This window comes from Argopecten irradians, chromosome 4 (genome assembly GCF_041381155.1).
Source record: "Argopecten irradians isolate NY chromosome 4, Ai_NY, whole genome shotgun sequence".
In the NCBI taxonomy this organism is placed as follows: Eukaryota; Metazoa; Mollusca; class Bivalvia; order Pectinida; family Pectinidae; genus Argopecten; species Argopecten irradians.
The window spans coordinates 6,191,545-6,335,723 of NC_091137.1; the positions used below are offsets into that span (position 1 = coordinate 6,191,545).

The 144,179-nt window shown below is 34.6% G+C and overlaps 3 protein-coding genes and 1 long non-coding RNA gene across 5 annotated transcripts; 2 read left to right on the plus strand and 2 right to left on the minus strand.

Annotated features, from left to right (window-relative positions):
• Nucleotides 1-1,817: 1,817 nt before the first annotated feature.
• On the minus strand, nt 1,818-10,012 carry LOC138320447 (uncharacterized). Its single transcript, XM_069263412.1, has 9 exons — nt 9,721-10,012; nt 6,789-6,909; nt 6,435-6,535; nt 5,587-5,728; nt 5,394-5,488; nt 4,630-4,735; nt 3,500-3,584; nt 2,807-3,002; nt 1,818-2,375 (listed from the first exon to the last, which is right to left on the minus strand). Exons 1-9 carry the CDS (start codon nt 9,862-9,864, stop codon nt 2,268-2,270), a joined length of 1,098 nt encoding a protein of 365 aa, XP_069119513.1. The 5' UTR covers nt 9,865-10,012; the 3' UTR covers nt 1,818-2,267.
• LOC138320448 (uncharacterized) lies at nt 9,359-24,933 on the plus strand. Its single transcript, XR_011208186.1, has 3 exons — nt 9,359-9,683; nt 12,088-12,141; nt 24,520-24,933. It is a non-coding gene; the product is annotated as an uncharacterized lncRNA (long non-coding RNA).
• On the minus strand, nt 13,450-62,361 carry LOC138320445 (uncharacterized). Of its 2 annotated transcripts, none has more exons than XM_069263411.1 (7): nt 62,207-62,361; nt 30,613-31,228; nt 17,727-17,947; nt 17,222-17,310; nt 16,559-16,676; nt 16,122-16,247; nt 13,450-15,747 (listed from the first exon to the last, which is right to left on the minus strand). In XM_069263411.1, the coding sequence occupies exons 2-7, from the start codon at nt 31,224-31,226 to the stop codon at nt 15,620-15,622; spliced, it is 1,296 nt and encodes a 431-aa protein (XP_069119512.1). In that variant the 5' UTR covers nt 31,227-31,228; nt 62,207-62,361; the 3' UTR covers nt 13,450-15,619. The 2 variants fall into 2 exon arrangements, with proteins under 2 accessions (XP_069119512.1, XP_069119511.1); XM_069263410.1 differs by lacking the exon at nt 62,207-62,361 and adding an exon at nt 33,863-34,940.
• Nucleotides 62,362-62,683: 322 nt separating this feature from the next.
• On the plus strand, nt 62,684-78,212 carry LOC138320449 (ubiquitin-associated domain-containing protein 1-like). Its single transcript, XM_069263413.1, has 10 exons — nt 62,684-63,013; nt 63,367-63,425; nt 64,481-64,591; nt 67,772-67,874; nt 68,810-68,918; nt 69,702-69,807; nt 73,914-74,024; nt 74,308-74,394; nt 77,155-77,293; nt 77,619-78,212. Exons 1-10 carry the CDS (start codon nt 62,758-62,760, stop codon nt 78,149-78,151), a joined length of 1,614 nt encoding a protein of 537 aa, XP_069119514.1. The 5' UTR covers nt 62,684-62,757; the 3' UTR covers nt 78,152-78,212.
• The last annotated feature ends 65,967 nt before the right edge of the window (nt 78,213-144,179 follow it).

Sequence of the window (144,179 nt, forward strand, 5' to 3'; positions counted from 1 at the left end):
GTAGGGCATGTATGTCTTTTAAAATTGCTCAACATTTAATTGAAACATGCATATGTACTTTACATATCCGTTCCTTTTTACTACATCGAACCTCATCTGAAATATACTATATGTATCCGGCTTAAACAGAGCGTTATAGCGAGGAGTTTCGAGGAATTGGCCTTCATCAACGTCCTATAATTTAAGGGTGTCTATTGCTATTTGACAAATTATTATCATTACTTTTGTTAAATGAACTGACATGGGCCCAGTAGCCGTATTATAGCGCGTGCTTTATTTAAATAGAATTTTATATCGTTTGTAATCTTTCAATTACAATTATAACGTTCCTGCGATTTCTTGTCAACATCATACTCCGACATCGAAAATGATGTATTCTATATAAATGTTATAATGTCTCTTCCACGTAGATATCATTGTACATTATATGTACTTCATTCCTCACAATAGAGCAAAATAATAACTAGTCATCAATCAAATCATTTATTATTTCAGCCATCACTTTAGATACAGTTTTGTTATTTCTTTCATTATATTGTTATGACGCTTAATTGTTAATGTCTTTTAGACTGTAATCTAAAATTACTTCCAGATTAAAGCGATGAAGAAAGATGTATTATCCATCGGCATTATGGCCGCCATTCTATTGGTGGCTCTCATGCCACAGTCAGTAGAAGCCCAGCATAACAGCGAGGGAGTAGGTCTTGGATGGGGCTGTCGGAGGAACTGTCGGAGACAACTGAGGTACTGCCGAGGCTACTATTTCTGGAGTTATTGTCTATGAGAACACCGTGGTTGTATTCGGGGAGGTAGAGGGGGTGGCTACAGAGGATGATTATATAGTGTCAACACTTTTGGTTTTTCTTCGTTATAAATACCTTATGTATGGTCAACACTCTTGGTGTATGTTCGTCGTTATAAATACCTTATGTATGGTCAACACTCTTGGTGTATGTTCGTCGTTATAAATACCTTATTTATCGTCAAAATTCTTAGTGTATGTTCGTTATAAATACCTTATGTATGGTCAACACTCTTGGTGTATGTTCGTCGTTATAAATACCTTATTTATCGTCAAAATTCTTAGTGTATGTTCGTTATAAATACCTTATGTGTGGTCAACACTCTTGGTGTATGTTCGTCGTTATAAATACCTTATTCATCGTCAAAATTCTTAGTGTATGTTCGTCGTTATAAATACCTTATTTATCGTCAAAACTCTTAGTGTATGTTCGTTATAAATACCTTATGATTCATGGTTGACATATTGTATTTAAAAATATATATGAATAAAAATGGTGAATGTTTAGTGAATACTGTATGTTTTTTTTCCAGTTTTATTAAAACAAATTCAAAAAATAATTATTCCTGTTTCTACTGAAGTTTTTTCCCACTTATATTAAGTGAATTTTGAGAAGTGGATTAGCATCAACTTTTCTCACCAATATAAGCGGCGACCATTTTTACGCACAGCAACGTTAATATCGGCTGAATTTTCACCATTTCCCGGTAAAGTATGGGAGAACAAGAATTAAAGATGGGCCTGTCAGATGGACAGGGATATATCAACCCTCGTGAAAAATTTTGACCCTCAACCATCGGGTTGATTAGCCAAAAATCTTTCACTCGGGTTGGGATATCCCTGTCCAATTGACAGGTCCATGCAAGATTCTATTAATCTTTATCGGAGAGTTTAACTTGCATTTAATAAGTCGTAAATAATAACACATTGAACATATTTTTTTCTAAAATCTCTCTCTCTCTCTCTCATACTAATTTTTATAATATGCCAATAATAAATAATTTTAGACGTCATGCATGTTGACTGTGTTATATAAAGATTTTATTTCTTTGATTTAGGACTTGAGATATTAACATCAATTGGAAAATAGTATTCAATAAAATAACAACTGCAATAACGCACTTTTCTGTATAAACTAAAAATATTTTCAATACTTCAATAAGTACATCACAAGATGTGTTACATATAAATCTTAGAAAAAACAACTGTTTTTAGTTCATGACGTCACTAAATTGTCTATATCGCGACGTCATAATAGATCTATTGATCGTATGACATCGATGACATTTTGTATACAACTATTACTTTTATCTAGGTTAATATGAGGAATTGTTCAACCTGAACAAAGTGATATTCCACAGGCAGATACTTGCAATAATACTGATAATTAAGTCCATACAAATATCATTGACTAGAAAATTTAGTACATATCTGTTTATATATTATTGTTCTGAGTATTATTAGTTTACATGAATGGTTTGAATGCCTCTGTGTGTTTGTTGTGGTTGACGATCTCCCAGCGTCCAATCCATGGCCCAGTTATAGTGGTATCAAACGGATCATTCACGTCCTCCTGAAAAACGTTTTAAAAATTAAAAAAAAAAACATATATGTATAATGGTCATAATTCAATGTAGTATTCTATCTATTTTGTTGGTCATCATCATCATCATCATCATCATCATCATCACCAACAAGATATCATCATCATCATCATTCCACCACCAACAAGATATCCTCATCATCATCATCTTACAATCACCATTTCATATTAAGTATTTTTCATACGACATTTTATGTAATATCAATGTCGCTTATACTTCAGCACTAACAATAATATACATTATGTTTTGTTTGTAGCATATGTCATTAATTATCATTATGAATATGTGAATAGCATAACGTATATAAAATAGCAATTCAAAATATTGCGACTATTCTAAACTATATGTTACAAGCCCATTGCCATAAGTACATCTGCAAACAGTGATAATCAAAGCTCACCTGTCTGTAGTACCGTTTCTGCCATTGTTCTTTTCTGTCGAAGGAGAAAAACTTTTGAAAATCTGCCTTCATGTTTGGATCCTTGGCGGATCTCATGGGAACTCCCTCGCCAAGACCGTAAAATCCCCAGTGTTCGTGTGGAGACTGCCAGCGTAGGTCACAGCTCCATCGGATGTCGTTAGACACATTCTCCAGACTGAAATATCAATATCAAATCAGTCATTATACCTATAAATTGTTTTAAAAATGTTAATAAAATAACTTTGAATGAGAATTGTTTATAAAATAGGTTGTAAATCAGTCGTAATTGTTGCAATTGTTTGTGACCAGAATACAGGATCATTCGATCACCATTGTGACACGTAACGAATCCGCTACCAAACACTTGTTCTGTGTAATAGGTGTAAATATATGTAACAGCTACCGCAATAACGTGTAAAACTCAAGAACAAAAATTGTAAACAACAATACATTGTAATTGGTTTACGAAAGGCGGATCAACTGCTCAGTGCATTTGAAGTTTTTCATTTATTTAGCCTTTACACATGTAATGAATAGGTGATCAACTTATAATACATATAGTATGTGTTACACTTTTTATCTTGTTTATCTTTAATGAGTATACGATGTTATTTATGATATACATTATGCTTACATTACGACGTTTCTGTATATGCTATTAACACAACCTACCTTCTATGTGGTGTCAGGTTGTGAAACAAAAGGAACCCCCCGTATTCTATTGGACACGTTTCCAGGTCTCTCTTCATATCAACATCTGTGAACAGGTATTTACTTATCAATCGGAAAGATGAAAAATAAAATACTATCATAAACAAACCAAATTCCGACATCTATAATTTGATTTATAATCTGGTAATATAAAATAAAAAAACTGTCTGTCAATATGAAGGCATCTCCTCGAATTGTTTTCTGTGCTTTATTTACCTCTAATAAAACTGATATATTGTAAGCGGAATAAGATTACTTAAAAAAACACCTTTATACCGGAAGCGTGTTTGTTTAAGAATCATTAGAAACGAAAGTGTTTCCTAAGGTTTGTATGGAATGTTGATAGTGCAAAATAATTTAACAAACCCACAATGCTAAATGTTCAACTATTCGTTGCAGATGTACTAGTATCTTAGTCATACAATGTATTTCTTCGTTGGTATAGAAATCTACTTTCGTTTCATTTACCGTAAATTATATTAACCAGTAGAAACGGAGAGTGTAGTCTGCTCACGGTAGGTGAAAACTATTGTTTATTTTACTATTTTGAAATACCATTAAATTCTGAAATAAGAAAGATGCTTGTTTTTATTTGTTCAGGTGCTATATTCCGTATAAGTTTGATGTATGTACCATTGAAGTCAGTATACGTATACCACCGGGAAATCAGGGTGCACGCCTATTATCGTGACGATCATATTATCGTAATTCGGTTTTTTTTTATTTACAAATATATTTAAAAAAAATCCCAAAACATCTGAAAACATATAACTAAAAAGATTTAATACAACCCTTATAAGTTGGAAAACCACGATAATACGCTGATCACGGTAATAGGCATGTACCCGGCTGTCATAAGATATAAGGACCGTTGGAAACCACGTTCTGACCAAACCTAATGGCATTACGTTTGAGTCGAATTCCGGATGAGTCGAATTATTTTCGTTGGTCCGTTGAATTTCGAGATAACGAGTTTCGACTGTATTTGTTTTTGTACATTGTACAAACAATACTTAGTTTGAAAACTAGTTTGAACACAATTATAGAATACAAAATTACGATTTCTAACTAAGATGTTGACTTTATCTTACCTAGCGTCTTCTCCATCTCCTCCTCCTCCAACATCACATACCAGGTGGGGCCCCTACAGCACGTGTGGTTAGCCACCTTCCCTTTCCTGTGTCCGTTCTTGATAACCTAATCAAAGTCCAAAGATGTTTTATTTTGTGATTTAATAATTTTATTTCATATGTTACACTCATTCCTATTGCTGTATTATGACGTCTTACATACGGAACGTTTTCGCGCCAATAAGATATCAATGCGCCACAACCAACTATTTTTTTTATTGTAAAAGTAAGTACAGGCACGGAAATTAATGCATAATTATTGATTTATTAAAATGAACAATAAACGTTATTCTCGATATATTTTGGGTTTGTGAAGTCATAGACAAAAATCGGACTGAAATTTATTTCATAGACGCGAAGAATCTTCATGCCTTTTTGTCTATAATGATATAAATCCACAGCATATTGAAAACAATGTCTAAATATTCAATATATTGTAAAAATCCGCACTACACATAACTATTATTAATACATAATTAGTGATGGTTTGGTGTCTAATTTAGCCAGGATAAGCGAATCAATTAGGATCGAATAAGGTCCTGTATTTGAAAGGCATTTTCAAAGGAGCATATTTCATTGAAAGATAAGATTGACGCATGCCTAAAATTTAAACATAAAAACATGTTATTTTGTAATATATGTGTCCTTGTTTCCAACTGATTGTGTGATGATATTTCAATATCAATGGAACAAAACAAAATCTGACGGGGGAAATGCCATCATACCTGCATACATCCGTTTTCAGGTATAGCATCCAGGAAAGGTACCCAGGCTGTTACTATCATATGATCATATGACTCGTTACTGAAATAGGCACTATCTGAAAAATTCACGGTCAGATCATTCATATTTTAAAATAATATTTCTAATTTAAACGACCTGTTAATAATTGACATAAAACTTCGTCTGCTTACATACCTTGATGCCAGGGAATGCTAACAGCATCACTTTTCGGTGTTTTAGTCCTCAGGTTCCACACAGGATGACCAGCGACGTCTGGACCTAGTAACTGTTCCATCACGTTTAGAAGTCGGGCGTTGCTCCACACGTCACAGAAGGCCTGCGGAGGACATGAATATTACTTTACAGGAGGATGAAGGAGAATATCATTATATATTATATAAAGCACTTAGTAGTGTTGGTAGATGTATAACAAATGCCGGTGTAACAGCAAAATGTTCATCACGATGTAACGTTTGCCTGGCACAACAAATGCGTAAATAAACTAGCAAAATGATATTTATTCATTACAGTAGCATAAGCGTTTTCACTATTAACACTTGCCATACACACTGTAGCTATTAGACTGGCCACAACACCCTAAACTGGTGGCCAGTCTATGTAGATATAGGTATTCTGCCTTTGCATACCATAGCAAAGTGCCATTTTGGGGTAGGTATAGGTTGTTACTTCATATGAATATGAGCATAAACGGTCGCAGCTGTTTCAGAGAAAACGACGAAAGTTCAAAAACACAAATCTGATGACGTAGCTATCAATACCGTTCCGCAAGGACAGGTTCCTATCTAATATACAACCACTGAATATGTAAGATGAAAGTGATGTCACAGTATCAAATAAGATAAAGCATCATTGAACGATGCCCGTCCTTTCCCAAAGAAAATTCTGTATCCTAAAAACTCAAAATAAACCGGAAAATGTTTTTAATGATTTGTAGCGGAAACACTTTTTTAATGTCCATCGAATACCAATACATTTGAGATACTTATAGTGGTTAACAAGGGGGTAGTGTTAAAATGACCTACTTTTGGCATCTTTTGAGATTTGAATAGCAAAATATTTGATCCGGGATATGCGTTTTCTAGTTGTGTTAGTCTCTGGAATAGGCCGTAATCTTCGTATTTATCTGTAAAATCAATAGAACCACGCACGAGTTACACAATACTTGGAAATCTATGTAATAATATGTATTGCTTTTGATAACTTTACGATGCTATTGTTTAACTAGATAATATGATGATTGAATTTACTATAAAAATTTAGCACATAGAAGACAATGTATTATCCACATGAACAAGTATAATACTTGTTTGCAAAAATCAATTTAATAATTTATCATCAATAAAACTTTTGATATAAATTGGATTTGAAATGATAACCTTTGATTTTCCCTGCGTCGTACAGCTTGTCTGCCAGCTCGTTCACCATTACCGATATAGCGTCCCGACAGGGGTCCAACTCGGTCTTGGTGTCGAAAAAGTTATTAACGACAACATACCCCTGTAATAGAAGTCAATAAGCCTGGATACATGGTTATAATATATTATTCGAGAGGAGTTTGATATTCTAAGGACAACAATGTAGTGATATGAAAATTTTTAACAGAACATAGAGGTAAAATATTTGGGACATTGAGTGGATTCATGAAACCAGGTCCCAGATGTACAAAAGGTGATTAGCTTCATTATTTGATTATTCGTCATTTCCGATTTACTGCAAAACTTGTGATTATATGCTCTCTAAAATGGGGAAGTTGTAAGAGAATGGATCAATCCTTTACAAATTGTCAATATTGTTTTACAAGAAATTATTTTATCTTGATTTGACAATTGTTATTTAACTGTGATTTATTTTGAGCAGCTGAGACCTGTTGTTTTTTTAACGAATGTCACATCATTTTACTGCACATTTAATTAACAGACACGTCCATTTGAAATAGTATCTTTGGATCATCTCATTAATATAGTACCAGATTTAATTTTGTGCATTACGTTTAATACACAATTACGTTTCTCACATGTAACCACTAATGCTAAGACTTTGAACAAGAGATCCCAGAGGGATCTTGGCGCCCACCAAAGAATGATCTATATCTGACAAAGGAAAGATGGATCTTTTCTCTACTTTTTAAACTTTTCAAACATACTACATATAAAATTTGAGACAGATCGCTTCAGTTCCTTTTTAGAAATAGCGGTAACAAACTTCAACTGTCAAAATCCAAGATGACTCCTTGGCGGCCATCTTGTTGATCAATCGGTCCTAAATCACAATATGCACAACTAGGGCCATAGGGGAACCTACATATGAATATTGAGACAGTTCCCTTCAGTACTTTCTGAGAAATAGCGATAACAAACTTTGAATAACAAAATCCAAGATGGCTGCCTGGCGTCCATCTTGTTGACCAATCGGTCCCAAAATGCAATATGCACAACTAGGTCCCTAGGGGAACCTACATATGAAATTTGAGACAGATCCCTTCAGTACTATCTGAGAAATATCTATAACAAACTCTAACTTTCAAAATCCAAGATGGCGGCCTGGCGGCCATCTTGTTCATCGATTGGTCCAAAAATGCAATATGCACAACAAGTGCCCTAGAGGAACTTAAATTTGAGAAAGATCCCTTCAGCACTTTTTGAGAAATAGGGATATCAAACCTTAACTATCAAAATCCAAGATCTGGCGGCCATCTTGTTTTTCCTATCAGCCTCAAAATCCGTATGGCACAAAAAGGGACCAAGGGTAACCTCCGTGTGAAGTTTGAACAAAATTCATTCAGTTGTTCTCAAGAAATATCGATAACAAACTTCAACTGCCAAAATCAAAGTTGGCTGCCAGGCGGCCATCTTGTTTTTCCGATCAGCCTCAAAATCTGTATGTCACAACTAGGGACCAATGGTAACCTCCATGTGAAGTTTGAACAAAATCCCTTCAGTAGTTCTCAAGAAATATCAATAACAAACTTCAACTGCCAAAATCAAAGATGGCTGCCTGGCGGTCATCTTGTTTTTTCCGATCAGCATCAAAATCTGTATGGCACAACTAGGGTCCAAGGGTAACCTCGCTGTGAAGTTTGAACAAAATCCCTTCAGTAGTTCTCAAGAAATATCGATAACAAACTTCAACTGCCAAAATCAAAGATGGCTGCCTGGCGGCCATCTTGTTTTTCAGATCAGCCTCAAAATCTGTATGGCACAACTAGGGACCAAGGGTAACCTCCGTGTGAAGTTTGAACAAAATCCCTTCAGCAGTTCTCAAGAAATATCGATAACAAACTTCAACTGCCAAAATCAAAGATGGCTGCCTGGCGGTCATCTTGTTTTTTCCGATCAGCATCAAAATCTGTATGGCACAACTAGGGTCCAAGGGTAACCTCCATGTGAAGTTTGAACAAAATCCCTTCAGTAGTTCTCAAGAAATATCGATAACAAACTTCAACTGCCAAAATCAAAGATGGCTGCCTGGCGGCCATCTTGTTTTTCAGATCAGCCTCAAAATCTGTATGGCACAACTAGGGACCAAGGGTAACCTCCGTGTGAAGTTTGAACAAAATCCCTTCAGCAGTTCTCAAGAAATATCGATAACAAACTTCAACTGCCAAAATCAAAGATGGCTGCCTGGCGGCCATCTTGTTTTCCGATCAGTCTCAAAATCTGTATGGCACAAATATGGACCAAAGCACCCTCCATGTGAAGTTTGAACAAAATCCCTGCAGCATTTTTTAAGAAATAGTGATAACAAGCATTGTTTACGGACGGACGACGGACCACGGACCACGGACGCAGGGCAATTTGAAAAAAAAAGTGCACAGCATCGTTAAGTTTATACTAAGCCAATCACAGAAGACTTTATAAAATATTAGGACACATTGAATGGATTGTTTCATTATTCACTGACATGCTTCGCAACTAACGTTAGATCATTAAACTGATATATTTTATTTACTTAAATGAGTGCGTTATAGACTAAATTAATCGTTGGTATTAAATGAAAGGTTAAAAAGACCGAGGCTTTCAATAAACACTGTAATATGCACGCCAGCCTGTGTAGTCTTATCAATCAACAATGTTACGATGCATCGCATATATATACTTAGAGAGATAAGCGGACACTAGTGTCATATTTACATCTATGCACATACACAGCCGTTGAATATAAACTATATAAGTCATCTACGCATATTCCAAAAATCTAGAGATAACAGAGCTAAAATATGCTTGCATTTTAGCAGGCGACACTTGTGGCGTTAGAATAATGTATCCCAATCTGTAAGTATACACATGTGATCATGATGTTGTTAATTACCTCCTCGAAGAACTGCTTGACCTGGGACTCGGTCAGCTGACCGGGTTTTGTCTCTGTGGGTTGTGGTGGTATGGTAAGGAAGGGGGCGGGATGAACCTCGTCTACTTCCCCCGGGTATCGGGTCTTCGCCTCCTCTGATGACATCTGGTCTGTTATAGCAAATATATTGTTCCAGATGTGTACGGCAAGTAACGTCGATATCAATGCTGATCGAGATACTGTATGTCAGCCTTATCGTATCAGATGCTGTGCGTGCTGGTGTTTACAAATACACAAGCCTTATAGTTCCGGTCGCAATCTGCTTAATATTGATTAGATAATGAAGCGAGGGTCGGTTATTCTACATGAGTAATGGGAGAAATCCTTATTTTGGTTTTGGAAGCATTGCAGTGAATCTGAACGATTATTTCTACAACAGCATCAATAGCATTATAAATTACGTGATTATATTGAAAGTCTATAATCTGCTCTAAATGCTATTTTTTTTTTGTGTGGGGGGGGGGGGGTGGGGAGGGGGTGTTCATAGTTTATGCGTTGTTATTAAGCATAATCCAGTTTAATATACAACATCTGCGTTATCTTAATATTTCATTTCGGAGTTGATTTGCACAAAAAAAATCATGTGTATTATAATAATGTTTGTATTTAGTTCCTCATTATAACTATTACTCTAAAACGTTATCGACTATGGACTACATGTTTAGATCAACGTCCGACACAGACATAGTCCGCTAAACCTGCCTATATTATTAGGCTTTTTTAATTTAATTTTTTTTTGCCTAATATATAGTCAGCTCGCGGTACGTATGTGAAATCGTAGGCCAGATTTGGCCTACGCTACGTCAGCGGCATATTTCTAATATATCGTCCATGCAATGCCGGGAAAACGTACACATACCTATATATTGGGATCTTATGTACTCCACTACCCCATGGTTTGCTCTACGGCGGCCATTACAAATGTGTGAAATAGAAGGGTCTCGGAAGTATTTCATTGTACAGAGTTGTTTAATTTCATAAATGGGATGTAACATGGGGGCAGTGGAGTACATAGGATCCCAATATATAGGTATGTGTACGTTTTCCCGGCATTGCATGGACGATATATTAGAAATATGCCGCTGACGTAGCGTAGGCCAAATCTGGCCTACGATTTCACATTTTGAAGAGGTACCGCGAGCTGACTATATATTAGTAAAAAAAAATTTTAAAAAAAAGCCTAATAATATAGGCAGGTTTAGCGGACTAACACAGACAGTGAACTGATGGTATATATAATATGTCGACAAACGGCGATATTTGATTGACATGTAAGCGTTATTTTGCTTTGTAATAAATATATACATACAATTACGAGGTTACTAATCTCATTTACCTCCGACATTTTGTTCTGTTATTTCCTTCATACGCTTTTGGTGGTGAAATAGATATTGTTTACAAATTTTATTGAACGTTTCTATCCAATAGTATGTAATACACAAAATATAATGAAGGCATATATACATATTGTTACTTAAACATTAATCTGGATATACTTAAACTATTATTTCTAAAACTAGAAACACATGTTGTATACGACAGTCGAAAAGCTCGAGTGTGTAAACCGTTCATTCAAATAATACGTTGTAAGTGTACTACATTAATTACATGGAACAATCAATTTAAACATATCCATTTGTTATCACATTTGTTTTTGTTTGGTACTTACTATAGATTACGAGCTGTAGAAAAAGCATTTATGTTGCCTTGGAGAAAAGCGTTATGTTAACATCCATGCATGCTTATATGAAGATGTGTCATTTATACCTGGGCACTAGAAATCTTTTTTTTTAAACTCTATATCTTGCAATTTCTTACATCTGTGTTAGATTATCTTATAACTACCACTCATTCTCTTTAGCACGCTTTTGTTATTTATTTATATATTTTTATTTTAATCGAAGCAACTTATGAAACAATAAGATATTTATCAATGTACTTCATTATTTTCTAAAACTACATGATACATCCAATCTGTTGAACTTATTGATGTGTCGTGTATTATCTATTCGTTCCAGTTTGTAACAATACCGATAATCCAGGCACGCGCTAAATAAGGTGACAAAACATTCAGCTTATATCTCCTGAACATGACAGACCACTATGGGGTGTTAGAATGTGACACAGCGGAATCCCTCCGTATTCTACTGGTCAAGTTTCCAGCTTTCTCTTCAAATCTACATCTGTTTGCGCAAACAAATATAATATCAAACATAATAAACATAACTAGAATACTGACACTAGGTCTAGCCTCTTGACATGGGTACTAGGTTATCGATACCATTGACGTGTTAAGATAAGTAATACCTAGCTTTTTAATATTTGTAGACAGATGATCAGATCCTAACCGTTTTCTCCGTGTGACCCTGGTATCAGGAGACTGTAAGTCGTTTCGTCGCTGCTTTCTGTGTGTTGTGTTCTGCTTTGCCTTCTATGGCTATTTCAGTTATTGTGTCTAAACGACATCTGAATAGGATAATTTTTTCTGTCAATGTAAAGAAATATGTCATAGTTAACTAAGGTAGTTTGCGGACTGTAGATTTAATAATTAAGCTAATAATTAAGCAATTTATTCTAAAAGAGATAGTTGTATATTAGGAATACATAATGTAAATTATACTGACCTATTGATATTGCAATGCCTATGTAAATATGTCATTTATGTGGTATTCAGAGACAACAAATAATCTCCAATGGACCATTGACACGGTAATGACACTTTAACAAACAATTCACCTGTATACAGTTATAACACTTATGATTATTTACCATATTTTATACTTCAGTGAAGACTGGCTTAGGTGTCTAAAACATCGTTAAATTGTGACTTGATTTTTTTGTCTCTGGTTCTAAAGTAGGGGGAGTCAATCTAGCATTAAAACTCTGCCAAGAAAGTTCTATCAACAACTTAGAGTCTGATGGACAGTCGAACTTAAGTGATGATATATGATAATCAGAAATGACCTCTATCATGGATGATTAATGTTAAATGCAAAGTGTAAAATGAAATTCAAATTTCTGAAATAGGCCCATGCGCCGGTGATGTCAATGTCAACTGTTGTCTACAACTACTGCAACCGCTCTTGTATGCAGTAGTGTAAATTCCTTTTATTAACATTGACATTATTAACCATGAAAGTGAAAAGCAATGTGCTATTATTCATAAAAGGGGCAATTAGCAACTGGTAGTTATTTGTGGCACTTGTGACTCGGTTATATGTAAAGCGTAATAATTAGACTATCATTATTTGGTTAACAGTATAACTCTACCATCAGACATTCCAAAGAAACCAGTTGAAATTGTTGACAATAACGTGGGTTCACCAATATTTTTATTCTTTTGCATTTGTGTTCAGTTATTTTTCATAAGGAATGTAGAATAACAGATTTGTAACAATTTGCTTCGTGGTTATGTGAGAAAATTCGCTTCAATGAATTGCCCCTTTAACATACTTTATAGAAATATTCTTTGATGTTTTTCTATGGAAAATCATTAAACATACATTAATGAAATTTTATATTGAAAAATACATCAAAATGAACAAAAAACATGGAAATTAAAACAAACCTAGTGATTTATGCTAGTATGATTTCATGACTCCGTTGTGCACTAATGGTTTATGTGTCCATTGTGGTATTCGGCTCTCTATCTCTCATATCACGAATTTAAAGAAACGAAATAACCATAAATGTGTTGATGATGTATTTATTAAATAAAAAAGATATGTGTTTCCGGCTTTGGAAGAAGAGTAGGAAAGTTGTAAAGGCTAATTATGCGTCACTTGAAGGTACATCACATAAATATATTTTTTATATACAATATAATGCAAAATTGATATCACATACTTTATTTGAATTCGTCATTCAAAAATAAATTTGATTTCTGTGTATGTCCTATAATGTCATTCTAATAAACACATTTATCATAAAATAGAAAACAAAAGTAATTAAAATGCGATGTACAATAAATCAATCAATAACATACAAAACAAATATGATATAACTGTACAACGTTTTGAAAGAATATGGTAGCAGGATATAAAACACTTTGTTAGTAAATATGATCAGTATAACGTTATAAAAACATCACTAAGCTTGATGTGAAAACAAAATAGGATGTAATATATTGATTTAACAAAGCATGGTCAAATATAAACTCTTGTAAAGCACTCTCGGGAGCATACGATAGGAAGTTGAAGTGTTATTTATCATCTCGACCTGTGTCTAAGTCTGGTCCCCTTTACATGGCTAGTGAGTAAGCTCTGATTGCTTTACGAAGAGCGTAGATTAATATTATTGTAATTTCACTCGGATTTGAAATTGATTTGTGAGACGAGTGTTGTAATTAGCGAAAAACCCTAAAATCTTGATATATATATACTTATGTGTTAAACCATAATACCTAAATGTCTTGAATTTAGCTGGCATTCCATACTAGGATATCACATGTTTAACACAGATTGTAATTCCTGTAGCGTTGTGTTTTCAGTTTATCTATAAAGTATCAGGTTAAGGTGAAGTAATATAGATTAGTAAGTTATACCATGGAAGTTAATTGCCATTTTGGATATAAATTAAAGTAGCTTCATTTTGGTCGAGCATCAAGCAGATATTATTAAGTCATTGTTAAACGATCTAGCATTTTAAATTCTAATTTACATATTTAAAAGCTGTACTGCATATTTTCTAAAAACGTTAGTATTACTCTTCATTGATCTACATTCTTCTGTTAGGGTAGTGAATACAATTTAAGCTACACCGTACACTGTGGGGTAAGTACATGTCTTGGCAGTGCTGAATGTCGAAACTATTATATATGAATTCAAATGTATAGAAAGTTGGTTTTACTGTAAACATCGCTATCTATAAAGTTGTTGTTTTCGTTGTTCCTTTAGAATACCAAATATAAAAACAACTACCCATGCCTAATACACTGTTGCTATCAGTATTTCATTGCCTAACCACGAATAGTTGTCCCCAAGAATTTATATGACAGCCCTAAACTACGAATTATCACTCAAGAATACTTCATGTTATACTGTATTAGACCTACAGGTGAAGTGGTGATATGAGTGATACTAAACTGATACACGAATATGTATGAAATGACCGCGATCTCCATATCTTACTGGTATAATTAATATGTATTGTTATATTATTACCTTAAATCATTATCACAATTTTATCCATTGCACGTTTAATCTTTTATTGAGAACTGTAAGTAGAAGAGCAAAGATATTTCACAATACGTTTTCTATAAAAATATATACACTACTTATGACGGTAACGAAATAAAATAAACAAAAACATAAAAACACGATATCTATATGATATAAGGTCACTTTTATCCTGAATACTGATAGGTGAAAACAGATAAAAAATATCCGATATTAAGTCCATTCAAGTAAACTTATTAAGCTTCATTGTGAGATCCTTCTTTCGTGGAATAGCGTCGTCACGAAATAAGATCCCCGCTAAAATGTACTAAATTTAAGTAACATATATAGCACTTCGTGATCTCCGCTGTATTACAGCACACAATATATCTAAAAAATGGAGACACACAATTAGAATGGCGAACGCACAATCTCTTGATTAAACCAAATAATGATTTAAAACGTATTGCTTTTAGCCTAACTATTAACTCCCGTGAACTAAATCCTCTTTATGAATTTATCTCGCTGCAGTAGACCACGATTTTCTGACATCTCAGTGATATCATGCGTAGATGGCTTAACTCCATCCAAATACTGGTCCGTAAACGCTAACTGCAGTGTTAACTGTATAAACCATGCTGATGTCAGTGGTGAACAGGTCGTAGCGTTCCTTTTAAATAATCCTGAAATATTCTAAATATCTCCTAAAATGCCGAGTGAGGACCTAGTGAGTGGCTTGTATCTCTCCGCATATTCCGGATGGTAAATGCTGGTCCCGAGGCCTTGCTATGGGCGTAGCCTGGAGTGTATGCGGCGGGCCCGGGCGTTTTCTCTGTAACCAAAGACGACGAAAATAAAAGTCAAATACACACTCAAAATTGATATAAATAGAAAAGAATCTTCAGCATTATCACACATTTTGGACCTGTACTTCATAAGAGAAATTTCTATGGTTCCAATTCCCAATGTAACATCGCATCAGTAAATATCAGATTGGTGAGCCGAAAATTCTAGACTTTATTTCAATAGTATTATTAAAAACTTAGATATCTTAAATACATGTACATCATCGAAAACTCTCTAAATAAGGTAGCTGTTCACAAGCATTACCACTGTTGGCCTTTGGTATCAATCATTAAGGTTAAGGAAAACAGGTACAGGTCGTAGAGAAATCATAGACCTTCATGATAAAGATATTGCCATTACCTATAGAAGGCCACAATACGGTGCCAGAGCGTCGGAACTGGTGGCTATACGACGGCCCTCGCTGGTGGACCAATTTGTCTGCAGAGTCTTTCGTATACTCGTTAGGACTTGGTTCCTTAGATGAACCTAACGATGAAGATGGCAAAATATATTAATATACATGTAACGTTAAATCATTTTGCTAAGCATGGTATTCTATGACATTAAGTATGATTTTTTTTTTATTTTTTCGCCTTGAAATCGAGACAGATGATTCATGACCTTTTGTAACGAGGACATTCGTTACAAAGAATTAGGCGTACGTAAAATGGGCACAGACTACTGTAAACATATCAACAGTTGTTCACGTAGATTATACTGAACTACAATCAAGCTATTGGCTGAAAAGGAATACAGTTTTGTCTTGTGGAATAATAGAAATATATAGTATTACTCACCTGTTTTGTGCATGGTGACCTCCTTTCTGACCCCAATAGAGAAGGATGGTGCCTCGGTCATCGTCCGCTGTCGTGGACCTAACAGGGACTTTTGCTTATATAGGTTGGGAGTTGGCCACTGAAATAGGTAAAGAGTAAATAAATAACAGAATCAAAACCAAATCCCATTTACTATTACTGGTCAGGGTCAATGAATAACATAACTGTTTGTAGTGGAGACATATCGTAGTATCCAAGAGAACGCTTCCCATGCTGCCATCGGCTATACGCGGAGTAGTATGTAACTTAATCGGTCGCCTACTGCAGCTTCTACTCACATCTCACAGAGTACATTTGTAAAGGTGTTATATTCAAGGTTTCGCATTATTTTTGTCGTATTTTTAATCACCACCTTTCGGTACGAATCCAACATCATTTTATCTTTTTATTACGGTTTTCCTTTCACAAATGAAAAATTGAATAGTAATATATACCTTTTGTACAATCATTTGAAAAGCAGTCACTAATGAATTGATAAGTGGCTCAGAATTATCTATTTTTGCTAATTTATTTCTCTATTTGCTCTTTCATTACTCTCCTTTGTCTCCAAGTTGTAAGCTTTGAAAACATGATAACTGAGGATTTCAAGGTTTGATAAGTTTTCATACATTATACAATGCTTACACTCGTGTCATTGTAGAAGTCCGTCTTTGTCTGCCACACGTGAGGGCTCTGGAACCATGGCTTCTCCCAGGACGTGCGTGCACCTCCCGCTGAAACATATGACGTCATTAAATTAATCAATTTTATCGTAAAATCTTCAATTTCTGCAAATATGTGGCATATTCAACATAATAACTGCTGTCCAAGTTTAGCATTGACGGATCGCCAGCTGTCAATCAAACCGCACGTGACTTTGTATTTTGTATTGTGTGTGCTACGATGTTTGCTCCGACATTGAATAGAAACACATGCGTTTGTGAGCACGAGGCGTGGCTATATTTCACCTGGCGATCGGTCAATTGTGCGCACAGCTGTTTGTTTTTATTTTTAACTTTCAATATCATTTCCCTGTAAAATCGTATTCTGTTTACATCTATATATACTTAGCGTTTCAAATGAACTAACTTTGTTTAGATTTAAACACTACAAATTATAGTCCATTTATATATTCCACCATTGCCCTTACATTTCTCTGGAGCACATTTGGCCCTGAATGTCCACGATGGAGCATTGGTCTCGGCCAGTGGTTTGTTGCCCGGGGAGTACGACCATGGTCCGGGCCCTTCCATGTCTATCCGTAGTGGAGGTCTGGCATTGTTCGCCTCGTCCCATCCTATCACCTTGGTCGGCTTCTTCGGGTCCTCGTAATACAGGCTCGAACCCTGACCCCGAGAAGCTGGCTTAGTCCTGTGAATTTCACAAAATGAACATATATTTAGCACAGTCGTATGTCTTCTACAGAGGAAATAACGATATACAAGAGTTTGATAAAAACTTTCAAAATAATTTAAAAAATGATTTTTAAAAAAAGTCTTATTGATAATAAAACGCCTTTTGTGTAAAGAAACTGAACAGCATTCAAAACACCATTGGTTCAACAATGGTTATAACCATCGGTGGTAGAAGACAGACAAGTTGAGAGAAAATTGGTAGGATATAACTCACGGTAACCCGTCTATAAAGCGTTTTAACTTAATAACATTAATGGTAATCATTTGTATGATCAGTTATAAGTAATTCTGATTTAATACATTTTGTGTCCTGGGTACAACTGAATGTTTACCTATTAATATTTATCATGTACATATATGTATATTTATAATACAATGTTACATTTAAAAAGTTAACTTCAACTATGAATCCATTGATTTTGTTATTGTTATTGATTTTAAATACAAAATCGATACCTAAACTTTGATTACCCCCTCTCGTTTTAACCCATATGTATATCTGACGTATAACCACCCTGTGAAGTAAAAAGTATTCTACATTGATCTTTAGGTCACTGAGCCCGTATTTATAACCGTGTGTATACCTACATTATTGTATCGCTTTTATGACGAAGCTATTACTTTAGTAAGTATAACATCAGTTATCATAAACAACGGCTTGGCCTCAACTCCGTGTAAGTAATCCAAAGTATAGATAAGTACAAGGTTTTGGTGTAAATTGTTCGCTTGTTTTGTTTTGTTTGTTTTCTTTTCTTTTTATTTATATCTTGGTTTAGAGTAGAACTAACACCCATCGGTTTAGGAGTTTAAATATATCTACAGTACATGTAGTTGTCTTCTGTTTAGTGTCCTATTTCCAAACAAACAAACAAACAAAACGCATATAATACATATGTATATAGCCTACCTATGTCAGTATATAGTATAATACTTATGTGTATAGCCTACCTATGTCAGTATATAGTATAATACATATGTGTATAGCCTACCTATGTCAGTATATAGTATAATACTTATGTGTATAGCCTACCTATGTCAGTATATAGTATAATACATATGTGTATAGCCTACCTATGTCAGTATATAGTATAATACTTATGTGTATAGCCTACCTATGTCAGTATATAGTATAATACTTATGTGTATAGCCTACCTATGTCAGTATATGGTATAATACATATGTGTATTGGCCTACCTATGTCAGTATATAGTATAATACATATGTGTATAGCCTACCTATGTCAGTGTACAGTATAATACATATGTGTATAGCCTACCTATGTCAGTATATAGTACAATACATATGTGTATAGCCTACCTATGTCAGTATATAGTAAAATACATATGTGTATAGCCTACCTATGTCAGTATATAGTATAATACTTATGTGTATAGCCTACCTATGTCAGTATATAGTATAATACATATGTGTATTGGCCTACCTATGTCAGTATATAGTATAATACATATGTGTATAGCCTACCTATGTCAGTATATAGTATAATACATACATATGTGTATTGGCCTACCTATGTCAGTATATAGTATAATACATACGTGTATTGGCCTACCTATGTCAGTATATAGTATAATACATATGTGTATTGGCCTACCTATGTCAGTATATGGTATAATACTTATGTGTATAGCCTACCTATGTCAGTATATAGTATAATACATATGTGTATAGCCTACCTATGTCAGTATATAGTATAATACATATGTGTATAGCCTACCTATGTCAGTATATAGTATAATACATATGTGTATTGGCCTACCTATGTCAGTATATAGTATAATACTTATGTGTATAGCCTACCTATGTCAGTATATAGTATAATACTTATGTGTATAGCCTACCTATGTCAGTATATAGTATAATACTTATGTGTATAGCCTACCTATGTCAGTATATAGTATAATACATATGTGTATAGCCTACCTATGTCAGTATATAGTATAATACATATGTGTATAGCCTACCTATGTCAGTATATAGTATAATACTTATGTGTATAGCCTACCTATGTCAGTATATAGTATAATACATATGTGTATTAGCCTACCTATGTCAGTATATAGTATAATACTTATGTGTATAGCCTACCTATGTCAGTATATAGTATAATACTTATGTGTATTGGCCTACCTATGTCAGTATATAGTATAATACTTATGTGTATTGGCCTACCTATGTCAGTATATAGTATAATACTTACGTGAATTGGCCTACCTATGTCAGTATATAGTATAATACTTATGTGTATTGGCCTACCTATGTCAGTATATAGTATAATACATATGTGTATTGGCCTACCTATGTCAGTATATAGTATAATACATATGTGTATTGGCCTACCTATGTCAGTATATGGTATAATACTTATGTGTATAGCCTACCTATGTCAGTATATAGTATAATACTTATGTGTATAGCCTACCTATGTCAGTATACAGTATAATACTTATGTGTATAGCCTACCTATGTCAGTATATAGTATAATACTTATGTGTATAGCCTACCTATGTCAGTATATAGTATAATACTTATGTGTATAGCCTACCTATGTCAGTATATAGTATAATACTTATGTGTATAGCCTACCTATGTCAGTATATAGTATAATACTTATGTGTATAGCCTACCTATGTCAGTATATAGTATAATACTTATGTGTATTGGCCTACCTATGTCAGTATATAGTATAATACATATGTGTATAGCCTACCTATGTCAATATATAGTATAATACATATGTGTATAGCCTACCTATGTCAGTATATAGTATAATACATATGTGTATTGGCCTACCTATGTCAGTATATAGTATAATACTTATGTGTATTGGCCTACCTATATCAGTATATAGTATAATACATACGTGTATAGCCTACCTATGTCAGTATATACTCTAACAATTGCATGGTTTTTCAGTCTTTTCTTTATTTACAATTTCCTCAACATTGAAAATTGTATAACATCACAAACACAGAGAGAGTTGTATACCATATCACTGTCGGAATATTTATAGAAAGGTTCAGACAGCGGATCTATCAGCAAATACCAGACAGTCACGTACGAAAGATAAACTTATATGATCATAATGACCAGCACAAAGGATTGTATTATTATACATGTATTGAGTAAGGATTACCAAATGAACCAATCTCGTGCTGAACCTATTTCAGGGTTGTTGCATTATACGTGACAGTGGCCGACAGCATCTGCAGCAAATATGCTGCAACCTGTACAGCATATTTCACAGTCAAGCGTACTGATCAAGTCTCCTATAGGTTTCGAGATTATTTCGATAAAAAGGCATAAATAAAAAAAATATGAAATCTGATCAGGCCACAATTTAGACTCAGAGGCTCTGTTCAACGTTCATCGACCAGACACATCCTTTATCTTCACATAGCTTCTTGTCATGAACCTTATACGTATGACATAAAGCCCACGGTATATGTAATGTCCTATCCTATGACCCAGACGTATACCATTTCATATACAGTCTTCTCTCCTACCACATACTCTAATACTGTCATAAACCTTATACGTATGACATAAAGCCCACGGTATATGTAATGTCCTATCCTATGACCCAGACGTATACCATTTCATATACAGTCTTCTCTCCTACCACATACTCTAATACTGTCATAAACCTTATACGTATGACATAAAGCCCACGGTATATGTAATGTCCTATCCTATGACCCAGACGTATACCATTTCATATACAGTCTTCTCTCCTACCACATACTCTAATACTGTCATAAACCTTATACGTATGACATAAAGCCCACGGTATATGTAATGTCCTATGACCCAGACGTATACCATTTCATATACAGTCTTCTCTCCTACCACATACTCTAATACTGTCATGAACCTTATACTATATGACATAAAGCCCACGGTATATGTAATGTCCTATCCTATGACCCAGACGTATACCATTTCATATACAGTCTTCTCTCTTACCACATACTCTAATACTGTCATAAACCTTATACGTATGACATAAAGCCCACGGTATATGTAATGTCCTATCCTATGACCCAGACGTATACCATTTCATATACAGTCTTCTCTCCTACCACATACTCTAATACTGTCATAAACCCAATTTAAAATGTCCTTTTTTAATCTTAGTAAATATGCACAGCCATGGCATAAGGTCTGCCAAAGTCTCTTAATATCAGTTTCATGAACGTCAAATGTAAACCAAAACTACACAAATCCAAACCAATGATTACATACATGATTACAATTACAACAATACAAACTACCAAACGAGAACTCTGTTAACTTCCCCTACCAACACAGAACTCCATTACAACCATGGGTTACCTTGTAATCTGTTGGAGCGGAGGAATCCCCACAAAACTCCTCTGTCGATGAGGGGACACCCCGATAATCGCAAAGTATCCTTTTCCATTCACGACCTCAAATTTAGGCATTTGTTTAAGATTTTTAGACATTTTGTTTCGCTACACTAGGACTGACTTGTTGTTGATCACTACGTCGTGTAACACTTTTGTATGTTGTAGACGTGTGTTCCAAACGATCTCCATGTTAAATCTTTGTCCGTTCCGATCGATTCACTAAGCCTAAGTAGCAATGTTATTATATATCCCTGAACCTGAATGGAAATTTTAATCGGATTCCAGACATGGAATAACTTTTGGCATAGCATTGTTAGTTTGTAAATATAACACTTATACTTAATAACCAAAGCCTACATGTGTCAAAATTTTATGTATACACCTTGGTATATCACAGATATAGAATCATAATCAAATGTCACAAAACGTCGGATATTGCACATTTCTCACTCTATAATACCATAACACGCATTCTCATTAAGCTTACAATCTGTTTGGAAAGTGTCGTACACATACGAGTAATATGCTAGTATACTAGAGTGTCTTGATTGATGTTTTTGTTCTCTGTACTTCACAAACAGACATTTAAATACGGCTCCCTATATAGCACAATAATCACCGAGTCACAGACAGTTTATTTCATTGAAATCATTGTTCGATAAAAAAAACAGTATGTTTATCAGAAAGTTAAAAGAAATACTACGGTTTGTCGTAGTTGAGTGATCGTAAAGAATGTTCAGTAATGTATATTTTACCAAAGGGTTTGTTCAAAGAGAAATAATCTTCATTACATTATGTTCTTTTATTATTTTACAAAATACATATGATATTTTATGAACTTAGCATACTGTTTTCAATTTCAACAATATTGTATTGATATCATGTACATCAATAGGATCGGACATCAGGCTACGCCTATTTAAGTCTTCTCCAGATCATATTTTAAAATATAAACATGAATTCATACTGCAATTCATTAAAACATATATTTATATATACAAATAAACTGAATTAGTTACAGTATAGTGATTATAATATTAATAATTACTGATTAAAGGGGGATAACTCCAATTTTATTTTTAATAGACAATGTTTCAGAACAAGTCTAGTTATTTGGAATTCATGTTCCTAATGATTGTAGTTTTTGGATAGGGATAAGAATCATGCTCTTTTTTTGACATACTTACATACATACACACCATGAGATATTATGCCAAAAAGTCCCTGTGCTTATGCACACTGACCCATCCCCTTGGAATATGTATGAGAGCTGACAACAAATGAGTATTTTGTCTTCAGTTGAATATGAAAAAAAATTGGTAGGACATTGAATGCAATTTTTTTATATATAATTGGAGTTAACCAACTTTTATGGTTCTAATATGTGACTAGTTGAATGCATTGACTGAAAAATGTAGGTGTAAAATAATCTTAAACCAATATATATATCCATCTATGAGTATAAACATCCCGGCTGCAAGCCATCAATCGACGGTTTTTCTCGGGGACATTCAGGAGTTCAATTATGACATAAATTACTCATAAGATACATTTACAAAAGTGCCATGGTTTGCTGGTTTCGATTGAACACTGCCATCTCTTACCGATGTCTTTGGTTATAATCAATATTAAGTCGATAAACCTTTTCTAGAAGGACAATGGTCAAATGTTAAAGTACACGTAGTAAGAGTTTTGTATTGCTTACTTATGAATACAAATCATATATTACCATAAAGTGTAATTTTACCTTGTGTCTGATATTGTTAACATTTTTCTTCTAAAAGTCTTCTACGTCTCCCCTCATATTATTTGATATGAACTTTTAACACCCTTTGATGTACAGTTTATTTTCTGGAAATTCGCAGTAACCACGTATATGATATAAAAAAAGAATTATCAATATGCCATAAAACACCAGTTTATGACGAAACTCCTCAGTATCCTACCCCCTCGAAGTCGGATGATCTTACCTGATAAAACAAGATACCAATAAAGAAAGTTTTATGACTGTTTAAAGCAAATAAACACTGTAGAACAGAAAACACACCAAAACACATATATTGATTATATGTCAAGAACTTTAAACAATTTAATGACACTTAAGTTGCTTTTTATTGTAATATCGCTTTTCTCTTACAGGTGTATGTTTGCGACACACATGGATATCGGTGCTAATGTCAATATAAATGCCGCGCGCTTTCAAACAGGAAGTTGGTCGGTGGTCAGGAAATGTTCGCCTTTTCGCTCAACTTAATATTGATGTTTTCATCATCGCAGAAAATCATAATCTAAAATACATGTAATTCTACTATGGGAGGCACAAAGAACATTTTTCACATAGAAGGCTTTTCTCGAACGAAATATATATTTTCAAAACTGCAATGCCAAGATGTCAGCACGTACATGACGCTATGTCTATCAGAATATCATGCCGTGACTACAGATGCAAACATATTGTTGATGTGTGTTACAACCAAAGTGAAACTACAGTATTCAGTTTAACACTCCCAATAAATGCAATAAATGCTGCATAATAGCATGTCTTAACTTTCATACACCCAGTCTACATTAGACCATTGAATGATAATTAATGGTAGACTTGAGATAAACGTTATCCCACAAGGTAACCTCATCTGAAAGTTTGAAACCAATTCATCCTTTCTCTTTTTTGGACAGTCTTATTGGTCTACTCCTAACACAAAGTCAATGCAGTTATCACACGAATCACGTCTGAAATGATGTAACAGTATAACTTGTCTAACATAGGGACCAAGACAAAATGGTCTTTCTAACTATGTGACAATAATACATAGGTCACATTGTGTTGAACGTGGCCACTTGGGACCATGTGAAAGTTGTCTTTTTAAGCAGATGGTCTTTATACAGAGGTACAGAGGTGGTCACTAAGGCAGGGCTGACTGAATATGAAATCATAATTCTTAATCAAACTTTTTCTACATTGTATATATAAACGTTGGCATCCTTAAATGGACAAAAACATTATAAAATATACTCGTACAAATAGTATATGATGGAAGCTAACCACCCAATCGTTACCAAACATTCACAACTATGTATGTAATATATGATGGAAGCTGACCACCCAATCGTTACCAAACATACACAACTATGTATGTAATATATGATGGAAGCTGACCACCCAATCGTTACCAAACATTCACAACTATGTATGTAATATATGATGGAAGCTGACCACCCAATCGTTACCAAACATTCACAACTATGTATGTAATATATGATGGAAGCTGACCACCCAATCGTTACCAAACATACACAACTATGTATGTAATATATGATGGAAGCTGACCACCCAATCGTTACCAAACATTCACAACTATGTATGTAATATATGATGGAAGCTGACCACCCAATCGTTACCAAACATACACAACTATGTATGTAATATATGATGGAAGCTAACCACCCAATCGTTACCAAACATTCACAACTATGTATGTAATATATGATGGAAGCTGACCACCCAATCGTTACCAAACATACACAACTATGTATGTAATATATGATGGAAGCTGACCACCCAATCGTTACCAAACATTCACAACTATGTATGTAATATATGATGGAAGCTGACCACCCAATCGTTACCAAACATACACAACTATGTATGTAATATATGATGGAAGCTGACCACCCAATCGTTACCAAACATTCACAACTATGTATGTAATATATGATGGAAGCTGACCACCCAATCGTTACCAAACATACACAACTATGTATGTAATATATGATGGAAGCTAACCACCCAATCGTTACCAAACATTCACAACTATGTATGTAATATATGATGGAAGCTGACCACCCAATCGTTACCAAACATTCACAACTATGTATGTAATATATGATGGAAGCTGACCACCCAATCGTTACCAAACATACACAACTATGTATGTAATATATGATGGAAGCTGACCACCCAATCGTTACCAAACATACACAACTATGTATGTAATATATGATGGAAGCTGACCACCCAATCGTTACCAAACATACACAACTATGTATGTAAATATATGATGGAAGCTGACCACCCAATCGTTACCAAACATACACAACTATGTATGTAATATATGATGGAAGCTGACCACCCAATCGTTACCAAACATACACAACTATGTATGTAATATATGATGGAAGCTGACCACCCAATCGTTACCAAACATACACAACTATGTATTTAATATATGATGGAAGCTGACCACCCAATCGTTACCAAACATACACAACTATGTATGTAATATATGATGGAAGCTGACCACCCACTCGTTACCAAACATACACAACTATTTAGGTAAAAAGGATCTGTAGTCTTTGTGAGGTACCGCGTGTACTGTGAATAGTGTATGTACCTAGATACTATACAGACATGTTTCTGCGGCGAGGTTGACCTGCTACTGAAAAACAAAGCTGCCTGTTAAAAAGACAATACCGCAAGACAGTCCGCTGTAGGTGTAGCCCGTACTACAAGTGTGTAATTCCAAATGTCAAGACGCATTGTTCAGAATCAATCGTCAACCTATACAACAATGCAGTTATCGAACCGAAGTCATATTTTTTACGTTTTAATGTATCCGTTAAAGGCAATCTATAATTTGAAGTTGAAATAAACGTTAACAGTAATTTGTCAACTCTATATTTAGTGTTTACCTATCGACTGAACACACAGTTTCTGTTAGCTTTATCTACATCAGATATTATCGCAAAACTCTTAATCTGTTAATACCACTTACAATGTCATGACATGATAGAAGAATGAATTAAAAGGATTAAAGTATGGACCATTTAAACAAATATGTAACCATACACCATTCGTGGTACCTTGAGGTAATCTATATCATATAACATCTTATATATTCACACTGTTATTATAGGCTGCTATGGTGACGAATTCGATGCTATCATAAAAAAATCACAATTTGAAATAAACATACTAAGTTGACCGCTATGGGGATAATACTTATGTTACGTATATCAAGCCACAAACATTTATCCTGTTTCAAAACCTCACTAATTCAAGTATAAATAAATAAAATGCATTTTAACAACATTTTGACAATAAATAACATCACTTACGATTGGTCAATACAAAAGTTTGATAAATTGTGAAAGAAACAAAAAACGTTCGTCGGCTTGACAAGAGAATTGAAATAACAATTATCATGAATAATAGAGATACATTATACACGTGCACTGAGTGTCCCATCATCATATCTAAAGCCCACTCGAGTTTGGGAGAACATTTTGCTGTGTTAACCACTATCACCTACCTTCCATGGAATTGCCAAATACCAGGTCTCAATGTGGGTTCTAACAAAGGTGGAAACATGGATCCAAACCATGGAGCTGTTTCGTCAAGGCGTTAACTGCCTGTAGTGTGTGGTGGCCTGAACTACCACTCAGCATTAGTACTACAGAGGGAAGCCGTTATCGGGGTACAACAGCCTCTTATCTCTACACACGTAATATTCCAACAACACCAGCGATCCGGGTATTATCAAGGCTTAACGTTCAAAAAGGTGACAATAAATCATGCCTTGTCACCTCAGACAATGGTTAATATATAAAACTGCTGATGTACGTTGTATTTCACTTGCTTCACACATCAAAGGCAAATATCAAATGAGTTTTCGAATGAGCAGTCACTTACAGCTTCGTCAGAGAGGATAATTGGTTCGTATTTTGAAATTGTCCATTTTGCTTGTTAATCATTTTACGAAAAAAAACAACACAGCTCTCTTCCGTTGCCAACACGCTACCTCTCTAGAAGTAGCATACTGATGAATTTGCAAACAAAACGATCGTCAATTAAATGCTGAACAAACACTGAGACAAGTTCTACTCCGGAGTGTAAATAGCTATTGGCATATACGTTAATGTTTTATCTACGGGGTAGATATCGATCAGCCACAAGCTTGTAAGCTATGGTGATAAGACACCCCCTAGGAAACGCTTAGCTACCTAGATTAGAACACATGAAATAATTAACTTATTCTACACGATAGGGTTACTTATGATTGTGTAGTTTTATTGGAAGGTTCTGTCTCATGGAGCGCTTAATAAAAATAATTATACTGTATACATGTATGCAGGTTTAACCTGACAAAAGAGATGTTAATTTCTCTGGGATATAATGACGGAAGAAGGGTTTTGTAGACATTTAAACATGAACATATTGCATTATTGATTATAAGCCGTTATAAAAATCAAACAGCATTTAATGAATGAGCAGTTAAATCCATGTGTGGTGAATACTAGATAATGAGCCCCATATCTTGTGACGGTGTCTAGCGAAGTCTCGCTGAGGCTTTGTTCTAGGTATCTACCCGTACTGTCATGTCTTTGTTACAGTACACTAGATATAGGGGCTTACAGACATGCATGAACCGATAACCTACATACATCTCAAGCATTGTATGCTTTTATACACGCTTAATAAAATTACTGTGCTAAAGTTCGAGCACTCAACTAATTAATTTAATTTGATATAATTACACAATAATACTGTATGACAATTATATTTGTCAAATGTCTTTTTTCGATTTTCCTCTCAGTTAAACGATAAGAGCATATATTACAGTAATACAACTACATACAGTGAATCAATTAATGATTGCATAGATTTAATTGTCTAAGGGAATTATATGCTTGCATATTTACTTTTGTTTCTTAAACAGATCTAAAATATGAACCAAAACATATGTAGAAGTGTAGCCACTGCTAAATTAAAACCAGAACTGAACATATGTGGTATGCCACTTAAAACGTGATACGAAATTACATGAACGTTAAAAAAATCCCAATAAGATTAGTCAATGTAATTGGTAATACAGTGTATCAAATAACCATGTTTTAAAAGTTTTAAGACATCATCAATTGCTCAAATAAAAGTGACATTTAGACTTTTTGAACAAACACCAGGTAATACGGCACTTCAATCACCAAACTAGTGTTTCCAAATGTCGCGATTCGCTTTTCATCCAACTTTCACTTTTAATTAAAAGTTCTTATGATGATGATCTTTCTTTTCTAAATCATCAATGTTCTGTTTTATAAACCAATTAAAATCAGTATTACAAACGGCAATGATATTTTACATTATTATGAGTAACAATTATGATTTTACAAGGCCATATTTAAAACCATGATAATGTTATATCATAATCGATGTTATAATAGTGCCAATAAGTTTTGTTTTATTCCATTTCCTAAACTGTGCTAAAACAAAGTCTTTGGTATAAAGTTGTCATGCTATAATTTCTGTTTAAATATGTGTACATTTTCATATTAATTTATTGTTGATGATAGGGAAGATTTTTCAATTTGAAAGTTACTTCCCTTGAAGCAGTACCGTAGTCTAACAAACGTCTTATAATATAGTGCTTAAACATATTTCGTAATGCATGTATATCAGTTTTTTTTTTTTGTTGGAATGTGTGGTTTTATGTATTGAGAATTTTTTTATGTAGTGATCTAACCCAGATCAGCAGAATAATATAGTTGCAAACATTCAACTACAACAATGCTAAAGATCTAAGTAATTTGTATGTTGTAGTTGTCTTTGCTTTAATATGCTTTAAAGAATTTAATTCATCATTTACAAGCAATAACATAGGACTTCATATTGTTCTCCATGTTCTGTAATTATAATTACACATATACTTTAGTGTATGGTTATTTTGACACCAAAAATAGATATTCTAGAGTCATGTATATTTAAACAAATATCTTATTAAAAACAATTCTGACCTACATAAAAACATATCATTATCATTCTTCTGGATGTGTAGCTATCATTGTTTGGCTTTCATTCTCTTTTTTACTTTATGAACTTTTCAACGGCAATGTAATCTTGGTGAACCTGACATTGTTTTAGTCACGATTATAACATAAATGATAGGTAAACAGAAAATAAATAAGCAAAGTGCCAGTTACTCTACACAACTATTTTATATAGGCATATCACTTCATACTTGCATGCAAAGATATATGGAAAATAATACAAATCATTATTGCTTTTAGTTCTTCTTGTCAGAAAAGAAGATTTGGTTGATCACTAGAAACTATCAAAAATATCAGCCGTTGGATGTTCAAATAATGTGCTTAGTAGAGAAGATGCTAATACATAATGAAATACTGGTAAAACCTACTAGAACCTAGTTTCAATTGGCTAGTTACTTCTTTTGACCTTACCTTGCCGACAATGTAACCGTCGTCAGTCTAATCAATTTGGCGGGGACTCGCTTTGTGCGACTGGTTTGATGCATCCTCTTGGTGGGCGAGGGGAGCGGATCGATGTGACCTTGACCTGGTACCATCACGTGATATTTCGTACTCCCGCCAGAATTCCGTGTGTAGTCGGAGAACGCTCGTGATGCTGGTGTATTGTTTGGCGGTTGTTTTCGTTCAATTTGGACTGACATAGGTGACTTGATTCTACTCATCTTATCATTACCAATATCAGAGTCCCTGTCATCACGTGACCGGGTGTCCGGTATAGTTATTTCTGAGCCTGGACGCGTGGAGCGTCCTTCTGTCCGATCGTCAGGGTAATCCGACTTTTTACTTTTTCGAACTATTGGTGGCTTCCCGATGACGCCCTTCTCTGTCTTTACGATCGTCTCGGGAATCATCGGAGTCGTCACGTGTATTGCTGTAGCATTCTTGAGCTGAAGGACGCCGCCATGTTTACCAAACTTTGCATCCTTCAGTTGGATCCCCTTCAGGTCACTGATTTCCACATCTATGGGTGATTTCGACTCAATGTCTGACCCGAGGTCGGGCGGTTTCTCAACCAACGTCGCCATACCTGTAATGAAACAAAGAGCATCACATGAGAACGAAGTGTATCATTAATGTGCAGAAAGGTCACGCTGTCTACCTACAGATAAAAATGGAATGTAGGCCTATTAAAGACATCAAACATAGAGTGTGTAGGTCAGGTTTTCCAAATCACTTATTTTATTTTTAAAAGGATATATTTATTAATTATATGTTATATTACATAGATTATCAGTTAGGTCAACCAAATACCACCTCGATAGCTTTTTAATGACGTATATACATAATAACAAGAGGCCCAGAGGGCCTGTATCGCTCACCTGGTTTGTAATGCCTAGTAAGGTTCATTGTTTCTTTTCTGAAGGAATTTGAATATTTACCTCTAATTCCCCTATTGGGCCCCACTCTTTCTGCTCAAGGGGGTGAAAGCCAAAAATTATAGGAATTCTGTTAACCCCAAGGATGTTTCTGGGCCAAATTTGGTTAAAATCCAAGCAGAACTCTAAGACTAGTAGCGATTTATAGGATTTACCTAAATTTCCCTATTGGGCCCCGCCCCTCCTGCCCCCAGGGGGTCAGAGCCAAAATTTATACAAGTTCTGTTCCCCTTCCCCCAAGGATGTTTCTGGCCAAATTTGGTTACAATCCATGCAGAACTCTAGGACAAGTAGCGATTTATAGGAGTTACCTCTATTTCCCCTATTGGGCCCCGCCCCTCCTGCCCCCGGGGGGTCAGAGCCAAAATTTATATAAGTTCTGTTCCTATTCCCCTAAGAATGTTTCTCGCTATTTTGGTTACAATCCATGCAGAATTCTAGGACAAGTAGCGATTTATAGGATTTACCTCTATTTCCCCTATTGGGCCCCACCCCTCCTGTCCCCAGGGGGTCAGAGCAAAAATGTATACAAGTTCTGTTCCCTTCCCCCTAGGATGTTCCTGGCCAAATTTGGTTACAATCCATGCAGAACTCTAGAACAAGTAGCGATTTATAGGATTTACCTAAATTTCCACTATTGGGCCCCACCCCTCCTGTCCCCGGGGGGTCAGAGCCAAAATTTATACAAGTTCTGTTCCCCTTCCCCCAAGGATGTTTCTGGCCAAATTTGGTTACAATCCATGCAGAACACTAGGACAAGTAGTGATTTATAGGATTTACCTCAATTTCCCTTATTGGGCCCCGCCCCTCCTGTCCCCGGGGGGTCAGAGCCAAAATTTATACAAGTTCTGTTCCCCTTCCCCCAAGGATGTTTCTGGCCAAATTTGGTTACAATCCATGCAGAACACTAGGACAAGTAGAGATTTATAGGATTTACCTAAATTTCCCCTATTGGGCCCCGCCCCTCCTGTCCCTGGGGGGTCAGAGCCAAAATTTATACAAGTTCTATTCCCCTTCCCCCAAGGATGCTTCTGGCCAAATTTGGTTTCAATCCATGCAGAACTCTAGGACAAGTAGCGATTTATAGGATTTACCTCAATTTCCCCTATTGGGCCCCGCCCCTCCTGTCCCCGGGGGGGTCAGAGCCAAAATTTATACAAGTTCTGTTCCCCTCCCCCCAAGGATGTTTCTGGCCAAATTTGGTTAAAATCCATGCAGAACTCTATGACTAGTAGCGATTTAAAGGAAATGTTGACGGACGGACGACGGACGACGGACGACGGACGACGGACGACGGACGCCGCGCCATGACATAAGCTCACCGGCCCTTCGGGCCAGGTGAGCTAAAAACTGAAATACCGCGAAATCCGGAGAGTACTGAATTACACAGTAGATGTACTTTGGTATTAATTGACGTACGAGTTATCTTCCTTTGCCTAGATCAAACCTGTGATCAAGACTCCGGTAACATTTGAACATATATAGCTTACAGTTATTACCATGGTTTTTTTGTTTGTTTTTTTTTTTTTTTGGTTTTTTTTTTTAAGAAGAATTCAAATCTATAATCCCCGGAGGTGAAGATCTCTAGATTTCCATAAGGCAAAAACGTCACCCGTTGATACATGTACCTCACATGTAACAATGATACACCATTCGATTTAAAAACAATAAAGGACATCATCTAAACAGATACACTATATAATCCGGTACTTCTCATCTTTATTCAGCATGTGGCTATGAAATAAAGACGAACAGATACTGAAACTGAAGTCAAATCTCAAAACCTAGATTGTCTTCTTTTAAGTATTTTTGAAAACGCTTCACGCAGAGTCATGGAAACCTACAAGGAGAATATCTGAAGTGGATAATCCACAAAAGAAATCTATGGTAATCACATATGAAATCAAAACATTTTCTTGACAAAGAGTAAATGGGGACTGGGTCTGTGACATCGAGCTACTAAACATTTCATTTGGAACAATAAGGTTTATAAATTCGCCATGCTTCTCTTCAGAAATGTTTTAAACATCATAATATATTTTAACGACCCATTAGTATTTAGTTCGTATCGAAATGTTGTTCAGAACACGACCTTCAAATATAAATATGTACATTACTACTGCTTTGGTTGTATGAAAGGATTTCGTTTGTATGTGCATGGTGATTCATTATTGAAAGCAATAACAAGTTATACCATGGTACATATATCGTCGTACCTCCCAGCCACAGACTATTTATGTGATTTCGGTTAATGTTAATCGTACATATCCACATTAAAGTTTTACCGTGTTTCCTGGGAAGCTTTCTCCAACATTGTCTCATCGAGTCCCAAATGGTGCCGGACATCCTATTATTTAACAGTTCCTGTTTTCTTACAACATTCATGTTTGTCTGTTTGATGTACGGACAGAGCAGACGATGTTAGGTGAAAATATCACTTTAGAATTACTTTACATCTTCACTTTGGGAAAGATCATTATAGACACAAAACTAATATTAATTGACAGTATTCTTTGCTATCCCGAAAAATCAAGATATTTGACAGTTTCCCAGTAATTACGAGATAACGCAGTTTTACGGTTTATTCAAATGCTGGAAATGGCATTGTTAGTCATATTTGTCACACTTTATATCATTTTTGGATCGTATTGGTGGCAAAACACAACCAACACAAACGCACTACGACTTTACCATAGTAACAAGAAATATCAGCTTATATACTGATGAAATCTTTACTCACGTCACATCACTGCCATGCAGTGTTATGTCCGTGGAAGCCATGGCATTGTGATAGATAGCCTGATATTATCGTGAACACAGACGTTTATGTTTAATGTTACTTTGTATAATTTGTTTTTCCTCGAACGAATTTCCCTAGAACGAACTTCGAATGATAAAACGTAGTACATTGTTATACACGTACATCACTTTTGTTATAAATCCCATTTCTCTGTGGAATCAATTGCTTCTATTTCTAATCTTATTATTTGCACACATTCGAAAAGAGATAAATGATCCATTTGAATTAATTCACTTATGCTGTTATATACATTGCATTCGAATTCCAGAACACCACCACAGAACGTTAAGTGATAGCGTTGTAGTAATTCCACAGTGTATCACAGGAAATGTTTTGCTCTGAATTTTAAAGCACATTGTTAAAACAGTTATTTTAACTTTCAATTATCCCACAACACTATTTAGGTTATGAAATTATTAAATCCCACTAATTATTTACATCCATTATTACCAATAGTACAACATAAACACATAAAGTCACACCACTTCTAACAACAACAATCGCCAGCCTTCCTCCAGACACACACAACGTGACATCGCGCTGGTACTGACGCTAATGTCGCTCCCTTTCACAAACTAATTGGAACCGCCACTTCCAACCTCGCCGCCATTCAAATGGCAAGTCATTATTACTTTGTATGAATGACAACTCGTCGCAATTCTTCACAATTAAAAACGAAAGTAAAAAGCTCATAACAAATAAACGTATTTGAATGATAGGTAATTATACAGAGTTCATTATGAAGTATATTGGCAATAAATTCAGTAAGGACACTTTGTGGATGGTTAACCTACCAAGTGCTCTGTTATGAGCAACACTGCATCTGTTCCATATCAATTCCAGAGAGATAATTTGCTAGCTTAAGCTTGACATTTTGATGATATACGCTGCTTGACTCGATGTATTGACCAAGCCTTTATTTCATGTTTAGGTATTTTGTTTCTGAAACTTTTCCTTTTCACATGAGAGAAAGCTAACAAATCTTCAAACACGATTTGATTCTTGTTCGTTAACGTTATTCTGCTAAAATGCTTTGTATCTTCCAAATCACTTGCATGCCTCATGTTTCGTTTTCCAACACCAACACATATGTTATTATATAAAAGAATACACCTAACGATCAGTTATTGTTAATATACAAACTTACTCTAAACCTCCGCGGAATAAAGGAAGAAAAACACTAATCAGCATGTTCGCTATACAAATATATTCCTTTGAACTACATACTTGACAACATACTATTCAGGAAATGCATCGTCATATTTGTAATTACTATAATCTGATGATTTATGTTGATATTGCTAATATAACAACGAGCCAACAGTCACGTGATGAACATCCCGAAACTACTGACGTCATCGAATCTAACCGGTTCCAAGTCTAGCTTTCGATCGCTTTCAGTAATACATATGCGACTGACATCTGATTTTGTTAGGTCTTTAAAAATATTTATTGTGAATACACGTACAGAAAACCAAGGCTTTAGATCCATGCCATACCCTATTGATACTTTTCATGTGATTGGTATACATGTATTGTAAGTAATGAACACACACATCAAAAGTACAACGTAGTCTAATTGGAGTTACAACTTCACATCCGACAGTAGACCTTAAGAATTTGCATGATAAGCAAACAGAATACTAGAAATTGAAAAAAAAACCAGAATCAAAATTGTATTGCTGCTGGACACTGAAAGCTACGCTACATTGGTGTACAACCTTAAAAAGTTTGTTACCTTTGGCAAAGCAAACTATCATGGCAATGTTGTTTGGTGTGACAATGGAAGTTGATATATCTGACAATACCATAATCACTACTCGTCAGCGACTGACTAAACAATATAGATAGTAGACAGAACAATACAGCTTCTATTGATTGCTCTGTGTAAATATTTACATTTCGAGAAAGGTGTCCAGGCTTCATTTTCTGTTATCACAGTACAGCAGTGAATGTTTAGTTGTAGAATGTAATCATTTGATTATCACAGTACAGCAGTAAAGGTTTAGTGGTGGAATGTAATCATTTGATTATCACAGTACAGCAGTAAAGGTTTAGTTGTAGAATGTAATCATTTGATTATCACAGCATAGCAGTAAAGGTATAGTGGTAGAATGTAATCATTTGATTATCACAGTACAGCAGTAAAGGTTTAGTTGTAGAATGTAATCATTTGATTATCACAGTACAGCAGTAAAGTTTAGTGTAATGATCATTGATTATCCAGTAAGCAGTAAGTTAGTGTAGAATGTAATCATTTGATTATCACAGCATAGCAGTAAAGGTATAGTGTAGAATGTAATCATTTGATTATACAGAAGCAGTAAAGTATGTGATGAATGTAATCATTTGATTATCACAGTACAGCAGTAAAGGTTTAGTTGTAGAATGTAATCATTTGATTATCACAGTACAGCAGTAAAGGTTTAAGTGGTAATGTAATCATTTGATTATCACAGTACAGCAGTAAAGGTTTAGTGGTAGAATGTAATCATTTGATTATCACAGTACAGCAGTAAAGGTTTAGTTGTAGAATGTAATCATTTGATTATCACAGTACAGCAGTAAAGGTTTAGTGGTATAATGTAATCATTTGATTATCACAGTACAGCAGTAAAGGTTTAGTGGTAGAATGTAATCATTTGATTATCACAGTACAGCAGTAAAGGTTTAGTGGTAGAATGTAATCATTTGATTATCACAGTACAGCAGTAAAGGTTTAGTTGTAGAATGTAATCATTTGATTATCACAGTACAGCAGTAAAGGTTTAGTGGTAGAATGTAATCATTTGATTATCACAGTACAGCAGTAAAGGTTTAGTGGTAGAATGTAATCATTTGATTATCACAGTACAGCAGTAAAGGTTTAGTGTAGAATGTAATCATTTGATTATCACAGTACAGCAGTAAAGGTTTAGTGGTAGAATGTAATCATTTGATTATCACAGTACAGCAGTAAAGGTTTAGTGGTAGAATGTAATCATTTGATTATCACAGTACAGCAGTAAAAGGTTTAGGTGTGTGGAATGTAATCATTTGATTATCACAGTACAGCAGTAAAGGTTTAATTGTAGAATGTAATCATTTGATTATCACAGTACAGCAGTAAAGGTTTAGTGGTAGAATGTAATCATTTGATTATCACAGTACAGCAGTAAAGGTTTAGTGGTGGAATGTAATCATTTGATTATCACAGTACAGCAGTAAAGGTTTAGTGGTGTAGAATGTAATCATTTGATTATCACAGTACAGCAGTAAAGGTTTAGTGGTAGAATGTAATCATTTGATTATCACAGTACAGCAGTAAAGGTTTAGTGGTAGAATGTAATCATTTGATTATCACACAGTACAGCAGTAAAGGTTTAGTGGTAGAATGTAATCATTTGATTATCACAGTACAGCAGTAAAGGTTTAGTGTGTAGAATGTAATCATTTGATTATCACAGTACAGCAGTAAAGGTTTAGTGTAGAATGTAATCATTTGATTATCACAGTACAGCAGTAAAGGTTTAGTGGTAGAATGTAATCATTTGATTATCACAGTACAGCAGTAAAGGTTTAGTGGTAGAATGTAATCATTTGATTATCACAGTACAGCAGTAAAGGTTTAGTTGTAGAATGTAATCATTTGATTATCACAGTACAGCAGTAAAGGTTTAGTGGTAGAATGTAATCATTTGATTATCACAGTACAGCAGTAAAGGTTTAGTGGTAGAATGTAATCATTTGATTATCACAGTACAGCAGTAAAGGTTTAGTGGTAGAATGTAATCATTTGATTATCACAGTACAGCAGTAAAGGTTTAGTGGTAGAATGTAATCATTTGATTATCACAGTACAGCAGTAAAGGTTTAGTTGTAGAATGTAATCATTTGATTATCACAGTACAGCAAAAAAGGTTTAGTTGTAGAATGTAATCATTTGATTATCACAGTACAGCAGTAAAGGTTTAGTGGTAGAATGTAATCATTTGATTATCACAGTACAGCAGTAAAGGTTTAGTGGTAGAATGTAATCATTTGATTATCACAGTACAGCAGTAAAGGTTTAGTGGTAGAATGTAATCATTTGATTATCACAGTACAGCAGTAAAGGTTTAGTGGTAGAATGTAATCATTTGATTATCACAGTACAGCAGTAAAGGTTTAGTGGTAGAATGTAATCATTTGATTATCACAGTACAGCAGTAAAGGTTTAGTGGTAGAATGTAATCATTTGATTATCACAGTACAGCAGTAAAGGTTTAGTGGTAGAATGTAATCATTTGATTATCACAGTACAGCAGTAAAGGTTTAGTGGTAGAATGTAATCATTTGATTATCACAGTACAGCAGTAAAGGTTTAGTGGTAGAATGTAATCATTTGATTATCACAGTACAGCAGTAAAGGTTTAGTGGTAGAATGTAATCATTTGATTATCACAGTACAGCAGTAAAGGTTTAGTGGTAGAATGTAATCATTTGATTATCACAGTACAGCAGTAAAGGTTTAGTGTAGAATGTAATCATTTGATTATCACAGTACAGCAGTAAAGGTTTAGTGTAGAATGTAATCATTTGATTATCACAGTACAGCAGTAAAGGTTTAGTGGTAGAATGTAATCATTTGATTATCACAGTACAGCAGTAAAGGTTTAGTAGTATGGAATGTAATCATTTGATTATCACAGTACAGCAGTAAAGGTTTAGTTGTAGAATGTAATCATTTGATTATCACAGTACAGCAGTAAAGGTTTAGTTGTAGAATGTAATCATTTGATTATCACAGTACAGCAGTAAAGGTTTAGTTGTAGAATGTAATCATTTGATTATCACAGTACAGCAGTAAAGGTTTAGTGGTAGAATGTAATCATTTGATTATCACAGTACAGCAAGTAAAGGTTTAGTTGTAGAATGTAATCATTTGATTATCACAGTACAGCAGTAAAGGTTTAGTTGTAGAATGTAATCATTTGATTATCACAGTACAGCAGTAAAGGTTTAGTGGTAGAATGTAATCATTTGATTATCACAGTACAGCAGTAAAGGTTTAGTTGTAGAATGTAATCATTTGATTATCACAGTACAGCAGTAAAGGTTTAGTGGTAGAATGTAATCATTTGATTATCACAGTACAGCAGTAAAGGTTTAGTGGTAGAATGTAATCATTTGATTATCACAGTACAGCAGTAAAGGTTTAGTTGTAGAATGTAATCATTTGATTATCACAGTACAGCAGTAAAGGTTTAGTTGTAGAATGTAATCATTTGATTATCACAGTACAGCAGTAAAGGTTTAGTGGTAGAATGTAATCATTTGATTATCACAGTACAGCAGTAAAGGTTTAGTGGTAGAATGTAATCATTTGATTATCACAGTACAGCAGTAAAGGTTTAGTGGTAGAATGTAATCATTTGATTATCACAGTACAGCAGTAAAGGTTTAGTGTAGAATGTAATCATTTGATTATCACAGTACAGCAGTAAAGTTTAGTGGTAGAATGTAATCATTTGATTATCACAGTACAGCAGTAAAGGTTTAGTGGTAGAATGTAATCATTTGATTATCACAGTACAGCAGTAAAGGTTTAGTGGTAGAATGTAATCATTTGATTATCACAGTACAGCAGTAAAGGTTTAGTGGTAGAATGTAATCATTTGATTATCACAGTACAGCAGTAAAGGTTTAGTGGTAGAATGTAAATTTGATTATCACATAGCAGTTTGTAAATACATTGATCACAGTACAGCAGTAAAGGTTTAGTGGTAGAATGTAATCATTTGATTATCACAGTACAGCAGTAAAGGTTTAGTGTGTAGAATGTAATCATTTGATTATCACAGTACAGCAGTAAAGGTTTAGTGGTAGAATGTAATCATTTGATTATCACAGTACAGCAGTAAAGGTTTAGTGGTAGAATGTAATCATTTGATTATCACAGTACAGCAGTAAAGGTTTAGTGGTAGAATGTAATCATTTGATTATCACAGTACAGCAGTAAAGGTTTAGTGGTAGAATGTAATCATTTGATTATCACAGTACAGCAGTAAAGGTTTAGTGTGGTAGAATGTAATCATTTGATTATCACAGTACAGCAGTAAAGGTTTAGTGGTAGAATGTAATCATTTGATTATCACAGTACAGCAGTAAAGGTTTAGTGGTAGAATGTAATCATTTGATTATCACAGTACAGCAGTAAAGGTTTAGTGGTAGAATGTAATCATTTGATTATCACAGTACAGCAGTAAAGGTTTAGTTGTAGAATGTAATCATTTGATTATCACAGTACAGCAGTAAAGGTTTAGTGGTAGAATGTAATCATTTGATTATCACAGTACAGCAGTAAAGGTTTAGTGTAGAATTAATCACAGTCACAGTACAGCAGTAAAGGTTTAGTGGTAGAATGTAATCATTTGATTATCACAGTACAGCAGTAAAGGTTTAGTGGTAGAATGTAATCATTTGATTATCACAGTACAGCAGTAAAGGTTTAGTGGTAGAATGTAATCATTTGATTATCACAGTACAGCAGTAAAGGTTTAGTGGTAGAATGTAATCATTTGATTATCACAGTACAGCAGTAAAGGTTTAGTGGTAGAATGTAATCATTTGATTATCACAGTACAGCAGTAAAAGTTTAGTTGTAGAATGTAATCATTTGATTATCACAGTACAGCAGTAAAGGTTTAGTTGTAGAATGTAATCATTTGATTATCACAGTACAGCAGTAAAGGTTTAGTGGTAGAATGTAATCATTTGATTATCACAGTACAGCAGTAAAGGTTTAGTGGTAGAATGTAATCATTTGATTATCACAGTACAGCAGTAAAGGTTTAGTGGTAGAATGTAATCATTTGATTATCACAGTACAGCAGTAAAGGTTTAGTGGTAGAATGTAATCATTTGATTATCACAGTACAGCAGTAAAGGTTTAGTGGTAGAATGTAATCATTTGATTATCACAGTACAGCAGTAAAGGTTTAGTTGTAGAATGTAATCATTTGATTATCACAGTACAGCAGTAAAGGTTTAGTGGTAGAATGTAATCATTTGATTATCACAGTACAGCAGTAAAGGTTTAGTGGTAGAATGTAATCATTTGATTATCACAGTACAGCAGTAAAGGTTTAGTGGTAGAATGTAATCATTTGATTATCACAGTACAGCAGTAAAGGTTAGTTAGTGTAGAATGTAATCATTTGATTATCACAGTACAGCAGTAAAGGTTTAGTGGTAGAATGTAATCATTTGATTATCACAGTACAGCAGTAAAGGTTTAGTGGTAGAATGTAATCATTTGATTATCACAGTACAGCAGTAAAGGTTTAGTGGTAGAATGTAATCATTTGATTATCACAGTACAGCAGTAAAGGTTTAGTGGTAGAATGTAATCATTTGATTATCACAGTACAGCAGTAAAGGTTTAGTGGTAGAATGTAAACATTTGATTATCACAGTACAGCAGTAAAAGTTTAGTTGTAGAATGTTATCATTTGATTATCACAGTTACAGCAGTAAAGGTTTAGTGGTAGAATGTAATCATTTGATTATCACAGTACAGCAGTAAAGGTTTAGTGGTAGAATGTAATCATTTGATTATCACAGTACAGCAGTAAAGGTTTAGTGGTAGAATGTAACATTTGATTATCACAGTACAGCAGTAAAGGTTTAGTGGTAGAATGTAATCATTTGATTATCACAGTACAGCAGTAAAGGTTTAGTGGTAGAATGTAATCATTTGATTATCACAGTACAGCAGTAAAGGTTTAGTGGTAGAATGTAATCATTTGATTATCACAGTACAGCAGTAAAGGTTTAGTGGTAGAATGTAATCATTTGATTATCACAGTACAGCAGTAAAGTTTAGTGGTAGAATGTAATCATTTGATTATCACAGTACAGCAGTAAAGGTTTAGTGGTAGAATGTAATCATTTGATTATCACAGTACAGCAGTAAAGGTTTAGTGGTAGAATGTACTCATTCGATTATCACAGTACAGCAGTAAAGGTTTAGTGGTAGAATGTAACCATTTGATTTTCACAGTACAGCAGTAAAGTTTAGTGGTAGAATGTAATCATTTGATTTTCACAGTACAGCAGTAAAGTTTAGTGGTAGAATGTACTCATTTGATTATCACAGTACAGCAGTAAAAGTTTAGTGGTAGAATGTAATCATTTGATTAGTCACAGTACAGCAGTAAAGGTTTAGTGGTAGAATGTAATCATTTGATTATCACAGTACAGCAGTAAAAGTTTAGTGGTAGAATGTAATCATTTGATTATCACAGTACAGCAGTAAAGGTTTAGTGGTAGAATGTAATCATTTGATTATCACAGTACAGCAGTAAAGGTTTAGTGGTAGAATGTACTCATTGGATTATCACAGTACAGCAGTAAAAGTTTAGTGGTAGAATGTAATCATTTGATTATCACAGTACAGCAGTAAAGTTTAGTGGTAGAATGTACTCATTGGATTATCACAGTACAGCAGTAAAGTTTAGTGGTAGAATGTACTCATTGGATTATCACAGTACAGCAGTAAAGGTTTAATTGTAGAATGTACTCATTCGATAACTCAGTATTACTGCACAGAATGGTGGAAACATAGATACCCTAACCACGCGGCGATCTCAACAAATGATCGTTGAAGGGGTTTTTAGTGTGGTAATATCAAGTAATACAAATCAAGGCTGTCAAGTAATAGGTTATCATGTATAAACAGTCTATGTATTACAGCTACAATACCACATAGCAATACAGATGACCTCTAAATGTATTTATGTATACACATAAAAATAGGCACAGAAATTGATATCCATATTTACACGGTTTAAACGTGTGTCCTTTGTATTTACAAAATATACTCGTAATAATTTAAATCCGTAAGTAACAGAAGTTTCCTGTAATAGCCCCACCAATTATGTACTGTCGCCGGTTGGTTTGCACCAGAGGAACAGATACCCTAGTTTGTTTAAAAAGATACGGGCTATAAGCATGATAAGCTTGAGGAAGCGGTAAAAACAAAAATTACATACTATCTAAGGTTGGTACCCCACTATCTGATCAATAAAATGGCATATGCAGTATATGAAACGTCTATTAATGTAGCAGTTAACTTTAAAATGGTCCTTCTAGATATTTTGGCGTTTCGAAGTGTTTCTACAGCTAACCAGAAGGATGATATGTGTTATCCGAACACCAAATAGTATGTTTGTAATCTACCTATTGAAAATAAAAATCAATATTTGCATTTCATTGTCAGTCTTTCGATCGCAGACCCTTGTCAATGCAAAGTAATGGAAGTGTGAAATCTACAGTTGGAAGTGCCTGTTGTACCTAATCGCCGGTGATATGCTAGTGCCAGGTAATACATATACGTACATACAAATTACCTTACAGGTAATGGCAAATTAAAGTTATATTAGAACATATTCGAACATCATTAAGATGTACTGGTATCATGTGTGGTTTTATATAGGGAATCTGAGTTATGAAATATCAATCAAGACAAAAATTCTGTACAAACCCACGAATGGAACTCATTTCTGATGTAGAACAATAACGTTATTTCAATTCCTTTATGAGCGTACCTTCAGGAAACACACACAATATATCTATGGTAATGGAGTAACTTAATTAATTTCTAAATTTGTTCCAATGTCTTTTATTATTAGATCTGTTGTTTTTTAGATTGTTTTTTATTGTATTTTCATATGTATACGTATACTTATACTTAGAATCAATTTCAGTCGCCTTTTCCCCACGTATAATATACATACATAAGTCATGGTATAATCATTTAGTAAGTATCAGAGCTCTGCCGCCTTTATGTTGACTCAACGACAAGTCCCATCAATGATACAAAATATCAAAAAATTATCAAGTTTTCTGCCAGTGTCGGAGCAGCAATGTATATATACTATTGAGAGTGTGTGCTCAATTTTGCTGCAGATGTAGCGGTTATAACAGCTATTTAGATGATATTGATATGTAAGCGTGAATACATCTGTAAATGCACATTACTTGTTTGTACAGACAGAGTATAGAATGCTCATTTTTAATATATGATCTACATCGTGAAATTTTAACTTGACAATAACTGGATACCAACATATGCAAAATTCAAACAATTAGTATATGTGTACGAACTTAAACAATTTATTTCCAATCGTGCTGCTTTCATATACTACTTTCAACTCTTTTTTCAAAAAGACAAAAGATAAAAGCAAATACAACACAATGATCGCAATGGTATTGTGTTTGATTAACATGGAAATGCTTGTTAAGCAGGCCAATCCCATACATTGTATAAAGTGATTATAATTATTTTCATGTCCATGAACTAGACTATGCCTAATGCTTTAACAACGTGGCCTCAATTAGTCACTCCGAATTAAATCAATTCAGCTATTTTCTTTTTAACCGTGAGTGATACTTGTACATAAAGGACATTTGATTCCCTCATATGTGTGTACTATGTCACAAAAGAGCAACACACAAATATTGGTCTGTGAAATATGAACATTTGGTTAATAGTCCCGTGAATTAATTAGATTGTCAAATTTTTGCCCTAACAAATCTGATATGTGTGAATGAGTATAATTATATGCGTTGTTAGGTGGAATGCTTTCACATAGGTGTTTTGAATAACAAAGCATTGAAGGATGTACATTTACAAGGTTTATTCAAAATTTGAATTCATTAGTCAATGTAAATATACGTTGATCACAACATGATGATAAATACGAATTTAATATCGTGGAATAGACATTAAAAATACCTGCGTCAAACATACAGTAAAAAGATCCCGATATTGAATATTCAGTTTTAATTTCATGTGACGGCTGTTAGTGACAAGACGTAATAAACTCGATAACCATCAATGGTATCTCGTTTATAGGCCTTAACAGACGGGCATATTGGATCCAAAAGGCTGTGTCATTGTTCGTCATGGTAAATCACTTATCACAAAGCCAATATAAATATGAGACTTGCTATACCCAATGCATGATTATAAGAGGCTTCTTAGTTTCTTTTGTTTTCATTTCTCCTAAAGACTTTCTATTTAATGTATTACTTAAGAATGCCTCGAATCAAGTTAAGAGATCATATTTGTTTTCTCATTCAACATATACCACATACACTAATAAAATGGTAAATGCTTAAGACCTAGTATAACTGCTGTTCCTACTATATCCCTTCAACAACTTTCTACATTATTAAATATTCCTTGAATTTGGACTTCAGAGAAAATCGACTTTCACCCTTGAGGAGGCGGTGTTCTATTTTTTTTTTTTTTTTTTTTTTTTGTATGTGTGTGTTTTTTTCTTTTTCGTTTCGTTGAAAAGAAGGTTCACAGACAACAAAAGTGTCTACTTATAGGAAATATTTACATTATTTGCTGCTTCGTTTGACAACCGATAGAAATGGAAACTAACTCATCTAACAAAATTTTGAAGAGAGAAGACGTTTATGTCCGTTGTTGACCTGATATGACATCGCAGGGCATCCTGCTCGATGTCTTCGATAGTGTGATTTAGTAAGGCAACGTTAAAATGTAGGTAACCGATATACTCGGGTGAAGCGCACATGGGAATCTGATCTGGCAATATACAACCCAACCGCTGGTAATGATGTACGAGCTCACGATTGCTCTGCATCGCCGAAATTATATCACATGTGGTTAAGATATACATTGGTAATATTTGTTTCAAAAGAAATTTATAGAAAGCGTCCTGACAGGAATATATGTAAACAATTAAATTTCATAGTTATATGTTTGTTAACTTATCAACGAAAAGACCACAAGCTTCAAAAGATGAAGTGTTTTCTGTCTCATTATACGACACCTACCATATAAAATAGCTACACCAGCAATAGGTAAGAAATGCGAACTTGATTCATGTTTTCAAATGTTAACAAATGTTGTAATTTTGATTTTAACGCATTTCTAATATGACGTTTTGTATAGAAAATTTATTTCTAAACAATTATACCAAAAAACAATTATCTATATTTAGACGACTTTCAAAACATGTATGTACTTATTACCATTTCGATGAACTAGTTTACATGGTAATGATAAATTAAACGCAAAAAGATTTAAAGACAGAAACCTTCTTCAATAAACAGGTTTTAAATTAAAATATAGACATAGTATACATATGTATGTGGATGATCTTATTGATCATGGTATAAAGTCAATCAATGATATACATTGAATCCGTGGACCGGTGTGACGGACAGTAGGGTTGGATTACATTGAACACAATAGAACCCGGGGTAGGTGCATATGGTATTCAGTGACCAGATGGTTAGCCATACAAATGTATCGACAATATACTAAATATATATCTGTCTTTTAAGAAACGTGGGACAATTCCTAAATCAAATGGATGATTGCCAATCTTTAGTATGTGGAACATGATCTTAGTAATACGGCAATTAATGTATTCCTGTTTCAAGATGGATTGATATTAAAGAAAAAAATGGTGTACTTTAAAAACGTATTACATGTAAGTTGTTTAAGTTTCAGCAGTGGGGTTTGTTAACACTAAATTACATCATATATTTGTGTGCACTTTTTGACGTAATGTACTCGCACCATACCAAACCAAATGACATCATATATTTGTGTGTACTTTGTGATGCCGTGTATCCGCATCATACCAAACTAAATGACATCATATATTTATGTGTACTTTGTGATGCGGTGTACCCACATCATACCTTGTTGCACAATAAAACATTTAAACTCGTTTGTAACAGAGACATTGTCACTTCTACAGACCTAACATATATATCGTATAAAATTCACTGATAATGTAAGGTTAAGTGCACGTCTAGTGACATAATAGAGAGACCGATATACAGGGTAACACTTGTATGATAGAATGTCAATGTCAGAAAGATGTCAGGATATTCCTGAATACCGAACTGTATAACACATTTACGTGTAGATCCTGTAGCATTATGATTATACTTCACATGCACAGTCGGCGTCATTTGTATATACGTGTAAGCATTGTCATCATTGGAAAACGAAATTCAAATGTACAAAAAGCTAGTCATGAGGCAGTCGCTCATCCAAAAGCGCATGCATGTCATAATGTGATCAGATATCCAGATCTGGTCCCGTTGAGTGGGTAACATGCGTGGTGTAACAGTCAATTTAAAAAGTCACTTCTTCTTTAGCCGTAGGTTTGCTATCATTCTAAAATATCATTTTCAGAAAGTATGAGAATGTGATATTTCCCTATTGTAGACATCAATGACATTGAGTAGCGTGTTGCTTTGAACAATGGTTCTCTGAAGTTAAAATCAGGTACCCATATTTGGTCCCATTCGTGAAATGCACTTAGCAATAAATTAAAAACACCCTAACGTTGCTGACATTTCTGCACATTAACCTTAACAATATGAAGTAAACTTCCCATCTCCACCTATCGTCAAAAGCTGAATGTTAATTCATATACTCTTCATGTTTCCTGACTTCGATTACCTGTAGTTAGTATTATATTATCAATTGGATATGACCAGTCCAACTGTATCTCAGTTAAAGAGATTAAAACGTGAACATGAAACTGATTATGTGACTTGTTGTGATAATGAAGAAGACACCCTTATTGGATACCAATAAGAAATATAGCAGATAATGTGTATGAATGAAGAAAAGAGAGCCTAAGGATAGACGCTACTGTTCCATATCCTGCGCGCATCGTGAAGAGTATTTGGTCCAGTAAGTTATCTATTAGATTTGACAAAATCTATTGATGCTTACCTTGTAATCCAAGGGGAGCCATTCACATCACCTGATGTCGGATCAGACTTATCGATAGAAGACATCTCACTACTGTCACAAGATTCTTCTAATTTATCAAGTAGACCTCGTACTATATACCATTACAATGCAGTCTCCATGTCTGTTCCATTTATGCTAATCTTTCCCAGTTGTACTTTCATCAACAATATCAAATTTCAGATTTTCTTTTTTTTCATTTTTGTTACATACAAGATACACAGTATAAGATACGTAATCATCACAATGAAAGATACTAAGATTTTGAGTATATTAGATGTCAAAGATTTTGTTAATGATGTTAAGAAGAGTTCTTTAAGAAGATGATGTCTTCCTAAAATATTGGACAGTATTATCATTGAGAACCTCGTTGTAAGATGTAAAGACGAGTTATATCAGAAGGGAATGTCTTCCTAAATATTGGACAGTATTATCATTGAGAACCCCGTTGTAAGATGTAAAGACGAGTTATATCAGAAGGGAATGTCTTCCTATATATTGGACAGTGTTATCATTGAGAACCTCGTTGTAAGATGTAAAGACGAGTTATATCAGAAGGGAATGTCTTCCTATATATTGGACAGTATTATCATTGAGAACCCCGTTGTAAGATGTAAAGACGAGTTATATCAGAAGGGAATGTCTTCCTAAATATTGGACAGTATTATCATTGAGAACCCCGTTGTAAGATGTAAAGACGAGTTATATCAGAAGGGAATGTCTTCCTAAATATTGGACAGTATTATCATTGAGAACCCCGTTGTAAGATGTAAAGACGAGTTATATCAGAAGGGAATGTCTTCCTAAATATTGGACAGTATTATCATTGAGAACCTCGTTGTAAGATGTAAAGACGAGTTATATCAGAAGGGAATGTCTTCCTAAATATTGGACAGTATTATCATTGAGAACCTCGTTGTAAGATGTAAAGACGAGTTATATCAGAAGGGAATGTCTTCCTAAATATTGGACAGTATTATCATTGAGAACCTCGTTGTAAGATGTAAAGACGAGTTATATCAGAAGGGAATGTCTTCCTAAATATTGGACAGTATTATCATTGAGAACCTCGTTGTAAGATGTAAAGACGAGTTATATCAGAAGGGAATGTCTTCCTAAATATTGGACAGTATTATCATTGAGAACCTCGTTGTAAGATGTAAAGACGAGTTATATCAGAAGGGAATGTCTTCCTAAATATTGGACAGTGTTATCATTGAGAACCTCGTTGTAAGATGTAAAGACGAGTTATATCAGAAGGGAATGTCTTCCTATATATTGGACAGTATTATCATTGAGAACCCCGTTGTAAGATGTAAAGACGAGTTATATCAGAAGGGAATGTCTTCCTATATATTGGACAGTGTTATCATTGAGAACCTCGTTGTAAGATGTAAAGACGAGTTATATCAGAAGGGAATGTCTTCCTAAATATTGGACAGTATTATCATTGAGAAACCCGTTGTAAGATGTAAAGACGAGTTATATCAGAAGGGAATGTCTTCCTATATATTGGACAATGTTATCATTGAGAACCTCGTTGTAAGATGTAAAGACGAGTTATATCAGAAGGGGATGTCTTCCTAAATATTGGACAGTATTATCATTGAGAACCTCGTTGTAAGATGTAAAGACGAGTTATATCAGAAGGGAATGTCTTCCTATATATTGGACAGTGTTATCATTGAGAACCTCGTTGTAAGATGTAAAGACGAGTTATATCAGAAGGGAATGTCTTCCTATATATTGGACAGTATTATCATTGAGAACCTCGTTGTAAGATGTAAAGACGAGTTATATCAGAAGGGAATGTCTTCCTATATATTGGACAGTATTATCATTGAGAACCTCGTTGTAAGATGTAAAGACGAGTTATATCAGAAGGGAATGTCTTCCTAAATATTGGACAGTATTATCATTGAGAACCCCGTTGTAAGATGTAAAGACGAGTTATATCAGAAGGGAATGTCTTCCTATATATTGGACAGTGTTATCATTGAGAACCTCGTTGTAAGATGTAAAGACGAGTTATATCAGAAGGGAATGTCTTCCTATATATTGGACAGTATTATCATTGAGAAATCCGTTGTAAGATGTAAAGACGAGTTATATCAGAAGGGAATGTCTTCCTTAATATTGGACAGTATTATCATTGAGAACCCCGTTGTAAGATGTAAAGACGAGTTATATCAGAAGGGAATGTCTTCCTAAATATTGGACAGTATTATCATTGAGAACCCCGTTGTAAGATGTAAAGACGAGTTATATCAGAAGGGAATGTCTTCCTATATATTGGACAGTATTATCATTGAGAACCTCGTTGTAAGATGTAAAGACGAGTTATATCAGAAGGGAATGTCTTCCTAAATATTGGACAGTATTATCATTGAGAACCCCGTTGTAAGATGTAAAGACGAGTTATATCAGAAGGGAATGTCTTCCTTAATATTGGACAGTGTTATCATTGAGAACCTCGTTGTAAGATGTAAAGACGAGTTATATCAGAAGGGAATGTCTTCCTAAATATTGGACAGTATTATCATTGAGAACCTCGTTGTAAGATGTAAAGACGAGTTATATCAGAAGGGAATGTCTTCCTAAATATTGGACAGTGTTATCATTGAGAACCTCGTTGTAAGATGTAAAGACGAGTTATATCAGAAGGGAATGTCTTCCTATATATTGGACAGTGTTATCATTGAGAACCCCGTTGTAAGATGTAAAGACGAGTTATATCAGAAGGGAATGTCTTCCTATATATTGGACAGTGTTATCATTGAGAACCCCGTTGTAAGATGTAAAGACGAGTTATATCAGAAGGGAATGTCTTCCTAAATATTGGACAGTATTATCATTGAGAACCCCGTTGTAAGATGTAAAGACGAGTTATATCAGAAGGGAATGTCTTCCTATATATTGGACAGTGTTATCATTGAGAACCTCGTTGTAAGATGTAAAGACGAGTTATATCAGAAGGGGATGTCTTCCTAAATATTGGACAGTATTATCATTGAGAACCTCGTTGTAAGATGTAAAGACGAGTTTATATCAGAAGGGAATGTCTTCCTATATATTGGACAGTGTTATCATTGAGAACCTCGTTGTAAGATGTAAAGACGAGTTATATCAGAAGGGAATGTCTTCCTATATATTGGACAGTATTATCATTGAGAACCTCGTTGTAAGATGTAAAGACGAGTTATATCAGAAGGGAATGTCTTCCTTAATATTGGACAGTATTATCATTGAGAACCTCGTTGTAAGATGTAAAGACGAGTTATATCAGAAGGGAATGTCTTCCTAAATATTGGACAGTGTTATCATTGAGAACCTCATTGTAAGATGTAAAGACGAGTTATATCAGAAGGGAATGTCTTCCTATATATTGGACAGTATTATCATTGAGAACCCCGTTGTAAGATGTAAAGACGAGTTATATCAGAAGGAATGTCTTCCTAAATATTGGACAGTATTATCATTGAGAACCCCGTTGTAAGATGTAAAGACGAGTTATATCAGAAGGGAATGTCTTCCTATATATTGGACAGTATTATCATTGAGAACCTCGTTGTAAGATGTAAAGACGAGTTATATCAGAAGGGAATGTCTTCCTAAATATTGGACAGTATTATCATTGAGAACCCCGTTGTAAGATGTAAAGACGAGTTATATCAGAAGGGAATGTCTTCCTAAATATTGGACAGTATTATCATTGAGAACCTCGTTGTAAGATGTAAAGACGAGTTATATCAGAAGGGGATGTCTTCCTAAATATTGGACAGTATTATCATTGAGAACCTCGTTGTAAGATGTAAAGACGAGTTATATCAGAAGGGAATGTCTTCCTAAATATTGGACAGTATTATCATTGAGAACCCCGTTGTAAGATGTAAAGACGAGTTATATCAGAAGGGAATGTCTTCCTTAATATTGGACAGTGTTATCATTGAGAACCTCGTTGTAAGATGTAAAGACGAGTTATATCAGAAGGGAATGTCTTCCTAAATATTGGACAGTATTATCATTGAGAACCCCGTTGTAAGATGTAAAGACGAGTTATATCAGAAGGGAATGTCTTCCTATATATTGTACAGTGTTATCATTGAGAACCTCGTTGTAAGATGTAAAGACGAGTTATATCAGAAGGGAATGTCTTCCTTAATATTGGACAGTATTATCATTGAGAACTCCGTTGTAAGATGTAAAGACGAGTTATATCAGAAGGGAATGTCTTCCTTAATATTGGACAGTATTATCATTGAGAACCCCGTTGTAAGATGTAAAGACGAGTTATATCAGAAGGGAATGTCTTCCTAAATATTGGACAGTATTATCATTGAGAACCCCGTTGTAAGATGTAAAGACGAGTTATATCAGAAGGGAATGTCTTCCTATATATTGGACAGTATTATCATTGAGAACCTCGTTGTAAGATGTAAAGACGAGTTATATCAGAAGGGAATGTCTTCCTAAATATTGGACAGTATTATCATTGAGAACCCCGTTGTAAGATGTAAAGACGAGTTATATCAGAAGGGAATGTCTTCCTTAATATTGGACAGTGTTATCATTGAGAACCTCGTTGTAAGATGTAAAGACGAGTTATATCAGAAGGGGATGTCTTCCTAAATATTGGACAGTATTATCATTGAGAACCTCGTTGTAAGATGTAAAGACGAGTTATATCAGAAGGGAATGTCTTCCTAAATATTGGACAGTATTATCATTGAGAACCTCGTTGTAAGATGTAAAGACGAGTTATATCAGAAGGGAATGTCTTCCTTAATATTGGACAGTATTATCATTGAGAACCTCGTTGTAAGATGTAAAGACGAGTTATATCAGAAGGGAATGTCTTCCTAAATATTGGACAGTATTATCATTGAGAACCCCGTTGTAAGATGTAAAGACGAGTTATATCAGAAGGGAATGTCTTCCTAAATATTGGACAGTGTTATCATTGAGAACCTCGTTGTAAGATGTAAAGACGAGTTATATCAGAAGGGAATGTCTTCCTAAATATTGGACAGTATTATCATTGAGAACCCCGTTGTAAGATGTAAAGACGAGTTATATCAGAAGGGAATGTCTTCCTATATATATTGGACAGTATTATCATTGAGAACCTCGTTGTAAGATGTAAAGACGAGTTATATCAGAAGGGAATGTCTTCCTAAATATTGGACAGTATTATCATTGAGAACCCCGTTGTAAGATGTAAAGACGAGTTATATCAGAAGGGAATGTCTTCCTAAATATTGGACAGTATTATCATTGAGAACCTCGTTGTAAGATGTAAAGACGAGTTATATCAGAAGGGAATGTCTTCCTTAATATTGGACAGTATTATCATTGAGAAACCTCGTTGTAAGATGTAAAGACGAGTTATATCAGAAGGGAATGTCTTCCTAAATATTGGACAGTATTATCATTGAGAACCCCGTTGTAAGATGTAAAGACGAGTTATATCAGAAGGGAATGTCTTCCTAAATATTGGACAGTGTTATCATTGAGAACCTCGTTGTAAGATGTAAAGACGAGTTATATCAGAAGGGAATGTCTTCCTAAATATTGGACAGTATTATCATTGAGAACCCCGTTGTAAGATGTAAAGACGAGTTATATCAGAAGGGAATGTCTTCCTATATATTGGACAGTATAATCATTGAGAACCTCGTTGTAAGATGTAAAGACGAGTTATATCAGAAGGGAATGTCTTCCTAAATATTGGACAGTATTATCATTGAGAACCCCGTTGTAAGATGTAAAGACGAGTTATATCAGAAGGGAATGTCTTCCTAAATATTGGACAGTATTATCATTGAGAACCTCGTTGTAAGATGTAAAGACGAGTTATATCAGAAGGGGATGTCTTCCTAAATATTGGACAGTATTATCATTGAGAACCTCGTTGTAAGATGTAAAGACGAGTTATATCAGAAGGGAATGTCTTCCTAAATATTGGACAGTATTATCATTGAGAACCCCGTTGTAAGATGTAAAGACGAGTTATATCAGAAGGGAATGTCTTCCTTAATATTGGACAGTGTTATCATTGAGAACCTCGTTGTAAGATGTAAATACGAGTTATATCAGAAGGGGATGTCTTCCTAAATATTGGACAGTATTATCATTGAGAACCTCGTTGTAAGATGTAAAGACGAGTTATATCAGAAGGGAATGTCTTCCTAAATATTGGACAGTATTATCATTGAGAACCTCGTTGTAAGATGTAAAGACGAGTTATATCAGAAGGGAATGTCTTCCTTAATATTGGACAGTATTATCATTGAGAACCTCGTTGTAAGATGTAAAGACGAGTTATATCAGAAGGGAATGTCTTCCTAAATATTGGACAGTATTATCATTGAGAACTCCGTTGTAAGATGTAAAGACGAGTTATATCAGAAGAGAATGTCTTCCTAAATATTGGACAGTGTTATCATTTAGAACCTCGTTGTAAGATGTAAAGACGAGTTATATCAGAAGGGGATGTCTTCCTAAATATTGGACAGTATTATCATTGAGAACCTCGTTGTAAGATGTAAAGACGAGTTATATCAGAAGGGGATGTCTTCCTAAATATTGGACAGTATTATCATTGAGAACCTCGTTGTAAGATGTAAAGACGAGTTATATCAGAAGGGAATGTCTTCCTATATATTGGACAGTATTATCATTGAGAACCTCGTTGTAAGATGTAAAGACGAGTTATATCAGAAGGGAATGTCTTCCTTAATATTGGACAGTATTATCATTGAGAACCTCGTTGTAAGATGTAAAGACGAGTTATATCAGAAGGGAATGTCTTCCTAAATATTGGACAGTGTTATCATTGAGAACCTCATTGTAAGATGTAAAGACGAGTTATATCAGAAGGGAATGTCTTCCTAAATTTTGGACAGTATTATCATTGAGAACCCCGTTGTAAGATGTAAAGACGAGTTATATCAGAAGGGAATGTCTTCCTATATATTGGACAGTATTATCATTGAGAACCTCGTTGTAAGATGTAAAGACGAGTTATATCAGAAGGGAATGTCTTCCTTAATATTGGACAGTATTATCATTGAGAACCTCGTTGTAAGATGTAAAGACGAGTTATATCAGAAGGGAATGTCTTCCTAAATATTGGACAGTATTATCATTGAGAACCCCGTTGTAAGATGTAAAGACGAGTTATATCAGAAGGGAATGTCTTCCTATATATTGTACAGTGTTATCATTGAGAACCTCGTTGTAAGATGTAAAGACGAGTTATATCAGAAGGGAATGTCTTCCTTAATATTGGACAGTATTATCATTGAGAACTCCGTTGTAAGATGTAAAGACGAGTTATATCAGAAGGGAATGTCTTCCTTAATATTGGACAGTATTATCATTGAGAACCCCGTTGTAAGATGTAAAGACGAGTTATATCAGAAGGGAATGTCTTCCTAAATATTGGACAGTATTATCATTGAGAACCCCGTTGTAAGATGTAAAGACGAGTTATATCAGAAGGGAATGTCTTCCTAAATATTGGACAGTATTATCATTGAGAACCTCGTTGTAAGATGTAAAGACGAGTTATATCAGAAGGGAATGTCTTCCTAAATATTGGACAGTATTATCATTGAGAACCCCGTTGTAAGATGTAAAGACGAGTTATATCAGAAGGGAATGTCTTCCTTAATATTGGACAGTGTTATCATTGAGAACCTCGTTGTAAGATGTAAAGACGAGTTATATCAGAAGGGTGGGAATGTCTTCCTAAATATTGGACAGTATTATCATTGAGAACCCCGTTGTAAGATGTAAAGACGAGTTATATCAGAAGGGAATGTCTTCCTTAATATTGGACAGTGTTATCATTGAGAACCTCGTTGTAAGATGTAAAGACGAGTTATATCAGAAGGGGATGTCTTCCTAAATATTGGACAGTATTATCATTGAGAACCTCGTTGTAAGATGTAAAGACGAGTTATATCAGAAGGGAATGTCTTCCTAAATATTGGACAGTATTATCATTGAGAACCCCGTTGTAAGATGTAAAGACGAGTTATATCAGAAGGGAATGTCTTCCTTAATATTGGACAGTGTTATCATTGAGAACCTCGTTGTAAGATGTAAAGACGAGTTATATCAGAAGGGAATGTCTTCCTAAATATTGGACAGTATTATCATTGAGAACCTCGTTGTAAGATGTAAAGACGAGTTATATCAGAAGGGAATGTCTTCCTAAATATTGGACAGTATTATCATTGAGAACCTCGTTGTAAGATGTAAAGACGAGTTATATCAGAAGGGAATGTCTTCCTTAATATTGGACAGTATTATCATTGAGAACCTCGTTGTAAGATGTAAAGACGAGTTATATCAGAAGGGAATGTCTTCCTAAATATTGGACAGTATTATCATTGAGAACCCCGTTGTAAGATGTAAAGACGAGTTATATCAGAAGGGAATGTCTTCCTAAATATTGGACAGTGTTATCATTGAGAAACCTCGTTGTAAGATGTAAAGACGAGTTATATCAGAAGGGAATGTCTTCCTAAATATTGGACAGTATTATCATTGAGAACCCCGTTGTAAGATGTAAAGACGAGTTATATCAGAAGGGAATGTCTTCCTATATATTGGACAGTATTATCATTGAGAACCTCGTTGTAAGATGTAAAGACGAGTTATATCAGAAGGGAATGTCTTCCTAAATATTGGACAGTATTATCATTGAGAACCCCGTTGTAAGATGTAAAGACGAGTTATATCAGAAGGGAATGTCTTCCTAAATATTGGACAGTATTATCATTGAGAACCTCGTTGTAAGATGTAAAGACGAGTTATATCAGAAGGGAATGTCTTCCTTAATATTGGACAGTATTATCATTGAGAACCTCGTTGTAAGATGTAAAGACGAGTTATATCAGAAGGGAATGTCTTCCTAAATATTGGACAGTATTATCATTGAGAACCCCGTTGTAAGATGTAAAGACGAGTTATATCAGAAGGGAATGTCTTCCTAAATATTGGACAGTGTTATCATTGAGAACCTCGTTGTAAGATGTAAAGACGAGTTATATCAGAAGGGAATGTCTTCCTAAATATTGGACAGTATTATCATTGAGAACCCCGTTGTAAGATGTAAAGACGAGTTATATCAGAAGGGAATGTCTTCCTATATATTGGACAGTATAATCATTGAGAACCTCGTTGTAAGATGTAAAGACGAGTTATATCAGAAGGGAATGTCTTCCTAAATATTGGACAGTATTATCATTGAGAACCCCGTTGTAAGATGTAAAGACGAGTTATATCAGAAGGGAATGTCTTCCTAAATATTGGACAGTATTATCATTGAGAACCTCGTTGTAAGATGTAAAGACGAGTTATATCAGAAGGGGATGTCTTCCTAAATATTGGACAGTATTATCATTGAGAACCTCGTTGTAAGATGTAAAGACGAGTTATATCAGAAGGGAATGTCTTCCTAAATATTGGACAGTATTATCATTGAGAACCCCGTTGTAAGATGTAAAGACGAGTTATATCAGAAGGGAATGTCTTCCTTAATATTGGACAGTGTTATCATTGAGAACCTCGTTGTAAGATGTAAAGACGAGTTATATCAGAAGGGGATGTCTTCCTAAATATTGAACAGTATTATCATTGAGAACCTCGTTGTAAGATGTAAAGACGAGTTATATCAGAAGGGAATGTCTTCCTAAATATTGGACAGTATTATCATTGAGAACCTCGTTGTAAGATGTAAAGACGAGTTATATCAGAAGGGAATGTCTTCCTTAATATTGGACAGTATTATCATTGAGAACCTCGTTGTAAGATGTAAAGACGAGTTATATCAGAAAGGAATGTCTTCCTAAATATTGGACAGTATTATCATTGAGAACTCCGTTGTAAGATGTAAAGACGAGTTATATCAGAAGAGAATGTCTTCCTAAATATTGGACAGTGTTATCATTTAGAACCTCGTTGTAAGATGTAAAGACGAGTTATATCAGAAGGGGATGTCTTCCTAAATATTGGACAGTATTATCATTGAGAACCTCGTTGTAAGATGTAAAGACGAGTTATATCAGAAGGGGATGTCTTCCTAAATATTGGACAGTATTATCATTGAGAACCTCGTTGTAAGATGTAAAGACGAGTTATATCAGAAGGGAATGTCTTCCTATATATTGGACAGTATTATCATTGAGAACCTCGTTGTAAGATGTAAAGACGAGTTATATCAGAAGGGAATGTCTTCCTTAATATTGGACAGTATTATCATTGAGAACCTCGTTGTAAGATGTAAAGACGAGTTATATCAGAAGGGAATGTCTTCCTAAATATTGGACAGTGTTATCATTGAGAACCTCATTGTAAGATGTAAAGACGAGTTATATCAGAAGGGAATGTCTTCCTATATATTGGACAGTATTATCATTGAGAACCCCGTTGTAAGATGTAAAGACGAGTTATATCAGAAGGGAATGTCTTCCTATATATTGGACAGTATTATCATTGAGAACCTCGTTGTAAGATGTAAAGACGAGTTATATCAGAAGGGAATGTCTTCCTTAATATTGGACAGTATTATCATTGAGAACCTCGTTGTAAGATGTAAAGACGAGTTATATCAGAAGGGAATGTCTTCCTAAATATTGGACAGTATTATCATTGAGAACCCCGTTGTAAGATGTAAAGACGAGTTATATCAGAAGGGAATGTCTTCCTAAATATTGGACAGTATTATCATTGAGAACCTCGTTTGTAAGATGTAAAGACGAGTTATATCAGAAGGGGATGTCTTCCTAAATATTGGACAGTATTATCATTGAGAAACCTCGTTGTAAGATGTAAAGACGAGTTATATCAGAAGGGATGTCTTCCTAAATATTGGACAGTATTATCATTGAGAACCTCGTTGTAAGATGTAAAGACGAGTTATATCAGAAGGGAATGTCTTCCTATATATTGGACAGTGTTATCATTGAGAACCTCGTTGTAAGATGTAAAGACGAGTTATATCAGAAGGGAATGTCTTCCTATATATTGGACAGTATTATCATTGAGAACCTCGTTGTAAGATGTAAAGACGAGTTATATCAGAAGGGAATGTCTTCCTAATATTGGACAGTATTATCATTGAGAACCCCGTTGTAAGATGTAAAGACGAGTTATATCAGAAGGGAATGTCTTCCTAAATATTGGACAGTGTTATCATTGAGAACCTCATTGTAAGATGTAAAGACGAGTTATATCAGAAGGGAATGTCTTCCTATATATTGGACAGTATTATCATTGAGAACCCCGTTGCTCTCTATGATTCTCTGTCATTATTATGCTAAATCATACAATATTATAGTCTGTTGTATTTGGTTTGATTTACATCTAATTTGTTTTACGCCATATTAACAGTTAGGGTTATGTTTACAGGTGGATGAAGTCATGGCATGCGGTACTAGGCCAGTATGGGAACTGGTAACTGTCTCACATGGGATTTGAGCTCGCGACCCCGAAGTGGCCATGGGGCTAGTGGTATTATGTCGAAAAAATAATAACCACTTTGGGGTTCCTTTTTCATTTGGTAATAAAATTATGTAACAAAAATGCAAAGTAGTGTATAGTATTAGCTCTGAAAGTAAAGAAATCTCCATAATACTGAATCGTTAGAGCTAATATTTCCGTAAGATGAATTACTACACCAAAGGCGTTATATAAGTTGATAAGTACAGTTTGGTGTGAATGAAATGGTTAAATGATCACAAAACCTAAATTTCCCGATTACAGAATTACATCACTAGGATTAACGTAATACTAAAGATTACAGTGGCACGGGGCTATAACATTACACCTTTTATCGTCCGTTTTTATCACTCGTCTTACATAGTGAATTACCTGGTATTGACAAATCAACAAAACAACACAAGCGATTGAAATAGCTACTTTGGCAATACGTTTCCACTCTGATACCATATCTGTCTAGACTTATTCGTACTCTCTTTGCACACATTTCCTGTATCCATTCATGTTGATTTATGAATAGTATCTATCGAAACATAAACTTGATATTCATCTCATTTATATTTAACACGTGGGAGTGTCGATCATCAACTCAGTGTCGTCTCGTACTAAGTTTTACATTGTAAATAGAGGATCTTACACTCGTGACTTTGTGATATGGAATTTATCAAACTCGTTAAATAATTTGATATGCCACGAGCCATTAGGCGAGTGACATATACAATTATTTAACGAGTTTGATAAACATATCACATAGTCACGAGTGTAAGATTCTATTCATCACATAACTTTTATTAATAGAAATATAAGCAAAACTTTAAATTTCCTTTCCATATAAAACAGTAGAAATCCGACTCGAATGTGACGTTTCCGTCCACCGAATAAATCATGCGACATCATACATACATTGTATATTATGACGTCAAATCTACATGTGACGTCACAACAGTGTTATTACACATGTATCTTGCGATATTTATGACATGGATGGACGGACCAGTTATGTGATAAATACGTCGTACTCACAGTTAATATCCGTCATTTAAAAACAATCAATTTTTTTGTGGTTTAAGTAAACCGTAGTTTCTGGCGAAAAGTCGTCATCCAAGACCAATGTCTGACAAGTGCACTGTTTTGAGTGCTATGTATACAATTACATATGTAAAAATTAAAATTTTGATTGCGCGCAAAAGGTTTTAAAGCACCGTGGGAGAAAACCGGAGTGCGCGGAGAAAAACCACGTGATCGGGCAGGTGGTCCCTCTATTGCAGTTCGATCATCAAGCCTTTTTCTTCACGAATTTAAGCATCTGAAAGTCTCCTGAATTTTATTAGTAAAACACTCGTCATGAGAAAAACAATATCACTGACATGTATAAGAACCGACTAAGAACTATGAACGATGTTTCACATATTGTACCTGATCTTTGCAAAATTATGTAGGATTGCAATGATTAAGGTCATTTTATTTACTTATCTATCTTTTATTATTATCTATTTAATGTTTGAATGTGTCATCATCAAGAAAATATCTCTAATATGTCAATGAGATGATAAGTGTAGCCACATTTTGGATCGGTATATGTTTCGAGTGTCGTGAGCGTTTCTATAAATATGTTTTTTGCCTACACAAAAATACTTTTACTTTGACGTGGATATTAGCTCATTGAAGTATTTCCCTTTCGTGACACACAAATCTAGATAAATGCTCCGATTAAGTAAACCCCTGTAAGTCGACGTACAAAATTGTACAATATCTATTTGGTTTCTTTAACAAAAGGTATCTGATCTACAATGTGAAGCGTCTAGAAGTCTTACTAACATTCCAGTTTATCAAAGCCCCCTTGCACGAATATATGTTTTTGCCAATTCTTTACTTAAATAGACTAACGGGGGTGTTTCTGATTTATAACCCGTATTAAAATCACATTGACTTACCAACCTTACGTTAATCTTAAAACCTTAATCTGCATTTTAGATATCTATATAGCATTCATTATAATCCATAATGTAATAAATATAAAACTGTAGCCTCTAGAGAAAGCTCATTAAGAACAGCTACATGTACATTGTAAATGAATCCCGTAATTCGTTATTCAAGTTTTTTAATTTGATGCCTTGTTAATAAATGCAATAATATATATATATATATATGCCTAGATGATAACATATTGAACAAAACAAAAACATGAAAAAAACGTCCGTATTGATTACGAATTAGAATAAATGAATTACCCTCTTCTTTTATTTGTTATTGTTTTTGTTTTTTTTTTTTTATTTCTTTTTCTCAATTAAGTTATTTACGCATATTTTACTATTCAGTACAAAATATAATCCTCAAGGTAAATAAATGTACGTATACCCATATTTATTGTTTATGTTTAATCCGTGTCTTTCAGGCCATTTAATCCACTGCATAAATAGGAATCCTATCAGCAATGTAGATATTTTTCAGATCAATAGGGTATATAGGGTAAAGATATTCAGTTAAAAAATCAATTAATTTTGGAAAAACATACGAGAGTAATTAATAACATGAACTTACCTTGTGTTTTGTGTTATTCCATGTGAAAATCTCAGTGTAAACGATCAGTAATCACCTGTTATTAACGGCACTTTAATTTGGCCTTACTGCTACCGTATACCTGTGCATAGTACCCAAATGTTCCAACGCCATATTGTAACCAATGAAGCGTACCGTCACTAGGGTCATTTAAATATAATCGTCTGCACACGCTAACTCAAAGTTTAAAAAAAAACAATATTATGATACCAAAATACTTATAGCTATCACCAGAAGTCTTATCACGGTATTTGGTCAATTTGTTGATCACATAATTTAACGTTGAATATATAATACAATATAGAAATCATTTCATGATAATTTTAAATATTTTATTTGTTGAGTTCATGGATCGATGGTTATTGTGAACACACGAGTTATCTCTCTTACATTGAATTTTTTTAACGAATACCAACAGATGGCGCTAAACAAACGTTTCAGTGATTTCGATTAAATGTGTTCGGAATAACCTCGGATTGCACTCAACAGGCCAGAAATACCATATTTGTCATTTTTCACAGAGAAACAGCTGGATGTTTGTCTCTGAGACGAGCATCCTCCCTCCCACAGGGATGAGGGTGCGGGTGGTCAACATGGAGGGTCAGGAGTTCATCATTGATCTAAATCCGGACTTGAAAATTGATGCTCTGAAAATCAGATCTTTAGGTCATTTCCTGAACCCAACTGACAGTATGAAAAGTTCTCTGTATCACAAGATTCTTCTCGTCCGCACAGGCAAAGTTCTTAGCGACGAAAAGACGCTTTCACAGGAAGGAGTCACAGATAACGGTTGTATAACTTAGCATAATCATTGATTACAGTTGGTCTAGGCAATCCGGTAAAATTATTTAATGTATTATTCTTGCTAATTGAATAATAAACAAAGATTACTCACAGTCACACTTTGTTGGAGTGTGTTTAATGTAACTCAATTTAGCTACTAGTACTACTGTAGCGACAAAGTCATACAGACTTTGAATTGAAATATATTTTCTGCTTCAACAGTAACAACGTTTAATAACCTCAGAAATACACAACTTCCCTTATCCATACATATGGCCAATGATAATAACATTTTATACATGATCTGAATTACTATTACATTCGTAAAATTTGGATATTTTTTTCAAATTTCTTTATAGATGAACTGATTATACTGAAGAAGAGGCTAATACCATCACGGTATGAAAGCAAAGATCCGGTATGTATTATAATGCATCTTCTTTATTTGCATACATATGCATTAAATAATACAGTGAATATACCTTCAGTGTGTCCTTGAAGGTAGATTATAAACTGTACACTTTGTGATATTGTCTTATGTTGATGATGCGTAAGTTGCTTCTGCGTAACATCAAAATTGATGTTTGGTCACAAAGACACCAAAATCGTTACAATCAGCATGATCCCAAGTGTAGGGGCTCTCCTTAGCCTGAGATACCCTGGCCCTGACACCAGACATTGACATTATGACAGATAGATGGCTGGTGTAAGGCCAGAGCGCAGTGCTATATCAAAAGTTGGAACACACCGACACCGTTTGACATAATATAACATGCATGCATGATAAAATGGATTGCTGTGGGTAGATAGATTATTCTTTTGTTGAAAATACCAAATTAAGTGACGCTTCTTGGTGGTAATGTTTTGTAAACAGTCTCAATCGGAGATTACCTGGTCCAATTCCAAACGGTGTCGGCGAGTTCCACCTTTTGATGTAGCACTGCTCTGGCCCTACACCAGACATCTATCTGTCATGTTGTCCAAGTCTGGTGTCAGGGCCAGAGTATCTCGAGCTAGAGCTCTCCTCAGCAGTAACTAGATGAATGGGATCAACCATTATCATGTTTCAGTGTTAGATATTTTTTCACTCATCTTTGATGCACAAAAATCATCATAATTATTCTGCAACTATATATAAATGCTGTTCCTGGAATTGTATTAGATTTCAAAATTTCTATTACTCGGTCAGAAAAAACTTCTTGTTTTCAGTATATTTCGATAGTGTGAGTGAGAGTTTTTCTCCGTGTAATGAAAATTTAGAAATCTAATACTAAGTACTGGTTGTTGTTTTAGGTTTCATAAAGTTTATCAGGGTGGCAGAATAACCCTTGAAATGTAAAAATGAAATGTGAGCAACTTTGCATAGAATTTTAGTGAATGAATCCTGCTTGTAATTTTAGAATATTTTAAAACAAAATGTGCATTCTGAAGTGATTTGAAAGCCTGAATGTCAATGTATTTTTATTTTGATAGCTGCAGAAAGATGAAAATAAAAAGATCACCATGGACACAATCAAAGAAGTGACATCTCGTCTCCCGGTGGCTAAGGCACCAAAGGCTCCAGAAACTCCACCTAACTTGGACGTAAGTCATAAGGTCATGTGGTGGTGATAAGGTCATGTAGTGGTGGTAAGGTCATGTGGTGGTGATAAGGTCATTTAGTAGTGAGAAAGTCATTTAGTAGTGAGAAGGTCATGTAGTGGTGAGAAGGTCATGTAGTGGTGATAAGGTCATGTAGCGGTGATAAGGTCATGTGGTGGTGGTAAGGTCATGTGGTGGTGATAAGGTCATGTAGTGGTGAGAAAGTCATTTAGTGGTGAGAAGGTCATGTAGTGGTGAGAAGGTCATGTAGTGGTGATAAGGTCATGTAGTGGTGATAAGGTCATGTGATAGGTGTGTAAGGTCATTTAGTGGTGTGAGAAGATCATGTAGTGGTGATAAGGTCATGTAGTGGTGATAAGGTCATGTAGTGGTGATAAGGTCATGTGGTGGTGGTAAGGTCATTTAGTGGTGAGAAGATCATGTAGTGGTGATAAGGTCATGTGGTAGTGATAAGGTCATTTGGTAGTGATATGGTCATGTGGTGATGATAAGGTCGTGTTGTGGTGATAAGGTCATGTGGTGGTAAGGTCTATATGGTGGTAAGGTCATGTAGTGGTGATAAGGTCATGTAGCGGTGATAAGGTCATGTGGTGGTGGTAAGGTCATTTAGTGGTGAGAAGATCATGTAGTGGTGATAAGGTCATTTAGTGGTGAGAAGATCATGTAGTGGTGATAAGGTCATGTGGTAGTGATAAGGTCATTTGGTAGTGATATGGTCATGTGGTGATGATAAGGTCGTGTTGTGGTGATAAGGTCATGTGGTGGTAAGGTCTTATGGTGGTAAGGTCATGTAGTGGTGATAAGTTCATGTGGTGGTGATAAGGTCATGTGGTGGTGACAAGGTCAGGTGGTGTTGGTAATGTCAGGTGGTGGTGATAAGGTCATGTAGTGGTGATAAGGTCATGTAATGCTGCTAAGGTCATGTGGTGGTGATAAGGTCATGTGGTGGTCATGGTGATAAGGTCATATGGTAGAGATAAGGTCATGTGGTGGTGATAAGGCCCAAAAAAATATGTATGTTTCAGGTACCCCTACCTAACCTATTTTTTACTTCCGACCCTAGCTATTTCATCATACTTTTCCAAAGCAAAAATGTTGTGTGTGAAGTTTTCAACTTAAATTTTTACGCATGCTTTAAGTTTATCCAGATAAAGTTCAATCACAGGTGCTCGTTTCTAATATAAGTATAAGTATAATACTGGGTCAAGGTCTATAACTCGGCCGGCCATATAACACTACCCAATTTCAGAAAAAGTATGATTATTATCCAACCGTATAGAATATGATAATAGGAATACTCTCAATCGACAGTCAGATAATTTATCTTTAATTTGGTATATGATACAATATAAATCACGCCGTATAAATGTCACTAGGTATCCAGAAACATCGGAAAACAGCCAGATTTCAACTGGTCGGACACTGTGGTGTCCTCCGATAAACACGCCAGGGCTCCAATGGGTAGCTCAAAAACCACTGCATGTCAACATTTCAGCTTCATAGGAATTAAAGTTTGGTAAAAAACAAACTTACCGGTAATGTTAGTGTTTATCTATATACCATCCATTTGCTCAATACAGCCTTTTGAAATTTCCGATTGAAAAAATGTGTGTCTCTAGCCGTCATGTTGATATGTGTGTAGTACATTTGTTTTCTCGGCGTTGATTGGTCAATTAATTTTCGAGAGCCAATCAACGCCGACAAAACAAATCTACTGCACACATACTTACATGGCGGCTAGAGACATAAATTTTTCAATCGGAAATTTCAAAGGGCTACGTTAGGCAAATGGATGGTATTTATCCATGGATTTACTAACCGGTAAGTTTGTTTTCTACCAAACTTTCATTCTTATGACGCTGAAGTGTTGACATGCAGTGGTTTTTGAGCTACGCATTAGAGTCCTGGCGTGTTTATCGGAGGACACCACAGTGTCCGACCAGTTGAAATCTGGCTGTTTTCCGATGTTTCTGGATACCTAGTGACATTTATACGGCATGATATATATTGTATCATATACCAAATTAAAGATAAATTATCTGGCTGTCGATTGAGAGTATTCCTATTATCATATCCTATACGGTTGGTTAATAATCATACTTTTTCTGAAATTGGGTACTGTTATATGGCCGGCCGAGTTATAGACCTTGACCCAGTATTATACTTACGTTTATATTAGAAACGAACACCTGTGGTTCAATTACGAATATGGTAATGAGCATTAAAAGACTTCTAGTCAGCCTAAAACCTGAAAGACAACTTAGATATTTTATTAAATTACTTTTTAATGCAGTAATAAAGCCACTCAACCCCTCCCCCACCCCTCCTAAAAATAGAAAATAAAATAAAAACAAATCCCGAATGACCTACCCTATTTTCTTCAGTCATGTAACCTGAAACATGCATATATTTTTTGACCTAAGGTCATGTAGTGGTGATATGGTCATGTGGTGGTGATAAGGTTATGTAATGCTGATAAGGTCATGTGGTAGTGATAAGGTCATGTGGTGGTCACGGTCATGTAGTGGTGATAAGGTCATGTGGTGGTAATGGTGATAAGGTCATATGGTAGTGATAATGTCATGTGGTGGTGATAGGTCTTGTGGTGGTGATAAGGTCATGTGGTGGTAACAAAGTAATGTAGTGGTCAAGGTTATGTAGTGGTGATAAATTCATGTGGTGGTGATAAGGTCATGCGGTAGTCTCTACATCACACTTCAATCCTGGCAAACCTGTGTCATAACAACTCTATGAGAGTGCGACTGTCCTCTACAATTTGTTATTTTAGGTCACAGTAGTTGAGTTTATGATTAAGATGTTCTGAAACTTTACCACTAGCCTTCCTGGTCAGATATTGAACCCTCATTGGACAGTTGCCAGTCATTGATTTTAGGTCAGCGCTTTTCACCAGCTGCAGGGACTCTGCTTTTTTCTAGCTTCAAACAGCTGGTACATCATTAAAAAGCCTTATCTGTTATACCCATTTGACTGAAACCTTGCTCTAGGTCTCATTGGCAGAGTGGTTTAAGTATTTATTATGTTCTTGGTCATTGTGGCATAGTGGTTAAAGTGTCCAACATTAAATTACAATTAATAACTCTCTGAAATGGGGGAATGTACCTTGAATTTGAGCATTTTTAAAAGAGAATGTTCTGATTTCAGTTTCAAACAGAGCTACGGAAGATATTGGTGTCTTTGATTGAAGCTTCTCAGAAGATACTTTGTCTTAACCCGGAGGCATCAAAGATATTTAAACAAGCTGAAGGTATGTTTGTTTTGGTATCAGTCAGAAACACAAACTTGACTTCTCATGTACTGAGTGTTTATCGTTAACCTTAACATACCGGTAATTATATGGTAATGGTAATGCTGGTAATGGTATAAAAGTAACATGCATGCTACAAGTTTTCTCTTATTATTTTTTACTTTTTTTCCTTCCAGGACTTATTGCCAATAAAATAAAGTTATCATTTTCATCAATTACATTGTACATCATTTGTATTTCACCCGAATCCAGATTGAATGTTATACTGATTTTTTCTGGTAAAGTGAATTTTTCCTTTGAAAATGCTTGTAATATTTTGTTCACAATATGACATTTTTTTCTTTATGAATCTAATCAATTTAGAATGTTAGGATTTTATAAGGATCCTGTCACACTTTGTCATTAGCTAGTGAATGTTTACATCTGACAAAATCGTAAAACACTTTAGATTACATTAAAGTAATTTCAAGCTATTACATTGATCTAAACAAGGAAATGTCATGTGACAAAATATAGTTGTGAGATGGATGTTTTTTTTCCATAATTTTTATGCTTTAGTATAAGTTGGCTTATCAAATGTAACTTTTTCAAAAGGGAAATAGATTCTGTATGGTCATCAAAATCATGCACAATTTAGACATAGATTGAGTGCATGTTTATTAATGATAGTTTTCCTAAAACTTGCAGCATCTTCTGCCAACAACATGCTCCACATAACATAACATATGCAGTGGATGAACAAAACATTCCATAACCTCAACATCCTTACATATTTTGTTATTTTACGGTGCAGCACATTATTAACCGTAAAGCTTACTAAACACTCCTTATAAAAGCTATTAAATGTGTGAAAGATCATCTACTGACTTGAAATGAGTGTTATAAGTACTTCATAATATAATTTCAATTCTGATTTTCTTTTTTCACTTTAACAGACATGTTGAAAGAGTCATCGGAGCCAAAGATCGATCAAGTTTCGCTGAAAAAACTTACAGAAATGGGATTTCCTGAAGGCAGAGCTAAAAAAGCATTATTGTTGAATAAGTGAGTTTTTAGAACAAATAAATAATCAAAATAAAAGAAATCATCCTGTTCTTCAGGATTATTAGATAGGAACTACTGCATGAGATCAGTATATTTACCTTTAATTAATTTAAAGATAATTCACAGCTGACAAATGGTGTTTTTTCTCTATCAAAAACAGGAGCAGATGATTTAGTATTTTTCTTCAGTTACAAAATTTACTTACTTAACAACATCAACACCAGTGAAAAGTTTGAGTGTATAATTTAATTTCTAGAGAAAACATATTAAAAATAATTGATTGCATACTGAAAAAATGTCATGGCACTATATCCTATGTTGAATGAAGTACTGATTGCGCATGCACCAAAAGCAAAATTTTGAATCTTGATATTATGTTTTGTATTAATTAGAAATATATATAAACAATTAAACACCAATTATTGTTCAAATGGTGAGTAACGTTTATGCTCTTTCGGAGATGGAGCATCTTTAATTGTTATTTGTTTGCTTTCCTAATAAAGATATATATCTATCCTGGTATAATGCATATACTTAATAGAGCTATTCCAGATTGTTTATATTGGGCAAGGTTTAATCTTTATGATTGATTTGTATAATTGGTCCCTTAATACTAAATTATGCCCTATGGAATGCAATAGCCCTTTCTAAACACACAAATACAGACTGTGTTTTGCTTAAAGGGAGATAACTTGTTATTTTATATGAATTTCTATTTGATTGAGGTGTATATGTGATCATTGTATTTAGCCTGGTATGAGAACGACATCTTTTATCCTGTAGGATGTCAGTGACAGAGTCAATGGAGTGGTTAATTCAGCACGAGTCGGACCCGGGAATTGATGAGTCTGTCCCAGGCACAGAGGAACCAAAGGAGCAAGAGGAACAAGTAAGAGCAGTTAGAGTTATTTCCCTTCTACTCTGTCTTTGCCATGAACATTTCACACCTCTACTCTAAAGTAAATGATTTCTTCCTGTGGATGTATCCTATCTCAACAATTGATATGATACCACCTCTAACCTGGATGGTATGGTAAAGATGGTGGCTTAGCCCTCTAATAGAGTGAAAGGCCTCTGGAGGCTCTTAAGGTAGACCGTCCCTACTAGTTTCTTCTCAGGGATTTCATTCAATTTTTGATATTTTGAATTTAGGTACACCCTGATCACAAAAACCGCATAAAAATAATATGTCACCGGGTTAATTTTTCTTCCAGGGTTGCTTAATGATATGAATTAACGACTTAATATTCCAGATTTTAAGGATTTTTGAATAAATGATATTTCCTCCTTGTAACGTCACTTAACATAAAAAGTATAATATAATAAGTTTTATTTAATAAGATACTGATATAGACTTACAGCTATTCGTGTGTGTCCTAGGTCTAAACGTATACTGTCAGTGTCATGCGATAGCTGGCCAGGTCTGTACATAATAGTCTGGGTTATAGGTATAAGTTTCTCGTTGTTGTGTAATGGTATGTGGTGCCTGAATATCTTATATGTAATGCTAATTGTGAAACTGGTCAGTATTAATTGGTTCAGCGTGTTACTTATGTTATACAGTAGCTATCCATGTATCAGATGTTTCAGGTGTTGGATATCATGGCCAAATACTGATTCTCATGCTCTTGTTGTTATGTATATAGAGCTGACCAGTTATTGTAGAAGAGAGAGGGAGAAACATAGAGGAGCACACACCTTGTATGTGGTCCCATTTTGGGCCACATATATCAACAATGACTCTATGTAACATATGAAGTACTAAAGAATAAAATGTCGACAAAAACATCAGAGTCAATCATCATTTCAACGACAATTCTCAACGCACAAGAAGTTATACGGACCCAACAAACAAAGATTACATATACCTGATGGCCACCTATACAACAGCTAAATAATACAACTTTACAAAACAAGATTCAAAAACCATTTTATTATAAAAGAATATGCTCGTAACATCTTCATACCTTCAGTAGGTGATATATAATTCATAACTATATCAAATAAGCTGGGTTTTCCACAATAAAACAAAATATCGTTATTTTAAAAGTAATTCCGGACCCAATTTTAGTGAAAAATTGCATGAAAATAGTGATGTATTCTTTTTTCTGAAAAAATGATCTCAAGAAAAATCAATTTTTTAGAATTTCTATGAAGATTGACCTATTTGCAATAAGAAAAACCAATAAAAACTTTTGGCCTTAAAACTTTAAAAATAGGTGAATTATTCATTTACCTTTGTTAATTTTCTATATTTATTATATTATTGAAGCATACAAAATAACATAATAATTACATATCTTCATGATTTTATTTATCTATTTCTCAAATATAACAAACCAGTTTGCCAGCTACATGTCAGGCCCCCCAAACTTTCAAAAAGAGTCAAATTCAGCAGGAAATACATAAGCTTTTCTGAGACAAATATTTTGCTTTGTGTGATACTGTATTAAAATGGATTATTTTCCGTAATAGCATCTTTCAAATCATAAGTAAAGATTTTAACAAAAAAATAAAATGAAAATATGTTCCAGCAATTTGAATTCCGTACATTGTTTGTCTGTTTCCGGACGAAAATTAGTATAACAGTTACCGGTATGTTACGATTCATATCTATCGAAGCTCAAAACTCGAATGTTTGCATTTAAAACATTGCTAACTTCCTTCAGCATTGATATACTGTGGTAATTAAGATCAATCCTGCAAAAACATATGTACATAGCATGACGGTCATTCTGATGTACAGTTACTAGGCCTAACTGATGCGAAGTTTTTCGTTTTGGGTCTCCGTCAATGCGTGTGTTCCAAGTGATTGTTTGCGACCATTATGATTCTTGGAATTTACTTCATGCACAAATCTTCAAAATTATACTATATTTACCGATTAGCACACAGTTCACACCTTTAGATTGGTACACGTCAAGTAAACACTCGGAAAGCTAGCAGAAGAAATATTTGCGGATATCAGAAGCGAGTTATAATAGGTGGATACGGAGAAATAAAATATGTTTGCCGGGATCCGGAAAGTGACGTTACAAAAGCATGATGTCACAGAAGGGACGGTCTACGTTAACACTTTTTCATAAAGTAATGGACTATTTTTTTTTAGGTCACCTGACCAGAAGGGTCAGGAAGACCTATATAGTCATCATGTTTTGTCCGTCGTTGTCCGGCGTGCATTAACTTTCACATTTTGAACTTCTTCTCAAGTTCCAACGGTGCAACATAGTCCCGACTAAGTGTTGTTATTTTTCGGGTCGATCTGAAATCAAAGATGGCCACAACAGCCGCCATCTTGAAAACACATTTTGAACTTTTTCTCAAATTCTACCGGTGCGATTTAGCTGAAACTTGCATGAAATTATCCTGACATGGTCCCGACAAAGTGTTGTTATTTTTCGGCTTGATCTGAAATCCAAGATGGCCGCCACAGCTGCGATCTCAAAATCCATTTTGAACTTCTTCTCTAGTTCTACCAGTTCGATTTGGCTAAAACTTTTCAGAGATGATCCTGTTATGATCTAGATAAAGTTTTGTTACATCTTTATTTGATCCCAAATTGAAGACGGGTACCATGACAGCATTTCTTATATATTTCCTATAGACTATTACTAAGATAGTCAGATGACTGTTTAGGCCCTTGGGCCTCTTGTATAAATTTGAAATATTTGCCTGATGAAATCTAGGAAAAGACATGTAGGTTAATTAACTTTATATGTATGTAGTTCTTCAATTAGCAAATTATGTCTGCAGTTGTCATCCCTCAGATATGTTTTGAAATAATTAAAAATCATATTTTGGTTAGTAAGATGATCCCTGACAAAATTTGCTCCCTGACAAAATTTGCATTTTATAGTTCTACACTAGTTAATATTGTTTATATTTGATACAGTTAATATTGTTTGGTTTTATTCTTACCTTTGTCAGTGTGAGATAGAGCTGGGAATACATTTGATACAGTTAATATTGTTTGGTTTTATTCTTACCTTTGTCAGTGTGAGATAGAGCTGGGAATACATTTGATACATTCTTACCTTTGTCAGTGTGAGATAGAGCTGGGAATACATTTGATACAGTTAATATTGTTTGGTTTTATTCTTACCTTTGTCAGTGTGAGATAGAGCTGGGAATACATTTGATACAGTTAATATTGTTTGGTTTTATTCTTACCTTTGTCAGTGTGAGATAGAGCTGGGAATACATTTGATACAGTTAATATTGTTTGGTTTTATTCTTACCTTTGTCAGTGGTGAGATAGAGCGGGAATACATTTGATACAGTTAATATTGTTTGGTTTTATTCTTACCTTTGTCAGTGTGAGATAGAGCTGGAATACATTTGATACAGTTAATATTGTTTGGTTTTATTCTTACCTTTGTCAGTGTGAGATAGAGCTGGGAATACATTTGATACAGTTAATATTGTTTGGTTTTATTCTTACCTTTGTCAGTGTGAGATAGAGCTGGGAATACATTTGATACAGTTAATATTGTTTGGTTTTATTCTTACCTTTGTCATTGTGGAGATAGAGCTGGGAATACATTTGATACAGTTAATATTGTTTGGTTTTATTCTTACCTTTGTCAGTGTGAGATAGAGCTGGGAATACTTTGATACAGTTAATATTGTTTGCTTTATTTTACCTTTGTCAGTGTGAGATAGAGCTGGGAATACATTTGATACAGTTAATATTGTTTGGTTTTATTCTTACCTTTGTCAGTGTGAGATAGAGCTGGGAATACATTTGATACAGTTAATATTGTTTGGTTTTATTCGCTTTCTTACCTTTGTCAGTGTGAGATAGAGCTGGGAATACATTTGATACAGATACGTACATTGTACAATGATGATATTTGTGTCAGCTTATGTGTACAATGATGATATTTGTGCCAGCGTATGTATACAATGATGATATTTGTGCCAGCGTATGTATACAATGATGATATTTGTGTCAGCTTATGTGTGTTCCTGATTCACTTATTCATTTCTCTACAGACCGAGGGTGCTGTGGGTGGTGTAGACGATAATGACCAGTCACCGCAAGTCACAAATATACTTAAGTCACTACGAGCGTTCAGGAGGCGGGAGTTTAAGGCCAACCCTAGGGTCAGTATTTACCCGGTCTTGTCAATGTATTCTGGATCTCAGATTCTGAATGTGCATCATAATGTCTGTGTGTCTGCATATGTACAAGCAGTTTTACCCTGTTGCATGTAGTTAGGCACTGTTGTATGTTAAACAATGTACTTGTAAATACGCAACCACTTGAGAACAGCCCCCTGGGCCTCTTTATTCTGTAAATGTATTATATCAGACCCTCTTACTTCTGTTGTTGTGTATATACAGGCCCTATTGGTCTCTTACTTTTGTTACTGTGTTCACTGTATAGGCCCTCCAGAACCTAGTGGAGATGGGATTCCCAGAGAAGGATGCCATTGATGCTCTGAGGGTGGGCAGGAATGACCAGGATGCGGCAGTATGTGGCTATGTATATTATTTTCATTGTCCTAGATAAACTGTTAATTTCTTAAAATTATCTCCCCTTGTGTTACTTAATGAAGACATAATTTATTTGTGAGTATAAAGTCATGATATTTATAAGAAAACAGTGTAATGTTCTCACACAAGCTATTGCTTAATTTATAAACAGTACCAGATACAGTGCAAATAACTCTTCATATCAAAGAACTCAATGATATCTTAAGATAAAAATTAAAAGATGCTCCACTGCCGACAGAGCATAAAAAATACTGTAATTTAATATCATGTGAACAATGATTGGTGTTTAATCATGTATATATGTGTCTAACTAACACAAAAAAATAATATGAAAAAAACTATTTTGCTCGGGAGGCAATCAATTATTAATGTGCCAATTCATTCTAAGAGAACATTAAAATTTGTACATATATTGGAAAAACCCAGTTCTAATGGATATAAGATCAGTCGGTTTTACTGTGATATGCCACAAAAGTCCATGGTGGTGAAATGCGTGCGAAATGTTCAAACTCGCTCGCTGTCCGCTATTACAAATTGTGGTCGAACATCCTGTATGCCGAACCCTGTCCCTTGCTTGTAGAGTAATGCAACTTTTGTGCAGAACTGCTCAAATCGCTCTGACAGTAGTGTGTTTACCTTATTAGGTGAATTGTCTTGCTTAAAAAAATCATTTTATCACCTCCACAGTGGTTATGTAGTTCATTTGTTTAACGTAGGTGACGTTGGCTCAGGTACGGGTACAGCGTACATACATGTATTGTACCTGCTTAATCGTATTGATCAACGATATGTAATTACAACGGTATCAATTAAAATACTAAACAATGATGTGAAATTTGTCAATATTTTATGTTATATGTTTCATACAAAATGACTTTTTTTTTTTTAAATATGTAGAACAATACATTTATGCAATATTTTGCTTATTGGTTATATGAAAGAATTAGCCTGAGTGAATTGTCCCTTTATTAATATTTTTATCTTAAAGTAAAATAAGAAGCTGAAACTTTTCAATAATGATAATGGTTTAAAGAAGTAACTTTTGTAACTAAAGAAAAATACTTACTCATCTGTCCCTGTTTTTTATTGGTGACCGCCTTATATCTCTACGGCCTAATAGTCCGAAGGCCCAATAGTCCTAAGGTTCGATAGTCCGACAACAGATAATGTATCTGGAATTTAAATGTGAACAGTACCCAAAATGAAACAAATATTTATAACAGTTTTCCATACAAAAGGCTGTGTAGTAAACTTTCTAAGATAAACTTATCTGCATATTTAGTTTTGACACTGAAAATGATTATAAACAAGGAAATGTAGCAAATCTTAAAAGAGCATAATCTTGAAATACGTATTTGATTTTAAAGAGTATATACATTTCATATTTTAACACTGCAATCCTGTTTAACATATTCCCTAACAAATATCATGCGAACAATTTCCATCATTTAAGGAGAGAATAGGTCAAAGAAAGGAGGAAGGAAACGAAGAAAAATAAGTAGTCAAGTACAAACATGTATTTATCAATTATAGACCTCAACAAGGTGTTATAACGCCTTGGTATAATTTAATGATGGCCGAGGATGTAGACAGAGATCATTAATTTCTATATTAGGTATGTAATTCCCTTGAAAAATGTCAAAAGAATTTTTCGATTTATGTATTAATTACAGGTTACAGGATGTCACCCTGGAGAACTCAACATATGAGTAATGATATCACAGAAGGCATATTAACTTGATGTTTCTAAAAATGGAAACTTCGAGTCGATATCCTATTGTATATATTGAATCTCATGTGACCATGTATTAAACAATGGGAAAAGAGCCAAATCAGAGCGTATCTATCACATAGAGTCAATATACCTTCTGTTACGCCATTACTCAAACGTTGAGTTTTTCAGGGTGACATTCTATAGCCACCATTCTTCCTGCCGTGTAATGAATATGTACATCAGATAATTCTTTTGGCATTTACCAAAGGAAAAACCTATCTAATATAGAAATTAAGAACCTTAGATTGGTTCCATAATTGATAAATATAGCGACGTTTACAGGTATAATAACGGTCATTTTTTCGGATAGATTTGATGATTTATTTACATAATTATCCAATCAAATTACAGTGCACATAATTTGTACATTTGGATATCATACTTGTATATTTGTAAGATAATTCATAGAATGTATGCTTTTGAGATATTTTTTTTTTCTTTTTATGACTTTTTAAAAAGTTTTGATGTAAGTTTGATCATGCAATACTACATAAAAATGACAACTTGTCGTCCATATAAATTGGCTGATCAATTACTTTAATGCATTGCCAGAAAACTTGTGCATCATACCCCACCGAAAACATACCAAACTATAAAAATAACGTGAAGTATAACAACGGTATAGCTTGCAATATTTACTGGTTTTCGGACTATCGGGCCTTCGGACTATTGGGCCTTAGGACTATTGGACCTTAGGACTATTGAACCTTCGGACTAACAGGCCTTCGGACTAACGGGCCTTCAGACAATTAGGCCGTAGAGATATAAGGGTGTCACCTTTTTATTGAGGATAAATACTATTTGTCTGTGATGGAGCATCTTTAATGAGTTATGTAGTGCAGAAAATATGAAAGCGGTTAGAATGTAAGGGATAAGTATAATTAAGTTTGAATTTTGAAAATAAAAACTTTTATGAAAACCTCTCATTTCTATTTATAACTTATACTCATGGTTACATTTCAGTGTGACTGGTTGCTAGGAGACAGGAAAACAAAGCCTGAAGAAATGGAGGAAGGTATAGATACTAACAGCTCTATCTACAAAGCTATCATGGCCAACCCGACGGTACAGCTGGGACTGAATAACCCCCGCTGTCTCTTAGGTCAGTAACAAGGTCTCTCATACCTCCAATACAGCTTTGTCTCATTATCCTCTAGTATTGTCTGTGGTATTACACCTTAACATAGCTCATTTACATGTGTGATCTGATTATGATGTCACAGTGAAAGATTAAGCTATTTCTTATTAGTATAAAGCTATTTTTAACAATATCATTGATAAGTGTGGTCATTTTAAAACATTATCTTAATTCTTGGAAGTCATGTCGAATTTCTTAGAAATGAGCTGGATTATATGTCTATGTATTAGCGATTTAGAAATTTAGATAAACACGTGCCAAATGAATTAGCTTTTTCTTTTGTTTGCAGCATTTCTACAGATGTTAGAGAGTCCATTTATGACCCAACAGTGGCTGAATGATCCGGAGACTGGACCTTTGTTAGTACAAATCTCTCGTATCTATCACTCGGAGAAACACTCAGGTTCACAATCGGACACAGCTTCCAAAACGACAGAAACCATGACTCTGTCCTCATCCATTTCGTCATCAGCATCATCTGACTCCTCATTTGCGAGCACATCTACACAAATTCTTTCATCTCAGCACAATCGAACGTCCCAAGAGTCCCTATCCACCCCTAATACCCAAATGTCAAGGTCAGAGAGTGACCCTATAGGTTCAAGGTCGCGATTACCAGATAATGACACTGTAGATTCAAGGTCAAGGTTACCTGAACATTCTTCAGATTCCATAGAAAATTCTCAGTTGGACGGCAGTAGTGAAAATGACTTACGACCTTCTGTTGCTAGGCAAGAACGTGAGGCAGGGTCACCTCCAGTTACAATGTCAAGGTCATCGTCAGGAAAGGTGAAAAGTGACAATAAATCAAAGGGCAGGTGACGGCCTGACTACTCAGGATGTTATTTATGATCGGGTTGGAATTCACAACAATAACCATTAATTTCTTGTGTACACAATATTGGCTTCATCCATCCACCCCTAACACACATATTTAGAATCTTCTAATTATTTGTCTGGAACATAATGAGATTAAAGGAATGAATACATTGACACCAAATTCCTAGAATTCATTAGACAGGGTTGATACTGTACATACTGGTGTCATGGAAATTTTCCTCAACAAATGATAGATCTCAAGATATGAAACATGTCCTCTGACAGTGATGATAAACTTACCATGTCATAATCTTTTAGGAGTGTGTGTCAAGTGGTCATTCAAAATATAATTACCATGTACAGAGTGCATCTGAAAAAAAGAAACTGTGTTTGATTTAAGATATTGAATGTATTTGCAAATAGACAAGAGAAAGAAATGATATATTTAAGGAAACAAACATCTTTAGAATGATAATTTCCTCTCGTGAAGAAGTTTGAAAAAGATCCATGAAGAAACAATGATACGTCGTAATTATAGTCTATACCACGTATATGTCAGTATTATGATTTGACACTGTTGTTTACAAGTGCTAGTATACATGTTTTTAGATATTATGTGTAAGAGTGCTCGGCTGTTTACAGTGATACAACAGGTATGATAACACTTAGTTTATCCTGTAAAAATACTTATGTAAAAGGTTATCTTGATTGAACGGTTTTTTGTGTCAGATATTTTCTGTTTAAACTTATATATGTGATATCTATATATGTCATTTATATATATTGCAAATGCACAAATTCATCATTTTGATAACTAAATACAATTTACACTAAACGATGAGTGAGCCGAGATTGAGTATTTTTTACATTATTTCAGAAGTGATTTTTTTTTCACAACTTGTTGGTTTATTATTGAGATTAGGTTCTTAAGTTTCAGAATAAATGTAGGAATGGCTACAATAAAGGGAGAAAGTTTTCTCTCCAGTTTTACGAATTAAAATATTATACATTTCTGTGACAAGCTATATGATCTGATATTGATGAATGGATTGTGATTTATAAGTAAGTCGAGGAGTGGTGATGTTCAAGGTTGTTATGATTTGAAATTTGTCTGTTGACTCCTCAGTAGATAAGTATTGGTTAGTAAGTGTGTGTATCTTTGATGAATTCTATATCAAGTGGTATTCATACAGTAACAAACATGAATGTTTTGAATGTGATGTAAATGTTTTATTTCATAATCTGATCAAAAGAGGTATATATATTTCTTTAGAATGGTTTTATGAATTTACTTAAAAGTAGATAGAAAACATGTGAAAGTAAACTTTTTTGTGATTATTTTGTGAAAGTTTTTGAAATGCTCCTTCAATAGGGAATGTATTACACATATACGTGTTTATGTATATTAAATGATATCGTGATTCTGCACCTATTAATTTTATTAGCAAACCTAAATGAGTATAAGACACAATATGATATTTTTTATCAATGATATATCGCATAGTCGAAAATTTCCCGTGATCTTTTCTTGATCTTGTGCAATTGTAAAGAAATGATAAGTATGGTTAAGTCCTACATTTAGTCTAGTCACCACTTTTATATCCATGAAGAATTAACACAACTGTGCTATAGCGGTTATTTTAATACCAAAAAATATTCACAATTTTGACTTACTTTGAGAAAGTGGAATTATGCAATCTGGTTATAAGAACACATAATAATATTATGATACCCCTGTGTATTTATTTCTTGTTATTTTGCAGAGTAATTTCTTATGGTAATTATGATAACACTATGTAAACAGAGTAAATGAGTTTAAACCCCTTATCTTGGGCTTAGTGATCTTCCGACCAAGTTAAATATGAGATCTCTTTGGTGAACAGTACATTGTGGCTAGGATTTACTAATCATTTTAATCTATTAGTAGAGAAGAAGAGATGACATACATCTATATAACACACTTGAACCGCTCCTCCGTAACATAAAGTATTGAACTTTGAAATTTGCTTGCGTTTTAATGTGAAACTACAGTAGATATTATATAGCACCCTGGTAAGTCGAGAACAACCACGCTAATCTACATCTCTGTGTGGTTCTTCGGTGGCCCGTGGCCATGGTTACAGTGTCTGGGAATTCTACCACGAACTCTGCACCTTCGGGTGCTTTACCCAGTTACCATGGACCTTGACCATTTGTTGACAGTTTTCTCAATGAAAGTCGACTTTCGTAAGCTTCAAATGACCATAGCTGTTTGATATCTACCAAACTAAACCACGACACGGCTTTCCCGTGATAAACAAAGTATTACATGCACATTGACAAACTGTATCCATAGCTATCGGAATGTTATGCTATCATTGATATTAGGAGTACTTTATTACAGATTATCTTATGTTTGAAAGGTCTGTTTCTATGCAAAATAAAATATTCGATCAATCGACATCTGTTCCTTGTGATGAGTTATTATTTAATATTCCAATTACCTTTGTGGATTTATATGTAGCAATTCCCTAAATCTGATAGCAGCTTCCTTGTTACAATCATTTCCATTTGCCTGTGTTGACGGCCCGTTCATGGACAGTTATAGTGATTATAAGTCAAATAACAAAAAAAAAAAAAAAAAAAAAAAAATGATGCACAATCTGGGGCATCTGTGCAAAAACCTATTTTTGCAGACTGATGAATCAATAAGTGCCATATCAACAATTTTCTTCAAATTCAATTCTGCACCTTCGGGTGCTTTACCCAGTTACCATGGACCTTGACCATTTGTTGACAGTTTTCTCAATGAAAGTCGACTTTCGTAAGCTTCAAATGACCATAGCTGTTTGATATCTACCAAACTAAACCACGACACGGCTTTCCCGTGATAAACAAAGTATTACATGCACATTGACAAACTGTATCCATAGCTATCGGAATGTTACGCTATCATTGATATTAGGAGTACTTTATTACAGATTATCTTATGTTTGAAAGGTCTGTTTCTATGCAAAATAAAACATTCGATCAATCGACATCTGTTCCTTGTGATGAGTTATTATTTAATATTCCAATTACCTTTGTGGATTTATATGTAGCAATTCCCTAAATCTGATAGCAGCTTCCTTGTTACAATCATTTTCATTTGCCTGTGTTGACGGCCCGTTCATGGACAGTTATAGTGATTATAAGTCAAATAACAAAAAAAAAAAACAAACAAAAAATGATGCACAATCTGGGGCATCTGTGCAAAAACCTATTTTTGCAGACTGATGAATCAATAAGTGCCATATCAACAATTTTCTTCAAATTCAATTAGCACAATTATTTTATGTCAAAAAAAAAATGACTCGAAAAGCACTAAAATAGATCCACATAAAACCTACGGGCTTACAGTATCCAGTATGATGTACCGCTAAAATATACGGGCTTACTGTATCCAGTATGATGATCCCCGCTTTAACCTACGGGCTTACTGTATCCAGTATGATGTACCGCTAAAATATACGGGCTTACTGTATCCAGTATGATGGTCCCCGCTTTAACCTACGGGCTTACTGTATCCAGTATGATGGTCCCCGCTTAACCTACGGGCTTACTGTATCCAGTATGATGGACCCGGGCTTACAGTATCCAGTATAATGACCCCCCCCCCCCCCCCATGACACACGGGTTTACAGTATCCAGTACGATGATCCCCGCTAAAATATACGGGCTAACAGTATCCAGTATAATGATCCACGTTAAAATATACGGGCAAGTATGATGGTCCCCGCTAAAACCTATGGGCTTACATTATACAGTATGATGTACCGCTAAAACATACGGGCTTACAGTATCCAGTATGATGGTCCCCGCTTTAACCTACGGGCTTACAGTATCCAGTATGATGATCCCCGCCATGACATACGGGCTTACAGTATCCAATATGATGATCTCCGCTAAAATAAACGGGCTTACCGTATATAGAATGATGGTTCCCGCTAAAATATACGGGCTTACTGTATCCAGTATGATGATCCCCGCTGAAATATACAGGCTTACAATATCCAGTATGATGTACAGCTAAATCACACGGGCTTACAGTATCCAGTATGATGAACTCCGCTAAAATAGACAGGCTTACAATATCCAGTATGATGTACCGCTAAAACATACGGGCTTACAGTATCCAGTATGATGATCCCCGCTAAAACCTACAGGCTTACAGTATCCAGTATGATGTACCGCTAAAACATACGGGCTTACAGTATCCAGTGTAATGATCCCCCCATGACATACGGGCTTACAGTATCGAGTATGATGAACTCCGCTTACAGTATCCAGTATGATGGTCCCCGCTAAAAACTACGGCTTACAGTATCCAGTATGATGGTCCCCGCTTAAACCTACGGGCTTACAGTATCCATTATGATGTACCGCTTAAACATACGGAATTACAGTATCCAGTATGATGGTCCCCGATAAAATATACAGGCTTACAATATGCATTATGATGGTCCCCGCTAAAACATACTGACTTAAAGTTTCCAGTATGATGGTCCCCGCTTAAACACACGGTCTTACAGCATCCAATATGATGATCCCCGCTTAAACACACGGTCTTACAGTATCTGATAGGAGATACAAATGATAGTTATCTCCCTTCCAATACCGAGGTTATGATTGAAACCAATACAAATTATGTTACCATATTTAAAAAAATCATTATAACGGGTATGGTTTGCAAACTCGAAAGTATGGTTTTTCTGACAAGTATGAATGATGGCGTGAGAATGGTCAAATTATCGGTTGACATTGTCGCTGAATCAAGCTTACCTCTGAAGTTACATTTGACAGAATGAAAATCTTTGGTACTGGTTTCATACCGAGAGCATCTTAGATCATGGGTCTGTCAAGTGGACAGGAATATCTCAATCCGAGTGAAAGATTTTGGCTGGTCAACCCGAGGCTTGACGAGGGTTGGCGGCCAATACCTTTCACGAGGGTTGAGATATCCCAATCCATTTGATAGACCTATGTTTGATTCTTTTTTTCTCCCATACTTTCACGGAACATTATGAAAATGCAGTTTTTAGTAACATTTTAAAGCGCTGCAATCAATGGAACGTCACAGTGCGTCAAAATTAATGACGTCGTCGACAATAGGCACCGCATGTATTGATGACGTCACGTAATTGTTTAGCGCGTGTGAGCTGTCTTTTCCCTACCCCGTAAAAGACTAATGGAATCTTACATGGGTCTGTGAAGTGGACAGGGATATCTCAACCCTCGTGAAAGATTTTGGTCTTTTGCCGTCGGGCCAAAATCTTTCATGAGGGTTTAGATATCCCTGTCCACTTCACAGACCCATGTTTGATTCTTTTTCTTCCATACTTAGTAGAAAATATGATGAAATTCCACTTGGTTTCCAGCTTTTTCATCGCACTATTATCGCAGGAACGTCGTTATGCGTAAAATTGATGACGTCATCTACAATGCGCGCCGCAGTTACGCCGCATGTATTGATGACGTCATGTTATTGTCTAGCGCGTGTGAGCTGTCTTACACCCCCCTGTTTAAGATAGATATCTTTTCCCTAGCAACCACGGGATTAGCTGCGATGACGTAGCTCTGAACGACGGACGGAAGATTTCAGACAGATGGTCGTCGTCAGAGCTACGATTCCGTCCCATTGACCGTAGTGTTGCAAAACATCCAGCGGTGAAAATGTTGCATTTCACGTGTGTCATGTGATTTTGTAATTAAATTCAACGATATCAAACATTTTAAACATAAAACGATTACTTATTTACCAACCTCCATGTCTAAATTATGTTTTAAAGCAGTTTTGACTGGCTCACATCTCCGACACGGCTCACTTGGCCGCCATGATGCTTTTCGTTAGAAAGTCTCGCGCTCCAAATATGGCAACTAGTACATGTACCATATATTGAATGACCTACAAATTTTCACTACGAAAGAAATATAATGTCACAAAGTTTTTAACATGAATTCTAAATATTCTTTTTCGCTAAATTCTAAGTAATACTTACATTTGTTCAGTTCCACCATGTTTATTCTGAGTTTGTTGGCTTTTAAAACTTTTAAACATATTTTACCTGTTGAGCGTTTCATTTCGTCACGGTTTCCGGTAAATCAAACATGGCGGCGTATTTGAACAGAATTATACATGTGCTGTGTTTGCCTTGGATTTTACCACTAATAGTTGATGAAACATTATAATCGAAAGGTTTGTGAATTGAATATTGATCCTAGTCATCAGAACAATACAGTTACATTAGGATATTACCCGAAAAATATAATTTTATCAGTCTCAAAGTGCGCATGTGGATCACAGCGGGGCTTGCAACACTAGCGGCAACGGGGTGGAATTCATACCCTGCCGGGAACCGGAGTGGAGGCAGGGTATGATTATTCGTTCTACCACGGGATATCCCTGTGAAGTATGGGAGAATAATAGAATCCTACCTGGGTCTGTCAGGAGGACAGGATTATCTCAATCCGAGTGAAAGATTTTGGCTGGTCAACCCGATGCTTGCCAAGGGTTGACGGCCAATACCTTTCACGAGGGTTGGGATATCCTAGAACGAATAATCATCGACTGCCTCCACTCCGGTTCCCGGCAGGGTATGAATTCCACCCCGTCGAAGACGGCGACTCATTGAGGTCACGTCATCCTCGCTTGCATCCTCTCGTTTATTAGAGACACAAAGTGGTGCACGGGGTAAGAGAAAAATAATCATTCACCCTCTTTGGAGTGAGACAGGAGATCTCAATCCTCGGTATAAGATTCTAAAGCTGTCAAACACTCGGCAAAGCCTCGTGTTTGATAACTTAGACGTCGCGCACAATGTTCGGTCACTTTTATGTAACGTCATTGTATGTAAAAGACGTCATTATTTTTTATTATACCTCAGGTGAGAATCCTGCATTCTGATTGGTCGAGAGATATTTGGTATTTTACACTATCACACGGCAGGTAACATTAGAACAATAGGAAACAACAGACACGTTCGTAGCAACCCCCTAGCAACGGGTAATAGTGTATTTTTGACAGTGCAAAATATGAAAGGCCCACTACCTTTCCGAAACGGCCTTTAATTTTTAAAATGGGAATGTAAAACGAGATCGATTATTTTATAGAACCGCAAAAGTTATCAACTTACCGTTAATACTACACTTATCATCACCTTCTGAACAATTTAATTCAATTAAATAAAATGTTTATTTTCATAACGCGGGTCGTTTTATGTTTCCCGTCGTCGTCTTAAATACCGCTTGGTTGTTGACTATCACTGCGCCAGACAGCAAAACAGCGAAATGACTCTCCAGTGTTATCATATATTACGCTGGGAATCTTGCATATGTTTGGTGTTGTAACTCCATCTCAGGCCATCGATATATATTTTCTTATGCTACGAACGTTTTTTAGAAACCTTTAAATTTTGCTCCAGAAAGGTAGTGGGTCTTTAAAGGGACAATTCAGTCTATGAGAACATTAAAATTTGTACATATATCGGAAAAAACCCAGTTCTAATGGAAATTAGATCAGCCAGTTTTACTTTGATATGCCTAAAAAGCCCATGGTGGCGACATGTGTGTGAAAATTTCAAACTCGCTCGCTGTCCGGCATTACACACTGTTGTCAAACTTCTTGTTTGCCAAACCCTGTCCCTTGCTCGTAGAGTAATGCAACTTTTGTCTAGAACTGCTCAAATCGCTCTGACAGTAGTGTGTTTACCTTTTTAGGTGAATTGTCTTGCCTAAAAATCATTTTATCACCTTCTCAGTGGTTATGTAATTCATTTGTTTAAAGTGTGACTTTGGCTCGGGTATAGGTACAGCGTCCATATTGTAATACAATACTTAACAATGTCGTGGAATTTGTCAATGTTTTACGTTATATGTTTCATAAGAAATGTTGAACAATACATTTATGCTATATTTTGCTTCTTGTTTATGTAAAAGAATTAGCCTGAGTGAATTGTCTCTTTAACCGCCCGAAAAAGATGCGCACTCGTTTCCTATTTCGACGCCATCTTTGTTTTTTGAAGCGACCCTTCAAAATTTATCTGGAGCTATTTAGTAATAGTTTTGGCAAATTAGTCTGTTTATCAATATATGTTGATTTTTATGAACCCGTCGGTGATTAGGTGAACGGACGACATGCGATTTCGAGCGTCTTCGTGACGTTGCTAATGTTGTAAACAGACGACGGGACGAAACCAAAATTCATTGAGATTTACAAAAACGTTAAGATTTTAAACAAACGCAGGAGACAAGACAACAAGAATTTTCACTAAATGCTTATTGTGAGTATTCTTTTTAATAATGCAGTGCTATTCTACTGCCGACGGTAAGTGTTCGGCTTTTGCTAAAATCAGTTAAAATGTTTCAATATATTGCAAATACTTGAAAAGTAGTTTTGTTTCTAGACTTTTAGTATAATAAAATAAATACTACCTGCATTAGAGGGTGACAGTGCCTAGTGTCACCCCTCCGAATATCACTGTCACCGGTGGCGAAGCCTCGGGTGACAGTGATATCCTCGGAGTGACACTAGGCACTGTCACCCTCTAATGCAGGTAGTACGAGGGGTGTTCCAAAATTATTGTTACTTTGGTGATTTCTCTTTGATAGAAGTAATTCTGATCATTTTACTTTGCCCTGTCCCTCGAATTACTCCCCCTCTGCATTTATGCATCGTTTCAACCGATCGATCCACTTTTGAAAACAGTTTTCGTACTCTTGAATTGGTATACTCATAAGATACTGGTAAATGGCAGAGCCAAGGGCATTTCTTGATTTATATTTTGTTCCAGACAGGTGAAATTTTAGTTTGGGGAACAAGAAAAAGTCCCAGGGGGCCAAGTCTGGTGAATATGCAGGGTGGGGGAGGACAGTGACCTTTTCTGCCTTCAAAAACTCCGTTACAATGCGCGCCTTGTGTGGGCGCATTATCATGTAAGAGCCTGAGGTACTTCAAACCTGTCTGTGGGCGGCGGCGTTTGTAGACTTTCTTAAGTTTTCGAAGTACAACGTCTCTATAATACTTCGCTGTGACAGTTTTGCCTTTTGGAACAGGGATTTGAATGATTGGACCCTTGTTATCAAAGAATATGACATACAAAACCTTCCTCACGGTGCGTATTCTTTTAGCAATGCTAGGGCGCCTGGCGTTTTTGCTTGCCCAGATTCGATTAGAGCATTTTCGAAAAAAATACGTCCATGTTTCATCACCCGTGACCAAATTATCAAAAGCCTTTTTGCTGTATTTTGGGTATTACTTCAATAAGAATTTGGCCTTGTCAACCCGGGACCTCTTTTGGTTGTCAGTTAGTAAATGGGGTATCCACCTGGCATTGATCTTGCCCAGCTTAAGATGTTTCTTTAAAATGCAATGAATACGTGCTAAAGACAAGCCTGTCAGTTTAGCTAACTGCCGGACAGTGTACCTTGCATCTTTTTCAAGGATTTGCCGAATTAGTTCAATGTTGTGCTTTGTTGTTGTTGTTGCAGGGCGACCTGTGTGGGCAGCATCTTTAAGCTGCTGGTGTCCCGACTTAAATCGAGCAACCCACCTACAAATAGTCATATATGACATTTGACCCTTCCCATATATATCACACACCTCACGATGAATAGCCACCACAAGACAAAGAAAAATACAATTTTTCGAACACTTTTTTTAATTTTCAGTAGAGAGTTCGCACACGTATATTTGAGCAAAAACGTATGTTTTTATTCTGAATAGATAACATGATTCCAAATATAAAGTCATTTTTCAACGTCGTGAACTTGTGTGACAGAACAGTCAATCTAAAAATTTCATTTTGTGTAATTTCTGCAAGACAAAGGTTTTGTTTGATAAAAAAGTAGAACGACGTCGCAGTTTATATTTTCTGACATGTTATTAAAATAGAAGAAAAATGTATTTTTATATTAACAATTCATGTCTCTATGTCATGAATTAGTGTCGTTTTGTACTGTGTATTTGTGATTTTTCACTTTTTTATCTTTTCTCGTTGGATCTGTCGATCGGCAAGTCTACAAACAAAGTCCACCATTTTGAAGTATGACGTCATTATTATAACGAAATTACGTCATGATAGTGCGTTTTCGTGGAATCTCTAAGTCAAATTTTACCGCCGTGTGGTGTTCAGTATGACCACAGTGACATTTTAACTGAAACCGCATACAGATGCGTGTTGCATCTATCGCGCCAAAAACGTCATTTTCTCGACAAAAACGCATCAATAAAAAAACATATCGCAGATATTTTGATAAAAGTCCTCCCGTAATTGAATAAATACATCCTTTCTGTTTTTCAGTTTAAAGAAATAGTTGTGCGCTTATATTATTTACTGTTCAACGCCTTTTCCAATAAAATTCCGAAGTGACAGAACATTGTGCGTTATGTCTTAAGAATCTTACCCTTCGGGTTGAGATTCTCCTGTCTCACCACAAAGGGGTTGAAATATTCTATTAATCTCACACCGGTAAAACTGTGGATATCCCTGTCTGGGGTAAGAGAAAACTTTGTCAAGTATGGGAGAATATTTAGTCTACAATCTACTGAAATACTCAGTTCCTATTAACAGAACTTTTTAATCTTACCATTAAAGTTATATGTGCCGTAACTGGGCGAACATTTTGACATGGTACTTTTTCTTCAGTAATCTATTGAAACCGATAAGGTTGGATGAAATAAACTGTGAAAATCACTCGAACGGACAGACAGCCATATGATGCCTTATAAACGTCTTTTTAGATCATCTGACCCGAAGGTTCAGGATGACTTATAGTCATCGTGTTTCGCCCGTCGTCGTCTGCCGTGCGCCGTGCGCTAACTTTTCACATTTTGAACTTCTTCTCAAGTTCTATCAATGCGTTGGTATCTTGTTCAGACAAAAATCATTGATTGTTCAAGAGATCCCTGTGGATAGCCCTAGAATTATTGGATGTGAAATTCAAACCCAAAATGGGAACCACATATATTGTTTTTTGGCGTATATGCCAGCCTCCTCGAGGCCAATTGAACTATTTTTTGACCATATTGATCAACTGGAATTGCTTATTTCTGTTTACTCCGAAAGGGGACCAGTAGTGATTTTAGGTGACTTAAATGTAAAAATAAAGGGTCCTCGTTATAACTTTAAAGTTGACCAGAGATCCACTGCATTCCAGTTATTTTTAGATAGAATGAACCTAATATCTGTAAATGTACAATCAGATTGTAAGGGACCTGTTCATACCTTTTGGCCCCAGACTGGTAATTGTACTTGTATTGACCATATTATTGTTCAGTCTAATAAGTTTGACCTTGTTGAATCGTGTGAAGTTCTAGATGAAGAGGCTATAAATATGTCTGAGCACCGACCTATTGTATGTTCCATGAAGGTCTCGCCACTGTTAAAGCGGTGCAATACATCTAAGTTTGTAAAATATAACTGGAAAAAATCAATTGTAAACGGTGATATTAATAAATATAGATTGGAGCTAGAAAATGAATTAAGATTGATAAAATTGCCAAATGATCAAATATCTAATGAAGCTATAGATCAGTTGAACAGAGACATTGTATCTGCCATTTTACAATCTTCTAACTCAACCTTACCAACAATTAAGTACAAAAGGTATCTAAAACCATACTGGTCTACTGCATTATCAGAATTGCATAAAAAATGTCCAATCAAAAAGACAAGTTTGGATAAAAGATGGAAAACCTAGAAATTTATCTAAAAGTTTTCTTGAATATAAAGAAAGTAAAACCTCCTTCAGAAGAAACCTCCGTGAGGCATTCAATAAGTATATGTCTGATCAATTTAATGAAATAGATAAATCTAGTGAAATCGATCAAAATTTGTTTTGGCAGTTATACAGAGGGAAATCTTTTAAAAATCAAGTACTTCAGACTGAAATGAAATACAATAATATTGTTTTACGTGACCCCAATAGCATTGTTAAAGCATGGGCATCTCATTTCGAAAATCTATTCCGAGATGCACCGAATAAAGAATTTAAAAGTAATTTTCATGCAGAAATAACCAATCGTGTGGCTGAAATTGAAGCACTAGTCCGTAACGAGGAGGATATATATCTGAATGAATGTGTTAGCACTTCGGAGATTGTTTTATTGTGTAAAAAATTGAAATCTAAGAAAGCAGGAGGATGGGATGGCTTAGTATATGAGCACATCAAATATGGTGGTACATTACTTTTTGATTATATAGCTAGATTGTTCAACTGTGTTATAAAAAACGAATATATTCCAAAAGATTGGAAAAAAGGTATTATTATAACATTGTACAAAGGTCAAGGTAAAAAGAAAGATGACCCAAATAGTTACAGGGGAATCACATTGCTACCTGTATTTTTCAAATTGTTTGAAATTATTCTATCGGAAAGAATTAAAACAGTTCTTAATTCTAACTTGTTTCCGAATCAACAGCAGTCTGCTTATCAAAAGAACTTGTGTAGTTTATGTACGTCATTTAGTTTACAAGAGTGCATTAATCACAATATCGAATATGGTTCAATTGTTCATGTTGCATTTTTAGACAGTAATAAAGCATTTGACACCGTGTGGCATGCTGGATTACTATACAAACTTTATGAATTGGGTCTTAATTCAAAAATGTGGATTTTACTAAAATGTATGTATACAAATGTTGAAAGTTGTGTTTTATATAATGGATTAAAGTCTCCCATGCTCAAAATGGAACGTGGAATATTACAGGGAGGGGCATTGTCTGCCAAAATGTATTTAGTTTTTATTAATGATTTATTAAATAAAATAGAAAATTCTGGTCTAGGTGCAGTGATTGTAGATTTGAATGTTAATGTTCCCACACAAGCAGATGATGATATCTGTTTAGTTAGCACCAGTTTTAAAAGCCTTCAGAAAATGATTTTAATCTGTGAAGATTATAGTAGAAAATGGCGTTTTTCACTTTCTGCCGTAAAAAGCAAAATTGTAACTTTTACAAATCAAAGGATAAGAACTTGTACTGTGTATAATAATGCTTATCTTTATAATTGTATTATGCCACAGACTGAAGAAATTACACATGTTGGTATATTATTAAATTCCAAACAAAATTATTTTGATAGAACATCGAATGCTTGTAAAAAATTAAGGTCAGGTACAATGTCCATTGTCCGCTCTGGTGCTCATCCATGTGCCCTTAACCCCTTAACTGTTGCAAAAATTATCAAAATTAAGGTTTATCCATCTGCTTTATACGGTTGCGAGCTTTGGCAACTCACAAGAACGGAAATTACAATGTTAGAGAGAGCACAACACTTTATTGTTAAATCGATACAGGGATTCGAAAAGAGGACCAGAACGGATATGTGCACATCATTACTTGGTTGGACCTCTATTGAAGCGTATATAGACACCAGAAAATTGTTATTTTTTGGAAGATTATGTAGAATGAAACCAACATCTCTTGTTTTTAAAGTTTTTACTACTAGACTCCTTCTTTTTCGTCTAGGTAGAACATACCAAAAGGGATTTATTCCTGACATAGTAGAAATATTGAACAAGTACTCATAATATAAAGAGTTAAAAACATTTTTTGAAACCGGAACTTTTAGAAAGAATGTTGTTTGGAAAAAAATAGTCTACAATGCTGTTATGAAATTTGAGGAGCATAATTTTAATGAACATATGAAAATTGATACAGACTTTAGAAGATTTCGTGAATTACATAACGAACTTAAACCTTATATTTTATGGAAGCTAGCGCTTTTGTTCCCTCAATACAGAGAAATAATACATTATATAATGAAAATAGTTATAACTATACGTAGTTTGAATACGATGGAATTATGTCATAAATGTGGGTTTCTGTACACGGACCCTATGACACATTTAGTTCTACAATGTTCATATACCTCTGAGTTGAGAGACCAACTTTGGTGTTGCATAATTAATATCAGTGATATATTGTTTAGTGTATATTTACACTCGCTTACAGATGTACAGATATTTCATATATTGATTGGAGGGAATGTTTCCTTCACTATTAGTGAAGAAGAACTAAATGATTTCAGAATAAAATCTGTTGTCTATGTGTACAAGATGTGTAAATCATATTATGCTTAATCATGTATTAATTGAAAAAAGAGGAGTTGATATATTTTTAAAGTATAACACTTTAATGTGAATTACATGCTGTATCCTTAAAACTATAGAATAGATGTGCGAGACCGTAACGCCTTGCTGGTACTTGTAGGGCTCTGCCCACCCCTACTGTTAGTTGTATAATTTTGTTATAAATCTAATATAACAAAAGAATAATGGGTAATGAATAATAATTAAGTTAATAAAAAGCATCGGGTTGCACACTTTGTTATGCCATCCTATATTTAACATATAAATGAATATTTATAAGATATTTTGTATATACTAGTACTTATACTTGTACTTATATTATTGAACAAATAACTATTTATTAATGTAATGTTTACTTTGTATTACTCTTATATTTAAAAATGCTTTGTATATTTGTGTTTATTATTCATGCTTTTGTAATCTTCAAATTTGGAGGCAATAAAGAGAATAATAATAATCAATGCGATTTAGATGAAACTTGGCTGAAATGATCCTGACTTGGCCCGGACCAAGTGTTGGTTTTTTTCTCAGGTCAATCCGAAATCCAAGATGGCCGCCATTTTGAAACACATTTTAAACTTCTTCTCAAGTTCTACCGGTGCGTTTTAGCTGAATCTTGCATGAAATGATCTTGACCCAATCAAGTGTTTTTTTTGTTGTTGGTCTTTTTTCGGATCAATCCGAAATCTAAGATGGCCGCCATTTTGAAAACATATTTCGAACTTCTTCTTCTTCTCAAGTTCTACAGGTGTGTTTTAGTTGAATCTTGCATGAAATTATCCTGACATGGTGTTGACAAAGTGTTATTATTTTTCGGGTCGATCCGAAATTGAGGATGGCCGTCACAGCCTCAATCTTGAAAACACAGTTTGAAACTCTTCTCACAAGGCAATTTGGTTGAAACTTGCCTGAAATGATCCTAATATGATGTTGACAAAGTGTTCAGTTGTTAAACCTCAGGTTGGTCCCCAATCTTAGTCTATGTCTTATGTTCATGTATGTGTATATAGAAACATATACATACCTGCATATTTCACTTTATAACTACTATTATCATTATAGAAATGTGAAATGACATTGTAGACTGCCATTTGGTTCCATGGTCTAACCTATGTATCTATACATATAAGGTTTTTTGCAGTACTGCCAAAAGTCATTTACGGGTCTTATTTGTGCTTATAAAATTAAAGCCTTTGCATTGAAATATTTTAATTCTCGAAATGTTGATAGCTTTTGGCGCTGAATAACATATAAGAATCCCTTCTTGATTTCAGAGTATGAAAAATATGGCACATATAACTTTAGTAAGTTTTCTTTGTGTTTTGTGTTTTTTTTTTGTTATTTGACTATCCAATCATGAACGTTAAAAAAACGTCGAATATTAGTTCAACTTTTTTTATATTAGAACACAATTCAAAAAAAAAAAAAAAAAAAAAAAAAGATTTTGTCGATGGACAGGAAACATTTTCTGTTAGACATCATGATAAAATAGGGAGATATTCATGATTTGTTTGTGTAGTGGTATAATATTGTTCCTATTCGCACTTTCCTTACCATGAAAGTCAAAGGGTCCACAGGTCAACCGATCGAGTAATCGTCGTGGGTTCACTTGCTTCCTTGCAGGATAAATAATAAATATGAGTCCTTGTAATCTAAGCACCGCAGTCATGGCATCTTCTTCTGTGTGGAGGGTTTTGCTACATTGCCGATATATTATAAAATGCTGCACTTTCTATGACATCACCTCGTCCATTGGTTATGTTTGTACTATCCATCACTCTATGGTAATAAAACTTGGTGTAATATGATCAGACATTGACAGCAAGAAAATGGACCTGACTGGGTATTACTGTGACTGTGCTACATGTACTTCTGCACATTGATTCACGGAACAACTTAATGTTTTGGTTTAAATTTTAGCTTCAGGTTGTACGAATCATATGATATTCCGACTATTTTGTGTAAATTTTGTCAATATTGAGTTGTTGTTGTTGTTTTTTTTTTGTATTATTTTTTTTAAAGTTTATTTCGATATTCGATTAATCGATAGTTTTCTAACATAGGATAAATGTATTATTAATTCATTTTACCAAAGACACATAATCTTGAAACGATGATTTAACGTTACTGTCTTTCTGTCATCGCCGTAGTTTACTACTCCCGATCGCTATTCAACTGTACAAGTTATCAAACATATCTTATGATATTCACAAAAAAAATTATATTCTGACATCAATATTAACGTAATACCTGTTATCGATATTTGTCAATATTCACCGCACTGCTACCATTGATATTTATCAGTCAAAATACATGATATACTACAGTTGTGTGTCCGCATAACGTACCAAAAACTTCGTCCGCACATCGTGCGCACAGCTGTGCGGTTCGGATCACAGGGACTTGTAACGTAGGTTGTGAGAAAGTCTGCTGTGTATACATGTGTACGATATACTATATAAAAGGACAAGGGAACCAACGGCTCGCTTGGAAGAGGTACACCTGCCTCTACAAAAGTCGCCCGTATTCCGTCAAACATTGATAAATATGTACATATTTAATACCAATATATTCTTAAATAAATTTTCGACATGGAAAACACAACTTCAAACACGAAATAATATATTAACATACCTTTAATTCACTATGAACGTGGAAAATGCAGTCAGATATTGCCTGTCCACTGAAATCTAGGTTAAACACGTTTGTGTGGATATTGTGTACCCCATACCCGGACCCGGACTGGAAACACCATATACCCGGTGTCTGTACACTAAACGCTACAATATCAATGTGGTAACGGTCAAGTACAACATTAGAGTCTCCATTTAAGTTAGATTCTTCAATTAATGATATATGCATCTCAAATAAAGGTTCTTCTAAGAACCTAAACCGTGAAACTTAATTTATACAAAGTCTGAGTACAGAATTTCAGTGTAGTATCGGGTACGGACGAGTACACCAAAAAGGCACCCATCATCAATTACAATATGGCGGATTATACGAACAAGAGTCGAGTGCTGGATAAAAAAAGTGTGATTCCTCGCTTAGCTGTTGGATTGGATTAATGAAAGAGTTATCAGAGATAGCCTATTTGTATTTGCAATGGGAAAATATCACCAGAAAGTGAAATGAATGCATACAAAATTTGTTACAAGGGAATATGAGTGCTTTTGACCTAGATTTTACTGGACAGGCAAAACGACATCGGTGATATCTGACTGCATTGTCCACGTTCATAGTGAAATAAAGGTATGTTAATATATTATTTCGTGTTTGAAGTTGTGTTTTCCATGTCGAAAATTTATTTAAGAATATATTGGTATTAAATATGTACATATTTATCACTGTTTGACGGAATACGGGCGACTTTTGTAGAGGCAGGTGTACCTCTTCCAAGCGAGCCGTTGGTTCCCTTGTCCTTTTATATAGTATATAGTACACATGTATACACAGCAGACTTTCTCACAACCTACGTTACAAGTCCCTGTGGTTCGGATCGCACATCGCGATAAATAGTGTTGTTGGGAAACAATTACAGCTGCGTCAAGCTAAATATGAAAAGTTTGCTAAAATATTACCATTTTTAGGTCATCTGACCGAAGGTCAGGATGACCTATTGTCATCGTGTTTCGTCCGTCGTCGTGCGCCGTGCGCCGTCCGCCGTCCGCCGTGCGCCGTGCGTCGTGCGTAAGACTTTTTATACAAAAGCCTACTCCTCCTTAACCCATGAGCGGATTACATCCATATTTGGTATGAAACATCATTAGGGAAAGACAATCATATTTTATATAAATGAGCCTGGTCCAACCCCTAGGGGCTGAGGGGTGGGGCCCCAAAAGGGCAAATTTTCTTAATTTAAGCTTTAAAATCCTACTCCTCTTTCACCATTGGATGGATTTCATCCATATTTGGTGTGAAACATCATCGGGGAAGGACAATCATATTTTATATAAATGAGCTTGGTCCGACCCCTAGGGGCTGAGGGGTGGGGCCCCAAAAAGTGCAAATTTTCTTAATTTTAGCTTTAAAATCCTACTCCTCCTTCGTTCTTGAATGGATTTCATCCATATTTGGTGTGAACCATCATCGGGGAAGGACAATCATATTTTTATATAAATGAGCTTGTGCCGACCCCTAGGGGCTGAGGGATGGGGCCCCAAAAGGGTAAATTTTCTTAATTTAAGCTTTAAAATCCTACTCCTCTTTCACCATTGGATAGATTTCATCCATATTTGGTGTGAAACATCATCGGGGAAGGACAATCATATTTTTTATATAAATGAGGTGGGTCCAAGCCCTAGGGGCTGAAAGATGGGGCCCCAAAAGTGCAAATTTTCTTAATTTTAGCTTTAAAATCCTACTCCTCCTTCATCCTTGGATGGATTTCATCCATATTTGGTGTGAAACATCATTGGGGAAGGACAATCATATTTTATATAAATGAGCTTGGTCCAACCCCTAGGGGCTGAGGGGTGGGGCCCCAAATGGGGATATTTTCTTAATTTTAGATTTAAAATCCTACTCCTCCTCCATCCTTGGATAAATTTTATCCATATTTGGTATGAAACATCAATCGGGAAGGACAACATATTTTATATAAATGAGCCTGGTCCAACCCCTAGGGGCTGAGGGGTGGGGCCCCAAATGGGGAAATTTTCTTAATTTTAGATTTAAAATCCTACTCCTCCTCCATCCTTGGATAAATTTTATCCATATTTGGTGTGAAACATCATTGGGGACACACAATTATATTTTATATAAATGAGTCTGGTCTGAACCCTAGGAACTGAGGGATGGGGCCCCAAAAGGGCAAATTTTCTTAATTTTAGCTGACCCACTTCCTGTTTTAAGGTTTCAGTCTCCGATCTCAATGAAAATTGGTCTATAGGGGTTTTAATTGATGCCGAACAACATGCAAACATTTTCGTAAAGATTTTGATATTCCAAGATGGTCGCTGGCTCACTTCCTGTGTTTTAAGGTTTCAGTCTCCGATCTCAATGAAAATTGGTCTATAGGGGTTTTCATTGATGCCGAATAACATGCAGACATTTTCGTAAAGATTTTGGTATTCCAAGATGGCCGCTGGCCCACTTCCTGTTTTAAGGTTTCAGTCTCCGATCTCAATGAAAATTGGTCTATAGGGGTTTTAATTGATGCCGAACAACATGCAAACATTTTCGTAAAGATTTTGGTATTCCAAGATGGCCGCTGGCCCACTTCCTGTTTTAAGGTTTCAGTCTCCGATCTCAATGAAAATTGGTCTATAGGGGTTTTAATTGATGTCGAATAACATGCAAACATTTTCGTAAAGATTTTGGTATTCCAAGATGGCCGCTGGCCCACTTCCTGTTTTAAGGTTTCAGTCTCCGATCTCAATGAAAATTGGTCTATAGGGGTTTTAATTGATGCCGAACAACATGCAAACATTTTCGTAAAGATTTTGGTATTCCAAGATGGCCGCTGGCCCACTTCCTGTTTTAAGGTTTCAGTCTCCGATCTCAATGAAAATTGGTCTGTAGAGGTTTTAATTGATGCCAAACAACATGCAAACATTTTCGTAAAGATTTTGGTATTCCAAGATGGCCGCTGGCCCACTTCCTGTTTTAAGGTTTCAGTCTCCGATCTCCAATGAAAATTGGTCTGTAGTGGTTTTAATTGATTCAGAAGGGGGAACTTAAGGTAAGGACAATCATACTTTATAAAGGACTGAGGTAAGACCCATGGGGATAGTATGACCGAGGTCCAAAATGGGAGCTTTGCTGAAATTTGGCTTTAAAATCTGACTCCTCATTATATTAATCCTTGAATGGGTTTCGACCATATTTGGATGAAGGGCTACCAAGTTTGTTCAACAAATGACATTTACCTTTTTCAGAAACTTACAAATTCAACTAAGGAGTTCCTTGTATTGTTTATATTAATCGTTAACCAATACTTTATACTGTGACTTTCTTGTTTTGTGCCATGAGTCAGATGACCGTTAAGGCCCATGGGCCTCTTGTTGAGCTTAAAATCTTTCTTTTTTTCATTTTCTTGTGCACATCACTATTTATATAGGACTATTAGGTCCTTATATGTATTTGTTGTTCGATTGTGGTCATTTTGATACCACATTTGTCTACTTCGGTTGAAAATTGTCTATGTGTTGTAACTATTTTTAACTTTTCTGTGAAATTCGAGATAGCAGCCATCTTGATGACGTCATAACCGGAGCTTATACAATGTTAACATTGTTTTTCGTTGGTGTTGTTTTTACTAATTGATAAGAGGTCAAATAACTGATTAGAAATAAAAGTTTGCTATTGGCTAACATTTTTGCTGCGTCAAGCCAAATATGAAAAATTTGCTTAAAATTGGCATAGACTGTGCACGAGGCCCCCCCCCCCCCCCCCCCCCTTTAGATCCCGGCTAATAGTAAATCTGGAGGCAACAGAACAGAACAGGTAGTTTAGTCGTTTGATGTACATCAAAAGAGCCGTATAAAGGTACACTGTGGCCGACTACGTGGCTTTGATGTTAGGCATCGCCCTCTCTGTAGTTTTCAAAGGAAATCTTTGCTGACCTGTGATTGGTCAAATGTTTTCCGCTGAGCTGCCTCATGATCAGTGTCACTATGAGATAGTCCAGGGATATAGAGATCGTAAGTGATCAGAACCCCTGGAGTATCGAGGATGTGACTGTCATACATTTATCAAAGATGCTGTTGATATTCACCCGGTATGTTCCCATGGTGACTAGCATCATACATGTACAATTCTACAATGACTTTCTGTCGATATTTACTCGGTATGTTTCCATGGTAACTGTCATCATCCATTCTAAAATGACTTTCTGTCTGTTGATATTCACTCGCTATGTTTCCGTTGTGACTGACATAATACATTCTATAATGACTAACTGTCGGTAATTACCATGTATGTTTCCATGGTAACTGTCATTATGCATTCTACAATGGCTAACTGTCGATAATTACCCTGTATGTTTCCATGGTAACTGTCATCATACATGTACATTTCTACAATGACTTTCTGTCGATATTTACTCGGTATGTTTCCATGGTGACTATCATCATACATGTAAATTTCTACAATGACTTTCTGTCGATATTAATTCGGTATGTTTCCATGGTGACTATTATCATACATGTAAATTTCTACAATGACTTTCTGTTGATATTTACTCGGTATGTTTCCATGGTAACTGTCATCATGCATTCTACAATGGCTATATGTCTGTCGATATTTACTCGGTATGTTTCCATGGTGACTATCAACATACATGTACATTTCTACAATGACTTACTTTTTGTCGATATTTACTCGGTATGTTCATATGGTGACTATCATCATACATGTACATTTCTACAATGACTTTCTGTCGATATTTTCTCGGTATGTTTCCATGGTGACTATCATCATACATGTACAATTCTACAATGACTTTCTGTCAATGTTTACTCGGTATGTATCCATGGTGACTATCATCTTACATGTACATTTCTACAATGACTTTCTGTCGATATTTACTTGGTATGTTCCCATGGTGACTATCATCATACATGTACATTTCTACAATGACTTTCTGTCAATATTTACTCGGTATGTTTCCGTGGTGACTGTCATCATACCTGTACATTTCTACAATGGCAATCTGTCGATATTTACTCGGTATGTTTCCATGGTGACTATCATCATACATGTACATTTCTATAATGACTTTCTGTCGATATTTACTCGGTTTGTTTCCATGGTAACTGTCATCATACATGTACATTTCTACAATGACTTTCTGTCGATATTTACTCGGTATGTTCCCATGATGACTATCATCATACATATACATTTCTATGATGACTTTCTGTCGATATTTACTCGGTATGTTTCCATGGTAACTGTTATCATACATGTACATTTCTACAATAACTTTCTGTCGATATTTACTCAATATGTTTCCATGGTAACTGTAATCATACATGTGCAATTCTTCAATGACTTTCTGTCGATATTTACTCGGTATATTTCCATGGTAACTGTCATTATACATGTACATTTCTACAATGACTTTCTGTCGATATTTACTCGGTATGTTCCCATGGTGACTGTCGCCATACATGTACATTTCTACAATAACTTTCTGTCGATATTTACTCGGTATGTTTCCGTGGTAACTGTCATCATACATTCTACAATGGATATCTGTCTGTAGATATTCACTCGGTATGTTTCCATGGTAACTGTCATCATGCATTCTACAATGGATATCTGTCTGTAGATATTCACCCGGTATGTTTCCATGGTGACTGTCATCATACATTCTACAATGGCTATCTGACGATATTTACTCGGTATGTTTCTGTGGTGACTGTCGTCATACGTTCTACAATGGCTTTCTGTTGATTTTTACCTGGTATGTTTCCATGGTGATCGTCATCATACATTCACCTGGTATGTTTCCGTGGTGACTGTCATCATACATTTATCAAAGTATGCTGTCGATATTCACCTGGTATGGTCTCAACGTGACTATCATTATACATGTACATTTCTAAAATGACTTTCTGTCGATATTGACTCGGTGACTGTCATCATACATATACATTTCTATAATGACTTTCTGTCGATATTTACTCGGTATGTTTCCATGGTAACTGTTATCATACATGTAAATTTCTACAATGACTTTCTGTCGATATTTACTCGGTATGTTTCCATGGTAACTGTAATCATACATGTACAATTCTTCAATGACTTTCTGTCGATATTTACTCGGTATGTTTCCATGGTAACTGTAATCATACATGTACATTTCTACAATGACTTTCTGTCGATATTTACTCGGTATGTTTCCATGGTAACTATCATCATACATGTACATTTCTACAATGACTTTCTGTCGATATTTACTCGGTATGTTTCCATGGTGACTGTCATCATACATGTACATTTCTACAATGACTTTCTGTCGATATTTACTCGGTATGTTTCCATGGTGACTATCATCATACATGTACATTTCTATAATGACTTTCTGTCGATATTTACTCGGTTTGTTTCCATGGTAACTGTCATCATACATGTACATTTCTACAATGACTTTCTGTTGATATTTACTCGGTTTGTTCCCATAGTGACTATCATCATACATGTACATTTCTATAATGACTTTCTGTCGATATTTACTCGGTATGTTTCCGTGGTAACTGTCATCATACATGTACATTTCTACAATGACTTTCTGTCGATATTTACTCGGTATGTTCCCATGATGACTATCATCATACATATACATTTCTATGATGACTTTCTGTCGATATTTACTCGGTATGTTTCCATGGTAACTGTTATCATACATGTACATTTCTACAATGACTTTCTGTCGATATTTACTCGGTATGTTTCCATGGTAACTGTAATCATACATGTACAATTCTTCAATGACTTTCTGTCGATATTTACTCGGTATGTTTCCATGGTAACTGTAATCATACATGTACATTTCTACAATGACTTTCTGTCGATATTTACTCGGTATGTTCCCATGGTGACTGTCGCCATACATGTACATTTCTACAATAACTTTCTGTCGATATTTACTCGGTATGTTTCCGTGGTAACTGTCATCATACATTCTACAATGGATATCTGTCTGTAGATATTCACTCGGTATGTTTCCATGGTAACTGTCATCATGCATTCTACAATGGATATCTGTCTGTAGATATTCACCCGGTATGTTTCCATGGTGACTGTCATCATACATTCTACAATGGCTATCTGACGATATTTACTCGGTATGTTTCTGTGGTGACTGTCGTCATACGTTCTACAATGGCTTTCTGTTGATTTTACCTGGTATGTTTCCATGGTGATCGTCATCATACATTCACCTGGTATGTTGCCGTGGTGACTGTCATCATACATTTATCAAAGTATGCTGTCGATATTCACCTGGTATGGTCTCAACGTGACTATCATTATACATGTACATTTCTAAAATGACTTTCTGTCGATATTTACTCGGTGACTGTCATCATACATATACATTTCTATAATGACTTTCTGTCGATATTTACTCGGTATGTTTCCATGGTAACTGTTATCATACATGTACATTTCTACAATGACTTTCTGTCGATATTTACTCGGTATGTTTCCATGGTAACTGTAATCATACATGTGCAATTCTTCAATGACTTTCTGTCGATATTTACTCGGTATATTTCCATGGTAACTGTCATCATACATGTACATTTCTACAATGACTTTCTGTCGATATTTACTCGGTATGTTCCCATGGTGACTGTCGCCATACATGTACATTTCTACAATAACTTTCTGTCGATATTTACTCGGTATGTTTCCGTGGTAACTGTCATCATACATTCTACAATGGATATCTGTCTGTAGATATTCACTCGGTATGTTTCCATGGTAACTGTCATCATGCATTCTACAATGGATATCTGTCTGTAGATATTCACCCGGTATGTTTCCATGGTGACTGTCATCATACATTCTACAATGGCTATCTGACGATATTTACTCGGTATGTTTCTGTGGTGACTGTCGTCATACGTTCTACAATGGCTTTCTGTTGATTTTTACCTGGTATGTTTCCATGGTGATCGTCATCATACATTCACCTGGTATGTTTCCGTGGTGACTGTCATCATACATTTATCAAAGTATGCTGTCGATATTCACCTGGTATGGTCTCAACGTGACTATCATTATACATGTACATTTCTAAAATGACTTTCTGTCGATATTGACTTGGTGACTGTCATCATACATTCTGCCATGTTGACATTCCTGTGACACATTACTTATATCTTGTTTTTTACATTAACTTATTTTTTCCGAGTTTTTGCAATTGCTTTTTGTGAAACCAATCTCACCTTCGCTAACAAGATAGACCCGTTGATGTGTTTGGTTAATCATGGTGAAAGCCGCCGTCTCTCAGGTCCGTAATGGCCATACACGCATGGCGTCATAAAGCCAATCTTTACATGTCAATCATTGTAAAAACAGAAAATTAGCAATACCGGCGATAAGGACTAGCCTGAAAGTTTAATGTCGCGAACATGTGGTTTGCATGTAGATTATTCCATGCATGAATTATGCCATGAAGAAAATGAATATTGATGTGTTTTGATGATGATATCATCACCAGCACTGTTCACCATGACCGTTGGGAGACTTCACGGTTGGTCGATCCTGACTTCGGTATATACTAATTGGTATTGGAAATTATGTTTTAATGTAGAAATATCTTAAAATAGTAGTGTTCAAAGATTACGCCAATACTTTACAAGATCTAATTAATGAAAATATTCACTATTGTTTGGAATCGATTGAAAATATGTTGTGACGATATTTGATATGTCGCTATATTACGTGAATCGAAATGCGCGGGAACAGGTATAAAGCACCTCGGACTTTGCTAGCACAGACGGGTTTATGGTAGTGGTTTCATTACACAGTTGGAATCCAACATTATCGAACTTCGATTTAAGTATGGTCAACTTTCAGATTCATTACCGCATATCTGAAACTGTAAACTATTTGAAGTAAAGAGGATGTATTATCGGCAATAATAATACATATTCAACACTCATTCTCTTTTTAATTAAAAAATATTATGGGAAATCGGAAAATAAATTGAATGTACGAAGAAATGTTTAGATATATTGTGAACATAAGCTTAACGATATACCTTTTCATGTAAAGATTTTGCATTCCAAACCCGTTCTGCGACTAGGATTCATATTTATAAAGACGGTAGGAAAATGTGACATAAAATCAGTAATAAAAATCCAATTATATAGAAAAATCGTTCTCCGAAGAAAATGTATTAGCATAATACGGATATAATGAAATAAGCTATTGCTATTTTATTGTGAGAACTCACGTGATCCAAAGCTTTCACATATTACTGGTATCGGGATCGGTGTCTGGCAAATGTCATAAATCTCAGGTCCGATTGACATTTGCCGAGAACTCAGTAATACCTGTATCTGTGTGATGTCAAATCTGTTGCTAGATCCCAGACATACACGATGTTTTGGCCTTCTTTTGTTTGTTTCATATGTTACATCCATGTCTATTGTTTAGATATTTGGATTTTAGATTATTTTTCCATAGACCGATAAAATGCACGTCAAGTATTATGACGTCATACATACAGAACGTTTTCGTTGGATATTTTATGGACGTTTAGATATTATTCTATTTTTGTTTTTATTATGCACAAGGTAGAAGATACGACTTGATGTAATGGTCTTGGGTAGCGTACCAATTTGAGTAGCGTCAAGTTAGCTTTTGCATCATAATCCTGGAAGTACATATACATACAATTATTGGATAAGTCAAAATATATTAGAAGAATGTATTTCTATCATCAGCCTGACGAAACAAGATCATAAGCTAAACTCTACCTTTCTGAAAATGGAACGATAAGGATTTTTATCCCACTAAAGTAAAAAAAAAAACAAAAAAAAACAGTTAAAATAGCATTACGTCATATCCCCTCAAGCTATTCCGAATAAGATGAGGGCTCAACAACGCGTTGAGCAGATTATACGACACTCAGAGAGATAGACTGTTGCTGCATGATTATGACAAAAGAAATCATTTAGGATTATATAACAGCGATAGAACATAAAAACAAAGTCGTTCGATGAGGTAAATATTGCTGAAAATATTATTTTATTTTATTTCTCGCAGTTATTGTTTTGTTCATTTCAACGAACAATCTGTAGGATAAAATCGTTATTACAGTTTGTTAGTGACCTAAATTGTAAATATATTGAAATAAACATTAACAGGTTGGGCTTCGCCCGATATGAATTTCTTTTAGACCCAATATATTCCCTTGTATGTCATTAAGAAACAGTATACCTTTTAATGTGGTGGCTCATAAGCACAACATACAATTGTATGATAGGCTTTACATTTTGTTGTATGCATATGATTTAACTTGGTAACCTAACCTATTGGTTACATAAGAAGTGTCGTGTAAGAATCAATTTAATAGGGAACCAATTAAAGTTTCTGCAGATTGTCAATCTACATATGTACCTACAGCTGTAGTAGATGGAAGCTGCTCCAAACAGAGATTCTGTGTCACAAACTCAGTCGTGATTATATTAGCGGGCTACTATGGCACCTTGTAGGGAAGGAATTATGCTCAATTATGCCGTTCGAATGAATCTAGGACAAAACTCACGCTTAAACTATGAACTATGAACTATGAACTAAGTGATACTGTACATGTTGGTGCATCAAAGTGATTTTATTTGCGGCCTCTCTGACACACGATTTATCTTCTACCAAATGGAAATATCTGCATAAATTATAAGTTGAGGTGAAATAAGTAATTCAGCTTGTTTATTTGATTTATTGGTGCTTATCAATATATGATGTGCATCACTCGTCTATTGAAATACGGTGATCATAGTGGTAGAAAAGTACTCGGATTATATTCACGTGATAAGTGCATGCTAGATATCTTAATATAGAAATATTTAAAGTACATTGGGTCGTAGAATGAAATGTAAGTGACATTAACGAAACATTATAAAAGCGATAGTTAGGGCTGAAACACAACAAATACCGATTTGATTATCTGAAACTACAACCTAAAGTTCTATTGGTAATGAATGAGGGCAAGGGATATATAAAGGAAATGCTTAAAGTCTCTCAAAAGACAAAAGGAACAGAAATTGTTACTTGCTAAGAGAAATCATTTACGACTCTAGGTCTACAGATCTTGGTCAAATCTGGGTAAGTCATCACTTCAAACAAATATTGAATGTAAATGTACAAAATGTTTCTCGTCTGTCCCGCAAGGGGAAGCAGAATCTGGCCGTAAGTATTAATATTACTAGGATTTCAGCCGTCTTCATTTCTTGGATGTTCGTCTTTCTAATTAGTACGTTTTAAAAATAACAAAGGACGCAAAACAATTTTTTTTCTATGACCTATGAGTGGTGTATGTATATTGTATTGGCCCGTTTGATGACTGCTACATACGTATGCTTACAGACAATTCGTGCTTGACTAAGCATGGCACATCGATAACTGTTGATATTTGGTCATTCACCCCATCAGTCTGAATGGAAACTTGGACATCGACTGACCTACATCTAAACAACCAATGATTATCTAATTCTAAAAAAAATCTAATGATAACAATGATGAGCTTGATTCGACAATTTTATTTTTCATGTTTCTTAGTAATATCCCATATTGACAAAGTAGACTGATAGAGGGGTGTTCAGCTTTTCCACAAGTTCATTCACTCAGGAGAATTCCTTGACTTATGACATAGAAAAAATAAGTTTAACGCTTAATTGTTATGGTAGCTGTGTCTGTAAAATATATTTACCATTTTTATGTCAAATATAGACCCAGAACTGCTTTGTTTGGTTGCTTTTAGCCCCATTAAAAATCATTCATGAGATAAAGACCTCATGGAACTGGTTACTCTACCTAAAGTAGACCTCCCTACTCTCCGTCATGGTTCAATAGTTCCTTTATATAACACATGAACGAAGATGTGTGATTGGAAAATGCATAATGTATTCCGGTTCATTTGTACTTTAGTGACATCCCACCACGCCCTTTGGTAACATGTGTTTTCACGGTACACACATCGGGTTTAACATTTGTACCAATATTTACTTCCTTCAAGCCATCTCTATAATGTATATACATTTGCGTTCTATACAATTAACAAATGTTACGATAGAGAGCTGTGAATATCAATGGATAGTAGTCAGCAATTGACAATTTAAAATCATACAATAACCGTCCCTTTCATAAAACCAGTTGTGATCCATTTTGAGTTTTGTGTTCCTTTTGTCCCCATACTGTTGGCTTTAATCATATCTTGGACGAATGTGTGCTGCTCGTTTATCTCAAAATAGAGAACGCTAACTCTCCAGAAACAACTGGCTCTATTATCTTTGGTCTATTTTCAGAAAAATGTCAATGTTTAAAATTGTCTCGGCTAAATGATTTGCAGTTTGAATTATTTGGTTTTGGTTTTATATGGTTCTACATCGTGTTTTCTACTAACGTAGATTTGCATGCAGTAGAATCAAACTTTTCTATATACGATTAACTACATTCATAATTAAACCAGCGTGACAGCACCAATGTCCACCAACCCATCATGGTATCGTATTAGTGATAGGAGGAATCCATATTGTAGCTAGCTCGTTCGCGCGATTGATTAATCGTGTTCATCATTATTGTCATCAAAACGTTGTTCGATTGTTCGAGTAAAATATGTCTCCACAATGATCCTATAACATGACATCGATTGGTCGATTACTGTTTGCAAAAAGACGAAGAGGTCAAACTACATTGATGCATTTTATATTTACAAGTCGTCGGAACCTGTGTAGGAATCGATGTTAATCCACTGTCAACCGATTGGATATTAATGTGTACCTGTAAACTAGTTCGTAACATTGTAAAATATCATGAATGTGTCCTAGTGATAGTTTTATTGACCAGACTGCGACTTACAGTAGGGACATCTATTTGTTATCATCTGAAGGTTTTAACTTTAACCAGAATGGTACTTCAGTTAATGTATCATTTTTTTACTGCCAACTGAGTTCTACACATGAGACTGAATCGTAACCCAATAAATCACCAAATAGGTTCTACACATGAGGGTGAACCTTATCTCAATAGACCACAAAATAGGTTCTACACGTGTGATGAACCTTATCTCAAAAGACCACCAAAAGGGTCCTACACATGAGACTGAACCTTATCCCAATAGACCACTAAATAGGTTTTACACATGAGACTGAACCGTAACCAAAAGACTACCAAATAGGTTCTACACATGAGATTGAACCTTATTCCAAATAGACCACCAAATAGGTTCTACACATGAAAAGGAATCTTATACCAATAGACCACCAAATAGGTTCTTCACATGAGATTTAACCGTAACCAAATAGACCATTAAATGGGTTTTTCACATGAGATTGAACCGTAACCAAATAGACCACCAAATAGGTCCTAAACATGAGATTGAATCTTATACCAATAGACCACCAAATAGGTACTACACATGAGATTGAACCGTAACCAAATAGACCACCAAATAGGTTCTTCACATGAGATTGAACCGTAACCAAATAGACCACCAAATAGGTCCTAAACATGAGATTGAACCTTATTCCAAATAGATCACCAAATAGGTCCTAAACATGAGATTGAACCATATCCCAATAGACCACCAAAAATTTCTACACATGAGATTTAATTCAATATCAATATACCACCACATAGATTCTACACATGAGATTAAACCTTATTCCAAATAGATCACCAAATAGGTTCTACACATGAGATTGAACCATATCCCAATAGACCACCAAAAATTTCTACACATGAGATTTAATTTAATATCAATATACCACCACATAGATTCTACACATGAGATTGAACCTTATTCCAAATAGATCACCAAATAGGTTCTACACATGAGATTGAACCTTATCCCAATAGACCACCAAATAGGTTATATACATGACATTGAACCTTATCTCAATAGACCACCAAATAGGCTCTACATATGAGATTGAACCTTATCTCAATAGACCACCAAATAGGTTCTACACATGAGACTGAACCTTATCCCAATAGACCACCAAATAGGTCCTACACATGAGACTGAACCTTAACCCAATAGACTATCAAATAGGTTCTGCACATAAGATTGAACCTTATACCAATAGACTACACCAAATAGGTTCTACACATGAGATTGAACCTTATTCCAAATAGACCACCAAATAGGTTATACACATGAGATTAAACCTTATCCCAATATACCATCTAATAGGTTCTACACGTGTGATACCATCTAATAGGTTCTACACGTGTGATTGAACCTTATCTCAATAGACCACCAAATAGGTCCTACACTTTAGATTGAATCTTATCCCAATAGACCACCAAATAGGTTCTATACATCAGATTGAATCTTATCTCAATAGACCACCAAGTAGGTTCTACACATGAGATTGAACCTTATCTCAATAGACCACCAAATAGGTTCTACACATGAGATTGAATCTTATATAAAAAAAAACCCACATAGGTTCTACACATGAGATTGATCCTTATTCCAAATAGATAACCAAATAGGTGCTACACATGAGATTGAATTTTATCCCAATAGACCACCAAATAAGTTCTTCCCATGAGATTGAATCTTATCTTAAAAGACCACCAAATAGGTTCTATACATGAGATTGAATCTTATCCCAATAGACCACCAAATAGGTTCTACACACGAGATTGAATCTTATCTAAAAAGACCACCAAATAGGCTCTACACATGAGATTGAACATTATCCCAATAGACCACCAAATAAGTTCTACCCATGAGATTGAATCTTATCTAAAAAGACCACCAAATAGGTTCTACACATGAGATTGAATCTTATCCCAATAGACCACCAAATAGGTTCTACACATGAGATTGAACCTTATCTCAATAGACCACCAAATAGGTTCTACACATGAGATTGAATCTTATATCAAAAAACCACCAAATAGGTTCTACACACGAGATTGATCCTTATTCCAAATAGATAACCAAATAGGTGCTACACATGAGATTGAATTTTATCCCAATAGACCACCAAATAAGTTCTTCCCATGAGATTGAATCTTATCTTAAAAGAGGCTCTACCAAATAGGCTCTACACATGAGATTGAACATTATCCCAATAGACCACCAAATAAGTTCTACCCATGAGATTGAATCTTATCTAAAAAGACCACCAAATAGGCTCCACACATGAGATTGAATCTTATCCCAATAGACCACCAAATAGGTTCTACACATGAGATTGAATCTTATCCCCATAGACTACCAAATAGGTTCTACACATGAATTTGAACATTATCCCAATAGACCACCAAATAGGTTCTACACATGAGATTGAATCTTATCTCAATAGACCACCAAATAGGTCCTACACATGAGATTGAATCTTATCCCAATAGACTACCAAATAGGTTCTACACATGAGATTGAACATTATCCCAATAGACCACCAAATAGGTCCTACACATGTGATTGAACCTTATCCCAAATAGACCACAAAATTGGTAAAACTTCACCACACGTGAATATAGGTAAATTTACAATAGTTTCTTATGTTAATGTTTAAATGATACTAGTTACTGTGTGTATTCAGCAACATGTGTACTGAAAAGATCGACAATACCAGACTATAGCGCCTAAGGATGTAACATTTAAACACACGCAAAAAAATATTCGTCATTTGTCGCATGAAGAAGATTGACGAGTACATCTCGTAGGAAAATGCTATGGCTGGTGTAACTCTACATAAGGCGACTGTTAGAGCAGGCGGCCTTGACATGGGGTAACAGCCTGGAAAGATATCTCATCAATCAGGTAGGAAGTTACCTAAATGTTATGGTGTTTGTTTAACACTACAACACATTATAAGCTGATTGGTTTAGATATATCCCTAATAGAACCACAAACCCTCCACCTCTGGATCGCGAGTCCAAATTCCATGTATTGTAAGATATTGACCACCTTTCCTCCACCAATAAACATGTCACGTGCTTACATGGCACTGACTGTTTCTAGGAAAATCAAAACCAAATCAAACACTATAATTCCGTCTAAACTATACAATGTACATTCAAAAGTTTCTCCGCTTCACGAGAAGTTACCCTTATCTCAGGAGGTGTGAAGTTTTCCACTCGTATTAAAGCATGGTAATTTTTTTGGTGTTGAGGGTTCGAAGTCTTACAAGTGTTAAAGATTTGATTGTTGCAGTAGAATTTTAGGAATATTTTCCACCATTTTTATATCAAAAAGGATTCCCGTCATTAGATATAAAACACACACACACACTAGAAGATTTTGTCCATGAGATGAATTTCTATTATGGCGCTCGATCTTGTTAGCTAAAGATAGGGACATAGATGTAGGGGTCATCCTAACAACTCAATTTTCTTAGTTTATCTCTTAATTTTATTTCACATTTTCTTAAATCGATTATAAATGTATGAAAAAACTAATGTAATAAGGTGATGTAACGCCTGGCAGGTTACAGAAGCTATGTAACGGTACCATTGGTTCAGACGTGGGGGCGGTAGGGCGGTAACGTAGTTACATTCCCTTATAATGCGCTGTCTCAAAAAATTATCACATTTCAAAATATAGCAGTAAACATCTTAATTCAATTCTCTGACTCATACAGCCTAGCTTATATATCTGTTTATAGTCATGAAACTCGAACACGTGTGAACATTTTGCCTTTCATAAAAACGCAATCAACGTGCGCTATGCTGCCACTACAGTAATTCCTGTACCACCTGCATTGGTGGTTGTGACATCAGCAATGATAAAACTGAAAAACTGTCAATGAGGTTATATCTTTTTTCGAATAAGTGTCCTGTAGATGGGAAAACTGTACTTAACAATAACTGCAATAAAACAGTTTTGAACAAAATTGTAGATAAGTGATAAATTTGCGATTGCAAGAAATTATGTATTAAATCTGTTCCACAGCCGTCAGAGCTTAAACGACTCTCATCATTTGAACAGTAATTGGCGTTTATTCGTGTTAATATATGTCTAAATAACACAAAAATAAAATAAAATATTTGTCAATCAATGTTGGTAATGTTATCAAGTAAGTAACTGTTTCAACTGAAGATAGATACTAATTCATCTGTTCTTTTTTTTACAAATGAAAACTACGAATCATCAGCGTGGTAGCATCTTTAAACGAATGCATAACCGCAGTTTTACGTAAGTATCTTCCAATGAAAAACTCTTATTCACAAAAATAAAATTACTTCTATAATGTGTACGTTTACATATTTGTTGTTTGTTTGTATTTTCACAGAGACTTGTGATGAAATGTGAGACACTTACATAACGATTCGGGTTCTATGACTCGTATGTGGAGGGACATTGGTAGCCTTCGAACAACCCGAACACGCGGCACAGATTTCGACACCATTACCGATCGGCAACTTGTTCTGCATTAGAAATAAAACAGATGAACATCTAGCATTGTCTAATAGACAGGTTATAATAAACATTTATAATCTAATAGTAATAGTCTGATAGTCTATTAGTAACTCTCTAATTCGTCTCCGATATAAAAGTTACAGTTGACAGATAGATTAATCTCATCTGCTTCCAAAGCAATATCGAAATTATGTTTAATTTCTTTTCTATTTCTTTATAATATGATATTGGTAACTAATTCAACACGTCCCGACGTTTGTACTACATTTTAGCCAGCAAAGAATGGGATTAAAGATAACTAAAACTGTGGAGAAAATTATATCACTATATGTCAATTAAAATTGACTGGTTGCATATGCTTAACTGTCTATATAATCTTCATGCATTGTCAGAATGTAATGCTATTTAAATTGAAAGTAATATCACCTTGTTGTGATGTCACTGAATGACATCCCACAGGCCTGTGTGTGGGCTATACCATATCCGCCTACACCACAGAGTCTGATTAAAGGCTTCAGTTTAGTATTTTACATTATAATATCATTAATACATCATATTCCTAAATACGCGAGAATGTAAATGGAGCCACCGAATTACCGAATTTTTAAAATTGCATCGATCACATTTGAGCAATAACTGTTTTTTGGGGGATTTTTTCTTTTCTTTTCCTACTAAGTGTGTGTAATGATACGGCGGCTCTAGATAATGTGTGTGAGTAGGCTTGATCTGCACTCTATGTAACATACTACATTGACAATGACCTCTAATTCTGAACTTTCTGGCCTTCCAACTTCTGGGACCACAAAACGTGTGACTTATCCCACATTGCCAACTGTTTACAACATCACAGTTATCTTTAAGCTTTTAAAGTTATGTTTATCTTTGAAGCATCACGCTCAAATCTTTGTACATTCACCCATTTTATGCATCGTTGTATCAGTAACAAAGTGTTGAACAGAAAAAAACCTGTTTTACCCTCAAATTCTTTATACAGTTTCACGAGAGCTAATTTAAAAGACTCAAACACTGTTGTTAATTGATTTTTTTAATATTTGTTCCTATACAATTTACTTTAGACTACATGAACCAGTACGTGACCCTGTAGTCATTATAAACTTTGTATCTTATCACAAACGTTTTGATATGATGACCTTAGACTAAAGCACACATTGCCTCATATTGTACCACACGTTATTGTCATATAATATGATAAATGGGATTTCCTTTGATACAAACAATGTATGGACGTTTCAGAGATAAGGTTTTTCAGTATAATTTAATGTTTGGTAACTGTTATCAAGTGTTGCCTCTGTGGTTATTAATTGTTGCTTGTCAAATTTTAAGACTGCTGAAATTAGACATTAATTAATGAGAAAAAAGTATAGAACGTCATTGTGTGCTTTTGTCTTATTTCCAGGTTCTGAAATCAGTGGTGTTAGCTTGGTTTGCTATTCGTTTATTCGTATATTTGTTTATAATGTGTTACAATAGCTGAGTTATTTCAGGGTGGGCTCCCCTGTTTGAAAGTGTATGTACATTTGGGAATATAATCAAAACAATAGTTTAATTACAAGATAATGATCTAAAACGATTAATGCAGTCAAATCAAAAGTACTAATAAAATATCAATATCTTTAACTAGAACAATAATCCTCATTTGCAGTTATGTATAGTTGCTCTATCAATGTTTTATAAATACCAGACTTTGGTATAAATATACCTTGGTAACATATCAAACACACGAAAGGTGAGAACTACTTTACCCATATAATGTGGATTATATTTTGTTAAAATCACTGAGTCTGCAATTCTGTGATAGTGTCATTTGATGTTCCCTTTTCCTCTATTTAATGAGAAGATAGATATGCATAACGCTTTCATCTCCAGCGGAGCGTGACACTCCCACTGAGGTACAAACGATTCATATCGAGGCTTCCACATGGTGCTCTACAACTTCAAACGAGGCGTGTCCCTTTCTAGTAACTACCTAACACCGCAAGGGACAGGTCTGCCCTGCTCCTGGCTGTATGCAAGCCATCAAACACATTTTGGGGTTGTTTTTCTCTATTTTCCATACTTATAATATTCTTATATCTTTTATATGTGTCATTTTTCCAATGTTACTGTTTTACTAACATTATGATATAACTAAAAAGCAAAATTCAATTAAAATGAAATTTAATATTCTTTATAAAAATTTATAGAGTCATTGTGATTTCCTGTACGACCTACTCATTGTATCATTTTTTTTCAAGAACAATGTTTCTTTTGAGTACAGAAATATGGTATTACCTTAATGACCACACCTGTTTACAACACGTCAGTTCCCACAAACTACCAAATTTAACTGAACATTACGGATGATTTGGTTTTTATGACATATCGCACCATTACATTCGATACCCAGACGAGTAAGTATACCATTCAGGAAGACAATTCACGGATTACTGGACTGAAACAATCCAAACTGCAGGGCAGCATACAGCTACAACGTTTCAATGGTGGGAATACGCTCAATCTCTCCAAAAAACGTGCAAGAAAATTTTATGTGAAATAAGGAAAAGCAAATGACGTGAGTTCTTTATGTCCCGGTGGTGCTAATGAGAGTGATATTGTAATACGACTGACGTTTTTTATAGTTTAGCTAACATGCCAGATATAATAATCCACATCGTCTCTTTAACCGTTTTTGTTTGTAAACCCAAATTGATGTTCTATAGATATAGTCTTACCTCAAAACGAAATAGTGGAGTGTCGGTGGTTTTAAAGTCCTCTTTCTCCGCCACCCAATATCGTTGAAGTTGTTAAAAAGAAAAAACAAATCCTCAATCAAATCATTTTTGTTTATTTTGAAATCAATTCCTCAGTTAAAATGTGCAAACGTATACTGTAAGCAATCGAATTTGAATTAATTGCGATAAAAGCCATATGTCAGCGCCATAAAGGTATGTGCATATATTGTTTGACCATTATATGAAACACACGTTAAGGAAGGGAGTAAGATATAACTTGTGTCCGTGTCAGGGGGATCTTCTTTAACCTTGCAGAGCCTCAATAACGTGATCTAATGACCTTGAAGTATTCACCGAGCTAAACGCCAAATGGCGACAACATTATTAAGGCTCGATGATCTTTAATTTGCCCCAAGCGAGATCAGTCGGTTCAGAAAAAGATTTCACGTCGGTAACTGTCAACTTCAAAGGTTTGAGATGTATATCGTACACAGTAAGCAGGAACGACCTGGGGCTTGTCAACTAGTAAATATCGCATCCCAGCCACCTTGATATGAATCTTTGTTATGTATGTTTGAATATGAATAAGTATGGTTAGTATAATTTAATGTATGTTACTGTATGTGGGGCTGTCACGGGTATACAGCCGTCAAAATATCTGATCATTTGTTAAATATAGGTGAGATATAACAAGTTCCCTTCAGTTTAATAAGTGTTTAATATTTCAAATATTAAAGATTCTTTAATGTTAGATCATACATGTACGCCATTTCGTCAGGTGGACCATCCTCCGGGTACCACGCACAGATCTTGTTTATTATGTCCCCCAAACGAAGTTGGGGACATATTGTTTTTACTCTGTTTCTACTTATTATTTTTTTTATTCTTATTTCTTCCACTTTCTTCCGCCGCGCGGGTTTCCGCAGCTTTTCTCAGAAACTACTGGACCGATTATCACGAAACTTCACATGCATAATCATTAGGGTGTGGGATTTTGCTTTTTTGTGGTTTTTCCCAATCGAAAGTCCAAGATGGCCGCCAGAGCCCATTTCCTGTTTTGAGATTTTGGAGTTGGATTTCGATGAAAATTAGTATATAATGGTTATTTGGGACACCGAATAACATGACAGCATTTTCGAAAAGCTCAGTTGCCTTGATAACGAAAAAAAAGGCCTCTGATTGGTCAGAAATTTAGATATTGTCAGAATCAGCTTAAAATTGGTACAAGGGGATTGTGAGGTATGCTTAGCGATATGGCAACAGGTTTTTAAAGCTGTGTTGTCATGGTTACCTGATGAAGGTATCTGATTGGTTGAAATTTAGATTTTGTTAGATTAAGCTGAACACAATGGTTATGAGATATGATGAACAATATGGCATCATTTTTGAATAGCTGTGTTGCTAAGCTCTTTTACCATTGTAACGAAATGGATGCGTAGGATTGCACAAAATTTTAAAGCTTACAGATTGAGCTGAATATCAGGAAGATTAAGCTTCCATCTTTGAAAAATTTGCTCTGACAGCAATCGAAAGTTCTCATTGCCATAAAATCTCATTTGTTCATATATCACTCAACCTGATCTTTTTGATTATTTCCTACTGCACAGTTCGTTTGGAGGATATCTGTAATGGTCCTCCATTACAATCATTACTTGTTGTATTTTCGGTTTGAAAGACAACAAAGGTAAAGTAATGGTTACGTATATACTAGGATGACTATGCTGGCGAGTCCGTATAGGAAACATACTCATAACAAACTTTGGTTTCACCTGTAATATGTATCTTCCGATCATAATGATAAATTACATTATGTAGCGTTTTCTAAATCTAAAAATTCGACATTTTCATCGCCAGTTTCTGTACACATTATCCTAGCGAACAAACGCTCAAAGTTGACAAACTGAGATTCTACACATTAAAAGTTGAAGTTATTCTAAACAAAATGGTAATAAAGAGCTATTTCTATTAGAAATAGCCTAGTCCGAGGTCCCGGCCGCCTTTCTTCGAAGCGATTCTGACCGGTTAAGCAGTATCAATAAAAAGAACTATGTATGGTTTGGGCCCTATTTGGCCCCCAAATCCGTCATTTTTTTCCGTAAAAACGGTTGTTTATTATCTAAATTGTTTGATTTGATATACTAAGTACATCCCTAATTTAATTGTAATGATAGACACAGTTTTCTTAGTTTTAAATTTCAGTTGCCATGGTAACCACTTGTAATATGTATACAATGTGAATTATGAAAATGTAGAAAATTTAGCATTTTGCCATATTTTTTCTTGAACAAAATAATATATTTCTCCTTAAGATGTTTTGGATGTGCATACATATTTTAAGTAGATATTAAGTTTGTTCAAGGATGTGCTCTTTAGTTTCATATATAAAAACTTAGTAATAAATGGCAAAAATTGTCAAAATTTCCACATTTTCATAATTTATTCATATTGTGGATGGTTCCCATGGCAAATAAAGCTGGAAAATTATAAAAAGGGGTCTTTATAGTTGAATCAGGAATGTACTAAAATATACAACAAATTAATCACTATTGAATTATATTAGACTTTGTTTGCGACTATGAAACATGAAAAATGCTAGAAATGGGTATAAACCAAGCTTTTATTAAAACGAAATTATGCATGAACAACTCAATATACATAAGATTTGTTTCCTAAGCATTTGATTGGTATATCATGACCTGTATACACATTTTAAACATTTCGCACCTAATTTGTAACTACAGTGCACACGTGATGTACAGAAGCCACAACTAAGTAAATGTATTTAATACTTCAGCTTGACGTACCTTTTATTGTAATTATGTCCGATGTTGCTGTCCCTGACCAATGTTTATCTAGTCGTTTCTAAACATATTGCATTTTTAAAAGACACTGAATTCGTTACAAAATCATACCTATATATAAAAAACGGAGTAACTGGGTGAAAACATAAAATTAAACCAGATTCATTGATGACAGACGAAAACAGGATGGAGCTAATAAAAAAAAGTTAACTTAATATATAAAAATACTGGTAAATCGAAACTAATTTTATTACATTTGTAAGTTGTCTTTATTATATCCACAGTCTGTCTTTTTTCTGTCTGCTGTCTTTTACAATGATCAGAATAGTAGTTACTTATAACAACAATCATTACGTCGTTTTTTTTCAGAAAAGTATGATGTTACGGTCGCAAAAACCTGACGTCACAATCAATACCTACATGCAAGGTAGAAAACTCTGTAATATGCAAATATAGCATACCATAATCATGTGGTGTTTTGTACGCTCAACCTATGGCAATTTTCTTATGACATATAATTCAGACTTGCATGGTGGGTAAAACATTCATGTGTTGTCATTGATTATTAAAACTACAACGTATTTGCATATGGATATTCTCCTATAAAGAGAAAGTAAAATTCATTAACACACAATGCTCAGCTATTATCGCGAAAGTAGCCTGGTGCATAATTACCTTAATAAGATATATATTCTATAGAACTGCATAATCTGGTGACAAATGACCTATTTCCATATGTATCTGTATATGTTACGAATAGTATCACCTTCTGAAGCAATGTATTTTGGCAGGAGTACATTTATCTGATAGCAATCATAATGTTATCTGTCTAATGCATGTACCAGTCATTGGCAAACTACTTGTATGCCCTATGCAGTAGAGCGTGTACTTTTAGTTCGGGTAAAACCACACTATTAACAACTTTTTGCATATTTTATTCTTCTATTTTGTCCATAAATTACATTTGTCGATTTCGGAAGCAATTTGATAGACGCTGTGCAATGTAATGGTTTTCTGATAATTCTCCCAATGGCATAGACCTTCATCGAAGAGTGTTGCCATTGCAATCTTTGTCATGTCCGTCTGTTTGTAGTTTATAGACTTATTTTCATTAATTTGGACATTTATTTTCAGACATTAAAACTGCGCAGTTGTAATATATATACATAATGTCATTTCGCTGTTAAATTATTTTCTGCGAACTTAAATACGTGTGAGTCCCACCTGATTTACTTAAAATATGAACGTCAGTGTATATAAACCTGTGAGCGAAGGTTGTTATCCCACAATATCATACTAGTAACGTTATTATATATAAACACATTCTTACCTCCCCATTGTTATGACGATATCATGAAAGTACCATGGAAATTTACATTGTTAATATGCAGTTCATAGGAATAGAATACAAAGAGTTAAATTTAGTTTCTGGTCCAGGTTGTTATTTTTTCAGTCATCAAACTGGTGTACATTGTACATAGAACTTTATTGATAGTAATTACCGTTTCGGATCTGATTATACCGGATCAATATTTAATACCAATGTCGATTTCTGATATGTATTTATAATTCAGAAATAGGCCTAATGGGAAAATACCTTTTGTCACTTAGTAGGGAACTGATGGAGCTTTACTTTGTGATATATTTTTAGACACGAATACCCGTATCTCCTCAGAGATCTATCGTTAACAACATGTCACATTGAAGATGTGACTGATACAGGTAGACTATCATAGTAGAGTTTGTCACTAATTAGCTTGTTAAATTAACATTTTGACATGTATCTTAATTGTTACATACACAAACACTTTTTTTTATTTGTTGTACAACAACCTTTTTTTTACTATGATATTATTCTGCAATCGTGATTTTGTTCAAGTGTCTATGACGTGCTTCACTTTGGGAAAGTACCATCATTTCAGTAATGGAACTTTTTCTATAAAAGATCCTATTAAGAAAGCATATCATTTCCGTTTTCTAAGATGCAGTGGTATCAAGTAATTGAGGTTTTCCAGATAAATGTTGTAAGGTTGAAGGTGGGTTAATCAATGTAACCCAGGGGTATGTGTCGAATATTGGCAGCAGTATTAATCACATATTATAATCTATATTTATTATCTATAAACGCAAAGACAATGTTCGCGCAACCTGGACAGATCTGACGTCATTAGGTAGATCATCCTCGATAGTCTAGGGGTTTCTATCCCTACCATTATATCCATCACCAAGGTATAGCGAAACTGAAGACTCTGTATGTGACAATATACATATGTCTGTATGATACATGTATCATGATCATTTAGAATCAATTAATCGCTTTTTGTAAATCACAAAGAAAATCTCTGTAGAACTGTAATTGGGTATCTTTTTTTTTCTCCAGAATGGCCTACATGTTTGTCTATGACATAGCCCAGGGTTGGATGTCACGACAGTGATAATAAACCCTGTCTAGAATATTGAGAATGTAACAAAATATAAAAATGTTATATCTTTCCAAGTGTTTAGTGTTCTCGCTACACGCACAGTTTAATCGAAAGATATGAAGCATTACACGAAAGTATCAAACGTCGCTTCCAAAAGTCCCACTGTTTGCTTTGGTCTTCGTGTGTGATCGTTATATTTGGCCAAGGATTTGTTCTGTAAGCCTATGTGTGTCTTATTCTCCTATTGTTATTTAGAAATCATAATTTGATATTGTCTATATGTACATTGCATAGGTTAATGTTTTCATTTCACTTTTGATAAGTATAATAATTCATGCAATACATCTTTACTGTTGGCCTTATCTTATCATTAATACTCTTTGTTTAATGGCCATTTTTGTGGTGGTGTTTCGAGATAACGTATCGGGTATTATATGTATCCAGGTCGAGAGGGATCATTGAAGACATTTTTTTTTACTTTTGTAATTCATTTCTTGTCTTCACCATATCGGCTTCTTTCTTTCTCGAAGTAATTGGCATGAATTGATGGCGTTTTTTTGTTGTTTTTTTTATGTTGATTATGAGGACATTGGAACATTGAATCAACCTAATTGCCTTTTTTCTAACTTCTAAATTCTTTGTGGAGGGCGCAACATATTTATGCCCACATTATAAAGTGTATTGAGTACATCGAAACGTTTAAATATCAAGTTATCATGTTTTTATCAATTTATTCAGCTAACAAAAACAAAAAACAAAAAAATATGGACATCATTAAATTGGATAGAACAAACATATTGTTTCTTTCCAAAGTATAACGCATGTACTTAATTCAAGGGGAAAAGCATGATAAAAGCTAACCAAATCATATCTGCGTTTAAAATAAAATATTTACATTACCACTGCACAGTGTAGATGTTGCTACTAAGCCCAATGTATGATATTTTCCAGTATTTACATCAGCAGTTAGGCTCTGGCGTACTAATACAACAATCAGAGTTCAAAAGGTCAAGAAATGACTAGGTTTTACGCCTGTAAGATAATTTACTGAAGAATTTAACGCATTCTGAAAATTGATCAATATGGAAATATATTCTAATACCAATATTTAAAATAGATTGAAATGTACTTATCGTTGTATATTCCATTTTATAGAGGGGACTATTTCATCTTCTGTTATTGTTTAGTCAGTTGTCCGTGGTAATACACCGGAAGGTACGAGAACTCAACTCTTTCCCGCCAAATCTTTGGCTGTTCCATCAAATGATTTTTTCACTATACAAACGTATACGTTTTATTGTCATACTTTATTTTTACCCCTTTCCTTTTTATAACGAGAATGACTATATAAGTGTAAATATTTACATTGGTAGTCATATTTTTGACGTGCTTTTGTGTGTAACATATATTGGGTGTTCTAGCATATCTATGCTGGAATACCCAATGTATGTTACACACCAATGCATGTTACAAATATGACAACAAAAAATGCTTAATAATTCGAAAGCTTTGTCTTAGTCTCAAATTTGTCGCGATAAAATTGTATTTAACTGCAGCAGTATTTAACACAATATGCTCTACATCTTCCCTGTTAACTTGTATAGTTTGGTAGAACAGGACTAGAAATTCTTCATTGATCTAAATATAAAATGCAATACACTAGCACTGATTGAGAAAATGTTCGTCTTTAAACAACTGTGTCCAAATGAATAGACACTGAATGAATTGTATTCTCCCATTTTAATATTTTGAATACCTAGCTAACACCTATAACTGAAGTTTTAATGTCCAAAATATCCGATGCATGTTAGCGACAGCGATGAAATATGACCAGACAAATTGATTGATACTAATTCTGAAATTGAATAACAACAGTAATCGATAGCTCATCATCTAACTTCAATCATCTTCCGCCGTAACACGCGTCCACCAATCCCCACGATGGGTTATTCCCGGAAAAATAAAGGACGGCCCTTTGTGTCAGCTGCTATATATCCTGTGTCCCATGCCTACGACTCCGCGAGGATAATTTTGACAAGTTTGATATATGCTTGAATTTATAGTGCACCGTCGATAGAAATGTGTCTTTGTAGCTTGTTTAATACCGTAGTATCGATTTGGCTTTATCGCGTTCGCAACAGGCCACTAATTGCATTATCATTCGTCGCCCCGCCAACACTGAGCGTCCTGGTGGAGCGTTCTGACGGTGTGCCGCGGGTACAGACAGGTGATTGATATCAGGTGTGGTACACAGACGGCCAGATATCCATAGAGTAATATCATATTCCTTTCCGGGGATTCATATATTATAGATTAAGAATACGTTAGCTCAATCTTTGGTATATGCACAGATCAAGGTGTGAGTTGCATTCTATTCGATACATGAGAAGAGAATAAGATATTGTAAAATGCAGTTACATACATGTACATGTATATGTACAAGCAGTCATGGACAACTGACACACTTTGCGTCCAAAAAGAACTTCAGTCGTATCACCACTACTCATATCTCGATACCCATGTTACATTTACCAGGAGATAAATGTTGGTTTGTAACTTACCGTCAGGTACTCTTGTCGCATGTGGCCTACAAAGTCGAGAACCATCGTTATATAGAAAACCGTTTTATGACATAAAAAAGAAATTAAAAAAAAGTCTTCACAATAAAACAAGTTTATCGAAATAAATCCGAGTTTATTTCAAATTATATTTGCTCGTAGGACTTATTATTGGCAAAGGCTAAAATTGAGTGAGTGTTTCGAGTCATATATGAACTATAAGCTATTTCCATTATATTTAACAGTACATATACCGTAAATGATATTCAATATGACATATGAATATATTAATTTGTTACTCGCCGTCAGCTAATGAGACATCAGTCTGCCTCGCTTTGGGACGTCATCAGTATTGTTATCGGGGAGCTATCATAAATCTATACACAGTTGTATCTACGTAACAGCTGCTGTCGCTGATCAGCTGATATACCCTGCAGTCTTAATCCGACAGTATAACAAATAACATATCCCACCGGACGATAAAAAACACATACATATGTATGAAAACGGCATATTGTTTTATGAAATCTAAACTGCTACTACCGAAACGGTTTTGCATATTTTAAACATTGCTGAAAGAATCCTGGAAACATCGCCGTTCTAGTTGTCAGCAATGCTAAGTTGATACATTTTCTTAATGGATTATCAGAATTTTTCTAAAGTTTCATAAACATTGATCTACAACCGGCTTTGATATCAGTTGATGATTATTTTTATTAACTTTAGAACAAAATTTTATCTGTATGATTTTAACAGCTACAATTTGTAACAACACCATTTAAGGTATAAGGATTACTTGAATATGTTTTTATGCTACGAACTGTAACACAAACTTCTGAGTGTACTAAGACGCGAAGCAGTTTATTTGTCTTATATATCCATAACACAAAAAGCTATTTAAATTTATCATTATAATTCAATTTACTAAATATGATCTCTTCAAAATCCCGAATTCATTTTGGGACTCTTTTTTTCTATGAAATCATTATGCCGTTATATCAGAAGCAACGTTATAAACGTATATAGTAAGTCAATAAAAATACTTGTGACAAGCAAAACTGAATTATTAAGATATAGCGTTGGACGTAAGACGAAGAAACTATATATATGTGTTAGCATTCAGGTTTTTGCTGTTTATGGAAGTTGCAAATCCTGGTGAAAACCCACGAACAGACAGTCAATACCCGAGCCTGAAATCGCATGACCAAGAAAACTGGGGTTATTTGCAGAATGTCAGACACCTTACCCAGACTTAGACTGTCCAGACTGCGCGGAAACCCCGCATATCAACAGATGCCATAGTTTGCTTTGTCTAGAGTATAGGATATGTTAAGGTGTGTGGTATGGCCATTAAAAATAAAACAAACTAATACTTTGGTAAAAATTGTAATATTGCAGATCGACTACATGAGGATCATTCTACTTTAAACAGAGCATTAGAATGGCATCTGCAGCTCCTGGTGGGGGCATTCTTCAATCAGACAGCAATAACTTAGGGCTTTCACTGTTACAATAAGACACGACACGAATATACCACAGCCTCCCAAAACCCCCTACAGAAATCCATACACGCAACGTATTGCACACAGATGAGGCCGTCTTTACCCTGTCTGCTAATATGACGTGAAAGCAAAAATTAGGCCAAATAGTTTTTTGCAATATGAGCAGTCTTCATTGGGATTGGGTTTATACATATTACCCTATATTAACATCGTTGGGACATAATGTAAATTGTGCATTTATGCAAGGCAATCAAGTAAATCGTATTGAAAGTGATTTTATCACATAATCCTCCTGATATTCAGTGATTTCGCCAGTGTAATATTTTTGCATATGCCACTAGTGTAATATGACATGGAGCGTTTTTCTTTGGCTGGGCATTCATTGTGACGTCAGACAGAAACAATAAAATGACGTCAGGGAAAATGACGTGACGTTAAGATTACGTGGACGGCGGGACAAAATGGCGGTCTTTGCTGGATTTTCGGAATATATTTTGACGTAAATTCTTTGTTGTGTAGGTATTTATAATAAAAACTTGAATTTGTGTTCATTTCATATGAGAATATATGAAACTCGCCAAGGCTCGCAAAAATAAAAACTTCTTAGACTCGTTTCATATAATCTCACATGAAATGATCACTCATGTAAGATCCCTTATGTACGGAACCTGATATTTTCATTAATACCCAATGACGAGTTGTTATCTTTCAGATGTTTATGCTGTTTTGAACCTGTTTTTCTATTAACAGCTTCTATTTGCAAAAGCAAATAGAAAAAGCTTGTTGTACCAGTTTATTGAATGTTTTGATAACACACTGTACCTGGTTATTCACACGGGTTTAAATTTTGCAATTTTGACTTTAAACTTGTAAATTGAATTTTAGTGGCTTTAAAGTTTCGCGATCTAGTATTCGGGGTATATATTATTCAACTATTTCTCAATATGTCGCGGATCAGAGTTTCGCGTTTATGGAAATATTCCGCGTGATTGCGAAACTATCCTAAAAATATTTTTTAAAAGAGACTGGTTATATACTATATAGTACTCCCATGCAAGCGTCACAAAAATCAAATATTAAGCTACTTGCTTCTATGAATAAGTTTAGATATTTTGCATAACTGGTTGATGTTGCTTGAAAAATTAAATGACTCTTGCAAAAGTGCTACGTCGCTGACATGGTGTGACCTGCTCTGATATGGAATGGCTGTGTATATTAAGACATCAAAACGAACATGCAGGGCACACTGACTTCAATAGAGCTGATAGCAAAGTGAGGGCGTCAATGTATCAAAAGAGATATTTCAAATAGCCATGTCTCCCACACGGAAATTATAATAATACAAACTTAATTTCAACATCAGGTCACACCATAGCAGCCACGCTATCTATATAATGAATTTATCTGTCTGACAAAGTGCAATAAAACAGCATGTCACCAAACTGGTTAGGGCTATTTCGTCCCTGTCACGTGATCTCATTATGATGCGGTTATGACGCATAAGATATTTTACATGATTCAATTTGTACAATATATCACGATATTATACCGCCAGAAGGAAATAGACTAAACCAAGTTTTTTGTGGTTATATCATAACACTATTATTACTGTTTTCACGAAATTTTCGCGCATGAACTTTGTAATATCTACTATCTTAAGTTATATATGCCGTAACTGGGCGATAATTTTGACATGCTATTTTTTCATCCTTAATGTATTAAAAACCATAAGGTTTGATGAATAAAGCTGTAAAAATCATTCAAATGACTTCAGATGACTAATAAACGTTAGTTATAACACATAAATTTGTACTGTAAAATTGTTGTTTTTAAATATAGTTAAATGAAAACATACCTGCAGAAATCACTTAAAAATTACTAAAACATTGTAAAGATGTGAAATGAAATTGTAGACCACAATTTGGCTTCATGGTCTGACCGTATGTACTCATTTCACTTCATTATTGATGAAGATACAATGTAAATGATTTTTGGCAGTACTGCCAAAAATCATTTTTCAGCTCTTATTTGTACATGTAAAATTAAAACCTATGCATTGAAAGCACTGTGATTTTCAAAAAGTTGGTAATTTTTGGTGATGAATAACATATTAAAAGCTCATCTTGATTCGTGAGTATGAAAAATACGGCACATATAACTTTTTCTCGTATATTAATTTTAAGGATTTAGAATGGACACGACAAACGCGACACTAAACCGTAAGCTAAAACCAATGGGTTAACAGCATACAGTGATTGTGTTCGTCTAATGCGCTTGATAAAATTGTATCGATGATGTGTAATACTGATGGATCTTGTAAGACAAAGTAGATCTTTTAAATATATCAGTAAGATAAACCCTGTAGAATAAATAAAACTATGACTTATTACAACCATATATCAGGTCGATTATCAAATATATCATTTTATAGATGGCAAATCGCCAAATATACGTTAAAACGTGAAAGGAATGAATGCATAAAGATTTTGATACTCAAGAAAATCTACAAATGAAACAACACCATGAGAAATAAGTGGGAAGCATTTTGATGACATTTGCCAGATCTGTGTCAAATTTGGGGAAATTTCAAACATAAATCAGATACTTTACTTGTAGTATTAGTAGGACTTAGCAAGTCTTGTTCCCGAGCATAACGGAAATAGTTTATTTCCAGATTAGATTAGTTGCTCGCCATTTTAGCTTACTCGTTTAAGAAAGCCTCCTGCAAATTTAGAATCGTTTATTTTATCATAATGCTTTTAAGAAGATCATCTATAGCTAGACTTTTGGTTATTTCTATTTTGAGTAGATATTATACTTTCTTTGTTGTCAATCAAACTTTTTTTTCAAATTTTCGAAGCGATTTTCACATTCTGCAGTTTACATTTCTAGTAGACATGCACTTATCATAGACAGACATGGACTAATAAAGACAAAATGGCACATGAAAAGATAAGATGATGGTATAATAGGGCAAGGAACTTATCTTTGAAATTTCTTTTTTTGGTTAAGATTAGGCATGTCTGTTATATGCTGTAATCGAATCCTTAATAATAGATAAATCTCTTGTTAAAGCACTATATCGTACAGATATGTATGACTAGCGGAAGTATAGAACATATATATCATTCCAGAGCTCACCTGGGGAGAGGTACTATATGGCATAGAGTAGTTTAGAGATACCACATTCAGGAAAGCATGCGTAGTTTTATATAGTAATGTCCCATCTCCATGTATGTATTGTCGATAATATAACAGTTTAATGTTAAGTGGTGACGTCGTGTACATTCATTAGTGAAAATCATATTATCTTTCTCAAGCCAACCCATTTCTGTGTTTTACAACATATCACCAGTTTTTTCGTCATTTAACGGTATTCTAGGTTGTTTTAGTGGAGGAACTCGCCACCATATGGTATTGTCTTTGTAATCCCACCGTAAATCGGTACCACCGCCTTACCTCTTGTACGTCTACACACCGTCTTACCTGACCATATAAACGGAAACATTATCATCCTAATTGTAAAAACCATGTTCGGTTCTTTGATGTTTTCAAATCAGAAATCCAGTATTTGTTGAAGATAAAATATTCATCTCCCAATGGGATTCCATTTTAATGCAAAGGCCTTTCCCTTGGTGATGAAGCTCGTTTATGATCTTCAATATTTCTGGCTTGATCGATTAAAGCCTGTTAAGTGCATACCTTTGAAATAGTTACCTAGGTATTACTTATATATTATATCAATTACTTCGTTTTATATCAACGTCACTGTACTGTTCCTTGAATAAAAAGTGGTCTAAACGCCCTTCCTCCATATACATAATAGTTAGTCTTGCTTGACATCTTGTGTTTGCGCTGTGTTGTTTGACAAAATATCCTGCAAACCGTTTTTAAAAAGTGCGTATTGGAGTAAAAAAAACCAGAGACTTACACACTTTACCTGCTTGATATGCTTATTATACTTTAGAATAATAGCTCAGTTCAATGTATTCAAAATATTTCATTATTTTTCTTGATGATAAGATAATGTGGAATTTCATATCATTTTTTGTCTCTATCCCCTTCCTTACAACAATAATTGTGACTTTTCGTTTGCATTTTCTGGTTTGATTGTGTCTTAACATTCACATCTCAGAGAGACGAAACATCTTTAAGACAGAATAGGATGGAATAGTTGCATGATTGGGATTCCAGGGGGGTTCGAATTTTTAAATAATAAAGTATTTAACATTCGTTTGTCTTGTGTATTTCGTTTCCTTAAATGGCTATAATATAAAACGTGTGTGTATCGATATATAACTGTTCCGATTACTGAATCCTATGTCATTGATATATTTCTTCTGTTTTCTATGTTATATCCTAACATATATGTCTCGGCCCTCAGACCCCTCCCATCCATACACAGGCCTAACTATAGAGGGTTAATGCCTTGATTTCATCACCATCAGTGTTTGCACCTTATAAGTTTTAATCGTGTAATACTTTATAACAAACAATTTCATCTTTAAAAACCTACGACAGACAATATAGTAGTAAGTCTTGTGTTTCTATGTACCTTAAGATGGCAAAGAGGCCGAAAATTTGTGGAAGGGATATTTAAAATATTTAATGTTAATACAAGAGTAGTTGTCCAACACCGCACTTGTATAGAAAGAACCATAAGTAATAAATTAATTATCTACAGACATTTCTACATGTACAAGTTTTGTTATGTAGTTGAAAAGGAAAAATAATTAATTAAATTACGACTTGAGCGACTAATAAAATAATTATTTATGACGCTCTTAATGTATTACAAATCATTGTTAAAACGTGATATAGTGATGAATACTGATTTATGTATATTTTATTGTTCCCAAAAGTAACATATAATATTAAATAGTCATTAAGAGCGTTGGATCTACTTATGTTCCTGCCTTGCGCGGTGGCATTCTCTGGATATTTTGAAGATTTATTTTTACATTAAATGATTATATCATTTGTGGTTGGTGCTAAAGACCACAACAAAACCAATGAAATATTCATAACGTAATGGAAGTTGAAACATATGCATATATATCTAGTAAGCATAGCACGGTTACGTCAGTCTAAGGTTCATGTTTATGTAAAATGCAATCGTACTTAAAATATCAGAATATTATTAAGTGAAAACCAAACATACATAAAGCCATTTATCAGCCCCTATTGATGACAATAAATTTCATTTTCATGAACATGCATTTAGACATGTGATGTGTGTGGTTTTTCAAGTAATCGCCATGTGACAGTTTTTTCAAACCACCCATCTGCATAGTAGTGTATCATATGACTGGTGCTAATTTCCCTAAGGGAGCGACATCGTTTGACGAATTTGAACACAGGTTCTTTAAAATAAATGGCTATGGTAATGTCGCCGCGATATTTTGTCACTTTTCCTGAGAAATTATCCAATCTTTAACATTTCACCACCGACCGTCAACCTCTGATTTGAAAGACTAAGTAGATTTGCATATACTGGCTAATCAACAAACCAAACAAAACACAAGATACTGAAGAAACTTAAACATAGTTTCCCAACAACGAATCTACTCTGCGGTAACTTTCGGCAACAACCTATATATATATTGGTTTGCAGCAAATGCTCAGATTTTTATATTGGTCAGACAGGAATGGAATTGAGAAAGAGAGTTACATTACACCGACAACAAACCAAAACAGACCATCTCAGATATTTAACAGTAAACGAACATTGTCATATGTGTGCTAATGATAACTTTTTTTATTTTACCAATATATCAAATGTCTGATTCAGATCTTTTAAAAAGAGAAAATAAAGAAATGTATTTCATTCAACTTATGAAACCTATGTTAAATTCAGAACGGGACAAAGGAACTTCATATTAGTTTTTATTTTGTCCTCATGTTTTTGTTAGTTTCTTCCAGAACCATTCACAATATCTTTATGTACCATGTCATGACGTAATCTTACTATGACGTCATTGTACTATGACGTCATGTTTTACAAATAAAAGAATTCAAACCCCTGAAGACCGGCATGAGCCGAGAAAGCGCTAGGGAGGAAAAAACTGTTTTATAGTTGTGTTTTCTTTTTATGTATATGGAAGCCATCACATGGACACGGTTCTTTTTTACTTATATATATATATATATAGCTAGTTGTCTTTCTTCAGCAATCATGGCTAGATAAATGCTATAGACTAAACTGGAATTGGATGCAGTCACGTGACTAATAAGGAATCATCGCCCTCATGAATATAGTTTTGGGCAGATGGTGTAGGACAGCAATAATATATATATAAGAGATACCAAGATGTAGAAATAACTTGACATAAATAATTTGATTATAAGCTCATAAAAGAAAACTTAAAATTAATATTTTCTATGAGAAATGTTACTATGCGAACAAGAGATATTGTTGTAACTTTGTTACCAAGAACATATAGCAGTGAATCAAGTACATCTGTACATAAAATGTAAACTAAATCAGATAAAGACTTATGTGGCACTACTATTTATGTCCTATATATGACTAGTTTACACAGACGTTACGACCTGACAGCATCAAAATTGTTGGTTTGTTTATTTGATTCAATTAACGTCCTATTAACAGCTAGGGTCCTGTAAAGGCGGCATACTATGTATGCTGTGTATTGCGTGAATGTAGTGTGAGGTGCGTGTTTTAGGAGACTGCGGTATATTCGTGTTATCAAAAGCAATGCATATTGCTTGTATTACAATACTGTTGCTGCTAAACGTAGAATTTTGTAATAATTTTGGATGAGCGCTTACAAAGATAACAACGTTTTTCACAATGTTGGAATACCTTGATACAGTATTCTGATTTATTGTCTTTTTGTAATCTTTCATCAACCGTTGTAATTCACATGGGCTACACTGATACTCCATCAAAAGAAGTACATTTGCAGAATTGTTTAATACACTCGCTAAATTTATTTTGTCTTTTAAGGCAAATATCTATACATACTTTTACTTTCACTTAACATCATGTTTTATGTTTACAGTTTCACAGAATGCTAAGTAGGGCATGTCCTTTTTTGTCCGCTTTAATAATCAAACTGCGAAGCTAAATTATTCTATTATCACAGCCTTTTTACATATTTATGAAATGTTGAAATGAATTCGAAACAGCTGGTGTACAATTTATATGTGACACGGCGTTTGATATCAAAATATGTCTATTTTATCATAAAAGATATCTGCATATACATTCCCCGGATACAGGTAACAGAATCAAGTTCTTAGTTACACCTGTACGAGAAAAAGGTAACGTATGGCGCAAGAGTTTTTGTTCTATATTTTTGTTTTATGTCAAATGATAAATAATACATTTCCTTGTTTAATATCTCGCTTGTTTAAGATTGAAAGGTGTTTTATTGGTTTTAATTTTTACTTAGGATAGAAATAATTTAGCCTTGGAATAATCTTTGTGCAATATATGTACCATTGATATCATTCGAGCAATAAAAGAGTTTTAATACACATTTTGTTAAGATGTATGTGTATACTTTGTTTAGATGTCCTTGGTGCCTCTTAACAAGCAAACACTGTCAAACCTGCTACAGGTTACCATTATACAGTGCATTATGTACTCCATTCGTATTATAAAAAAACGATTGATTTTTAAATGCCCCATTGACGTATTCCATTCGATCGATGAAGTGTAGCACTAGGAAATTAATAGTAATGCACCAGATTACACAGGATTGAGGTATTTTGATAAACCTTTCAAACACTACAGATTTTTTTTTTATTTTCTCACACATTCAAAAATATGTTCAATATACTACACTATTTTATGTGTTTTTTAATTTTGTGTTTGTTTTTTGTTTGTTTTTTTGTGTAAATATCAAAACATGATCAGTAATAATTCAATTAATGTATAACAATACTCCATGTTAGCAATATTTTTGCAACAAATCATAAAATTTTGCTTATTTCACAAAATTTATTTTCGAAAAGAAATTTGTATAAACATATAGGTTTATTTAATAAGATTATTATATTATCACTGTGAAGAAGCGTGTAATGTGTAGACCATTTTAATATTAAATAGTGAACATATATAGGTATCACCAGCAGTGTAAATGCGGCTACTACAACTCATCCAGTCTTTTCGTCTTTACTTTTTGTATTAAAAAATGAGGATTGCAGATATTCCAATTATAGAAAAAAAGTTTTCATACGGAATTATCTATTTGATTTAAGTTAAGAATGCAAAATCATTTTGATTTAAAAAAACAAATTCCGTTTGAAGTGTAAAACTAATGAACGACAAGGATAATTTATCACCGTCTTTGATTACAGCTGGTATTGTAGACGTTTAACTGTTATTGTTAATTCTCAAAACAATTCATTAAATTATTAGCCTGCGCGAGTAATTAATCACAAGGCAGATGTATACTTTCCTTTGTTTTAGAGAACAGTTTGTAATCCTCACGGCGGTTTTATAAGGTATTTTGTGTCATTTGAATGATAGGAATGTAATAGTTGTAAGCTAGCTTCTAAATAAACACTTGCATCGCTAATCAAACCTAGAGCACCTGTCTGTCAGTGCTGACGTCATACTGACGAGATGACATTTCATTCGAGTTATAAAATGAAGAGCTGTTTTGATCGTTTTAATGCATTTACTGTCGCATTGGACATTTGACGTTTACAATCAAAATGGTGAATGCTTTAATATTTGAATTTCAAAAATGTTAAAAGAAACCCAATTTTGTTTGTTATTTTTTTCTCAATTATCTAATTAATGATTAAATAAATTAATAATAATATATTATTTGTTTGTTAGGGCCTAGTCTATAACATTATGATATTCAATGATAAATGAAATACACGTTTCATTATGTCTTCCTGATACATTTTATATTTGACGTCCAGAAAATTTAAAACTGAAAAATTAACACTTCCTTAATATTGAAATATTTTCGACAGTAAATTACATATTATATCGTATGTTAGGTATAAGTGCCCATCATCCCAAAATTCACATTATTAAAAATTATTTAATATATGTTCTTCTTCGTAACTCTATAAATTTATAATGTTAGGGAGCCAACATTATAAATATCCAAAACGAAAAGCTTTAAGTGTATAATATATATTGGTAAAATAATCAAGCAGCCAGATTTATTAGATTTAGTGTTTTAGTAAATAGGTTTACATTTCACAATACCATTTTTTTTAATACCAATTGTGTTGATGATGATTTTAAATCAGCAATAACTTCTTGTTTCTTTTAAAGATTAGGGTTAGTTACATCAAACACAGCTGATGTTTAATAATACTGTAAAAATTGATACTTTTATGCAAGTGGTTAGAAGCCAACTGGAGAAAAGATAAATTTCAGAATAATTCAACTTATTAAAATGATCTTTGGATTATTTACAAAATTTACAGGTGACTTATATTTTAATACACTGCGTTGATTAGATTTTATCTGTCAATCATAATTCCTTTTCAAACTGCTACAATTTTGCTTTTTCTCAAAAATATCAAAATGATATGGTATTAAACAAAATATTTATCAGTCGTATTGAAAAAAAGATTAAAATCATCTCTTTAACTTTTGTTAATAATTTCTGTAATAATGTTTAAATTTATATTTGTATTTTTCGCTCAAGCATTAACATGTTTGGGCAAATATTATGATAGTTGTTCTTCTTGTAAAATAACATCTTCAGTATTATGAAGTTCACATCCATAGCAAGTTTAGTGTGCTTACATTATATTACCATATCAGCAGTCTCCTAAAAGAGTAATTATTGCTTCTTATTTATTGATATTTAAACCAATATATCAACAATAATAAAGTAAACATAGTAATTTTAACAGGTAGATAATTCGCTCTTATAAACCACACACAAAGGAATTCTAAGAATGCATAGTTAATTTCCTTATGCGAGTCAAAGATGGAAAGAAAAAAATGTTAACATCTTTTTATAAATTGTTTAAACTGTGATGCATTGTTCTATGATATAAGGTAATTTATAGATAATTAGACAATTATCAAAGGTTTACACTTAAAATGAAAACAGTGCATATCTTATGTATGCTGGTGTACATAACAAAAAAGTGCGTTGTTTTCTTTATTTCTTTATACTAAATGAACAATTAAATTTTGAATATTCATCAATGTACATCTCATTATCAGCATTAATCATCAGAAGGTGGTGAGGATTTTCAGTACAATATATTTCATAAAACTCAGAAACGTATCAAATGGGCAGTAATATTTTGTCTGTCAACTCGAATATAGCAAACACCTTATCAGTGTTTCATACTGTCGATTGTATGGTCCAGCATTGTTATTAATGGATATTGTAGATATCTGTAGTCAATGGTATAACGGTGACAGACCATTTTTAGTGTCTGACATTCTATCCCTTCCTCTACACTTCTGATTGGAGATATATTATATTATTATACCTAACTTTCATTTAGAATGTTCTGATTTGATTAAACTTGATCACATGACATTGAATAAGTTAGATATTTCACCGAAATTGGTAAGTGACGGAAAACATTCCAGGGAAATAATCCGTGAGGAAAATAACCCTAGAGAAATAACCCCTTGGAGGCTGCTCACGTGACAGAAAGTAGACGTCATCTGCAACGTCAACCAACAATGGCAACGCTGTTGATTATTTTTTTCTGCAGCCCGATGAATTTAGCAACGTTGTTGTTGGGAAATATCTTCATGAGTCCTTTTACCAGAGATTTTTGTTTTAATTTTTGTTCGGTATTATAAAATAAATATGCCTCTATGTGTCGGGATACGTCTAGAATTGTCTCCCTGGAAGAAGTTATTTTTCCTCGGGCTTTGAAAAAATAACTCTTTCCAGTGGGACAATTCTAGATATATCCCTCCACAGAGGGTCATAATTGTATATGAACATTGCTATGTTTGTCAGTCGTGAGATAGTTTCTCTTTGGACACTCTGGTTTCCTCAATCAGTAGACCTTGACATATTCTGTGCATGACCAGACACTGTAGTGAATTAAGCATCACAGTACTAAAGCTGTGACAAACATTACAACTGACAGAGATGTATGATTGGAATGCTAGGATAAGATTATCACCATCAGTTTTTATTGTTTTAACAATTATTGTAACAAGCACTGCTTTATTGCACTGATAAACATCACAGATTACATATTATCTTATTATGTGTATTCGTTTATTCAAAATAATATTTCTCTATAATTAGAAGCATTAATAACTACTTTACTTAAAAAATATGGTTTTGTTTTTATCAATGTATGCCATTAAAATGTGTTTTTGCAATGGTAATGAATTATTTATCTAGTTTATGAAAATGAATAGCAATGTTATGATTTCCTTATCTTGTTATCTGTAAAAAGTCTACTTCATTCTCGCAAAAAAAGTATGGCACTAATAACATGGTATTTCTTACCCGAAAATATATGGGGAGAAAAACAGCTGCCATGCAGAATAATAATGCCTATTTCTTTTCCATTTATACTCGAGCACCAGTAAACTACAGTTAACGTAATGAAAATGAATGGAATATTTCACCCAACATGATTGAGATAAGAATCACAGACAACTATTACGTATTACTACAATAGTGACAAATAGGTCGAATCACCTGGACGGTACATGAAAATACAAACATTTCAAATTATGAATACTATGAGCTTACAATGGAACGCTGAGTAAACAATATTTCATTAATATTAATCAGAATAACAATCCATCAACAACCGATAGTTCTTCAATTCCAAAAAAACAATCGATTGCATCTAGCATGAAATTCCTCTTCGATATGAAACCCGATGACCTTTGGATTTGATGACGTCACAGGAAGCCGATATAGTCTCAAGCACTGATGTCCAGACACAGTTCTTGATAAAATAACACAAGAATTGCGTTTGGACAATCATCGCCTGAAAACTGAGTGAAGATCTCTGTTATTCTTGATGATTGGTGAATTTCTGCTCCTTCATGATGATTTTAGCGAAGACTTTTATCCTAACCATTTATCCTTCCGCTGTTCAGGAAATATATCCATGAATATATTACAAATGTTTCTCTGCAATGTCTGGTCCCCGAAGAATAGACGTAGTGGCAGTCAATAAACACAAGATACAATCCTTATCAGATATTTCCATGAGGATACCACACTGACGTAGTTCCAACCTTCGGTTCGGACTGACCAGGTCATTTGGTGCTGAAGGCTGCATGATAATCATGCATTTTCATGGTGAATGGTATATATCGCTAAATATATCCAACCAAAGGCTTCATGTATCCTTCCGAGGCCACTGAAGCGAAGAAACATAGCTTTAAATTAGCATAATTATGGTCCCTCCAAGCGTGCAATAATAAACGAATATGCATATATATTTGCTTTCAAGCTACACATAGTTTCTGGATATTTATTGTTCTAGCAATAGTAAAATGTCATTATAATAACAAACGATGAAATCAATTCCTAGTTATTGATTGATTATCGTACAGTTCTGATTATTTTCACACACTACTACGGCGACAATACCTAGCTACCAATGTCTATAACAGAAATATGGAATATTAACACAACATCTTGATGAATACACTACCACCACTTTCATAGACGAAAATCGTTTCTATAAATTATAAAGAAAATAAAAACAAAGAAGCTAACGAACGGAAAAGATTGGGAGACAATAGCAATCTTTCGTTTGCTTATTTACTTTGCAATTCAGACTTTTAGCTCATCATTTATGTTTTACTATTATAATTGCTACCGGTACTACCATGTTGGATTAAGCATACATTAAAACGTCTAAAAGGCAAATCAAACGTGATATAGCTACGCGCTATTACCTTGGCACAGCAAACATATGCTGTATACATTCCAAAGTGACATTTATATCCTATTTTATTGTAAAGGTATTACCTTATCCAGACTAAATATCATCACCGTCCCGCACATCAACCTGTGCAGGGCCCCAAGCTTGGCAGACAAGTTCATGGGGTCGATGTTCCTTTGTCTATTAGCAATGACCTTACATGACTTCAGAACAGGGAAAAGAGCATTCATACATGGTTGTAATATTGTTTGAGATATGTATTCAGTTTGAGTCACTTGTAGGAACAAAATAGATATGTCTGTTCTCAACCAAAAACTGTAATTTTGTGCCATATTTGAAATATACATATAACAGTTTTATAACTTCATATGGCTGCTAGCTATAACTTTAACCCAAGTTGTTATAACTAAAACACAGTATACAGAACTAGTGATTTGTATGTTGTTTAGTCCAGAAAAACAAATATATAACATATTACACAAATCTTAAAAGAGTATCATAAATACTTGATATTGTAAATTCCGAAAAGAAAGAAAATAAACTATTTTATTAACTTAATATAAACTAAATGAAAATCATATTTTATGATTAAATTGTTTAGATCTGATTCACAATAAACATTATTTAACATATGAAATACCAAACCAATAAATGTAAAGATATATATATATATATATATAAAGGAAATAAAGCTAAACTGTCCACCTATCCGCGTAAACAGTTGTTCTGTTAAGAGGCGTTCCATGCACAATCTAGTTTTTCAATAATTGTTTAAAAAACCTAATGGAGTCTCCAACATTTTGAGAAAATATCAATCCCTTGATCTAAATATTGATATACATATATATCTACATACCAGAGGCTAGACAGTTATCAACATCAGTAATTAAGTATCTTATATGATATATATAAATATGGAATATTGTGTGAGGTCTAGATAATGTTAATTATGAATTTAACATTTCTTTTTCCCGTCTGATATTTGATTGATTATGCTAATACATGTATGGCATGCAGATGTAATTACAGGTATTTGTTGAAGAAAGCATCTGATGGTAATGACAAATATCAAGAAGTGTTATCTAACAAATGTAGATACAATACAATCATAAATATGTGGTATTTTAAGCATGATATGCATTTGTTTTATACATTTCTTTTCTCCCATTTATCGTGTTCTGACACTGAGAACAAAGAACATACTAAATGGACAAATTAATGGAAAGCAATAACATTCAAATGTAGTTGAATAAACTTTTACAGAGAACATTATATTTTAATACATTTTCTACCATAATATTTATGAAGAAATTAATGGGTAATGGATTGTACGCTTGGCTAGTTTTCATATGTATCAAGCAAGTGTTTTGAGTGGCCTAAATTTTCATGAACATATTCTGACGATGTGAGATATGGAATGTAGGTGGCCTGCCAAGGTAAATATACAAAGATGTACGCTTGGATAAAAGTGACTCATATAATGAATGAACAACATATGTATCACTTAAAAGGATATCCCCAGCTGAAGTCCGGGGCAGCTCCGGGGACATGTCAGGACATGATAATGAACCAAAGCTAAACTGATTTGGGAGTTTTCGTTCAAATAATATCATTAGCAGTAGTATGGGGAAACACTTTTTGATTTGACTATCAATTTTGACCAGGAAATATTTCTAAATACATTTAGCATGAACCTACTAACCTAAACATTAAATATGATCTATACTATCATTTACTATGGTTGTCAATCGCTATCGAACAGACACGTACATGTATAAATATATTGTTCTATATATGAAAATGAAAATAAAACAACAGTGACTGTAAATAAGGCAATAACAATCAATTGAGAACTGGAAATGTTTAAATATTAAGCTGCTATGACTAGTTTTTAAATTATACTCATTTGATTTTATATCAGTAGTACTGTTGACTTCATCTGTACCAAGGACATGAATACAGGTATCAAATATGGTGTATGTATACTTACTACCAAACAGTTCTATCCTTTTGTGGTGAATTCTGATTTTTATGAGGAATTAAGCAAAAAGTCATACATCTCATATTATACATATAAAGGCATTGCGGTTAGTTTGTAATGTCATGAGTACCTTGTAATGCAGCGGTGTTCTGTATAATTTAATTGTGTTATTTGGTAGATATTTTGATTTTGATTTAGCTTTCTACATATATGTCGTAACGATGTTTAGGCCAACGACTGGTACAGTATTGTAGCTATTATCTAACAAAGGATGGCTAGAGTCATTTAAAGTGCTGTGTCTATTGTATATATATAGTGTGTCTTTTAATATTCCATTCCCGAATGGGTTTCATAATTTTGTTTCAATATATTGTGTTTCATGAGGTAAATAGTCTTGGTCTATTGGGATGTCACAAATGGAATACTTCAGTCTATTTCTATAAAGTACGATACTTCTGTTAAGCTTAAACAGTTCGTACAATGTTTGTAACTGTTGCTTTGGACTGATTTTGTTTAATGCCGTAATAACAGACATGGTCATACATTCAAAGCATCATTTCCCAAACAACAGATAATCCGAATCTACATTTCTAATTCTGGTTGGTATTATCTTTCAAATACACGTATTAAGATGCATGAAGCATATTATGTACAATTGAGATACTTAGACTTTATTATTTAGCTTTTAAGTTATTTCTACTTTGAGCAGAGAGTTTAGAATGTGTAAACCCAACGATCCTATAGTGGGCAGGATTTCTATCATTGCTTATTTAGTCCATATCGATGTTAGGCTTTGTTTTAAAGTACTCATCCGTGACAATGATTATTATCCACAAATGAAACGTTAATGGAAGACAGTGTAAAAAACTGTCTTCAAGTCTCTATGATTGATAGGTATAACATGCAATGGTATGTCGATGAGCCATCATCAGGGGCGGATCATAGCCAATCTTGCAAATAGCTCATTATGTCGCCGCCACCACTTTCACCGATGAATTTGCATACCTGTTAGATCGGCACGTGGTCTAGATCTCCGAAAATCCTCGCGCCTTTTTGTATATATCGTCTGCTGTTATTTTATCCATCAAAACTGTCATGGTGGTTAAACAAGGTCCACAGACTTATACGCTATTTAGTAGTTGTAGTAGTGGTGTTCGTCATTCCCATATTACATCTATTAATGATTTAAAATGCAACTTTACAATTGAAAAATTTTTGGCGTTATCATTTTATATATCGTTGCAATATGAATAAAAGCAAAAAAAAAAAAAAAAACAAAAAAAAATCACTGTTGTACAGAACTGAAAGCCTATGCAAAATGATTTGCCTTAAACATGCAGGTAAAATGTTCACTAAAATGTATAGCTGATAATGAAAAGTAATAAATCATAAAATATGACAAAAGATAATTCCATACCACTGATAGTAACAAATAAGTCAGCGTTCATTATGAAGCAATGCACCAATATAAATTACTTACAAACCATAACATTACAATTCCCAAACTTTTCTCTTCAAGCGACGAATCCCATTCGTATTAACGTGTCAACAAAAAGCTTTCAATCCTTAAATTCATTAAAAAGGAATAAACTACAGTCTTCTGAGCCTTTAAAACCGAGTCTTCCCACCATTTGTTACGTGCTGCAGGGTGCGAAGTGATACTTATCCATTGTGGGCTTGTGACACGTCCAATCTCAGCACAGGTATATGTGACTTGACAATACACGTTCTACATCAAATGAAAGTGTGCCCCGGGCCATCTCAACTCTGTTTATACATTAGGTAATACACCAGACGACGGTTAACACTGTGGTCAGTGATAATGTCCTTGTGTGACACACGTAATTTTAATGCATTTCCCTGGAAAGCAGAGAGACAGGATTGGTTAGTAAATATTACCTTTTCTACCTGTGTCCCAGTTTTGTCCATGAATTTCCATTACTGCTCATCACGGATATCCTGTATGGTAATTGTACATTCCGCCATGTTTTCAAATCTGAAAATGTAAATTTGGTCGTGTAGTTTCTTGTATGTACTTTTCCTAATGGTTTTCGGTGGCTTTCAGATGTGATGATAGGTAAAACTCGCCGGCGTCATCCGTGCACAGCCGATGTCACAAGACTATGTAGTTACCTTTGTGTACGCTTCTGACGTTATTTCTAAAGCGTTAAGTTTTAAACATCCAGAAGGCTTGCTGTTATACCACTAAGGAAACAGTAAATGAATGACATCTCCTTACCAGGCCACACATACGGAGTGACGAGGCCTTGGTGACGAATTTATATGGTCACACATCAATGAAAACTGGTACATCTTTATCACTTGTCGGTGCTATAAGGGCGTGGCCTGAACCCGACGCTCTTTATCCGCCAACACCTTCAATGCTAACTTACCTACGCGTATTTAGCCGAACTGAACAGGTGTAGCACATTAAAATATAAACCATTTTCTAATTCTGCTGTGTACGTCATTCAAATATATATAAAAATGAATTAAAAAGATAATGGGAAATTAATTCATTATGCTCTTTCATTTTTTTTGAAATTGCCGATGATTTTGAACCTTGAAAATGTCAATGTAATTGGTTTTGTTCATCAAAAACAACAATAGTTTTACATCAATAATGTATTCACGCGTGTAACATAGTGACAGTGTTCAGGACAAAAAAAGTTAACCAAGAGACCATTGACACGCTACATACAGACCTGCATGGACAGGCCGTTCACGTCCGCTAGGTATTCAGCACAGGAGTAAATGAAAATGGTTCATTTACCTTTTAATATATGATAAAGTGTAGAATAGCAATTTCCCTTTTTTATTGAATGATAAAGTGAATTTGACTTTCATGTCCAGGTTTTTATTGGGCACAACAGGGATGCGATCAGTATTTTACACCAGTAGAACTAGGGACAAAGACGGACACCGCAGCATTCTTCCCTTACACATGACCCGTCTCCTAGCAACCAATGTAAACACATGCAAATGAAGCCATAGAATTTTCGCGTTATGAGGGATTAAGGACAATGTCTGTCAAAGCCGGTGGTGAAATATATGAATAGCACATCAGGACATGAACTCACGAAATATGTAGCGATGGCCCAAAATATGACATAGGTCTCGACAGATTGTGAAAAAAAAAAATCTGCTTAATCAGCAATATACATTTGATAAAAATGGCGTGTAGCAAAGTCTGGTTCTGGGGACAACTTGAAATGTTTCTTAGTCGACAACATAGAAATGTCTTACAATAGTTTCTTCGAACATAACGAATACTACAACCATGTAAATAGTAACTATAAAATATTTACCGTGGAAACGAAAAGGTGCTATGGTTTTCTTAAATATTTGTTGGAATTGTTCCATTTTACTGGTTGCGTTTTAAAGCATATAAGACTGTTACTGATGATATTTAATCAGGTGGACTTGTTGCCGTGTGTTCTAATGCCCTGGTACGGTAAGTCTAGTAAATGTCAGCACCAATGAGAGGCAGCTAAACCAGCCTCTGGCTTTAAAAACGAGGAAACTGAACAGTTAGATTGTAATTACGATAAACCCTATTTCCCTCCAATGTCGAGCATGAGTGCATTTAATTAAGAATAAAAAATCATTCATGTGTGAAGTAAGACCTCTCGATTCAGACTTGGTGAATAGATGTGGAAATAGATAGAGGCAAGCTAAAGGTATTGCTTTAAAACACACTTCATTATTTTCCATGTTCTGAAATGTATTTTCCAATGCATTCTCGAGATGTTGTGTTTTTTTACAACTGTGCCGTGTATAAGGATGGTTAGGTCTTTTCATGAGCGATGAGAACTGCATATTGACGATATGAATATTTAATGGATTAAGATGTTAGCTAGACATTTCACACACCATCAATGGAATACATTAAAAGTATATGTGGATCGTAAAATGCTGAAATTACCAGTAAAAACATTCCGATAATGTCATTTAGATTAGTATAAAAACTGAATCGACAAAAAGTCTAAATTTGGATATGGTTAACGCAATTTATTTGAATTCCAAATGACTACTTCATGAGAACCAATAGGGTGATAGCTTTGAAATATATCTTAACATTCCTGTATGTCTGAGCTTACACGTGTCAATCTCTGGTCTCATCCTGTACTAGCTTTTTTATCATAATTTAGGAAAATTTTGTTCTCAGTTGGAAATTAAATTTCACCACAATATAGCCTGTTTATAAAGACTTTGTTTAAGCTAATTGTTTGATTGATCCTTAGTAACAGAAACAAACAAACAATCAGAAAGATTTTTTTCTTCTTGTTTATTTAAAAACTCACCTTTACGCATCAGTAAAAATAATATAGTTTAGACATTCTTCAGACTTTAAAGTAAATAGATCTTCTTCTCTAGTTGATGTTAATCTATTTCTTTATACCTTCCCAATATCATAATATTATCAGACGGCCTATCATTTTGCATTGTGCTGCGAGTTGAACTAATATTTTTCTTCATTGAAAATGTAGAATATACACTTAACTAGGAAAATTCAAAATAAACAAATAAAAAATTAAGGAGCTACTTCCCTTTTTTGTTTGTTTGAATGTTTGTATTGAAGTGTACTTGTATATTTGTACAGTATATATACTAATAAATTTGTCTGTATTTTTGCCACTTGTTTAAATATGCCTTGCCTGCTGTTAAATCCGTTTGACTGTATATAATATATGTCAATAAAATTTGTTGAAATAACAAAATAAAATAAATAAACAAATCCACTTTGGTAATCTTTAATCTGTTTTGTAATTTCTACATAGACTAATGTTTTGTTCGGAGTTGGAGACGTGTATTTATGATAACCATATTGACAAATTATCCAATAATTTGATTCTAATTGTTAAGACAGTTCCAACACCAGTTTCTATTTCGAACAAGTAAAGATTGTGCCTTTTGTATCTTTACATTACCCTACCAAGCATTACACAGTGGTTTGAAGCCCGGGGGAAGTGGAAAAGACACAAAATAAGTATACCACTATCCTCCGAGAACTATAATGCTGGA

Bases quoted from the DNA above. Each gene is read 5' to 3' on its own strand.
- LOC138320447 (XM_069263412.1), bottom strand. From the start codon at position 9,864: ATGTCATCAGAGGAGGCGAAGACCCGATACCCGGGGGAAGTAGACGAG. The intron at 6,910-9,720 runs GTAATTAACAAC...CTTCTATTACAG, and splicing joins TCAAGCAGTTCTTCGAGGAG to GGGTATGTTGTCGTTAATAA. The intron at 5,489-5,586 runs GTATGTAAGCAG...TGAATTTTTCAG, and splicing joins TAGCATTCCCTGGCATCAAG to ATAGTGCCTATTTCAGTAAC.
- LOC138320449 (XM_069263413.1), top strand. From the start codon at position 62,758: ATGTTTGTCTCTGAGACGAGCATCCTCCCTCCCACAGGGATGAGGGTG. The intron at 63,426-64,480 runs GTATGTATTATA...TTATTTTGATAG, and splicing joins GGTATGAAAGCAAAGATCCG to CTGCAGAAAGATGAAAATAA. The intron at 67,875-68,809 runs GTATGTTTGTTT...TCACTTTAACAG, and splicing joins GATATTTAAACAAGCTGAAG to ACATGTTGAAAGAGTCATCG.
- LOC138320445 (XM_069263410.1), bottom strand. From the start codon at position 33,962: ATGAATGTTGTAAGAAAACAGGAACTGTTAAATAATAGGATGTCCGGC. The intron at 31,229-33,862 runs GTAAAACTTTAA...GTTTCATTACAG, and splicing joins AAAGCTTCCCAGGAAACACG to GTATGGCGACGTTGGTTGAG. The intron at 17,311-17,726 runs GTAAGGGCAATG...CATATGTTTCAG, and splicing joins CAAATGTGCTCCAGAGAAAT to CGGGAGGTGCACGCACGTCC.